Source organism: Aquila chrysaetos, chromosome 1 (assembly GCF_900496995.4).
Source record: "Aquila chrysaetos chrysaetos chromosome 1, bAquChr1.4, whole genome shotgun sequence".
NCBI classification, from domain to species: domain Eukaryota; kingdom Metazoa; phylum Chordata; class Aves; order Accipitriformes; family Accipitridae; genus Aquila; species Aquila chrysaetos.
In genome coordinates this window covers 75,678,833-75,795,993 of record NC_044004.1, presented here as the reverse complement: position 1 = coordinate 75,795,993, position 117,161 = coordinate 75,678,833, and the positions used below count along the sequence as shown (strand labels likewise).

The 117,161-nt window shown below is 38.5% G+C and overlaps 4 protein-coding genes across 27 annotated transcripts; 3 read left to right on the top strand and 1 right to left on the bottom strand.

The window, feature by feature from the left end:
- The first annotated feature begins 16,475 nt into the window (after positions 1-16,475).
- On the top strand, positions 16,476-34,236 carry PLK4 (polo like kinase 4). 2 transcript variants are annotated; one of them, XM_030039376.2, is made up of 16 exons: positions 16,476-16,687; positions 17,394-17,489; positions 18,306-18,401; positions 18,496-18,610; positions 20,347-21,379; positions 23,456-23,556; positions 25,156-25,526; positions 26,403-26,507; positions 26,904-27,006; positions 27,831-27,980; positions 28,917-29,047; positions 29,830-29,921; positions 30,300-30,438; positions 32,132-32,272; positions 33,191-33,297; positions 34,036-34,236. In XM_030039376.2, exons 1-16 carry the CDS (start codon positions 16,658-16,660, stop codon positions 34,133-34,135), a joined length of 2,910 nt encoding a protein of 969 aa, XP_029895236.1. In that variant the 5' UTR covers positions 16,476-16,657; the 3' UTR covers positions 34,136-34,236. The 2 variants fall into 2 exon arrangements, with proteins under 2 accessions (XP_029895236.1, XP_029895325.1); XM_030039465.2 differs by lacking the exons at positions 32,132-32,272; positions 33,191-33,297; positions 34,036-34,236 and adding an exon at positions 31,395-31,922 and having other exon boundaries at positions 16,506-16,687.
- A 2,519-nt stretch (positions 34,237-36,755) lies between these two features.
- On the bottom strand, positions 36,756-49,463 carry MFSD8 (major facilitator superfamily domain containing 8). Of its 3 annotated transcripts, none has more exons than XM_030039579.2 (12): positions 49,184-49,461; positions 47,477-47,568; positions 46,384-46,427; positions 44,980-45,220; positions 44,546-44,659; positions 43,018-43,162; positions 42,319-42,377; positions 41,097-41,205; positions 39,845-39,979; positions 39,353-39,456; positions 38,997-39,256; positions 36,756-38,233 (listed from the first exon to the last, which is right to left on the bottom strand). In XM_030039579.2, exons 1-12 carry the CDS (start codon positions 49,288-49,290, stop codon positions 38,018-38,020), a joined length of 1,626 nt encoding a protein of 541 aa, XP_029895439.1. In that variant the 5' UTR covers positions 49,291-49,461; the 3' UTR covers positions 36,756-38,017. The 3 variants fall into 3 exon arrangements, with proteins under 3 accessions (XP_029895439.1, XP_029895525.1, XP_040978563.1); XM_030039665.2 differs by having other exon boundaries at positions 47,477-47,562; XM_041122629.1 differs by lacking the exon at positions 39,845-39,979 and having other exon boundaries at positions 49,184-49,463.
- Positions 49,464-49,541: 78 nt separating this feature from the next.
- ABHD18 (abhydrolase domain containing 18) lies at positions 49,542-75,051 on the top strand. Of its 8 annotated transcripts, XR_003927018.2 has the most exons (15): positions 49,542-49,702; positions 52,797-52,963; positions 53,792-53,900; positions 57,240-57,324; positions 58,446-58,546; positions 60,276-60,354; positions 60,444-60,528; positions 61,341-61,368; positions 63,655-63,793; positions 65,868-65,957; positions 66,705-66,806; positions 69,066-69,444; positions 71,075-71,237; positions 72,267-74,125; positions 74,159-75,051. XR_003927018.2 is itself a non-coding variant. In XM_030039793.2 (14 exons), exons 3-14 carry the CDS (start codon positions 53,809-53,811, stop codon positions 72,316-72,318), a joined length of 1,395 nt encoding a protein of 464 aa, XP_029895653.1. In that variant the 5' UTR covers positions 49,542-49,702; positions 52,797-52,963; positions 53,792-53,808; the 3' UTR covers positions 72,319-75,051. The 8 variants fall into 8 exon arrangements, 7 of the variants coding, with proteins under 7 accessions (XP_029895653.1, XP_029895867.1, XP_029895735.1 ...); XM_030039793.2 differs by having other exon boundaries at positions 72,267-75,051; XM_030039875.2 differs by lacking the exon at positions 49,542-49,702 and adding an exon at positions 49,811-50,361 and having other exon boundaries at positions 72,267-75,051.
- A 4,464-nt stretch (positions 75,052-79,515) lies between these two features.
- On the top strand, positions 79,516-113,882 carry LARP1B (La ribonucleoprotein 1B). Of its 14 annotated transcripts, none has more exons than XM_041122609.1 (19): positions 79,516-79,956; positions 87,766-87,827; positions 88,922-88,981; positions 92,634-92,814; positions 94,273-94,416; positions 97,016-97,159; positions 97,399-97,567; positions 101,405-101,549; positions 101,803-101,977; positions 102,804-102,976; positions 103,474-103,845; positions 105,674-105,797; positions 106,655-106,866; positions 107,258-107,364; positions 107,897-108,057; positions 108,385-108,529; positions 109,784-109,893; positions 110,115-110,242; positions 111,049-113,882. In XM_041122609.1, exons 1-19 carry the CDS (start codon positions 79,644-79,646, stop codon positions 111,280-111,282), a joined length of 3,159 nt encoding a protein of 1,052 aa, XP_040978543.1. In that variant the 5' UTR covers positions 79,516-79,643; the 3' UTR covers positions 111,283-113,882. The 14 variants fall into 14 exon arrangements, with proteins under 14 accessions (XP_040978543.1, XP_040978552.1, XP_040978550.1 ...); XM_041122582.1 differs by having other exon boundaries at positions 79,626-79,956; positions 107,900-108,057; XM_041122621.1 differs by having other exon boundaries at positions 79,627-79,956; positions 92,646-92,814; positions 107,900-108,057.
- Positions 113,883-117,161: the final 3,279 nt, after the last annotated feature.

Genomic DNA, 117,161 nt, shown 5'->3' with positions numbered 1-117,161 from the left:
GTTTCCTTTATTAGAAACCGTCACTTAGTGATCACAAGTGCTGTACAATCAAAAGAATGACAGAAAATGGATCTGGAAAGAAATTTTAGAGGTTATCTAGTCCACCTAAGTGCTTCAAGACAAAAAATAAAAAAGGTATACTTGTCCTAACAAATGTGTGTTTAGCTTTTCTTGAAAATGATGGACTTCATAATCTCAGGAGATAATCTGTTATAGTGAGAATGCATTTGCAGGTTCACAGAGAACACACACAAAAAAACCCCAAGCAAAAGCTTTTAAAGATGTTTTCTTGCTAAATGGATTTTATAGCTATTGTAAGGGATGGGGCATTAGCTATTACTGTCAACAGTGAGAACTAGCAATACAGCCCCCAGCTCTGCTACAAATTTCCAATCTGATTATGAACAAGTCTCCTTTTTGGCAAGTCTACCCAGATTGAGCTGTGCAGGGAAAATACTCAGTATCTATATGCAAAACACTGAGCACTGTTGGATCTTGAACTCATCTAGAATCTCTATTCTTTACTGTTGTACAGTTAAAGAATAGAAATGTAGTTTCATTTTCAAAAGATATGCATATAAGGCACTTGATTGCCATTAAGAAGTTTGATGAACAGGAAAGAAAGGGGAAACATAACTACACTGTAAATCACAACTAATAATAATTGCTTTTGCAATTGTGTTTGCTCTACAGCAATAACACAAATATCACTCCATAGTCAATGCATCTATCACATACTGATATCCACTGATGGACAGAGTTATAAAGAAGGTTGCAAACAAATAAGTATAGTGAGAATGCGGAAGTCAAATCAGAAAGATATAACTTCCAAATACCGAAGACTAACATACTGAGGAACGTACACTGAACTTCCAGAGAAGACAATAAAAAAGCTGCTTTCCCAGTGATTCATGTCCTGCTTAAGAACACGACACAATCTGGTACTATGTTCCATACAGCAACAAATATGGCAGACACAACCCAGGCATCAGCTAAATTAGCAAAACATACCAATGACTTAATTGTTTCCATAGCAATACAGACATGATGTCAGCCTGGCTCTAGTAGTAAACCGGCAACTAATCTCACACTTGGTATCTACAGGGACAGGACTCAACTATACCACACAAAGTTATAAATACAGTAACATCACTAAGACGTACAAAAGGTATGAAGGGAAAAAAGCTTATGCTGGCATAGACAGTGAAATTCCACTGAGTACTATCACTGGACTACCAAATGCTGGCACTGTAGTCCAACACAATTAGCAAAAACAGAATATCCCCCTGGCTTTGACAGCATTTATATAAGCAACATAATACTCCTGTAACACAGACTTAGGGACATTGCTGCAGGGCCAGTAACTTGATAGGAGGGTTCAAAGTTGGAATGTCCATAAAAATGTATTAGTCATTGAAACAAAGCCTTATGACATACCAAGGATTTTACTCAAACCAGAATATATTTCATAACTAGTATTTCAGACACAATCATTCTTTGCACAAACTATTTTTTCTTTCACTTATATTACAAATAACTCCCCTCCACCCACACTCCTCAGCTAAGGATGAAACATGTTGTCAATTTTACAGATGAGTAAACTAAATCACATGGCTCACAAGTTTGACTTGTTTCTTAAAGATACGGATTTAAATAAAAAATTCCTTCTCTGAAATAAATGGATTTTCACTAGCACAGAAGTAGGGTAGGTGAGAAAAAAAATTTTTTCTTTTTTTTTTTTTTTCCTTGATCAGCACAGCAGTGGCACAGTCAGTTACAGGATGAAGAAGTTTTCAGTTCTTTTTTCTGTCTGAAACAGACGTTCCCTCTGGAGAACTCACCATCAGACAGGCAAATAAGAATCACAGCCCCTTTCTGTGCGAGGCAAAGCATCAAAAATGACACAGGTCTCAAGATACTTGTTCAACTCCCAGTCTCTCCCAACTCAAATATTCCGACAACTAAATGCACGTATTTCCTCTGAGCATGCTCAAGAGTGAAATGTCATTCTCCTGAGCAGCCATATGTGGAATCTGAAGTGGAGAACAATTAAAAACAAAACAAAGCAAAAAAACCCCAGCTTGGGCTACTAAAAGGAAAACCAGACACTGTACTGCACCGTAGCAACGCTATTGTTTGTCAGCCTTAAGCAATAAAGTATCATGGGCATAAACATGCCATGGAAGGTGCTCAAGGAAAACCAGTCTGGTGTCTTAATGGCAGGAGAGAATATCAGGGAGGAGAACTAAGAGCTCAGTAATTAAAGCTGAGCATAGGGTTTTGTTTAAGAAAGGATTTTCAAAGCTAAGGCTACATACTGCTTTATGTACCTCCAAACTTCAGTCCCATTGTAAAAATACCCCTGCCAGTTTTAAACTGCCTTGTTCAAGTACTAGTGCAGCCCATCAGCACTGTGCTATGTCAGCACAAATCTCCACACAGGCTTATTGATTCTCAAACACAGGCCCAACCTCAAGCTTTAGTAGAAACTAGGCATGCATTGTTGTAAGAGAAGTGTGAAGCCATTAGGTCAAAATATTCCTGAGATTGGAACACGCAGGAAAAAAAAACCCAACCTGACAGTATGTGAATTTTACTGGGGAAAAAAACAATTATTCTTATTTTTCCTCCTATTCATTATGAGTAAGGCTGTTTACTATTTAGCTGGAAATGTCACAGAAAACATGCAACTTCACAGTTTTTGAAAATTTTAAACCCCAGCGTGGGAATCAAATTGAACCTTTGTACAAAGCAATACAACTTCTCTAATTTCAGTGGAACTACAGCTGCTTATGTTTATAGCCAAAAATAGTCCACTACAATTTCTGTTCTTGAAAAGCACTGTCCTATGTTTGCTTCAGAGGAGTTGCATGGTTTAAGCAGGCACTTCAAATTTATTTTCAGTCAAGATGGTGGAAAATAACCACATTCATGTAGTTAGTGATCAGTTCTATTGCTAAAACTGACAGAAATCTTGTTTTCTTTTTTGCTAAGCCCCTCTTATTTTAGAGGAAGCTGAGGATGTTACAGCTGGGCAAGCCTCTGAGTTGCATGAATGTCATAGGTTGTTCGGGATCCCAGGAATACAGCGATGGTCACTTCAGATCATTTATTCACTCAGAGAACTTCTATACTTCATGTGACAGAAGGCAATACTTGATGGCTCAGTGGATGACCATAAATGTTCATAGTACAAATAAATACGCCTAATAATACTATGCTGCATATGACAGGCACATATGTTTCCTCCTACAATTTAGTTAGCTTTACTGCTAGCGTGAAGCATAAAGACAGTGGTAAATCCACTCATTCTCTTTTGACAGAAGAGCAAAATAAACAGTACACTCTACAAAGGCAGATTAACTCTTTTTTACCCATGATGTCTTAAAAGAATATCTATACTTGATAAGATGGGGTTTTTTTAACTTTAAAAGACTGCTCAGATATGAATGCTCCATTTATTATCAAAAGCATTGCTTACTACGATCCTGTCTTCCTGCATGAAGCCATAAAAGTGTAGTTCAAAATCCAGTTGTTTTCTATTCAGTGGTCTTTTTGCATTCTACGAAACACATACAAACTTCATCTGCTTACAGTAAGCTCAGTGCACAGGTAAGTGCAAAGATCTGAGTTCTGAAAACATATATAAGGACAAATGCTAATTAGCAAAAGGATTAAAATATGACATAAGACAGTAGTTACTCTCATGACTGTTGCATAATTCCGTATGGCTTGGAAACATCATTAACAAAGGAATTGTGCCTAAGGGAGCAGTCTACCTTTGCAAATAAAACTAGCTGTCAACACCGGCAGTTACACCCACTGCTGGCAACTGAATATTCAGTAACGAAGACCAAAGAAACCTCTAGTGAACATCTAAATAAACTAATATGTTAGGCAGTGTATCTGGAGGGTGGGGAAATGGTGCTGGCATTGGGCAAGGATAAAAACAACAGACTACAGAATCCTCAGATACCAAACCGCACTGAGCGTACGCGTCAGCCAACATGTATCTGTGGAGTTGCATCTCCAGTGTACCAAGTCACTCAGCTGTCAAGAGAAAAGGTAAAGAAACACGAGATGAAACAGTTTACAGAGCTGAAGACAAACAGCTAAAATTCCACCTGCGTATGAACTGGAGGCTAGTGTCACCTTTGGATATTGGGATGCTCAAGATGGAAAGAGAAAGAAACTGTTGACTGAAGCCCTTACATGAATAAAATGTATTTGCAATAAATTGATGCTGTAGTAAATGCTCTCAAGGCATTTTGGCAGGCTGAATTAAACATAGCTAAATTCTGAGGTGGAATGCCCCTTGCATAAGCCAAAAATTAAGAGGTTTTTTTTTTTGGTTTGGTTTGGGTTTTTTTCCTCAGATATCTTCTGAGTCATAGGAGAACACTACATTTTTTGACAGTTTATAACTTAGAAAACAAAATAAATTTATAGACACCGAAGGTGTGGATAATAACCATAAAGAAGAGGTCATATGCTCCTAATCAAGCACAGTCAGAGCCAAAACTTTTAATGAGATTTGCTCCAAACTTCAGTATAATCAAGATACAGAGGTTTTGTTCTCACAAATTTTGGCATGGTGCCTCTTAAGATAAAGCATGTAAGTGGCAAGACCTTTTTACGCTCATCTGTAAGAGGTACTTATTGCAATTATTACATGACTATGTTTAACATAAGAAGCATGATGTGAAAACTGCAGACCAGTGTAAACAGCAAACATCCAGCAAGTACGGTCCAAAATTAATGATCAAACTGTTGAAATGCTGGACTGAAACAAGCACCCAGTAATGAATTGTTACTGACAGAAACTTTGCTTTTCCGCACTCAAGTTTTCATCAGACAAATAATTCTAAATAACAAAAGCAAGGTTTCTCATCTCTGAAAGCAAAGCTCAGTTCTCTTCCTGAAAGGTTAACTCTGAAAGCATTTGTGTGGGTGGGCAGCAAAACAAAGAAAATTTTCATTTGATTAAGTTTGATATTCTTCGTAGAAATACATCATTCTACTTAGTGAAAGAGAGAGAGGCATCCAAGTCTCCATGATCACGTACCTTCCCTTGAATAAAATAAATGAATAAAAAATATACAACAACAAACACTGCAAACATAAGCTGGATTTGATTCAATTTTATGTTTGGGGTAAATCAGTCCTTCCTTGCGCAATTTTCTAGCATTACTATCCAGAATGAAGAAAATGGGAGAAAACTGCCTGTGTGGTGTCACTGAGAAGTAACTGGAAGGGGCCCTTCCTTCACAAGGCAGGCAAGATAAACAGGAAAACAAAATAGGCATTTCAGTGGTATTAGGCCAGGAAATATCCCACTAAGATTTTGTGACTGTATAATTACAAACTTCAATTTTTAAAAATAAGTTGTTCTTCTTCTTGACAGTTGTTGGACTTGGTTTCCAGTGAAGAAGTCTCACAGAATTGCATTTACTCTACCACGTTGCTAACACACGCTTGTGCGCACAGGCAGACTTGCAGGACAAGCCCTGGTGCTTGGATTGCTTTGCTTGCCCTTCTTTGCTTCAACAGCTTGCAGTGCTGCTGAAATACACTCCCTGCACAAGCATGCTGTCAATGAGCTCACTCCCTGGCAGGTCACAGCAATCTCTTGTGCATATGCCTGTGAAGCTAAGGCATCATTTATTCTAGTATTTAGAATATAAAGTTAACACATCAAAGCAGATCTGGATGGGGATCCTTTCAACACCTTCCTGTGCCACACCTTAATTGTCTCAAGAGAGTGAATGATGCATTATGTGGTTTATTTCCTTTCCTTCCTCCCTTCACCCAAGCTGAACATGTTATTTCTAGCATTCTTGCATATTAAAGCAGTCTTAAGTGAGAGAAACTATGCAAACTTAAAAAAATTAAATCTGAAGTAACAAAGAACTCGTCAAACTTTGCCATGTTGTCTAAATGAGCTTTCTTCAAAAGCACAGCCATCTTCCCAGCTCTTCAGGGGATGAGGGAGGATAGGACTGAGTCATTCTCCAAACCATTTATGCCTTCTTGAGCAAGAGAAAAATACTTAGCAGGATACTGTTAATAGCCAGCAAATCTCCACTAAATGCAAGGCGTCAGCTCGACCATCTCTGTATTACACCAGAAAAGCTATAGACTTTTAAAGTAATCTTATTCTATAACACTTGGCACTAAATAAATAAATATAGTAATAGGAACAGTTTCAACAGAGTACCACTCAGCATTGTAGAGTGCAATGTTTCTATGAAAAAAGATATCTACAGTTTCTAATTGTTCTACTGATATGCACTTCTTAGTCTGGGAAGTAAGACATCATAAAACAAAATCAACTTGTATATGTTCACAGAAAATTGGACAGTTTTTAGGTTAACTCAAATTACAATCAGATTTAAAAAAAAAAGTGCTTATTACAAATTGCAAGCAGTCTATTTGTCTTGCTGGGAAATATCTATCCAGAGGACTGTATGGTTTTCATTTATTATTAAAATGAAACTAAGCATCTGTTTTGGCTCTAGACTTAAAGCAGAGCAAAATAAAGAACAAAGATTAGCACTTTTCTGAAGCAATAAAATGGAGGGGAAGAAAAATAAATCAGAAGTTATTATCTAAATGACTCCACCTCTCCATTCTTTCAAATACAGAGATTACTGAAGATATCACCCAAGCAGCTGAAACTTGGGGAAGCCTCAGATAACTACTAAAAACTTAATATTGTAATAATATTTTTAAAGGTCTAATGGAAAGACCTGAGATATGGATGGATTAACCTGACATCGGTGCAGACCAAAGTAGAAGATGTGAAAGAGTTAAAGGGTATTAGCGCCACAAATACCAGTCACACAATGTCACAGAAAAGGCACCAAACACAGCAGGTGTACTCCTTGATTCAGTCAGAAGTTCTATTACAAACCAAATACAACATCATATCCTTAGACTTTTGAAAAGCACTGGACCTAATGCAACCTGACATCTTTGTTAAAACAGGATGATGGTAACGATTTGTATTTTAGCAGAAAAGAAACACAAAGCTAAACGGCTTAAAGCCAAAGTTAGGTAAAGTCACTCTAGAATAAACATATACATTTAAAGTGGGGGTAATTAACCACTGAGACAACCTAGCTAAAGGCAAGACAGAGTCACTGTCATTTGACTTGTTTAATATGGAAATGAGATCCCTGGAGATGGAATTGCAGAGCTGTGGGCCTCTCAGGCAAACGCACTACTAGTATTCTTCCATCTCTTCTGTGTAGAAAACAATATAGTTTGAGTATGTGTACTCAGAGTAACATGGAGAGATTTCTTTCTTTCTCTCTTGGTTTGAGCAGATTTTACCGCAATGTATGTCTGGCAAAAGGCTGGTATAAACTTTGGATCCCAAAAGACAAATATCATTCAATAATTAATGCAGAAATCCTAACCCAATTAATTTTGTTGCTGAGTCTATACAACATGTTGATGATGTGAGAACTACTACAAATAAAATAGGGTCCGATAATTAGGGGATTCCAAACTGGAATTCACATACTCCACTGGGGTAGGGTAAAAAGTCCACAAGAGAGACAATCAGATTTATAAGGCTAAAGTGTTCTGGTATGATTAGAAGGAGAAATATTACAGAGTATAGTGTCAGCATGAGAAAACGATTCAACAGATCAAAGGAAACTGAAGCTTAGTCAAAGTTCTTGCCATATATACACTGAGCCAGAGTGGAGTGATACTACTTGAAATTTGGACTGGCAACTGGCAAAACCACCATTAAAAAAAACCTGTTTATAGAAAATAATCACAGAACTATTGCTCATGTCTCAGTTCAGCAAAAATACAATTCTTTGGTATGAAGATTTTGGAACCCAAGTATGGAGAAGGCTTAGAATTGTTTTTCATCAAAGGTGTAAAAAAATTGAAAACTGAAAAGACCATCAATGGCCCTGTTATAAAAGCATGAGGGATGCAAGAATAAGCTTTAACGATAACATAGAATTAAAAGCCATCGTAAAAACAGAGGGCTGGGTATTGTAGATGATGAATTGGATGACTCTCAGAATTTCAATAACAGAGATGAAATGAAATGCAGTAATACACAGTGAAGGGTCATGCATTTGTGGATTAACCAAAAATAGTTATGCTATTAGAATGCATTTCTAAATTTGAAGAATGACAACGAGGGAAGGATTTGAATGCAATAGCTGATCTCATGAAGACTATAAACTGTCAGTATAACAGGACTGAATAAGTAAAATATGATCTTCTGAAGTATCAGGAAAAGCGTTTCTAGTAACAGAAAAAGAATAGTGTTACTAAGTGTTAATTTAATACCAGCAACAGCCCTAACAACTCATGTTGAGAAAAAGATGAATTCACTATATACAAAGTGCAGAGAAAAGCTATGGATTGACCTGGGGAGCAGAGAACATATCACATGACAGGAGAGTAGAAAAGCTTGGCTTGTTTATAGTGACAAAGACTTTAAGAGGTCATAAATGTTGTTTATAAGTATGCTATTAGAGAAATAGACACAAGCGCCACGTACACTAGTAAACCAGACGATTCCTAAGCATTAGCTTGACCGTTGCCCTCTTGCTTAACTACCTGAGCAGTGTAAATGCAGTTAATAAAAATCAGTGAATAGGAAGCGTCGTTCTCATTTAACAACTTTCACAATGCTCAAATTACAAAGGCACACATGAAGCAGCCTTAATACTAGTTTGCTTAGCTAAAGAAATCAAGTCTTGGGAAAAGTATTGCAAGGGTGGTGACAGGAAGGGGCAGAGGGGAGGAATATATCTATGAAGCCATTGGTTGCCTTATTCAAACTTTTCCTTCTCCTCCTCGAGCAAGAGAGAAACCTTCAAAATATCACAACTTAATTTCTCAGAAACTCTCCAACTACCCCTTGCTTTCCGTTTCTTTCACAAAAGTGACCCATTGTGATTAAGGTTTAGTGGGATATGATTTGCTGAAACAATTTGCTGTACAAAAAAATGAGCCAAATTCAACCTGGAAATAACATCGGGGACCAATGTCCATCACAGAAGAAAAAACGTCAGTAAGAATTAATGTTTCATGACACTTGAGTGTCACTGAAGGAGAAAAGCATAAAACCAGGTGGATTTTTTTAATTAGTCCTAATTGTCAAATAAAAGCCACAGCTGATAGATCATCACATGCTCACAAATCATCATTTACCCAGGATACACCAACAATGTTTTTGAAGACTCAACTTTTGTTGTCTAGACTGGCACTACACTATCAGAAACACCTGAGAATGCTTCCCTGCATCTGTCAAAAGTAGCAATAAGAAAGAAATATATACATGTGTCAAATATGTGAAAATACTAGTGTCCTGAACCTTGTTGCCAAGATGCAAGCAAAGCTGCAGAACAACCAACTATGATAAACTGTAACTTTATGCCCTGTGGTCAAGCACTCTCTGAGAGTGTTCCCAGTGTCCATGTGTAAATATGTTTATTTTGTAAACACATATTCTTGCCTATATGAACCCCACAGGTGTATCCATATATTCTGTAATACAGCTTTTCAAATGCACTGGCTGCTTCCAGGTTTTACAAGTAAGTCTTTCTTATTTAAATGGCTTGTTAAAAATCAAGAGTTACAGAAATCCAAGAGGTTTGCAGGTTTTTTTAATTGAGAAAATTAAAATGAAAAAGGCCTGCTAAAATAAAAAGCAGTTCTTGGTCTGACCAGCAAAACCTTTTATATTCTTAATGTTGGAAATAAAAATAAAAATAGGCTCAATTTGATCATCTTCACATTTTGACTATGAAATACTTCACCGGAAATTGTCTAATTACTGGCTTACAGTCTCAGCTAACACACGGAAAGACAACTGTATCACAGCGATACTATTAGTTATGCATGAGTATTGGAATCAGTGGTCAGAACAACATAACTAGCCCAGAACAAAGCAACCTTGGATCATACTGTTTGCATGACGTAAGATGTTTTTTGCATATACCTGTTCACATATCAGTGTAAAACAGATCAGGCCAAAGCCACAGGACCCTTAATCTTTTTTTTTTTTTCATGACAATGAGATAGCAGAAAATAACCCATCCAGAGACTGCATGTACAAAAGAACTTGTATCCTCAAGTTACAAGACCGCAGTAAGAATACTACTCTGCTTATCAGCCTACAGAACAACTGATACCAACCACCCGCAGCCCAAATGCGTTGCAGTCTCACCTAACAATATACCCATGAAATTAGTAAGTACTAGCCACAGCATGCCAAGCGGCTTCTATCACCCAAGCTTTCTACTAGCTTTTCTGACTCAGTGAGAATGTAAATTGAGGTAAATTCTGCCCTTTTCAATGAGAACAAATCAGATATCAGGAGATGTTCTAAACAAGCGAGCTAATTAAAGACCTGAGCTCTACCTGCATGGACATTTCTGCAATACACTGACACTGCACCTCTGCCATTTTGCTCAAGGACAAAGTTGATTTGCATAATTTCTGATACACGTAGGTGGATTTCAATAGCAAAGACAATTATCCATGCTGACGAAATTAGCCAGTGCAGCCAAGAGACATCAGATTTAAAATAACCATTTTCACTGCCTAATACTGTGCCTAAGACACAATGCACCACCACATATGCAGTGCTCTGAACACAGGCTAAACCATCACCAATTCTGCAAGCTACAGCACTCTCGACAGTTCTTGTTCACCTTCTACTCAAAAACCTCTCGTTGCTCCCTTACTCTTCAGGGGAAGGCTGGAAGAGCTCCATCAGCTTTAGAAGGTTGCAGTGACACCTGAATGAAGCTGCATGGCAGGAAGGGAGGATGACTTCCCCTCTTTCTCCCAGTTTCTGTGTTCTGAGTACTCTAGTTTTGCTTTTCATCATCCTTCTTACTCAGTTCCTTTTTACTCTTGCTGCTAATCAGACTTCTCCACTGATGAAGGACCCTCAAAATTTTCACACTTTGTTCGTGCAATAAAGTTGAAAGAAGGCCTGCATGCCCTATTTAAAGGGAGTCCTATTACTGTTTTAAAACTATTTTAAGACGACTTTAAGCTAGCATTTCTTTCAACACTTAAGCATGGAGAGCAAGATTAGATATGTATTCGCTCTCTGATAAAAAGAGTTAGCAAGGGATTTATTACATCACTGGTTCGTCTCACAAACTCTGCTAGTTTACTACCCGTGTAGTCATAAATTCAAGGCAACAACAGAATAGGGATTCAACTTTCTTTTTAATCAGACAGAGGAAAGTATCGTTTCACTGGCATGTTGCTGGCTTGACAATTACTGGAGGAGCAGTTACCCAGTTGCTGGAAGTCCAAAGACTCTCTGGCTCCCCTTTTAATGGGGACTATGTGACATGAAAGAAAAAGAAGCCAAACTAAACAATAACATCTACCTTCCAATCTTATGCAAGGAACATGATCATCTTCAGAAGACTTCGTATTTATAACCTCCTAACTACCACGCAACCCTAACTATGCTACACACTATGCAACAGAACTTCAGAGAAACCAGTGCCTGTGCCCTAAAGCAAGTACACTTTTTCAACTGCGATGGCTAATATAAAAAGGTATCATAGAATCGTTTAGGTTGGAAAAGACCTTTAAGATCATCGAGTCCAACCATTAACCATGCCCTCTAAACCATGTCCTAAAGTGCCTTGTCTATTATTATTACCTCCACCTACAAATTTTGTCTTCTGTATAGTCATGCAGCATATTTTGTATGTTGTTAGCTATTTAGTTTGCCCCCAATGTCAATATGTGTCAGTCACACTTTCAGCACATGAATTCACTCACACAATGTTTCTCATCCCTGTTCAGGTTAAAAATCTAGCCTTGAAATTGAATTGAAAGTCTTATTTTTTCCAATCTTCCACCCTAATTACTTAAACCAATGATGACTGTTAATGTTGCACAGCTCCACAAACCAGACCTATTTAATCAGTCACACAACTTCCATTTTACATTTAAGGATTCTCAATAATTGACACATACACAATCCATTTTACATCCATTAATGAGTGGATGACTGCATGCAACTTCCTGACAGCCTCCTTCTCTGAAGGAGAAAGTGCAGCTTGATTACAAGCCACCTCTGTATTCTGTTCCAACAAATGAAGTTGGCAGGCAGTGGGGGAACTGTTTAAGTTTATAGTCACAGGCTGGCAAACATCAGAGAAGCTGAAGTGCTACATCGATGCACGTCCTTGCATCCTGGATGCTAGCCTGCCCTAGCCAAAGTAACTCTTTGGGAGCACTCCTCTGGTACAGAAGTAGCCAGCAAGTGGTTTACGAGGTGGAGTGATTCTGAGGGGAGACTAATCAAAAAAACAAACAAAAAAATCTTTTTCCCAGCCAAAACCAATTCCTTCATCTGGTTCACTGTGTAGCCACGTGAACAGTCCTGCCACACAACAGAGGAAGAAACAGAGGGTGGAAACAAAGAGTCACATCCGCTTCAGCCAGCTTAAACAGTACTGCGTTTGAATGTCAGGCAAGAAATAAACGAACAACTGAACTACCAATTGAAAAATAAGAAATGAAAAAGCAAGTATCTTCTCCAAAATTGGGGAAAATTTCTTCTGTGCAAGGGACCGGCACCAGTTCACTGTAGTGGTTGGGTCAAAATACTGTTTGAGGGCATACTTGCCTGAAGATGAATTTAATTTTTAATAGACTAGCTAGGAATAGAAAAGCACATGAGAACGTAAACTAACTGGTCAGGTAGTGGACCTTGAAGATGTTCCCTCACATTTTAAATTGATCTTAGCTACAGAAACAAAATTCATCAATGATGCCTAGCATCAGGTGAAGGCAGCTAGCCCATAAAAACAAATTTGGTACAACTATGTTGCTGTGTTTCACATTAGACATGAAGTGCTGTTGACCAGGTCTAATTGCTAGTTTGACATAATAAACAAAAGCTAAATGAAGGAGCCAAAGCACACAGGCAATCTGAGAATTTCTCTCTCTACATAGCTAGAGAATTTTATTTTGTCATATATTCTCCATAAAACACAACACATAAGGGTCACTCAATAGTTTTAAAGTCACATAGGCAAACAGCAGACTTATCAGCCAACTCTACAGTGTAACACAAGGGAAAGAATGTCGGGTGCTCTTCCCCCTGCTTACCCTCATCTCACTGCTTTCTACCTGTGGGTGGAATTCCACAGCAACATCAGCCCGTCCAAGAAAGAGCTTCTGCTGTCCCACCCTCCCTCTTGCTCCCATTTTGCAGTCCTGCCCTTCCACTGCACCGGCACTACCGCTGGCACAATCACACACTGACCTAATTCAGGGCACTGAGCAAAACCTAACCCTCCTGAAAGAGAACCCATTTTTAGCTGTTTCAGCTTCTTAAAATGGCTTGCCACTCAGCTGAAAAAGCATCACAGCCAGCACATGACAGAAGACAGATGAGACAATGGCAGCCCTGAGTAAGCTCAATCCAAGCTAATGGAGACTAGCAGCCTTAGAACGGATGAGTTTGTTATTAAGATGTAGGTTTGGAGGTCTGCCAACAGGCGTATCACTCAGGGCTCTGCCCAATAACGCATTAGTACCACAGGTTAAAGAAAGATTTACGTCAAGAAGAGCATGCTAAGCACAAGTGATGGAATCAGGTTCACTCCTGATTTTCTTCACTCATGTGTTTTTAAAACTCCAATCCGACTCACAGTTCAGAAGTTATTTCAGCAGGAAAATAGTTGGAAAAAGCATTTTTGGAAAATAAAACAATGTAGCTAGGAACTAAGCCCACAAATGGATTAAACCAGCTGCTCCGCCTTTGCTTCTCAGTTCTGCCTGTAGTTAACACTCATCACACCTTCTTGTGGTAGAAGACAATTCAAAGGAAAACTGCCCTATATTCTAACAATAATTACAACAACTACCACTGTAAAATTGGCATAATTCCTATCAGTGGAACAGAGTAAGAGAAGCGGGAGTTGCAACACCTGTGAAAAATGTTAAAGACCCAAGACGAATTTGGTTGCAAAAGCATGGCTTGCAGCTGAAAGCAGCACTGAGAGATCAGAAACGCAGCTGAGAACAAGGGTGCTGGTAGAATAGTGGTGGAATAACTGAACAGTCCCAGATCCACTTAAAGCATTTTACTCAAAGTAAAAGAAACCAAAACATGAGCAGAACCTCACAGGAAGGAAAACAACCAAATTCAAATAATGAAATTATATACAAGAAGTCTGTTCTCCCTTTTGTGCCATTTCCTTTCCAAATGAATGGTTCAAAAAAATTTGACTACTCCTCTGTAGCTTAGATTCTACTCCATTAAAGGCAATGTAAAATCTTTCTGTCTCTACTTTCAAAACCACTTGACTTTGATAATTTTCTAAGCTGTAACCCAGCAAGAATGTTAACTTTGTCTATGCAAATGAAGATGTGTAATGAGCAGAGAGCAACATTTTATCACACTTATAAGAAACAAACGTGTTGTTTTTACAGTTATATATATCACAAAAGCAAAGGCCAGAAAAACAATAAGGTCTTTGGAGGGATGATGCTACAGACAATTAAAGGAAAGGGATAGGCTTCTTAAAGGACATCATAAAAACAATGACATGACAAATCACGACAAAACCTGCTGCTTTAAGGGAAGCAGTCACTTATTAATGACAAAAAATTAAGATCAATACAAGTAGGAGAATGCTGACCTGGTCCCTTAATAGAAAAGATTGTCTCAGAAAGAGTTCCTACTGCTAAATGTTTCACTGTGCAAGATCATTACAGTACCAAGTATCTTTTTTCCAATCTCAAATCGTGAGAAAAGAACACTTCATTAACTCCTGTGAAGAGCAAAAAGAGGAATTCTCTTCTGGTTGGAAAATTTATACATCTGTACGGAGCCCCTTCTTCTTTGCCTGGTGTGCTGACAGCTCCCCCTTCTGTTCCGATCGACTTTAACCATCTTTCAGAGCACACGCATACTTTCCATTACTAAGAAACTCGTGTATCTGCGAAGGATGGACAATCTATATTATGCCCCATTCCCCTTAATACATACAGGTCAAAATACCATGCCCACATTTTATAAGAGAAATACAACCATAATCCATTCCCAGAAGCACTATTTGTTCTATTAAAAGCATTTTCAATTACAGCACTTTAGTTTCAGTACAAAAAATACTTCCTCTTTGTCCTAATTAACGTTCATATTTAAGTCTGCATTCAAAAACTTCTATGCTTCATATGAGACAGTATAGAAAGAACCCAACAAGTAGGTATTAGACACAAAGAATCACCACTCTCAGCTCAGTGCTCCATAGTGCACTTGGTGATAAAATTAATTACCATCTTGCACCGTGTTTATGTTGAAGCTATGCTACTATCCCAGCACATTACTTAGTTTGGCACTACGGGCCCAAAACCAGAGGACCCTCCAACGGGTTCCTGAAGCAGAAAAGTGAATTAAATCCAGGCTTTGTAGTTGCTCAGCATGTGCTGCAGTAGTCTACTACACACAGTACCAACATTAGCTGACAAAACCTCACTGGCATAAGCTTTTTCAGATATTTGGAGAAAAAATACAGCAAGGTACCTTCAAGAAAAGATTGAGAATTGAGGATTTAAAGCTTCAGCTTGCACCTCATCCTTCAGTGGACTGAACACCTGAGAGAAGGGGTATTTGGGACAAAGCCCAATTGACAGCTCTTCCTCTCAGCTAGCTCTGTGCAACTGCAGGTTCTTTAGGGTGCCAGGTGGAGGCAGCTGCTGCTCCCTGTGGGTACCCTCATAAGAGAAGGCTGAGCACCCAGCCCAGGCCACACTGGCAGTCTTGCACCTAAGCCTGTTGCTGGTTCTAGCCTATACTTCCGAGACATACACCCTGTGCCTCCGTTACCAGACACTGTATCAGACAAGGTAAGATGGAAGAACTGCACTTTGTGCTTAATATGTGAGGCAGCAAGCCGAAGGGAAGCCCTTAAAACTTTGTGAGAGTTCATCCCAGAATTTAGGCCAGCTATTTAAAAATAACAACCAAGGAATAACAAAACCTCTCAACTGACTGTGAGGGAAGTACCCACGTGAAGGTAAAACTGTTCCTTTTATTAGGAGAGTTCACGTTCCTCCACAACCAACCCAGGAGCTGACCCTGCCAGCTCGGTTCGGCCGATCTCCCAGGCCTGAGGGCTTCCACCATAGACGCCCGGCCGAGCGTGACGACGCCGGGCAGCCCAGCCTCCCGAGGCCAGGGGCAGCCTGGAGACTCTCCCTTCTCTGAGGAAGAGATACCTGGAACCGCGCAGGGCTGTCAGAACCGGTTATTTCTCAGCTACCGGGCCGCCAACGCCGCCGCCGGACCCGCAACAGCGCATGCGCCGTAACGGCTGCCGGGGAAACGGGGCACGCGACGCCGCGCGCAGGCGCCGTCTCTCCCTTCCCCAACCGCGAGCGCCGCGGCCGCCTCTGCGTGACGCGATTGCGTCAGACGCAGCCTCGACCTGGAACGGGGCGGGGCGGGGCGGGGAGGGGGAAGGTAACGGCGCGATTTTTCAAAATGGAGGCGCCGGGGGAGGGGAGCGGCCGCCGGGCCCGGGATCCAGCAGGCCTGGGCCGAGGCGGGCGATGGAGGGCGCCGTGATGGGGAGCCGAGGTCCTGAGAAGAACCCATAGCGGGACCGGGGGAGAGCGGGCCAGCGCCATGGCGACCTGCATCGGCGAGAAAATAGAGGTGCGAAGCCCGGCCCCCTGGCCGGGGCCGCCCCGCCATTTGCCGGTCGGTGGCGGGGAGAGGCCAGGCGGGGGGGGGGCGTCCCTCTCCCGGGCGGTTTATTTGTGGGAGGGCGGCCGGCCTGGGGCGGCCCCCCGCCCCCGGGCAGGTCCCCGGCTGGGCGGCCGGAGGAGCGGGCCTAGGGGCTGAACCGGCCGGGACCGGCGTCCCCCCCCCCGCCCCGGGCCGAGCCGTGAAGCCGTGTTTCCTCACCCACGGGAAGGTCGGCTGTGGAAAACCCTAGGCGTTCTGTGTTTTTGCGGGGCGGGCGGCGGTCGCTCCCCAGCCGCTGCCATAGCAGCGGGAGGCGGGTGTCTGCCGTTCCACGGGAACGGCGGGAGAGACGGCGGGAAGGTGGCTCGGCCCGACCCGACCCCGCCGCGCCGCACCGCCCCGGCCGGCGCCAGTGCAAGCCGGTCGCTGAGCGGAGAGGACGATGCCGTGGGGGGTGTTGGCCGGCCCCGCTGCGGACCGCCGCCGCGCCCCGGAGAGCTCGGTCCAGGTAGCCCCCCCCCCCCCCGGGGGGGCACCTGGGGGTTTGTGTCGGCATTGAGGGGTGTGGGGTCCCCCAATCACTCGGGGGAGGGGGGTGGGAGGGTGTTTGCATCGGGAGAGAGGCTTCAGAGCCTGGGGTGGGACTGACGGCCGTGATTTGTTCGAGTTGCAGGATTTCAAGGTGGGGAACCTCCTGGGGAAGGGCTCCTTCGCTGGGGTCTACAGAGCAGTATCCCTGAAAACCGGTCTGGAAGTGGCTATCAAAATGGTAAGGCAGCGAGCCAAAGAAGCCTCAGTCTTCTGAGAGACTGAACAAGGGCAAGCCGCAACAGGTTGGGCTTCTGCGGTTGGGCATTCGTGCCTGGATTGCTTGTTTGTATGTAACCGATATTTAGATTAGGATTCGATCCTGAATGGTGCAGTACAACCAAATAGAAGGTATCGATAACTGATAGAAATGCTTACAGCGCTATTAAAAGAACGTCAGCTCGTATGTTCAACGTTGGGTGGACAATCAGCCCTGTAATTCTAATTCAGAAATTTGTGACTGCAAAAACTTCGTTTAGAATCCATGTGGCTGGAGAGGTCCTGGAAAAAAATGTCTTGGAAAAATTTCCCCCACTGCCAGGACAGACTTTGTTCGTCAAGGAAACTTGCGCCTCACAGGTGTTTTGCCAGATTTACTTACAATCTGTAATGCTTTATTTTATACTTTATATTTCTATTATACTTTATGTTAGTTTATATTTAGCCACCTTTTTAATGTTAACTATGTGTAGCATATCTGCCTGGCAAAAGCAGAATTGGGTTTCTCTGCTTCGGTATTTCAGAAATTTTTTTAATTAGTGTTCGTTTTAAAATGTTAATACTTGTCTACTTTGAGACAGTCGTGTGTTCCTCCATTTATCGATGATACTTGTTTATTAAAAGCATATAGTAGGTTAAACTATGTGAAAACTTGCTTACATTTAGAAGTTTTCAGGCAAATGTGCGTTGGACATCTAAAATGTCAAGTTCACTTGAACCTAACATGTACGTAATCAGTGTTGCAGTGCTTGAAAAATATTCTGTGATCCATTTACAGATAGATAAAAAAGCCATGCACAAGGTTGGAATGGTACAGAGGGTTCAAAATGAGGTGAAAATACATTGTCAGCTAAAGCATCCATCTATAATTGAGGTAAGAATAATGTTTTTGCAGAGAGGACTGTGTATGTGACTTGCTGTATAGTCTACAAAATGTATTTTAATATTTTCATTGTTTTATGTTCTAGCTTTACAACTATTTTGAAGATAGCAACTACGTATACCTGATACTTGAGATGTGTCACAATGGTGAAATGAGCAGATACATAAAGAACAGAAAGAAACCCTTTTCAGAAGAAGAAGGTGAGTTTTTTTTTTTTTCTGTGTAGCTCTGTTTGCATTAATGATTTGGTTTATTCAGTAAATACTTAATTCTAGTGAAAGGGTATTTAAAACTGCTATCACTCTGAACCAGTCTGTATATCTTAAAGTCTTGTCATAAGTGGTAATCTAGAGATTAATTACTATTACATGTATTCACTTGAATTTCTGTACGCTTTTGTTTCTGTTTATGCCATTTTACAGTAGTTTGTGCTTTTGGGGTGTAGAAAAAATAGACAGCGATCTTAGAAGGTAGAGGTATATAGAGGGTAGTGCTTACCTTTGTACATAAAAGTATGTTGAAGTATAGGTCAAGACTGGGAAGTTCCACAGAGGAAATCTGGCAGCTTCACATCCACAGATTTGCTTTCTTTGTGTTGCACCTCTTCTCCTCAGTATTAGTGTATTACATGTCACCAGTTAGGAAGCCTTCCATATTATAGTTTGCCTTTTGTGGTATCGTTGGAAATATTTACTGTGTTCCAAGGTGTGCGGAAATTAAGATAATGCAGTTAACTGTTGCTTAAGGGCTGAGTTAGCAAGGAAATATCCAATTTGACACTTCATCTAGAATTTTTGAAGGACTGGCAGCTGAGGAGAAATTCTACTATGGTTTTACTTCTGTTTCTTACGGAAAGCACTGAAAATCCTATCTTTCGTTGAGAGTTCATTGTCAGAGTAAAGCTAAAACTTTTGAATAGTATTTTGAGAAAGAAGTCTTGCAAAAAAGATGAATTTCCCTTATGAATTTACTAATGTTTCATTTTCTTATTGTTGAGAGAGAGGATTTCAATTAGAACATGGGCCACTGAAAGCCTAATCAGAACAGTGCAATTAAAAAAAAAAAAAAAAAAGGCGCCAGCAAAGCCAATGGCAATGTATAATGTTTGCGGGCACAACCAAACAAGCTGTTCTGGTTTCACCCAATCTGGATCAGTGGTTATTGCCTCTACTGCTTCCAGACTTACCATGCTGGTCATCTCTTGTACAGTCCTTCCAGTTTACCTGCTTCTCTGTCAGTTTCTCATCTAATTCTGTGAAACTATTACAGATATGGATTTTTCAGAACTATTCTTAAAATTGCTGTAATTGCAACATCATAATAAATGATGCTGTTTCAGGCTGGATGAGTTTTTGTTACTCCTGCTGTAAGCTAAAACTCTTGAATATTCCCTGAATTTCTAATGTAATACAAGAGAAAGGCTGTCCCAATATTGTCAACTTAGAAGTTTTTGAGAAATTGGAGTACTACTAGCCTTGCCAGTTTGCTAATAATGATAAATACCATCCAAATTGTCTCCTATATTCTATAATCTGCATATAGTGAAGCTGCTTGATTTCGTGCATTTGCTGTTTCTGAAAATGAGCAACTGAACTTTTAAAAAAAATTTTTAAGAACCCAATTTTAAAAAGCTTAGGCCAGTTGAAAACATTTCCAGTCCTATTTACATCATTCTGTTAGCAAAGAAACAAATCTGACTATTGCATTAGAGAACATTTTTTATGAACTTAGAACATAGTCATGCCATATTGCTTAAAGCAAAAAGCAGAGTTAATTCCAATCTCATTAGCATGACACTTAAACATCCTTGTAACATCCCCATTATTTAAAAAAAAAAAAAAAAAAAGGAAGACCAATAGCAGACTTCATAGTTGTGAAAATAACAACTTTCTGATTTCAATTTATGACTAAATCACCTGGTTTTGTGTTTTGACAGCTCGACACTTCTTGCATCAAATTATCACGGGTATGCTGTATCTTCATTCTCATGGAATACTGCACCGGGACCTCACCCTTTCTAATATCTTACTCACCAATAATATGAATGTCAAGATTGCTGATTTTGGACTAGCAACTCAGCTGAAAATGCCTCACGAAAAGCATTACACCATGTGTGGAACTCCAAATTACATTTCTCCAGAGATAGCCACAAGGAGTCCACATGGACTTGAATCTGATGTATGGTCTTTGGGTTGTATGTTTTACACTCTTCTTATTGGAAAGCCACCTTTTGACACTGACACAGTCAAAAACACGCTGAATAAAGTAGTATTAGCAGACTATGAAATGCCAGCCTTTTTATCAAGAGAGGCGCAAGACCTTATACATAGATTACTTCGCAAAAATCCAGCAGATCGCTTGAGTCTTTCCTCTGTGTTGGATCATCCTTTTATGTCCAGGTGTAGCTCTGCACGGAGTAAAGATTCGGGAACTTCAGAAGATTCCATGGACAGTGGAAATGCTACCATCTCTACAACCTTCACAGGCTCTTCCAGCATCAGTACCAGTGGTTGCTTGAAGGAAAAGAAGAAGCTGTTGGTTGGACAGCCGCTCCCAAATAAAATAACTTTTTTTCCTAAAAACAAGAATTCCACTAATACTTCATCGGTAGATGGAAGCGGTTCTTTTCATCAGTGGGGAATTCAGGGAAAAGAAATTGGCATAACCGGCAGGGGAAGAGCCATGCAACTTGCTGAAGAGAGACCACATTCACGCTACCTCCGAAGAGCCCACTCTTCAGATAGGTCTGGCACATCCCACAGTCAGACTCAAGGCATATCAAATATTGTTGAGAGATGTCACTCTATGGAACTGCTTTCTAAGCCTAAAGTAGGAACAAGGGAAAATACAGAATGCTTTTCGCCTGCAAACAGCTATACCGATATAGGAGAAATATTTAAGGAGAAAACTTCTAGTAGCTCTGGTTCTTTCGAAGGGCAAATATCTCCACCTGTAAAAGATCAACCACAGTAAGAATTGGTTTTTATTAAGATGAAATTTAGAGCTGCCTTATGTTAAATGCATGATATTTCCTGTAACTGAGCTGTAGTAAGTGCCCAGAGTCTCTACACTTGTAGCTTGAATACCAAATAGGAGAGGGTGATAGCTGATGCTGTTGCTATGTGGAGGTTTACCTCCCCACTGTCCCTCTTTTAAAATTCATAGATGCAGTGCATCAGCTAGCTAGATTGTAGCTTTTATTTATCCTGGTAATACTCTATTATTGACTTATTTCCATGTGGAGCAAGTTGAGTATTTCTTTCCCCACAGTAATTGCAGTAGAGAGCCTTGCTAATTGTTCTTTGTAGAACAGACATAGACTAGGGTAGAAGGCATTCAGGGTGTGATTACCAACACTTTTACTTGCTGCTCTGTGGTTTTTTTTTTTTTTTTTTCCTGTTATGCTTCAACAAGATAAAGGGAAAAAAAACCAGATTAAGTACAAGATTAGATGATGGATTATAAAACTGGTGTACCAGAAAGGAAAATGACACTCAAAGATAACTATCTGAAACTTAGTCCCAGTCCTTAGTTGTAGTTTCTGGGTGAAAATCCTGGCTTCTTTCTATACATTGATGGACTGCCCCAGCTGATACAAACCAACTTGCGTACCAAATCTACAAAGGATGCTAGGATGTTTTCTGTGTTGTTGGAGGCCTCATCTTTGACTTCTGTGCACTGCTATGCAACAAGAGCCCTCCTTTGTGATAAACTTAATCTGTCTGTGCTCAGGAGTTTGCTTTGTCTTTGCAGAATATCAAAGAGCACTTTGCTATTTTAATATAAGGACTTTGCCTATCTTAGTTCTTGCATTTCTCTCCACATTAAGAAGTGGCAACTTTGTGTGATTGTTTCATATGCTTTAATTTTTGCAAATCATTTCAGGGAAAATGCAAATGAGGACTTTGCCCTGTGGAAAAAGTAAATGGAGTAAGAGGTTTTTCTTGACTATTGGGAAGTGTTTGACATAAGCCTCTGCTGAGCAAGTTCAATGGGCATGTGCATTCTTTCTAGTTTGAGAAATGTTTGATGAATCAAAAAAGAAATGATTTATGCAAATGTTAACGTAATGCTTACTTGTGTTCCCCATGACTTCATAACAACATGCTGAATGTAAATGGGACAGAATATTAATATGAGTGTGGAGATTAACTGAATGGTTACTACTTTTTTTACGTGGTTGATTATAGGAGAGCCTCTTACATCTGTAGTTAGCCTGCACAGCAATCTTAAATGCAAGGTTCGAAGACCGAAATTAGATGCTTATATTCTGAGGGGTGGGGTTTTTTGTGATCATTGAGTCCTTGCCAATGCTAAAGTAGTGATCATCGCAAAAAGAAGGTACAGACAGGTACAGGCTACAGAGACAGAAAACCTCCCAGGAGCTTAGTGTGAATTTACAACGGATCAGTGATTCTGCTGTAACTGTTTTTGTGTGTATTCTTTATTCTTCAGCATGTGGATTATACTTTGAGTTCACCTGTGACTACATATATGTCATTTTCTAAAAAGCTGGTAAAAATCATTATAATATTTGGGATTTACGATATTTTATATGAACTCAAGTTATTTTAGGTGGTAAGATTACCTACGTATTTCAGCTGCGTATTTGCTATGCTGAATGAGATCCACTGGTGTCATGGTCATCATCCCTGTGTCTTCTCTGAGGTTGTTTCCTATACTGTGAATTAAGAACTATATGTAAGAACAGCCACTGCTGGCAGCAGCCAGCAATGACTGTTTTTATCAATGGCTCTTTTTATTCATATGTCAGTTCCAAGAGTCTACTAGTGAGTGCTAACAGGCTTAAATCATTAGGAATAACTTCTTATTCTGTTTGGAAACAGTATATTTTTTTATGCTTTACCCAATGAACATTCCCCATGAAAAAAGCAGCATGTTCTAAGCTGTCTAGAGCTGTGAAATGCCACCTGCATTTCTTAAATGTTCTAAAAGTGTTGTGGTTTCTGCAGCTGTAACATAACTGTTGTTGTGCAAGTGTCTTTGATGTAATCTTGATTACATGTGTAACTTTTATTTTGCAGCTCAAATTATCTCTGCCCAGTGAAGCCCCAGGTTGGTTTGTTAGAGCAGAAGTCCCAGGCTGAAACAATGCAGCAGTGGCTTGGAAGCATGCAAACAAATGGTGTGTAACTAATCAGTTGTACGTTTTTTGCGCTCAAGTTGGAGTAGTGACTTCTAACAATTTTTGTGGGTTTTTCTATATTTTACTTCTTTAAACTTGTGACAGAAGGGGTATTTGTATGGCCAAGTAACTGTGATACCAGAGTATAATGCTGGCATCATAAATAACAGCGACTGGATGTTAACAGAGGCTACTGCAGGCAGAGTTTTTTTTTTTTTTTTCCCTGAATTAAAAGCATGGGAGACCCTAAACTGACTTGTCACTGTAAAAAATTGACACAGATACTGAAACGGGCAAAATGATTTCCAGCATTGCTAATCTGTAGTATCATTCTTAAGCAAGCAATATTCCATTGAAAACATTGTTTTGTTTTCTCTTTTGGATTAAGCTGTAACATTTTAGTTTCCTGAGATAGGAATTAATTTCAGAAGGCTTTGTGGTTAGCGTTCCTCTTAAGCTGTTGGGCTGGTATAATGAACTGTATGTAACAGCTTTCATAAGCGTGAAGAAATTGTACATTGGATTTGAATACTTAGCTTCCTAAAATTGAGGTGATTATCTCCTTTTAGTATTTTAGCAAAAAAAAAAAAAAAAAAAAGGAAAACACCATTCTAGTACCTGCCATAATTAGTCAGTTGTGACCTGAAATGTGTACACATAAATACGTAACAAAAGATTGGCAGGTGACTCAAAAGCCCTGTTAATTTAGTTGTGCAAATACACCTTAAGAGAAAATGGGACCTCAGTGAATGAGAGATAATGAGGCTGCAGAAGGAGGGGTGGAGGAAAGGTTAAAAGACACAGAAGGGAAGGAGGTGTTTTTTGTCATGCATCATGTTACATCTTTTACAAATAATGTAATTTAATCATAAAACTAAATCGCAAATCCATTCTAGCCCTTTTTTATTTTGATATTACTGGACTCCTTGCCTTCCAGTCCACAGGGAATTGGAATCATATGACATATGGTCTGAATAATCCTATTGAATTTTTGATCCCTTCTTAACTGTTCTGCAACATGGCAGGAGGAGGGAATTACTTGTGTGGGTGAGGTGAAAGTTGATCAAGGGCTTAAATATCAAAACTGGGGAAGCAGTTATAGGAAGTTTAAATACAAAAATAGGTTTTTGTATTTTAACAAATGACTGGAAATAAAACAAGGGGTTTGAACTGTGATTTTTTTTTTAACATCTTGAGTACTAAAACCTCTGCTTGATGCTGAAACACTAGTTAAGCTGAAACTTAAATGAAACTTGGTGCTAGTGGTTATCTGAATGGCAAGTAAACTGTGTTTCAACAAATTAAACTAATTCTTGTTTAGGTATCTATTTGAAGTCTTAGTATTTTGTTTATTGAAGGCCATCCTAACTGAAATTTAGTAACAGTTTATTTTAAGTAGCACTGGAATTTTGTTAGCACGTGTATGGATTGGTACTAAAGTTGTAGCCTAATGCTTTGGACTGAGGATTGAAGAAATCCCATTCTCCACTTCAATAAGCCTTCTAGGATGATACTTTGAAAAGCTTTTAAAAACATAATAGCATTTTTTTCTTCTGACTGTGACTCTGAATCTACAATGTACTTTTATGATGCTTTCAGTTCCGCTGAGACCACCTGCAGACCTAACTGGCAACAGTAATGCACATGGGGGTTTTCAGTATCTGGATGTGCAGCAAGATGCATCAAGAAATGCATGGAACACCTTAAAAGATATCAGGAATCACGATGCATCCATCGACTGTTCGCATTCTTTGAACCAGAGAAACCCAAAGAAATACATCCCCAGAGTTCTCTGCAAATCTGAGAAAATTCAGCCATCTTCTACATGTGGCCTTTGGTCAACTTCAGAACAAAACCAAACGTGGGGCAAAGAACCACCAGCACATCAGAAACCTACACTGCGAAGTATAGTGTCACCTCTCAATGCTCACAGACTAAAACCAATCCGGCAAAAAACAAAAAATGCAGTGGTACGTATCAGCTCTTAAAATGGAAACAACTCAAGTATTAAATACAGTGTGACTATCTCTTAAAAATCACTTGGTAAATCAGAAGCATTTGCATTTAGAAAAGTTAATCCATAGTCATTTAATTTCAAGTCCTGTTAGTAAGATGCATCTTGGTTTTTGTATATGGAATACTTGTGGTCACTTCCTGCAAGTAGTGACATGGCATTGCTTTTAGCTGACAAGCAAAAGAAGCTGTAGGTAGACATAACAAATATTAAGTGCATGTATACTTCTTACAGTTCTAAAACTCTGTACTGCTTAGCTGCACAGTTGACATAGTTAAAATCTTAAATGCAAACAGATCAAACACTTTTACAGATTAGATAAATAACTGGATTAGAAATGAAAACAGTCTTGCTCTCAAGTAAAAACTTTAATATTTTTCCTATAGTGCTGCTTTTTCCCTGTCTTGTGGGTGGGAAAGCAAAACAAATTCCATTAATCCTTACTGATCACATAAATTTTCTGGTTGGTTTGTTCCTGGTATCACCCTTTTGTTCCATTTCTTATAGTCCTGCTCGTCCTGTCCTGTTCCTCCTGCCCCCCAATTGGTTTTTTAAAAAAGAACATAATAGAGCTGACCTGTCTTTGTTTGATTTGTCACTTAAGAAACCACGCCCTCACTGACCAGGCTTATAACCTTCAGTCATGTTGAAGAAGTGTTCTGTTTGTATAGCATTAATAGCAAAATTTAGTGTAATAAGCATTTATAAGTTTGCAGTGCATTCGAGGAAGAAGAAAACCTTTTTTTAAAAGCATTTGTGGAATGAAATGATATCTTATCTTGCCAGAAAGTAAAGGTCTTTTTGTTTCACTTGTATATTTAATATATTTTAGGTGAGCATTCTAGATACTGGGGAAGTGTGTATGGAGTTTCTAAAAGAACATCACTCGCAAGAGCTTGTGAAAGAAGTTCTCAGAATATCTTGTGATGGAAATGTGGTGAGTATGTTTTCAATTTCTTCACTGTTGTATAAAGGGCTTAGAGCATTCTGTTTTTTCAGAGTTTTTTTTTTGATTTGCATTTAAGTGATTATTTGTTTGGAAGTGCAATGTTTCCATATGCACAGCTGTAAACTCCTCCCCCCTGCCCCCCCATAGTACAGCTATACAAATATAGGTAGCAAGCAATTACTTAAGAGTAAAATTAGACTTGACTTTTGGAATAGGTGAAGTATTGTTGAAAAACTGCTGCTGTTAAATAATTACTTAGAGGAATAGAGTGTTCATGGTAGATTACAGTAATTAATTCAACTGTGACTTATTTCCATACCTGTTAAAAGTAGGGAGTGCTGTAGTAAGAGGCAACTGTAAACACATTTTTTTCCTTTTTTGTAGATTGCAGTTTATCATCCAAATGAAGGAAGAGGTTTCCTTCTTGATGACAGACCTCCTGCTCCTCCTGAAGACATCTGCATGTATGATTTTGACAACTTGCCAGGTAACCTGAAATTTATTTTAAAATTATGATTATTAATGTGATTAAGTGAATCTTGTTTGAGACTTCTTAGCTTTTAGCCACTACTTTTCAGATAACTGTGAAGATAAAACTCCTTTCAGAATAAGATTCAAACTACAGTTTAACTGGAAACTGTATTTTGAAACTTCACAAGAAAGCCTAAACCTACAGGTTTTAATTCATTTTGTATGGAAGTTATAAGGAGTCACCTACCCCTTTACAATGTAGCGTACTAAAATTAAAGCTTTCATAATCTTCTCCTCGTTCATATTGGAAGCTGTTTAAATATGAGTGGAAGAAATATTATCAAGTCATTTTTTAAAACAGCAACTTTACTTTGTGCTTCCTAATACTCATAACTTGGGGAGGAAGGGATAAAAATACATACTTTAAAGCGTTGACAGAGTATTTAATGTAAACAGCTGAAGAAAAAATATAAGCTAACTGTAAGGTTTTAAGAGACAAGCAGACTTCTCTACTAATTAGAGATCAAAGACAGGTTTCACCTAAAGCCAGGAAGCCAGCTGGACCACGATATCTAGTTAAACAGTATATGCAGCACTTTACTATGTTGTTTAGGTTCTGAATTATGTTCATTGAAGCTATTCAAGTGAAGCTGTTGAGGACGCACACTTTTCTAAAAGTTGGTGGAAATAAGTCGGTTTCTTTGAACATAATTCTGTTAAGTACTTAAATATTACTTATAACCTTCAGCTATCAAATACGTATTTTAAATGACTTCAAGTTGGTGCAAAGTGTTTAATCTGATGACTTTTTGGTAAAGGTTTTTAAATTTTCTTTTGTAGAAAAGTACTGGAAAAAATACCAGTATGCAGCCAAGTTTGTGCAGTTGGTAAGAACAAAAACCCCCAAAGTTACGTTCTACACAAGATATGCCAAGTGCATGTTGATGGAAAATTCACCCACTGCAGATGTTGAAATTTGTTTTTATGATGGTATGTATTCGTTTTTGCAATTATGCAAATAGTTATGTCGTGTTATTAAAGCTGCACTAAAATATTGCCAAACACTAAACAATGAACACTTCAGGTTGAAGAAAATACTAGAAACTTTTTTTTTTGCCACTCTGCCTTTATTCTAGCACTAGGAGATCAGTTTATTATTCATTAGTTCCTTACCGATATCTTCTTCAGGGAGAACATGTTGCAGAAGTGTTATTTAACTTATGCCTTGTTTTTATTGATGAACTCTTCTTTGCAACTACATTTGATAGTCAACCTGCTTAGTGAAAGGTGTGTCCCTACTCCAAGCTTTCCATTAACTGAGGTAATAGTATTACCAAGAACACTCGCTCGAGATAGCAGTTGGCTGCCTTTTCCAACTCTACCCTTCATAAACTAGGCTGCACTGATGATTGTTTTCTCACTATAGACTACTGTCAACTAGTTTGATTTGCCACACGTATAGATATACCCCAACAGAATTTATGACGAAAAAAAAAAAAAAAAGACTTAACAGCTTTGTGATTCAGTGTGGAACTGCTATTGAAAGAACGGGCATCATTTTTAAAACCGTATTGAGATACTAATAGAGCCTAACTAACCAATCTTTGGCAATACTGTTAGAGATGTTAATTTTGTCTCAGATTAATGTCTAGAAAGGTAGTTATTAAGATATGTAATAAATGCATTATTCGGCCCATTTAAGTAGTGATCTTTGGCCATAGAGGGCATTCCGTTAATACCACAGTCGCAATTTAAGTGGCTTTTTATTTCTGCTAGACATAGAGCTCATGCAGGAGTGGTTTTATTCTTGCAGTAATTAAGTCAGTGAGATACACTTCAGTAGAGTAGAATGTAATAGCAGAAATCTGTATTTCATAGATGCTGGTATGTTACACAATTCACACTAGAAATTTTTACTTTTTACAGGAGCAAAGATACACAAGACAGCTGGTATAACTCGTGTGATTGAAAAATCAGGGAAGTCCTTCACTTTGAAAGGAGAAAACGAAGTGGGTTTGAAGAAGGAAATACAAGTTTATATGGATCATGCAAATGAGGTAAACTTTTATATAGACCTTTTCTCATGCAAAGCAACCTTCTGAAAAATCAGTTTCTCTTTCACAAATGTGCTTTCGATGTTGCTTTTCATATTTTTTCATTACACTAATAAGGAGGGATGATAAAGTGTTTTTTGGAAGAGCAAATATCAATGTAGAGGTAGCAGTAACAATGCCTCACAACGAAGAGTGTTAGAGGAAATTCTTACTAGTGTGTAAAGCAGGTTTGCCTGTATGGTGAAAGGATTAAGCAGAACAGTTGAAGCTGCTTTATACAAGTTTTAAAAAAAACTCACCCCACCCCCACCCCCCCAAAAAAACCCAAACAACCCAAACACAGAAACCTGCCAGGTGTTTAACTGGCCTTCCTGCTGTACTTTCTTGTTTCATGTCACCCAATTAGCAGTCACAAGTAATTTTTTTGTCTATGAACTTAGGAAACAGTAAAAACATAGTACAAACTTCCTATTCAGTCTTCCTTATGTTCTGTTATTTTCTCGAAGAGAATTCAGGGGTGTTCTAGACCCCCATCTAGTCCTGCTAAAAGGGGAGGAGATGTGATTATTAAGAGCTTAATTCCAGATGTGCTGAAGTTACAATGGAATCTTGCTGTAGTATAGATATTTGAATTGCCTCCATGGTATATGAGTGCAGCTATAATCGATATTCAGTACCATTGAAAAAAGAATTTCCTTGTGTAGGCTCACCTGCCACACTAAATATGTATGAAATAGTTATACTGTTCTCAGTTAAAAACTTCAAGAAGCTTCTTGTAATTCCAGGGACATCGTATATGCCTTGCACTGGAATCTGCTGTCTTGGAAGAAGAAAAAAGGAGTGAAAGTGTTCCATTTTTTCCAATAATTGTTGGAAGGTAGTATCTTTCACCTGAAAATACTTACGCATTTGAATATTCCCACTAAGCATCCTTATGCAGCTGATGTTTGCAGAAGCCAGGGTTGCTTAACAGAGGCTCATAGTCATTAGCAAGATAAATATTAACTTGATAGCATGTATGAACACCTTATTTTGGACTTGCAAAGCCTCCTTTGATGCTAGGACAACATACAGTTGTGGATTTAGACTAAACCAGGCTAACAATTAGCATGTGTAAAAACAATTCTGCAGAAGACCAGTGCCATCAAGTGCTTTGTACAGTCCATGGTAAGCAAAGGGAAAAGCTATGTCTCCTCACTTGTTTTTAGTCCCTTTCGGACAAACCTTTTCCCAATTTGTCTTATTATTTTTCCAGAAAACCTGGCATTACTGAATCACCACAGGCTGTAGTACCTCCACTGTTGGACAACACAAACTGTTCAAAAGAAGTTACGGCACTGGATAGAAATATAGCTGCCAGTTCTACTCCAGTTCAGATGCCAAACTGTACTCCTGTAAGTACCCAAGAACGTACAGTGGAGACTACTGTCCAGTAGGAATTCAAATATTGCTGTTTTATTTGAACTAATGGAATTACATTTGTATGGACATAAGCTTTTATTAGCCATTTGTGAGCATATTGACTAGAAATGTTAATTTTGATTTTAATTAACCTTTGATATCTGGATTTAAGATAATCTGAAAAATCAAAATCCTCCAAAACTTTACCACAAATGCCTCCTGGGAAGATAGTTTGAAAATTGCTTACTCATATTATGCAGCACAGTCTTCAGTTTGTTTTGGAGAGCTCTGATGTGCCTCCAGGCCTATTATAGTGAATGGTAGTCACAAACGATATTAGCATTTGAGGCTATTGTTCTGAAATAATCAAGTGTTAGTGTGTGTTTAAAAAAAAAAGTGCAAGCATAAATGTATTTATATGTATAGCCAACAAGGCTTTGTGTGCGATTTCATCTAGCTTGTTTAAAAGACCTGCCAAGCTTCAATTCCTGCATCACAGCCCTGATACAACTTCCCCAGCTGACTGAATGATATGGGGGTCTTGGCACGCTGAGTCTGTATCATCTGAACTTTGTTGAATTTACATGGGTCTGCATCTTTTTGATTGTGTAGCACATGTCCGTAGTGCAGGATCTGCCAGTTTCTGCTTGACTGAAATGAACCTGGCAACAAAAATTCCTTCGGGCTTCATTACTAGTGTCAATTTTCTACACTGACTTAAGGTTACCCATCACCAGAGTTCTAACTTGAGGGTTCAGCATTTAAACTCATTCTTTGTTTGCCATATAGCACTTTCACTGTTTGCTTTCTCTTCTGAAGTACGTACTTCTAAGCAAAACACCACAATATCTGGTTGCCTTTCTGTGTTACTCTTGACTTTTTTTTGTCAGTTTGTTTATACTTGAACTAGGTCTGTATATCCTGAGGTGCAGCTTGTTGTTTCTTTCAGGTTCCTGTAATTATCTGGATCCTGATCTCTTTCCTGACCAAGCTCTCCTATTTCAGAGGCATCCCCTGACTTGCATCTTTTCACTGAACCCTGAATCTTAAATACTGCTAGGCACACCACCTCATCTCTGTCATCTCTGTGACTATGGGAGGAGGTATTCGAGTAGTAGAACTTTTATAGAAGCAGACACGTTCCTCCTAGACAGTAGTGGTGGTGTTGTCCTGAAGGCCTCCGATGTTTGCTCCTCTGTTATTCTTAATTCATCACTTTTGCCCCTCTAAACCTGTAACAGACACTGTATGTGCCGTAGAACTCTTCTATTAATGTTTAATATTCTAGTTTCCAATTAATAACTATGTCCATACTTTTGTAAAATATTGGCCATCTGAATGAGGGCTGCTTTATAATCTAACGTGCTGAACACTTTTGCTGAAGATGGACAGGGTTTTCTGTCAGTCAGATAAGGAAAAATGGGGATTAAGTAGAAAAAGTCTGCTTATGGAAAGCAATTCCTCTGTGAGTACAGGGAAGTGGTAGAAAAACTGTCATAGTACTGAGGAAGTCATACAAAATCCTGTGGGGTTTTTATAATGTAATGCTGTTAAATGAACCATATGGGCTAAATCTGTCTGTATATATGAGAAGATTAGAACAGGTGGGAATTGACCACTATAGTTGGTATATAATCAGTTGGATTAATACTAAGGCTGCTAATACTGTGCATTTCTGGGTTTTAGGTGGTGTCATATGAAAAGTCTACATTTATGACTAACAATGCTGAAACTACATGCTCCTCTGTTCATCAAACAGAATGCAGTCCAAATTCAGCCCAACTTTTAAAATCTGTCTTTGTGAAAAATGTTGGTTGGGCATCTCAGGTGAGAAATGAATACTGATAAAGGAGGGAAGTCTGTTCTTTTTTCCTGTTAAACTTGAGATACATATTTTTAAGTCATTAACTTTTAAACTTGATTTGTGAGGAATACATTCAGTTGTGCTTTGCTACAGTTTAAATCGGGTATGTGTAAAGATCCTTCCAAACAAGTGTCTTGGATAAATCCCATGGTGAACTACATAAGTAGAAGAAACCAAAATAATAGTTCTGTATTTCAGTTATTACAATCTTCCTGTGGTGGTTATTGGCTGTTTCAGTGCCTTGTCATTTAAATTTGACTCTAGTAAAAAACTGTAGCTGTTCAACTTCTGTCTGTTCACTAATATGGATTTAAAGGTGTCATGACATCGTGTTTTTAACAGATATGTACTAGATCTGTACAAGAAGAAGAATCTGCCTGTACAGCAAGAGAAGCTGTTTCCTTACATAGAAATTTTTCCTCTGCTTTTCTGTGGGACCAGCTTTAGATTTAAAAAATGGTTCTCTGCAATCCAAATAAAGTAAGCTTCCTGTCCTAACAGAGAAAGTTTGCTTTATATATATAAACTTCAAAATGTATACAGCTGTGAACTTTCACAAATGGGCCTTCTATTTTATGTTTGGTCCTATTTAAAATTTCTTTAGGAGTGGTTAAGCCAAAGGTACTTCTTTATTTAGCTGTCATTGAAAAGGATGACTAAAGGCGAGTACCTGAAACCTTAGGAAGTCTGATTCTTTAGACTCCATGACACTACTTACTCCGAAGTAGTATACATGCCATCTTCATCTTTAAAAGACTGACCAAGATGTCCAAGTCACTTCAGCAATTTTGAAAAATTTTCAGCTACAATTATTAGAAAAATTCTAGGTACATAATCTTGTATTTTATGTCCTCAAACCATAATGCAACTTCTCTCGTTAGCTGACCAGTGGAGCAGTATGGGTTCAGTTTAATGATGGATCCCAACTGGTAGCCCAAGCAGGTGTTTCTTCTATCACTTACACATCTCCAGATGGCCAGACAACTAGGTGAGTCTGTTACTGCTCTAAAAATAGTTCTGTTTACTGCTAGTGCAGGGCTGTTATACACAAGGTAAACTTCACAGCTGCTATTTGTTTTGTTTTGTAAATATTAAAACTTAGCTTTTCAGTCACTTCTCAGTTGATTAGCTTATATAAGCTTAATAAGTAAAGAGAAACACCTATAGCTTTGACTGAACTCTGGGTAACGAATAAAAAAAGCTGGGAAGGCATCTACTTGGTCTCTAGAGTATAGCCACGATTCATGTATGGGGAGAAAAGTAAGGTTTTAATACTTTTTTTTTTTTTCTTTTCCCCTCCAAGATACTGCTAGATTAGGGAGATAGCATGCCAACATTGATGCACAGACCTGAAGCGCTCAGGTGAAGCTTTACATATATTTTGAACACTGGGCACTTCCCATACAAATATAGCCACTCTGTAACACCCTTCCTCTGTGCAAAGTTTGAGATGGTAATATATATACAGTCTGCTCAGATATTATTGCAGCTTTAAACACTGTTTAGATATTTTCTTAATCTGAAACACTTTGTTCAGTTAAATACATATAGGGAAGGGGGGCCTAGATTTAAGCTATCAAACTCCAATTAATGTGTCTAGATATACTTAAAACCTACTTGACTTAGTGGTTTTCCTATTTACAGGCAAGTTTTGAAATGATTATACTGTCCTGAAAGCAAATTATTTCAGGCATCTAACTTTTTTAATGCTTATTTGCCTTTCTAGGTATGGAGAAAATGCTAAGTTGCCAGAATACATCAAAGAGAAGCTACACTGTCTGTCTTCCATTCTTGTGATGTTTACCAATCCAGCTGGTCCCCACTGATTAAAGCAAAGTAGGTGTCAGGACACAAGAGCTTAATAAACTCACTGACTTTCAAGTGACGTGACTGATCGTACTCAGCTTACACAGAAATTCTTCAAAAAGCTGGTAAAAAAAAAAAAAAAAAAATAGGAAGGGAAGGGTTGCTCTGTTCATGTGTAGCAAATAGCTTGTGAAGTATCTTACAAAACACATTTTTCCTCAAAATGATGGATAAACTTGCCCCAGCAAAACTTTGAGCAACTTGGTTCTAGATAGCAGCAACTTCTGGAAATAATCTGAATCTGTTGTATTTTTTTCCTTCCCCCACTGCTTACTCAGTGCCAACAATCAAGGAAAATGCATCTGTGCTGTTGAAGTGTTTGTATTTGTAAATAACTTATATTTTTACGTCTTGCAAGTAATATATGTAAATATGTATATGTTTTATAACTGTTTTTATTTTTTTTTGTAGCAGCAGCTTTAACTTCCCTGCACAAGCATTTTATACAAAAAAAAAAAATAAATGCAGTGGTAATCATCCAGATCTATTTATTTGTTTCATGTTCAAGTGATGGTTTATTAAGAGCCCTTTCCTCTAAGTATTAAGCTCAATTTATAACAGGAGCTGACCTGGTATCATAGAGCATCATATGTTGGGAGTTGAGGACTGGGTGAAGCTTGGGGAGAAACAGTGTAAAACTGTTGCACAAAGTTCCTTTGAATTTGCTGAACTGAAAAATTGCACTGTGGTTTGTGTATTCAATATTTTACCTTTGGCCTACAGCTGACAAAAAATGGGAGCACAGTCCATGATAGGAAAGTGAACTACATAGACTGTAGTAACTGATTTCAGCTTGTTACTTTGTAGGAATTTTAATACCTTTAGGTACTTTTACCTTGTCTTACAGATTATGAATCACAGGTAAGAAACTGAAGTAGCATTAACATTAGCTTATTTTTTAAGCATTTTGTTTCAGTGTGCTAACACTACTGATGGTGCTTATATTCATAAATAAATACTCCAACGTCTTTATAAGGTAGGAGAAAGGCTTAAGTTAAGTGCAAGAGTGGGATCCAAAAGGGTGTTGGTGGCAGGGAGGAGGGAGAGTTTCAGAGGTGCTGATGGGGGCTTGCGTATGTGGTCTAGGCACAATAAACTGAGCTGTAAAACCCTCAAGAAAGAGATGTTCTAATACAGCTTTTTTGAATCTGCAGGCTCAGCTTAGAGCTGGAATAGCCTTGACTTCAAGTCAGTTCTCCTTATTTATCTGGTCTCTGATAGACACAATTTTGATTATTTTGTCATGTCCAAATCAAGTAAATAGCTTGTAAATAAAGAATGTGGCACTAGTAACATCAAGAAAGATATACAACACCCCTCCTGCCCCAAAACCTTAAATGATTCTCCAAAAGAAATTTTTTTGAACTGCTCTGGCAGTTGAGATGTGTACCTTTTCATGTTGGACCTTATTACTCAAATGGAATAACTGCACAGTAAAATGAGTTAACTATTGCAAGTCTTTGAAAAAACAAGTAATATGCATAGCTCTTATGCAGACCCTAAGGTTTTTTTAATATACCTATAGATACAAACATGTGCACATGTACATAAATACACCTTTCTTAGAAGAAACATTTTTGGTTTAGTACTTTACGCTTCAATCAACTGACTCTTAAAGTAGCAAGTCAACCTTGGTTAAGATGTGGGTCAGCACTGCATGTTAAAAACTTGCATTATCAGCCACACCGGTTATCTTTATTTCAGACATAATATAATCTAGTTTGATGTGCAAGTTAAATGTACAAATAGTTGAAGAAAGCCTAAGAGGTAGACACTAGGAGGGCAGAAAGGCATAAATGCTTAGAAAGAACAATGACCTAGCTTGTAAGGACCGGTGTGACTTAACGTACAGCTGTGTTACACTGCTAACCAGAATAAAAAGAAAAAACAGAAGCCCTATGTGTGGATAACAAGAACATGTTTTGTAAGAATGAGAGGATGATAACCTATAACAAGCAAGCCAGAGCTTAAAACACAGCTGACATAGGAAAATAAAAATTTTCATAGCCAAAGAATTTATAATCATGCTTTCTTGTTTTAATCATCATGTAAACATAGTAATGTGCATGGGCTACCCCTTTTGAGGATTATTCTGTATTCTACAGCTATTTGCTGCAGAAGAGACTTGAATCTAGTTTTATCCTTAACCCTTTAAATAAGTTACAGGTAAAATAATCCCTCCAAGTACCCAAACATTTTCTCACGCTTAAGTTGGAAGTGAGCTAGCCTGAAGAACAACAGTACTAAAAACCCTACAACATACAGATGGTGTCCTAACCTTCAGCACAAACTGAGTTGTAGAACATGAAATCCTAACCATGTTAGCCATTTTGAAAACTCTTGCATTTCTCAGGTCTGAAGTAACACCACTTTCTCATGACTGAAGTTAACTTTTGGTTGCTGTAACTCTAAGCACTTCATTTTGCAGTCTGTCTTCACCACCAAAACACAGTATTTCTGGTACTATTTATTATGAATTAGCATATAAAAGAAATGCTTATAAAAGCAAAGTCCTTTCTCGTGACCTTTTGTGATTCTGCAGCAGGAAAGCCTGAGAAAAAACTTCTGTATTCCCTTCAGTCAGTCTTGAAAAAATAATCTTTTAATTCAGTAGTCTTATAGTGTTTTAACAATCGATTACATAGGAATACTTAACTACATATATTAAATTCAGTGAGGATCAGATATTAGACACATTAAACAGCAGCTGCAACTCTCATACGGGAGTTATTCCAGATTTTTTTCCCTAGTAGTATTGAAACAGATAGAACAAACCCATACAGATGAGCTTAGGCCCCATTATGAAGGAAAATTATTATTTCCTGTTTTAAAATAAACACTGAATGATTCAAACACTGTAAATTCATCTTTCTCATACCATATTATCAGAAAAATAAGTCTACAGATAACAGTCATTATGCAAGGAGCCAGTTTCCTCCTTTTTACTTAATTTACACTGGTTGCTCAGCACAGTGCATTCATTCTCACCAATGACAATGAAAGTGCAAACTATCCTGCTTAGTATCTCCTTCTTGTAGTAAAGAAAAGCTGTGCATATTTCAACTCTGTGCAGGTTATCTTTGTTTCTACAAAAAGGCATTCAGCAAAACAGTAGAAGAAAAATTGCACATCTGGTTCGCTGTAGTTCAAGTAACAGCCACCGAGGCTGTAATTTTCAATGGCTCTTCACTAACTTAAATACCCAAATCCCACATAAGCTGCTTGTGACACAGGTACCTACCTTCCTCTACAATTCTGTCACATTTTATGTGAAACTGGGGAGAAGATGTACTGGTATGTAACATCAGTTTCCAAAGTCAGACATTTTGTATTAATCAGTGCTTACAAGCTAGCAAACTGAACATCAGAAGATTCGCTTAAGTAGTGATGTTTCCATACAAAGTACATGCACCTCAACTAATCTTGTAGTTACAAAAGAGTTACTAATCCTGATTCACAGAATCAAGATAATATTTCTTTTACTTCTTTCTGGAAAGGATGCACGTAACCTGTGACCTTCACAGCTGCATTCAGTACACAGGTGCATCATTTAAGCTGTACACACTTCAAATGTGCCATTGTATTGATCTAACTTGTTCACATCCCTTCCTCTGCTGCTAGAAAAGCAGAATACAAAAGCTCTTTTGCAGCAGGTGTAACCATGTATTGGGATATGACCAAGTTATGTGTTCTGTCAATGTGTAAGTACAGGTGTACCGTTCTTAGCATACAGCCAACAACGTCAGTGGTTAGGTACTCCTCATTAAAAAGTAGTAATAAACTAAGTATTATTTCTGGTTGGTTCTACTTTTTTTTTTTTTTTTTTTTTAAAAAACACGTATTTAACAACTCTCTTCTTGCATCCTTCCATATCTGACAGAAAATGCAATTAGTCTCTTGTATACTATCTCCAGGAGTAAGAGAGAGACTACAACTACTCCACAGATTAAGCTAAATGCCCAGCGTGGTCCCAGGTGAGTGTATATTTGGCTCACAAAAACAGGCCCAAGTATCCGTGCTCCACTTCCAGAGGCGGTTAACCATCCCATGTAGACACCCTACAGAAGATCAAAAGCTTATGTTAGTGATACAGGAATTATTTGGCTTGCCAGTAATTCGGACCAATTATCCTAATTAGAAAATTTAGAAGTGTTTAAGCAATTGATTATCTTTCTTAACTCATTAAGATACTGAGTACTTTGTTTCCAAGAGTACTGCTCAGCTTCTCCAAGCATTAATTCAAAGGCTGCACTGAGCTACATACTCTATAGCTTTCTAATAAAAAGGCATTCTGGCTCAAATCATTTAGTCTCTTACAGCAAAATATAACATGGAAAAAATTAGATAACTGGTGAAAAAGGAAGAAAATTTTTTGTTAAGTAGTAATATCAGCATGCTATTTGTTTCATCACTGTGAAATGCCAGTAACTGGAGGTATCCTAGCATTTTTAGTCCTTATATAATATACTTAAGAGGAACATTATTCCATACTCATATTCTAAATAAGTAATTGGATGTTACAAAAATGACTCTTCCAGAACTGTTGTGAAAGTCACAAGCTTTGGGCTTAGCTGTTCTGAAATTTTCACGCTGTAAGATTTGCCATAAGTTGTAGTACAAGCCTTGCTTTCTAATTCTTCTAGGGACTTGCCTTGGATTTTCAAAAAAAGATTAGAGTTCCTGGAAACTTCTGCCCTGGCTGAAACGTACTCTTATTTGGCTAATGGCAAAGGGAATTTCAGCTAGATCCCTCATTCTAATAAAGAGGGTGCAAGTCCTGGAGAGCAAATGAAATAAACTGTTTAGGCATCGTGCTTTTACCTGAGGCTTTGGTCCTAGAATTTTTGAGTATAAAGTGTAGGACATGACATTACAAACTGGATAGCCCAATCCTATTAGTATGTCAGAGCTGATGTACTGGGCCAGATAGATCATCGGAGTATTCAGGCACCAGGACTGTGTGACAGGGCAGCCTACGGGTTCCACTGTGTGGTTGGATGGAAGCTGCATTGCTTGCAAACTCCAGAACGGCATTAACATTTCAGTGAAAGTTGTTCTGGGAATGGAGTTATTCTTTATTTCTGTAAAACCAAGTTATGCATACCGTTAAGAAAAAAATACAAAAAAAAGCTTTCAATAAACATTACCATGATAGCTTAGTAGGACTTTAATTATACCTTGCCACTGGATATTTGGTAGTTTTTTCCCCCAAGGCAGTAAGATAAAGAATCCAACCAAGACAATCAGTAAGCCTCCGTGGAGTATAGCACGCTCACCGGTCCTATCAAACAATGAAATTACAATTAAATATATCATTTAATTAAATTAAAATTTATGAAGGTGCTAATGACATAGCCCATTAGTTTGTTGAAAAGATGCCTGACCAAAACACCTGCAACAAAAATTGCAAAATCACAGTAACTTACTTAAAACCTGTTTTTCTTGTGATTTGAGGGTAAAAGACAGATGAGGAAGGGGGTTATGTTAACAGAATAAAGAACCACCACAGCATCATGGCTGCGTCAAAATTGGAAGTACTTCATTGTCATAGTAAACCCAAATTCATTAACAAGTAAAAGATTTAAGTAATGCAGATTTGGCCTTGCCATAAAGCTTCTCACACTTAGCTAACATCAGTAAGAAAATTCCGATAAACTCGAAAATCTTACTTTTTAGATAGCGTTTTAACCACCATGAAAACAATAACCGATTCAATGCCGACCACACTAAGGATTATTCCATTATAAAAAACGGCTTCTTTCCTGGTCCAGGAATACATATCCATCGTCAATGGAGTAGCTATACTAAATTGACAGAACAAAATGACATTAATTAAAAAAAAGCTTCTTCTATACAGCCATTTACATGCATATACTGTCCCAAACCTCAAACACAGTGGTATAGAAGCCTTTCCTCCTGACGAACATATCAGAAAACACAGGCTAGTTATAAACTAATTCCATCATGCATAATTTATTAAAAATAAATCCACTAGACAAAATTCACAACTGCATTACACCAGCCATACTCTGAAGCATCACTAATCTATTTAATGAAAAGATGGAGTTAAAGCAAAGCAACAGTAATAGAGAGGAAAAAAAAAATCAGGCCCTGTGAGTACAAAAATAATAAACATTTAATACTGTTTCAGTTTTAGCAACCAACCAGTCTCTAGGAACTCAATTTTTCTAAAAATACCTCAGTTAAGACAGAGACATATTGTTAAAAGAAATTTTAGCTACGTTAGAGATCAAAAAACTTACAAAAATAAATCTTATATCCTCAAAGTATTTTATAACTTAAAAAAAGGAAGTATACTTCAGTCTGAGGTAATGTTATGTTTTACTTATTTTCTTATACACAGAAAATTTGGGAGTGAATAACATACCTCTTTAGGTAAAAAACCAGTCATGTAAAATAGTGTATTTAAGAATACAACTGCATTAACTATATCAAACAATTGTTTTCATCTTTACTGAAATAATCATTACTAAGAGATTCACTAGAGCTTTTGGAGCTAACCAGAATCGCACTAAGAAATTACACAAAATTAAAATAGAAAGTATAGAACAAGGTACTCAACCGAAGACAGTTTTCTCTGAAGATTTTAGGTGGCCCAAGTTAAGCTACTTTTTTTTTTAACACTTAAAAAGTTGAGGATATGGGTTTGCATCAGTTCAAAGGCTTTTACATTAATGTTTCATATACTACAAACTGTATGCTACATATTTTCCATTACTACTGACCTTTAATTCATTACTCTGTATCAGTATACATCAATTTGATCGCATATGGTTTTTGACTTCTATTTCTGAATAGTGTGGTTAAGAAAGCAAGTGCAACAGAAAAACCTTTACGTGCATACCCAGTCTAACTACATTACACATCTTAAGAATTTTGAGAGAAAATAGACAAACTTACGTTTCAAAGACAGCAAACACAAACAAGATGACAAAGAAAAGAAAATTGATTGCTACCACAGCAACATGGTCAACATTTCCTTCTGCATCCTGATCCAGAACACCACTTTCTGCAACAAAACAAAAGAATAATCTAAACTGCAAACGGAGCTTTTTTCACATGACCACAAATTACAAACGGTAATGATTTCCTTATTCTGTTAAGTATTTAACATGCAGGTTGGTGGGCGGCTAGGCAGTTGTATTTTGACAATCTACGTATAATGTTTTTAAATCAAAATGGAATTGCTGAAATTTCAACTCCTCTGACAATGAGGGAAAATTATTTCCAAATTAGTTATACCATCTGTGGTCCCACTGCAATGCTAGGACTGACAAGTCTTGAGTGACAGCAAAATAAGCAAACTTCTTTAAATGTCTTAACAATGGAAACCAAATCACTTTCTGTTCCTCTTGCAAGGTCAGAAGTACACAAGAGTAGGATTCTGCAGCACCACGGAGCCTTTGTTCCTCTAACCTGGGCGTAGCATTTTCATACACAAAACACCCATGTGTGGTGTGCACATACAGCTCCCTTTTTAAACAGAAAACGAATGCAATACTGAAACTGGTGACTTCCATAGATTTTTTGAGAGAGGTTTAAGATCAACTTTCATACACTTTTTATTCTTCAAGTGAAAAGGATACCCACAACATTGTAAAAAAATTGAACTGTGCACAAAAAGGGGTATATATTGAAGATAAGCTGTTGCACTGTACGTGGCAATTACTGTACTTTAGTATCACCAACCAAATTTACTTATACAACATACATCTTTTAATAAGATGCTGTATGTGAAAGCTGACATGCAATAACGATAATTACTCAGCATGATGCAGAACAAAAGAGAGGTATGACTGCAGAGTACAAGTTAAGGGAGATTTTTCTCATATCCATATTCACCTAATCCTGTCTCTTGGAAGAGACAGTTCCAGGTTGAAAATCTGGAAGGATCCATACAATTTTTTTTTTTTTCTTCTTTGCTACCAGACAGCACTATGGACACACATGGACACAACATGGACGTGAAGCAATTTCTGGACCAGTTAGAAAGAGATACAGCCTATTTTCCACTTTGAGGTCCCAATCCATCAACTTCAGAATACTTCTAAAAGCTTCTATGTAATAATAGAGTACTTCAAAATTATCATCCCAGAGTAAGTTTTCAAGAAAAAATAGATACCTTCTCCTTCAGAATTGATACTGTTGCATTGCCGACCCAGGTCATCCACTCGATGCTCTCTAGAAATTTAGAACTGTTTTCATTAATACACATAGTTATTTGATCTACTATTGAGTCAAGTTTCTATTAAAATACTTCTAAATGGCATAGTCTTATATTCTAATTATTCCCAGCTCCTTTAAACATCATCTGGGTAGTCTACATTTGGCTGCAGTGAACACCAGCATATTCAAGAAGGGAAATATTCTAGTGGGAGAGTATCACATATCTGTGTGCATCTCTCCCCTCCCCTCACTGCCACCAATGGGATAATGCGTAAAAATCCTGCCTTGAGGTTCTTAAAGGAAAGACACAGACAGCAAGAACCCTACAGACAAGCTAACCTTATTTCTCTTTAGAGAAAAAACATGGGCAGAAACCATCAACATTACAAATTTATCAAGGCTAAGCTAATAATCTAACTGCTCTAACTTTTTTCATCAGTTTACATTCTAGCCAGAACATCACTATGATTAATTTATAAGCATAATGAAAAAGATATGTATTAAAGAAGGTAGAAACGCTGAGAAATAAACAACAGCTTATAGTTTTAGCGCTCCAGATTTCAGGCTTATTACTCCTCCTTCCGAGCAACATATTATTTCTTACAAGCCACCCAATAAAACAAGGTAGAATATTTCTCTTTTTTGACTCGATTACCTGAGTATGGCAAAGATGAGAATAATATTAATAACTCCTAAGAGAGCTCCAAATAAAACTGGTGCCGTATACATGTTCAACTGAAGACGAATTAATTTCCATGTTATTCCTTCTTCTCCAATAAGTGTAAAACACGTCTGAAAAACTTAAAACCATAAATGTATTAAGAAAATACCAGAACACATATAGAATAAACATATAAAACTACATAAGCAAAGTTGTTCTAATTCCTAAGTAAAATTTAAATATTATACCTGTCAAACCTTTTACATTCTGAGAATCCTACTCTAAATCAACTGATGGATACCACTGGGATCTCAACTAGCCAGAAAATTACTTGGTTACATACAAATACACTCTATAAATAACAGCATGACACTTAAAGAACTGGAACTGAATTCTGAGTGTACCAATGGTTCACTTTCTCGGCCATGTGCAAACAGCTGATTTACTCTTTTTCCTTTTCCTCCTACATGGAAAACCTTGGTCCTGGGACTGGACTATCCCTCCCGCTAAGGGCAAGCTGGAGAGAAAAGAAGTTTTGGGGTTTTTTTAAATTAAAATTTAAATTGGTGCAGAGCAAAAGATTGTAAGATCAGGTCATTTGCTTACTACTGTGAGGAAACAGACTGAGTCCCTAGAAAATTAGGAAAGGGAATTACCTAAACTTACACTCTCTGCAAATCACACAAAGAATGCAGATTTTCGGTTGTTGTAGACCCTTTAATGCTCTATCAATAGCACTAGTAATAATCAACTGGAGAATAAACTTTCAGCCCTAAACGTTCACTTCATTATATTACCATACACAGAGCACTTCAGCTCTACTAATTGGATAATCTTAACCTACAGCTGTGGAAGACAAGTAACCTTTAGAGGCTGTTTAGGACAAAATTGCTGGTGTCTCTTTACAACACAAGGCAAGTCTAATGCATTTCTCCCATAAAGCAGATAAGAGTATCTCAGGAGCCACAGTTACGCCTGGTCGGACAAACACCCTGTGAGCTCTTTGTTCCCTTAGCTCTCTGCAATACCTGTGCTATGTCTTAAAATTTTTGCCAATATGAAGATTTTGTGATTGTCACTACAAGATCAGAAGGATCTGTTGGACGTTATTTTCTGCAACATGTGAGGTAAGGTGAAATTTTCAGTCATTTCAGAAAGGTGGAAATGTTTGCCCAAGTACAGTAATATTAAATTCCCTTCTCCATGAACAAAGTGCAATTGGTCATAGACTATTTAGTGGGTACTGGTGCAAGAGAGCATCTTGGAACTTGTTTTTCCTGCAGCCAGCAATCCAAAACAGCTAGTTTTTAAGAACAAACAATTAGAATTTCTTTGGACTAGAATATTTCATTTATATTGGCATACCAAGTATATATGAATGGATCCCATTTATACAATTTTGATACCACTGACAAACCGTACCTTAAAATCCCCAACACACAGCTGCTCAGTATTCCTACTTCCAATGCCCAATTTCATCCTAAAAAGTATTAGAGAAGTGAGGAAAGGAGATATGCTTTACCTGGTCCTAATATGAAGCCAACTGCTTGGCAGGCACTGGTATTGGCCATGGCACTTGTTCTTTCCGTAAGAGAAGTGGCACCCGCAATATACGATCGAACTACAGCCACGTTTCCTTAAAAAAAAACAACCAAGAAAGTGTTTATGTAAACACTAAGTTATAATCTTAAATTATACAGTTACATTTATTTTAGGTGGGTTTTTTTTTTTCTTATTTTGCAAGAAGATGAAACCCAGCACTCCCTCTAGTATTTATACACAGCTGCACAACTACACAATTTTATTATAAACTAGTATTGGCTGACTCTTTGCTTTGTTAAGTAATAAGTTATCATTCATCTAATGGTAAATCTGGTACTAAAATACCATGTTAACTATCTTACACAAGACAGAGAATTTAATAATTTTCAGAAATGTAAATTCTGCTGTGGTTACCTGCTCCAAATCCCACAAGAGCACGTGCAGTCAGCATGTAGTATTTGTTGTGTGAATGAGGTACATGAACGTAAGCATAAAGACAATTAGCAGCTACTGAAATAGCAGTTGAAATAACGAGAGGTTCTCTCCTTGGCCTGTAATTGGACCACAAGCCAAACAGGGGAGAGGCAACCATTTGGCCAATGCTGTAAGAAGCTATAATCCAGCCCAAGAAACTCGCATCTGCTGTCGGATCAATCTGCAAAAACAAAGTAATCAATTCTATGGGTGAAGGATTATAGTGTTTTATAGTATCAACAAAACCATTTTAGAATCAGTACCTGAAATATCTAGACTCTGCACTGTAATTCTGAGGGTATATGGCACTATGCAATGCAGTGTCAAACCTAAGCTATCGCTAAACAAGTTAGTGTGTCTGCACAGCATTGTTTAATATAAATGCACCACTTTGGGTCTCAGAAGCAGTTGTTTTCACTTGGTACTTGGTCTGGGGGAATAAACCTTGGATAACTGGCTCCAGCAATGCACCAAACCAATAAAAAGTGCTTCGCTTCTGAGACTAGAAATGGCTCACTTGCAGCAAATTCAAATAGTTTTCATACAGCACTGCTGATGTTATAGGCTATAGATATAACTTAAGCACTACAGTAGGCAGTTTATGTGCCAGGAGCAAGGAATCACTCAAGTCATCTCTGCACATACCTGAATCTGCCCTGATTTAAAAGGCTGATGATGCATTTTCTTCTCTACTCCAAGAATTCAGCACCAGCCTCAATTTTAATGATACCTCTAGGACCCTGTCCAGGATGTGTTCTTCCAAATTTGCATTTGGAACTGCCTTCTACAATTCCAGGAGCAGTAAAATCCTAGCACAGATTGAAGTCTTAGAGAACTTTCATGCCACTTTTAACAAGAATGCAACAAAGAGGGGGAAAAAAGCCAAACAAACTAAAACCACTATCCAGCAACACAGGCAATTCAGAATATCAAGAAGATCTACATGCAACAATCTGACATTTACAGAGCAACTCCTGCTTTCAGCTTCCCTTCCCCCCCGCCCCCAAAATACAGACAAGCCTTGTGTATTATGTTTTAACACTGCAAATGCATTCAGATAAAGAGAGTTCTATTGATTGACTATCCAAGAAAACAGTGAGATTATATTGGAAAACCAAACATTTCTGGATTACGATGTACCTTTATCAATTCAGGAAATAAACTGACAGATTTTACATGAAATAATGAAAGCTGTCTAAGTGGATGGCAAAATAAAAGTCTCTCATAACCACACACTTCCCTTTACTGTTTTGTTTCCTAAATAAAATGCCAAGTTTTGCATTACATACTTTCTGAGAAGGAGTTTTCTGTTCTTATTAATTTAAAAAAAACATATTTACAAACCTTTTGGAGATATGGCCACACAGACATAATTACAATTGAGAAACCTGCAATGCAGTAAAAACATAATGGAAGTTACTTAATTTGCCATGTTTATCAGTAATTCGCTTTACTGAAACGGTTACTACAGGTTCATTCTTCTGCTCCTAAGTGTATTATAGTCTAAAACTGTGCATCAGTCTGTCATCTGAAAAAATTATATATTACATGCTTTTTTTACGGCGTGATAATTCCTCCTAACAGGAGGAACTGTTTTTAAAAGGACATTTGATAGGTGCATATGCACTAAACAAAAACTCCTATGGAAAGAATACTGATGCGCCACGCAAACTGCATGGGATTCTTCCTCCCAATAGAAAGACAACAAGGTCCCCAGAGTAAAAAGAATTTCTTGATATACTGACATATTTGTATTCATTTATCACAGAAATTTTAATTCATCAAATTAAAATAAAATAAAAAAAAAATCACTGAAGTATCCTGTGATTTTCAAGATGATTTCTAGGCCCACAGAAAATTACCAGAAGTCAAAAATCACCAGAAGTCTTGTTTCCAGGGGCAGTTATTTAGGAATGAAACAGTAATTTGTTCTACAGTGGAAATGCAAAATCCCATAGGAGAAAACAAGCTCTCATAAACATTTTGAAATAGACAACATATATTCCCACAAAGATCTTACCTCTTAAGAACTCAGCATTATTTCTATTCTCATTCCCTAAACACTGCACTTTGGATGATAAAAGTGTGACCTTTGTTTTGTTTGGTTCTGAGCAATAACCTTACGCTGCCACCACCTTTTACCCCAAACTATTATAAAGCCATAAAACAAAGATTTAAGTAATATGTCATTTAGTCTCAAAACAGAGTATTATTTAACTGTAACTAAATTTAACACTATTTAATTTAAATGTAACTTTGTTTGATTTGCTAGTCATATCTTCTCTTGTGAAGAATCAGAAAATGCACTTTAAAAAAGTTATAAAAAACCAGTAGCATTATAGGAGCTATGTAGTTAAAATCCAGAAAACCCTGTCATTTTCAAACCAAAATATATTCATTCAGCAAATAACATTGAAATCCACCTCTGTTTACTCACCTACACTACTGAGAAACATGGTAAGATACATAATCCAGATGGATCGCCACCTGCTCTTATAATGCTCTTGTGTTTCCACAACATCCCTGTTTTTGAACCAAAAGTCAAGAGAAAGAAATCATTATCAGATTCTCTTCTAGTTGTTCCCACAGGACATTGAAAACATTTTTCACAAACCTCCCAATACAATTGTGTAAATTGTTATGCAGGAATGGACTTCCACACAGCAAAGAATACAAAGAATTTATTTTAGAAGCAAGCTAATTTTTCACTGAAAAATACTAGATTAACAAATCAAAAAACTAATAGAAATGCTATCACGTACCACTGTATTCAAATGTTACACAAAGAGATCTTTATCTAGAGAGGTCTTCAATTCTGCAGTCTCTTTGTATAGACACTTTGGAGCATCATGGATATCATGTAAAGGCTTTAAGAAGTGCATATTAAACCATAAAAGCCCAGACATCTTCTCAGAACCATGACTTTAAATAAAAAAAACCCTCTCAAACCTGAACAACTATTGATTAGACAAAAAGGTATGGCCAGTCTATTCTTACCATGAGAAAATAACTATACAATGTAAAAGATCCATGTAAAAGAAATTACATGAAGAATGTAAGGGCTGCAAAAAAATTTGAAACAGAAGTTACAAACTTTGTGAGCAGTAAGTTATCCTTCTAAAATTCATAAGCACCTTCTGAGACCCACGTACTTTTTCAGAAGCAAGAACACATTTCAGGGTTCTTCACTTCTTTTGAAGTATTCTAAACAAAATAATCTCTGTCCAAAAGATGCAGACCTAGGTTACATGTGCCTGAACATAGTTTATAAATATTGTTTATATAGGTCATGCATAGACTGAGGCATAAGTGCAATTTTAAAGCTAGTATAGCTATTCCACAGCACGATTTGTACACTTATTACTTCAGAAATGTTTACACCGCTGAAGTGTCTTGGTTCAATGAAACTTTAACCACACAAACGATGTTTCTAAAGGTATTTTGTAATCCTGTTGCCCATCACGCACAGGAAAAAGTCAGTCAAACTCTTGCATATGCTATGCATATGTTATGTTTGGTTACTTTCAAGATTTTAGTTAAGCCTTCAAGTATGAGAACACTTCAGTAACGACGGCAGCGGTAGCAGCCACCCCTACACATCGAAGATACTGTTGTTCTCCTGACAGAAGGAAAAAAACAAGCCATCAACTGCTGCCCGCACAGGGAAAGTGCTATTAAATACCTCGACTTCAGCGCCACAATCATCGATTTTTATGCTTTTTAGAAACTCCCCAAGCGAGTGCCTTCCTTTTTTTTTTTTTTCTCCCGCTCCCGAGCCCGGGCCAGGCTGAAGAGCCGCCGCCGGTCCGAGACCCCGGGAGGACGCAGCGGGCGAGGGAGACGGCGGTGGCGCCGCGAATCCCGGCTCCCGCGGCGCCGGGGGAAGGCGGCTCGGCGCTCCGTAACCCCTCCGCCGGCTTCCTGAGGCGGGCTGCTTCCCTCAGGCTCGGGCTTTCCCGCGCAGGGGGAAGAGGAGGGACTCGCCACCCACGGGTGGGCCCTCTAGTCACTCGTGGGGGCAGCGCCTCACACACACCCCCGGAGCAGGGAGGGACGGGAGGCGCCTGTTGGCGCAGCTGCCCTGCGCCCGCGGCACAAGGAGTCGCCTCAGAGGAGAGGGGCGCGGGAAGGAACAAGGCCCTACCTGCTCTCCTCCTCCTCCTCCTCCTCCGCCGCCGCCGCCTCTCCGGCACTCAGCAAAGGCTCCTGCCCCTCACCACCCACCTCCGGACCGGAGACCTCGGCCGCCATACCCAGCCGCGGCCGCTTCCGAGCTCTGTAGTACTGGGATCCACCGCCGGTCCCTCCCGGCCGCCGTCGCCGTCGCCAGAGGGCGCGCGAGCGCACCGCCCCCACCGCTGGCGGGCGCTGCCGGCCGGGCGCGAGGGCCGGGGCCGCCGCCGCCGCCGCCGCCCAGCCGGCCGAGCGCGAGACGCGGCGGCGGGGCGGGGCAAGGGCGGTGAGCGCCGGTCACGCGCATGGGGCGGGGCCAGCGGCCCAGCGCGCCTCTCTGCTGAGCGCCTGCGTACGTGAGCCTGCCCGCGCGTGAGGCCAGGCCGGCCCCGCCCCCTCCTCCCTCCTCCCTCCTCCCTCCTCCCTCCTCCCTCCTCCCTCCTCCCGCCCGCCCATGTGGTGCCCAGCACCGGTAGCGCCGGGCCGTCGGGTGAGTGACCTTCGCGGGGAGGACGGGAGGGGACGGGACGGGAAGGGTCGCCCGCCAGCCAGCCAGCCAGCCAGCCAGTCAGCCAGTCAGTCAGTCAGTCAGTCAGTCAGCCCGGGGAGCGGCGGTTGGTCTCCGTGCGGCCCCCGGCTGAGGGCGAGGAGGAGCCGTGCCCCGCCGGGGCTCCCCCCCCCCCCGTCCCCCGTCCCCTCGTCCTGGGCTGTGCCCAGCCCCGGTGGACGCTGCGGGCACGTCCCCGCCGCCGGCTGAAGGTGGCCTCCCCCCCCCGGCGGGCTACCCACCCCTGTGCTGGTGCGGGGAGGGGGGGGACGGACGGCCTCGATGTCCGGTGGGCCGCTGGAGGCTGAGGGGACGCGGGCGTCCCTGTCCCCACCGCGCCTGGGGGCGTTAACGGGCCGTTGGGCGCCTCCCGCCTCCCTCCGGGGAGCGCCCGGGTCCCGCTCGGGGCGGGCCGAGGGCTCGGCGGCCTGAGGCGGGGGGGTTGTTCCGCCAAGCCGCCGGTGAGATTGCGGGGGTCGCCTGCAACCCCGGGTCGGCTGGGCACCGTCTGTTGAGCCCTGCGCTTTGGACCAGTAAATGTTGGGGTTCCCATCCGCTGATAACCAAACACAGAGCGATAACCAAATACAGAGGAAAGGCAGGTAGGCAGCGGCAGGGCGGTGTAACGCTTCTGGTTTAGGCCCCTTTGTTTATCCGCAGGCTCCTCTGTCCGTGTGTGAAGTTGTCGTGGGGCTCGTTTCTGACTTGTCGCCGTGACTTCTGTGTGATTTTTATTTATTTTCTTTTTTTTATAAGCCGTCTTTCTTCTGTTGGAGGGAAAAGAGGAAAAAAAGCATGACCTGACATGAATTGGAAGAGAGATTTTTATTAAAAAAGTAATAGGGCAGGGAAGTTAAGGACTTGGCCTTCAAAAATAGATATATCTTCTTGGCTTTTTCAGGTTGGGAGCTGTTTCATAGTCATGTATGGAAGCAGTAATCTGGGCCTTTAATAACTTCTTTATGTACTTTCCAGTTGTGTTTTTCTTGTAACTGAAGCTGCGTGCACTGGATAAAAAGGAATAGCTGACCTCTTTTGTGTGTTGGATTTTGGATGAATTTTTGTGTCTGTTTCTGTGAAATAAGTGTACACACCAAAAATTTATAGTTATTGTGCAGTATGAGGGTTCTGGAAGCAAAGAAAAACACTCTTCCTAGAGCAAGAGCCTAGTTATAATTTATCTCTAGGTTTGTTTGTCATCTTCCCTCGAAAATACTATTTTAAAATGTAGGGTTTTTTTTTTAGTGGATCACTTCTTAATGTGCCTTTGTGTCTGTTACAATTTCTATTCATAACTTACAATTATGTAAAGCTTACCGTGTTAGCAATATACTCATTGAATATTCATAACACAGGTAGGTACTGTTTCTCGGGCTACACAGCTATGCAGCATCTTCATCAGGTCACTGCTTCTAGCTGACCTGTCTTACAAAGGAATCATGATGCGATATGTGTGGTATCAGGTGGTGGAAATCCAGTCGCTTTCCGAAACAAGCTCTGCTGATTCTTTTCTCAAGTTCAAACCTGCTAAAATACACTCTTTACTTCTACTGTGAAGTTATAAAACTTCAGCTTCCAACAGTTAGATTTGCCTTTTCTGACAGTAAAAGTAATTGTCTTTCCATGTAGACATTGATGGGCAGTGAGGGAGGCGTGTCCTACCCTTTTGTTAGTAAGAAAAAAACATTTTGTTTCTCAGTAATATTTCTGAGAAGTTCTAAACAGCATACTTCACGTACTTGGAATAGTTTTTTGTTCTAGTGTTTCCTGTACTCTTTCTAGTAGTGGTTTAATCTTGAATCTGATTAATTGAAATATCCTGAATTACTTTTAGAGTCTTTATTCAATCAATGAAGTAGAATACAGGATGAGACAACCCTTTTACCTCAATCAATGTTGCATTTAAATATAATGTACTTGTCTAGAAACTTTTTTTGGCATTCCTTTGGTGCAACAGAGAGAGCTCATCACGCCAGCCTTTGAACTCTTAGCAAAATCAACATCTTCATGTTTTCTCTCGTATTTGGCTTTTATTCTGGAGCAGATTTAAAATAAAACAACAGAAAACGAACAAGACATGCAAGGCTGCTTTGTTAAGCATCAAAACATTCATTAAAATTTCTTTTCACAATTGCTGGTAAGCAGTGTACCAATAGAACTGCAAATCTAGTTTAAGTATATTTTTGACAGCATAGACTTACTCTTGTGCGTACTCACTCTGAACTGTCTTCCCAGCCCCATAGCGGGACCGCTGTATATTGCTGTCCCTGTCTCCACCACCGAGTTCTCTTCTAGCACCAGGAAAATATTAAGCTGTCTCCTTGCTCCAAAAAGCAGAGGAGGGATCTTGCAGAGGCTAGCAAACATTTCCTGTCTGACACCTCCACAGCACGTGAGGTCAATGGATATCTCCAGAGTGGGCAAGGAAAAAGATTGTATCAAGGTTGTGATTCTATTAGACCAAGCAGATATGGATCAGAATAATAAGATTACAGTGTCAGCTGTTTGGGACTGGTGGAGTAGGAAATAACACTTCCTACAGTGTTAAAATAGAAGGTCCCCACTTTGACTTTCTGGTCTTTTCAGGTATTTACTTCTGCCCTGTAATGGCTGAAAGTAGAACCATTGTGGCTTTCTAGGGTGCTTGTTCTAGTATTCAAGTACCTTAAGCTGTCTATAATTTGTATTTTGATAGTAACTTACTCTAGGTGTTAAAGCTTTTTTCTTTTTTTCTGTATATTGATTCTTAAGTATTGGCTTTTTAGAAGTGCAGAGGAATGTATTTATTAATCTGACCACAATTTTAACTTGTTATATTCAGACAAGTTTATTTTAAGAATGACCATGTTAAAGTGTGGCAGAGTAATTGAACTTTGGATTAAAATGAAAAAAAACCCCATGAATTAAATTACGCTCTTTTGGAGTGCGATGAAGTTATTTAGACCATTCAGTATGGAGGGATCTGGAAATACTAGAAAATAGTTGAAGGTAACTTACTAACCAAGTGTTTGTATTAAATCTGTTTTTTTTTCCTTAGGTGTGCACAGATCCTGGACTTTTTTTTTTTTTAATTGAATAACCTGTATCCTGCTGACCAAGAAACCAGATTTGAGTTCTCTTTTCTTCTTTTTTTTTTTTTTTTTTTTTTCCCCCCTGCTTCCTTCCTCATTGGAAGAGCACAGTAGTGGCTCCCTGTTCACTTCAGTAAGTATTGCTTTGAAAATAATACACAGCTTGCCTAAAATCTTGTTGGCTTTAGCTATATTTGAGCTAGTGTATTTGCTGGAAGAGAAATAATACTGGGAAGGATTTTGATGGCGTGATTTCTTCCCTGAAGGGAGTGGGAGCATCATTTTCAAAACCATGAGAAATGAGTTGGCAAGAATTGGAAAGGAGTAGATAAAATAAGAGTTAGGATATGTTTAAGACACCAATGAAGACAAGTTTACAAAAAATAAGTTTTCTTTGCATCAGTGACTGGAGGTACATTTTTTTTTCTTTCTTTTCTATAAATGAGTAATTGCGTAGCTAGAGATCTACATTTCTAGTTGTTTAAAACCTAATATTGTTCCAAGCTTCCATTCTGAGATGCGTTTATGAAAGCCCATGTTGACTGAAAAGTTTTTGCCAACTTAGCTATGTTGACAGGACAGAGATCAATGTCACTGTTTTATCGGTTCAAGTAAAATACAGTTAGGATTGGTTGAAGATGTAGTTCTGTGATCTTATGTGCCTCTTTAGTTGGCTTGTCATCAATTATGTGATAAATTTCTGGTTATATTAGGCATGTTAAATTCCTACTCCTAAATTCCATTTTCCTAAAAAAGCTAGAGTTTGTATTAGCTGCCTTTGTATTTTGCTTAAAATAAAAAGAATTGACCTGAATGTCAATTAACTTCCTTGGAATGAAATGGTAGGGCTTTTCATTAATACAGATACCAGAATAAGAACCTATTTTGTGTTACAATCAATGAACTTGCCACTCAAGTTAACCCCTTTAACTGCTTTGTTTTTACCTGTTCTTTTTTCTAGATGTCAGTTTGCTGCTAATGGGTGTAAGTAAATTAGATGTCTTGTACAGAAAGCTTCTCCTTACTAAACTTTTCATCAGAGGATGGGGAAAGCCAGAGGATCTGAAAAGGTGACTTGTTAAAAAATAACAGCATAAACAGTACTTTATATTAAAAGAAAAAACAACCCTTGAAGTACCAACAATTCTTACTGTCCTATATTAAAAAATAAAAAAAAAGTTAAAGTTTGTTTTGTTCAGGAAATCATGTGTTTCCATACCAAGGGAGGAACTGTATTTAGAAGAAGCCTTAAAGGGATTTGCTACATCTTTGTGTTTAAAGAGGCTTTTCTTGAGAGAATGTATATGCGTCCAATTACATTTTTCACTTATGCGTATATAACATACTTCAAGTGTTTTCTAAAAACAAAACTTGCTGAATTTTTGCAGAGGAATTGTTCTGTTTAACATTAAAGAGGATCTTGCTAGCTTTCTGTAACTTCTTAATAATAATGAGCTTTAAAAGTGTAAGAAAAATGTATTCATAAGTTTCTCTTGTAGCCCAAAGTAGTAAACTCATTCTTTTTAGATGTCTTGAAAATAAGAAAAAAAGGAAGTACCTCTTAATTTTTAAATATTTGCTGATTTTTATTAGTTGTTATTAAGAGTAACACTTGGAAATTGAGCACTTGCATTTTTTAAGTTTAAAAATTAAGTGATTGAGTATACATACTCTGCATCATGTAGTATTTAAATAGGAAACAAATCTGCATTTGATAAGCTAATTCTTATGTATTTGAAAATCAATAAAGAAAATTAAAAAAAAAACTGAAATAAAATTTTGTTCACTGTGGATAGCAGTGAGTTATGTGGGGAGTTGTTTTTTGTTTTTAAGTCCAAGTGAAACATCTCATCTTGAAATGGCATTTGGATTGCTTTTTATGTCTGTCTTCAGTTGATTTTTCGTGTAAGTAGCAGACTTTCCTGCAAAATGAGAATGTTGGATTTTTAAAATATTTAGTTTACTTTTGTTGGAATAAGCAAAACAATGAAACAATGTTTTATTTGTTTTGATTGCAGCACTTCTGTATTCTGGGGGGTGTGTGTGTGTATCTGAAATGGGATGTTTTAATGTTATTAAAACCCTCTCTTAAAAACTTTTAGGTTCTTGGTGAGACATGATGAAGTTTCACTCCCCCCCCGCCCCAACACAATTGCGATCTATATAGGGGAACTTCTGACTAATTCTACTGCTAGCTGTTGCAATACTAGGCAAGGCTTTTCTTTTGCATGAGGTCTATAACGCTAATCACACTGATGTCAAACAGCAATAAAGAAGCATTGCTGGTAGTAATAATGATATCAGCTATGGTTCTTCCTTTTTCATGGCGGGGGGGGGGGAACCTCTCACATGAGATCAAAAGTTGTGGGGGTAGCATGAGCCAGGCTTGCTGGTCTGAAAAGTGGAAGATGACTTTTTCTATGTATTGCCCCTGAATGGGAAGAAGATGAGCTGTTCCCCAGCAGCCTGGATTCACCTGAATGAAGAAGGAAGAATACCACTTCCTCCTGAATCCTTACACTGGCTAGTGGGAGGAGGGAGTACCACTCCCTGGTATGCATGCCCTATCATGCCAGAAACACTGTCAGCAGCGCCTGGGGTTTTGGTGTGGTGGGTTTTTTTTGTTTTTTTTTTTAAACTGATCACTGTGAAGCTCCATTAGAAGAAATTACTGAATTTCTTATACTTCAACTGAGATTGACTGATATTACAGACTGCCCTGCCTAGATGTAATCTGAAGTTCTATATGCACACCCTTGATGTGGTGACTGTTGATATCCTAATGCTTTATCCTCAGCTCATTAGCAAGAGTCGAAAATCCTCAACACATGCAAGATTTAGCCTTTGGTATCCTCGTAACTACAGAGGAAATACATAAATGCAGTATTTTCAGAGGATTTAGTGTCAAGGAAAACATCTCTTCATTTAGCTTACCCTCCACGCTCATGTCTCATACCTTTACCCTTATTTTCTCAGAGATACTTAATGCACTTGCTGTTCTGTATAAGAAAAGCAAAGGCTATATAGTAGAGCTATTTTTGATATGGTGGTAGACTGGATTTTCTTTCTGCCCTTTTGGTTTGTTTTTCTCTGGTGTTGGGAAGGTGAACAGATCATTCCTGTTACACTGTTGTTCTGTACTTTCCACCCAAATGTGCTGTTTTAGGTGGCCGGGTAACATTGTTGTGTGTATTCATAACCATAAGACTGAACAAGTTATTCTTAGCACAGAGTATTTAAGGTTGAGAGGCCATCTTGAGGGCATCTAGTCCAAATTCCTATTTGAAACAAAGCTAACTTCTTGGTGCAAATCACTTGGCACCTCATCCATTTGAGTTTTGAAAGTAAGTCCCTTGGGGATGGAGATTATTCATAGTTTCCCTGGTCAATCTTTTCTGCTGCTTAGCCACTATCACCGTGAAAAAATTCTTTCACTGTGTTCCAGCAGGAATTTTTTATGTTGCAACATGCAGCCATTGCCTCTTGTCCTTTCACTGTATACCTCTGAGAAGAGCCTTGTTTCGTTTTCTCTGTAAGACTCTGCAGCCCATGTAAGTAGCAGAAGAAAGCAACTAGATTTGCCCCTTATCCTTCTGTTCCCCAGGCAATGCAAACCCTAGTTCCTTGACCTGCTGGCTGCCCTCTTGCTAAATGCAGAGGGTATGCTATTGGTCTTGCTAGCTGCAAGGATGTGTTGCTAACTCATGTTCAGTTTGCTGTCCACAAGAAACCCCATGCCTTTTCCTGCAGAGCTGCTGCCTCGCTGGGAAGTTCCCAGCCTGTATTGTTGCGTGGGACTGTTCTGTCCTAGGTACAAGATTTTGCACTTTTATTGTTGAGCTTTAGGATGTTTGTTGACCTGTTCCTCCAGCTTATCCAGGTCGCTCTGAATGGTAGCGCTGCCTTCCAGCCATCAACCTCACCCTCCAGTTTGTGTCATTCATGAACTTCCCCAAGTGCTGCTAGTAACTTGTTTCCAGCTTGATTTTAGATCATTGGCAACTATGCTTTGATGTACACTTTTGATGTTGGCAGCCTGTTTCTCATCTATTCAGTCTGTATTGTCCCAATGTGGCTACAGGGATGTGTAAGTGTAGGAGGTTACTATGTCTTAATCTGGCCCTGACAAACGACGTATATTTTCAAGATATCAGGTGTAAAATACTATTTAAGAGCTGTGCAAGTGCAAGCAATGTACCTGAGCCTTTTGGGTTTTTTTACGTTAAAAATATTGTTATACCTACCCTATGGTAGCCTGATTAATCTGTAAATGCAAAACTGGCTTCATAACTTTTATTTTCTTTGTGGTTTACTTAAGCTCCTGAAATTTTTCATATATATATATATATCTATCTTCTCTTTTTTTTAGATTAAAAGTTGAATCTTCTCTACTTGTTTCCTTTCAACAGAATATTTGAATTCAGAAAGATTATTGGAAACAGGGAAAAATGCCAGACGCTGGTTTCGAAAGATTACCCAGTGTTCATTGACAAGGTACTTAAGCGCAAGAGATGATGCAGTTTAACTAAATTTCTTTTCCTGATGGTATATGAAGGTGAAATCAACTTGGTACTTTACCAGGCTGCTTTTACAGGATAGAAGAATTGAATCTTGATGTCATGTGAATCTGCATTTTCCTGTTGTCTGACATTATCACTGCATGACTCGCTGCTGGGATTGGCAACTGGGGACTTGAGTTAGGGAGTACATAGAGATAGGGTGGTGAATGCACCTCTGACAATATTCAGTTAGCTTTTGCTGATCACCAGTTTTCTAACAGGTGGCATTACCTGACTTCACTGGTGTTCCCAGTTGCTCTGTATCAAGAAAAGGACATTAGAGTTTATCTGTGAGGGAAGAGGAAGTGAGGCTGTAGAGGCAAAAGAAATCAATGTAATATGAGTTCTTAAATGCTCTTGATTGGAAGGAGGCCTTGTGCTTCCAAATGAGGTATGCAGATAGAAGTAATCATTGCCCTGAAGACATTTCAATCTAGAAAGTGTGAATAGGGAATTGGAAATGAAGAGCAGTTCTAAAGTCAAATAAATGTATTGATGGTCAATGCTGTGGCAAGCTAAACACAAGCTAAACAGTTTGCTGTTTTGATTTTTATTTTTTTTTTAATTGAGCTGCTGTGGCTAGAATTAGGCAATGGCAGAAATGTGAAACGGGGTTGGAAGGGACAGGAAAATGAGCAGTCACGTTGGCTACTAGCAGAGAATGGAAGGAAACAGAGAATAAAGCGCTGGCTGTACAGATACTGTTTTATTTTTTCCCCAGTAATACGATAGTTGGGGCGGGTGGGATGTCAGATCTTAAAGCTCAAAAAATGCTCAAATCTTAGTATGTGTTATGGAAGTTACTTAAAATGGGACAGCATTACACTTTATTCCTTGATTCCTTTAATAGGTCATTTAATAAAAGCAAAGTTTGAAACAAATGTTTTGACTGCGTTGATAACGTGTATCCCCGTATTTGAAATAGAACCCAGCTTTGGGGGTTTTTTTAAGTACATTTTTATCCTGTAACAAATTCTTCTACTTTAAGAGATTGGCTTTCAAAGCAAGTTAAACACTGATATGAAATATACTGCTATCATCCCATTCTCTCTGTAGGTTGAGGAGCAATCCGACTGTAAAATCCTCGAGGGGCACTTCATTTCCCCATTGGCTCATTATGTCCCAGGTATCCTGCCAGTCGAATCTCTTGTAGCAAGGTAAGAGAAACCAAGTGGTATTTCCTTTCTGAAAGTAGTACTGCAGAGAAATAAGAATGGTCTATAAGTAGTTTTATTGTGAAGCTAATTTATTGTAATAGAAATTATCTGTAAAATATTTCAAACTGGTTTTTGTACTAATGTGTTGAAACAGATTTTGATCTCACAAGTGAAGATAAGTCTTATTCATGGGATAATTTAATCTGTGTAAATTAAAAAAAACCCTCCTCTAGATAAGTATGTCCTTTGCTAGGGGTCTTTTTTTTTTGTGTAGAAATCATATGGCACAAAGCTATGGAATACCCTGGGGTGTTTTAAATTATTTGTTTGGCTTTTTCCGAATGAGCAGGATGCTGGAAATGAAGGATACTACAGCCAGAACAGTAGTTGATTGTTTTATACATAGCAGGAGAAGCTGTTTATATGAAAGAAAAATGTTATATTGTATTTGAAGGAACCATTCCAGCCTTCCGTTTACACTGACTACAAAAATATTGTATGTGTACTGAAGTTAAGTTCATTTGATTGTAGCAAGAGGATCTGGTGCCTTTCTTGGCAAGCCAAAAAAACCCCATCCTCACAGAAAGCTGGATGATCCCTAATAGTCAGGTGATACCTAATGGCATTTTTTTCTGTTTTTACACTAACACTGCTTTGCAGTTGAGGAGTGGGTTTGGAAAGGGAGCATAATTTCTGTTTGCTTTTAGTTTTGAGCTAAACTTTCATGATGGAATATATTTTCCAACCTTTGTTTAATAACTGAAACATAAAAGTCTGTCAGCTCAAGTTGTTACTGGCATTGTCAATTTTATCAGTATTATTGGTTGGTGTTTTTATGTGTACTTAAACATGTAACACTAAGGAATGCCAGAAAAAGTTTGATAGTCAAAACATCAGTTCTTTTCCACCTCTCCATTGGTTAGAGAAAGAAACTCTCTCTTAACATTATTGGGACTAACTAGTACCATAGTGGAAAACATAGTATGCTGATTGTTTCCTTATCTATGTTCTCTTACATTTTGTAGTCAAGTTATGCTAATTGTTACATTGGACTGTATTGTTACAGTTTCGAAATGCTCTACAAATTTCCCTTAAGATCGTTGTGCATTGTGTGAATAGTTGCAGGTAACAGTGCTCCATCTTGTGGGGAAAATACTAGTGGCTCAGAAGTGGTTTTTTTTCACAGCAGTTAGACTGTAAATAACTTGAGTAGCAGCAGAAGACATCAAGTGATTGATGTTGGGTGTATAGAGTAGTTTCATGGGGTTTATGTTGGGGTTTTGATTTTCTAAAAAAATTTAGATATATTGCTCATCTTAATCTTCAGTTTTAGCTGTTGTGCCCTCAGGAGAAAAATAGCAATGCTGCCCTAGGAGACCTAGTCATACTTATATAGGTTGCTCTTCATCTGAAGTTCCATTTCTCCACTCTGCAAAGTTTAAATTGTGATGATGAGGTAGTGGTCTTTTTTGGGAACATGATCTTTCAGCTTGGCTCCTTTTCTTGTTTGGCATTTATTCTGTCCTACTTCTGGATTCCTTTCCTTGACGTGTTTATGAAAAACGATATTGCTGAATCGCTGGCAGTTTGCCTGCATGGATTATGAAAATAGTTTATTCCGTCTTTGTCTTTTTTTTTTTTTTTTTTTTTTTTTTTTAGATTAATTTCTCTGGTGCAGCTTGTAAATAGATATACTTGCTTTGCTAAAACAGGTATATGTTTCTCATAGATTTCAGTTCATCATACCCAGAAGATGGAATAGCAAGCACAGACCTGTGTGCATTCATTTAGCAGGCACTGGAGATCATGTGAGTATGTAAACTGTAAAATTGATTGTTATCGAGAAATTAAATAATCAGATTTTATCTTAATATATGTTTGTACGTCTTATCTTTAGCACTTCTGGAGGAGACGCACATTAATGGCACGCCCAATGATTAAAGAAGCCTGTATGGCTTCCCTATTGCTAGAAAATCCTTATTATATCCTTTTGTGGAAAGCAAGATACTTACTCTCAACATTCTCTCCAGAATGTAGAAGACTTATCACACTGGTATAATACCTACTTTGTGGATCAATTTCCAGTGGACTTTTCAGCGGATAGAAGCAAAGACCAAAGTATGACCATTGCATGAAACACAATGTGGAACAGTTAATATAATATAATATAATATGCTACTTTTACACCAAGTATTGCTTTTCTGATATTTTTTGAAAATGTCTTCTACAGCTTCTTACTGTAGTCATTAGAGTAAAAGTTCTGATATGAATCTGTGTACTGATCAAAGTACTGATATGATTCCTTTAGCCATGACAGAGTGAAAACTATGCATTCATTCTACTTCGTACTGTGTGACTTCTGGATGTATTAATGACAGAAAAGAAAGTTGCCTCTCCTGTCTTTCCTTCTCAAAAGCAGCCCTTTGGTACCTCAGGTACTTTTGAGAAACTTGCTGCTACCATTTAAGAGTCGTTTAAAAAAAAAAAAAAAAGGTTAAGTTCCGTCCTGTCATCAACTCATCAGTAACTTCTATAGCACTGTCATTCTGTTTTATTAAATAAGATTACTGATTACACTTTTTTCCTAGCCATATACCTGACAAAAGTAAAATCTTACATTGCAAACTACATCATCAGCCTACATTTAACTTGATTTAGTTCCAGTTAAACATTTAGAATTTAAGTTCTAAATTTTAATTAATCCACGCTATTTATGTGATTTATTTTATATTACTTTACTTTATTTTTTGTTTTACATAGCAATTTTTTACTTTCTTTAACTTGAATCTTCTACATGGCTGTAGAAAACCTAAGGATCAATTGTAAGTATTGCTGTTACATTCATGGATACTGTCTTTCAAAATACCACTTTTTTTTTTCTCAAGAAGCTCAAAGTAGTATAAACTTTGATAGCTTATTAGGGAAAAAAAAAATCCCAAGCATGGACCACTTGTTAACCTGTTAATGTGAAAGTGTCTACCCTTTGCTAGACTGCTTTGTCATTTTTTGTGTTAAGAGATCACAGTGATGGGGAAAGTTTGCACAAGGTGAACTTGCAGTATAGAGTGAGATGCAAGCAAGTTGTGTGAATGCAAGTACCAGTTTACTTTCCTGATTCACAACTGTGCATGTACAAATGCTGCAATTGTATTTCAGTCAACTGTGAATAATCTTTGGACAGACAGTGTATTTTCCTGTTATAATTGCTAAGATTTTGCTTTTCCAAGATATTTTAAGGATTTAAAGTCAGATGTAAATAAATCTGGTGGTGCTTGTTTGTTAGTCAGTGGAAACTATGCAATATTCAGTATTTTATGGGACTTACTCCCTCAGTCACTTTCTTAAATGTGAATTTAGAAGCCTAATTAGGCAGTCCTGGTTTTTTGCTTTTCGTATTTTCCGAACCACTGGAGTATAAACAGAATTCAACAGGATATGTGTCCGAGGCAAAGCTGTGGTTTTAGTCTACCAGTATTTCTTAAAGTCCAAATATGAGTTGGTGTTTTAATCCTTTTTAGTCCTAACTTGGACATTTAACATGAGTAGAACATGCATAGAAGGTGATTTGTTTTTAAACCTGTCCATTCTATTAGGACTTCACCAGGAGCACTGTCTCACACTAAAGCATTTTAGATTTTCTAGATTTTATTTGGATTTCCTAAATCCAAAAGCTTAAAAAAATTACTTTTAAGGATAAAATTTTAATTCAAAAATAGTTTCTAGGTTTTTTTCAAAGCAGATACTGTGTTTTATTTATTTTGACATAAGAACCACTGTTTTAAAGAAAGTGAATTACATTTACCAACTAAGATGATGGTTGTAAAATTGCTTTTTTTGGTAGGAAAACTGCTTAAACATATATATATTTATTATTGCATTTTAAAGTGTAAGATTATAGGAAAGTGACAGGAGAGAGTGTGTGCTGGAGTATGTCCATTGGTGGTTTTTTTCCTAGTTGCTGAGCATTTAATGCAGAAGAATAAATTAAATATTTTGGCAAGGATATTTCTAACTCTGTTCTCAGTTGTCTAGCTTGACAGCTTAGTCTATGCATGATGTAGAGAAGAGTTGAAAGGGGAGTGCTCAGTCTAATAACCCAACCAGTAATTGTCACTCTTCGATACAAGGTTACAAAGCAGCAGCAGCAGTGGTTTTAGTTAATATGCTAGTAACAGTGTTTAATAAATGCAGCAGCTGGAGAGGGCTGAGGAATCTCGTAACAAAGCTGTAGGAAAGAATTACATTAGCTTATAAATACTGGTCTGCAGCAATGTTCATTTCTCCTGTGGCTTGCACAGTAAGCTTTGTCCTTGTGCTTCAGAGTGTCTCAAATGTGTTTGTATGCTGGCAGAAGAGGGCAGCAGCCTTTTGTAACCTGACTGTGTGATACTGAAAATACACGGTCCCCCTCCCCAAATTAGAGGTATATTAATTGCTCTGTAAAATACTTTTTTTTTTTTTCACTTTTTAGAGTCCCTCTGATGGTTCAGCTGAATAGCTTTCTACTTTTTTTTTTTGTTTCTTCTGTGTTTTAATGCTTTGCAGTACACTACATGAATTTCTCAGTACCGTGACAAGCTTCCCACTTTACAATTTCAGTCTTACAGTGACACTGATGAGTGCTTCCAAAGCTGACATACTGATTGCTCTTCAAATGTTGTGTGCAATTTTTCAATGATATAAAACAGGTAAATAAGAAAAAAAAAAAAAAGAAAAAAGGATTGTTTCTGCAAATGAGATAGTGTATGTCTAGGACTGTATCACTTTGATGCTATTTCTAAAAGATCCACTATAACTTTACAGGACAGAAGATTACTACTAATGAGATTCTAATGTTGGCAATATCTGTTTCTAGAAGACCAAGCTGTCAGTGGTATTATATTAGAAGTTTAGCAGGTCTCTATTTCTAGTCCTCATTTAGATGAAAAAGTACAAGTGCCAGAGAATCTGGACTTCCTTTTTCTCCTGTTGAATCAACAGGAGTTCAGCTCCAAAATTCTCTGGGGTTGTGATTAGGCTTTGTATAGAAGTATGCACAGAATGATGAGAACTGTCAAAATTTAATCTTAGAAAGTAAATCCTATATTTTCCTTTTCTGGGGAGAAAAGACGGTCATGTTTAAAAAATGTCTCGGACCTGTTTGTGATGGGAGGAGCTCTTGTTCTAGAATCGGCAGCTCTTTTGCACTGGCTAGAGAGAGAAGGCTATGGACCGCTAGGGATGACTGGAATATCCATGGGAGGACATGTAAGCTTTTATATTTCCTGTTCAGTAATTTTTGTTCTAACGTCTCATTTCATCATTTAGCATATGGAAATAATTTGTTTTATAGTGTTCCTCTTGGAAGTACTTTAAAATAAACATTTAGAGTCATGAGAAACAAATGGTTGGCAATTCTCATGTTCTGTGGTGCTGAATTAGTATAATCCTCAATAAGTACTGACAAATCATAGAGCCCTTTGTCAGCCATCTCCTGACACGCTTAATAAGAATATAAGCTTCTTGCATAATTATGTTTTTTTCCACAAGGTGGGGGGAGAAGTGTTTTCTGAAAGAAGGTCTGTACTGATCAATTGCTAGTTTTCCCTCTTCTCCTTAATTCTTCTTGCTTAAACTTTTGTGTTTGAATGCATTGTGTGAAATGCCTCCTCTTTGTAGGCATGTTGTAATTGAGATGATTTTTGGTGTCATTTCTGTTCTCAATTCATCTTTTTTTTTCCCCAGTCATTGGTATTGATTAGAGAAGATTTCTGTTGTGAGGTGGATAACATTTTGTGTATAACACTGTGCATATTCAAACTGAAACGGCAGTGTATTAGTAAGATGCTTGAAACACTAATACATGCTTAAAATATTACTGCTTGTGTCTCTAAAGATAATAATTGGTCCATGAGACATAGGTACAAAGCTTATTAAAACAACTTACCTCTGTTTTGCTGATCCTTGTTTGTTTATTGTTAGGAGCTAAGTAAATAATGTTGGTAATGGTAGTGTCTACTGAAAGGAAAATAATTTTCCCCCAAAGCATAATTTTATAACTCTAAATGTCCTAAATGTGCAAAAGCACCTTTGATTTACATAAACATCACCCTGCTGAAACAACAGCTTTTGTGTTAAACATGTCTTCCCTGTCTTATTTGTAAATTGGATTGAAATTCTCAGACTGGTATATGCACCACTAACCGTGCAGGACACTTCAAATGCTGTGCAAATGCTATGGGGATAACTGAGTGCTGTATCCTATACCAATGGTCATATACAGCCTGGGTATAGAAGGAGGCAAGATCTGAGAGAGTGAGTTTGGAAACTCCTTTGAAATTTTTTTCCTTAGTCCAGGAAGATACTTTTTTGGCTAGTCCTTACTTATAGGACTTCCGGTACAATTTAAAACCAGGGAAATAAATCATATTTGATGTTGATTATCTATAAAATGTGTTTTACAACAGAAGGTAGGTAGCGTTAATGAAGTTTTACTGATGGGGAGAGCTGGAACTAAGAAGAAAGAAGTCAGACTTCCTGGCTATCAGAACATAGATATGTGGTATTCCTGTAACTTTTTATTAATAAAAAATAATTAGAATAGAATTATAGTTCAGTTGTATAAATCCATTTATTAGAATATCTGGCACAGACATGGGGTATTTTATATTAAGGGGTTTACACTGTTGTTCCGTTCAGAGCAATAAAATTTGTCAAGAACATACCATATAGGGAACTTCTGTACGTTGAGCTTCTTTGCTCTGGGTGGGGTTTTTTTGGTGGGGTTTTTTTTTTTTTTTTTCCTCCAATAAACAGAATAGTCACAAAAATGTGTACTGATAACTGATGTAAAAGTAATAACTTAAACTTTAAAGGACAGAAAGTCTCCACTTAACGTGCTAAATTACTTCTCCACATTTTGTTTCCAGTATAAAAATTCAAAAAGTATAGAATTTTAAATAGTCCTTCTTGTAGATTGCCTTCATTTTGCCTTGAAATAAGCTTGTGAGACCTTGATGAAAAGGCTCTATAGGTGTTTTTCATGGTTTTAAACAACTAAAATGTCAGAATAAATATTCCATTGGGAATTCTTAGAACAAAAAGCCTTTCAGCCTTCAAATTAGTCCTATCCAGAGCAATGTTTATTGTTAGGGAAATCACTGAAGAGTAGGCTGTATCTTCTAAATAGGTGAAAGTATATCCAACTGCCACAGTCCTTAACTGCTTTGGCACTGCGTATCTGTTTGATACTGTATAAACAAATAAATTGAAGGTGAGAGAGTTTTTTTTACCGTGTTGTGACTTCAATATTACAATATGTAATAAGTGCCTTTGATTCTAGATGGCTTCACTGGCAGTGACAAACTGGCCTAAACCGTTGCCATTGATTCCGTGTCTTTCCTGGTCAACAGCTTCTGCAGTCTTTACTACGGTAATTAGCATATATTTTTGTTAATATACTAGAATGCAATCAGATATGTAAGTTAAAAGGTTTGGGTTGGCCACATTCACCTTTTCAGTTAGGGCATTTCATCACCCTTCGGCCTCATTAGTGACTAGTGGCAAAACCCACCCTTCCTGCTTAGGATATACAACATGTGATAAGGAAGGTACCTTTGAGCTACTTCAGTGGGTCATGTACCAGATTAGGGGTTGGGGCTGGTTTGTGGGACAATGATTAGAGGCCTGGTCTGAATGTGGGAAGGTGAGGAAGCAATCCGTGAAAACATGTTTTCTTCTGCTCAAAGCCTGGCTTAAATGGTTGGGAAATAATGCTGCTACTACCATGAGGGATACCTGTTTTCACTACTGCTGCCAGCATAGGTGAATGAATACACTGGGTTTGACAGCCATCATGGGTTTAGCCCAGTCTAGATGCGTGTAAACCCTGAGCGGGACTGTTTTCTGCCTTCTTGTTTTTTCCTTTTTTTTTTTTTTTTTTTTTTGTTTTTTTGTTTTGTTTGTTTTTTAAAGGGAGGTGGGTTTCCATGTCCTATGTTATAATATGTGCTTTTGCTTTGATTACAATAATTCTAAGGGTTATCTGGAAACTTGGGCAGAATTCCACTGGAAAAATCAAGTCTCGGAGAGGAACAGATCAATTTTCTCTGTATATCATTATTTTAGAATGATCTTTGGGTTTTACTTGTGTACTGGACGCTTGTGTTTATAATCTCAGGGTGTGTTGAGCAAGGCAGTGAACTGGAGAGAGCTAGAGAAACAGTACTTTACACAAACTGTTTATGAAGAAGAAATCATTCAGATGCTTGAATACTGTGGTGTAAGTATAGTTTATTTTCCATATTTGCTAATATTTACATGTGAAAATCTAACAAATAATGTAACTTCTTTTTACTTCCAGTAAGAGTAGCCAATTGTTAGCTAAAACATGCTTGCCCCTTGTTTCCTTATGCTTTTGATAAATGTAATCTTTGAAGGAAAACCTTCTGAAAAAGAGAAGCTAGTATTTTGGTTGTATAATGTGTGTTAAGTATAGCCCTTGCTACAAGTTTTTTCCGTGACCACACTTAGTGTAATCTGCAACATAAAATGAATTAAATCAAAACATGGAAACTAGATAATATTTCCCACTAACTGGCTTTATAGTCTGGAAAGCCAATAGCCTGGCATGTAAATACAAAACCATCATTTATGGTCCTTTGAAGCAATTGCTTCCAAATATTCAATGCTGTAGAACATTTTTAATATGCAGCAAGATTAAGTTACTTCTCTAGTTTGTTTAGAGTGCTAGGTTTCTCTATTTCTGTTTCTGTGTGTGTTGCTAGCCCTCCCGCAGCTTTAGACTTTTATTGCATGAGCAGTTGGGATAAACAGGAGGTAGAGCTTTTGTAATTAGCTTCTTGCTCCTTACGAAATACAATTTATTGTCTGCATATTTTTTTTGCTTTCTTCTTGACTCTTTTTGACTATGGTTGAAAGACTCTTCCCAAGGGGAATTTCGTTGCCTCACTGCTCTTCTAGATTGGAGTGATAACTTTTTAAGAATTGCTTATATGTTGCAACACTGTCTTCTAGCTATTTCTGGTAAATAACTTTTTTCCTAAGATTCTTTGCTTTGTGACAGTACTTTTTCAAATATCTTACAACAGGAGAAGAGGGGCTGGGGTGGAGATGGTTACTTAGGCGCTTGCCATTTTTAAGTAAAATACACTCCAGGAACACTGATGGAGCACACAAAAGTTTTCAAGACTAAGTGCCAGATCCTGCACTTGGGTCACAACAACCCCATGCAACGCTACAGGCTTGGGAAAGAGTGGCTGGAAAGCTGCCTGTTGGAAAAGGACCTGGGGGTGTTGATCGACAGCCGGCTGAATATGAGCTGGCAGTGTGCCCAGGTAGCCAAGAAGACCAACAGCATCCTGGCCTGTATCAGAAATAGTGTGGCCAGCAGGAGCAGGGAAGTGATCGTCCTCCCTGTACTCAGCACTGGTGAGGCCGCACCTCGAGTGCTGTGTTCAGTTTTGGGCCCCTCGCTACAGAAAGGACATTGAGGTGCTGGAGCGTGTCCAGAGAAGGGTAACAAAGTTGGTGAGGGGCCTGGAGCACAGGTCTTATGAGGAGCGGCTGAGGGAACTGGGGTTGTTTAGACTGGAGAAGAGGAGGCTGAGGGGAGACCTTATCACTCTCTACAACTACCTGAAAGGAGGTTGTAGTGAGGTGGGTGCTGGTCTCTTCTATCTTCCAGGACGAGAGGAAATGGCCTCAAGTTGTGCCAGGGGAGGTTTAGATTAGATAATAGGAAAAATTTCTTCACCGAAAGGGTTGTCAAGAACTGGAACAGGCTGCCCAGGGAAGTGGTTGAGCCACCATCCCTGGAGGTATTTAAAAGATGTGTAGATGTGGCTGTGGTTTAGTGGTGGACTTGGCAGTGCTAGGTTTATGGTTGAACTCAATGATCTTAAAGGTCTTCTCCAGCCTAAATGATTCTATGATTCCAAAATGAAAAGAAGAAACATTTAAAGATGTTCAGCTTGTGTCTTCCTAATATTTAGAGACAGTAAATTTTTCAGTCCTAAACCTAACATTGCACCTGGTCACATATGTTTATTGCTATTGCCTATTTTTCTTCATGTCTATGTAAGTGTTAATTTTTTAATACTTTGCCAAAAAGATATTACTGCTCTTTTGAGAGTGGAAAAAAAAAATATCTGAGAAGTGCATAGCTTTTATGAGTTATTTGCCCAGAAAATTAAGCTTAAATGACTGCAATTATAAATTCAGAGTTTAATACAGAATTAAAAACAGACAAATGTTTATATCATAAGCTACCATATATAAGTGCTTTCTGCATTTTTTTAAGCTGACAGAAATGTAAAATTAAATTATCAAGAGGTTATGATGATCAGGATTTAATTGAGTGATACACAGGCTGAAAATAACAAGTACTGTGAGCAGTGCTGTTTGTATCTTTTTTTTTCTTCTTTTTTTTTTTTTTAATATTGAGTTGATCTTAAAAATACGATTAACCCACTGGTTTAAAGGAGAAACCCTTAATAAATGACCTGTTGTCTTTGTTTAGACGGATTCTTTCAAGATGGGACAAGACTTTGTTAAAAACTTCCCTGACAGTGTGGACAGTCTGGAGGATGTGGATGTGACTTCCAGAATGTTTGACCTTGATTCCTCAAACAAGACTGTATCTAAAGATGATGTTCACAGCTTTACCGCAAATAGAAGTACTCTAAGTGCCTCATCAGAAAGACTCTTAATACAAGATGCTCCTAAAATGCAGTGCATAAATCAAACATTTTCAACCAGTAGCAATAGCAATAAAAACTTAACCAGTGAACAAGGACACAGGATAAATAAAAGAAGGAGGAGTGACACTTTACAGAGAGAATCCTTAAGGTTCATGAAAGGAGTAATGGATGAATGTACTCATGTTGCTAACTTCTCAGGTATGCATTTATTTGTTTTAATGTGCAGTTTGGAAAAGTACCAGGGAAGGAAAGGTATTTTCTTCATTCTCCATTGTGTAAATCTGCTGGCATCTTAGCTAAAATATGAAAATATCTGGAGTGTTTTCAGTAGCATCTATTTACCACTCAATTTCCTAATTGTTTTTATGTTTCTTCTTAATGGCCAACCAATGATAAAGTGAATTAAGAATTTGCCTTTCAGTATCTTTGCTCAGTTTTCTCTGCCTGTGCACGTACCCACTGAGGACTCTCAACCTGTCCTAGGACATACTTTGACTTCAGACAGGTTTCTGACAGAGTTGTCTTTGAATGTCAAAACATTCTTGATACTGAGACCCCGTGCCACTTCATTTTTTAATTCTGGCGTTCAGTACTCCACTGGTAAATGTTTTAAAAAAAAAAAAAAAAAAAATCCAAAGATTAAATCCAAACACTAGCATAGATTTCTTGGCTTGGACAATGTCCCAGATCACTGCTAGCCAGGGATATTTTGTGACAAATACCAGTGAGTGCTTTCCTTAGCTTTAAAAGTTATTTCAGTAGACAGAAAAAACCCTGTAAACTTATATTCTAAGTCCAGATATTCTTCTTTATCTAGACACTTATCCAAGTATCACTTAGCTAAAGCATTAACCTTTCTTGAAACTTAAGAGGATCTGTGATCCTAAGGCACTTGTCAAAGTGATGTAGTCCTTTGTGTCAATTGTCTCCCAGGTCTCTTGATGCTCTGGGAGACATTGCGTCCCCTGCCAGGTATCTTTGGAGTGTGTCTAGAGAGAAGCTTCAGAAAATCTGCCTAGCATTCAGATTTTGTGGAAACTTGAATGGAGGACTAGAATCTACCTTATCATTACATATCCTCTATAAATCATCTAGTATATGTGAAAGGAGAGGGTCTAAATTATTTGTGACACCCCATTGTCAAACATCTTGGCTGGTTGCTCTTTACCATACCACATACATTTTTTGTGAAGAGAGAACTCTTCGACATAATTTTGGTGTTATTTTTCTCAACATAATTTTGGTGTTATTCCTGTTAGTCAGTAATCTGATTGGTGCAATTCTGGTTATCAGGAATAAATATGTATAACAATATGTTGGGATTTTTATGTTGTAAATAAAACATATAGGAAACAGAAAAGAAAGTGAATATATACTGCACTTCGTCTGATCTCTCACATGAAAAGCTGTCTTTTTTCTTCTCCTTGAGGAAAAAAAATTATATGAAGCGTCTACTCTATTGAATTTCAGATGTCTCCTAGTTCTTTTCGTGAAAAAAAGAGATCTCAGAGAACTGACCTGAATGCTATAGAGTTTTGCTGATAAGAGGAAAGACAATTCTCCTATGATTCCTCAAAGACTTGTGAAGTTTTCTGCTTTAAGGGAGGGAAGGGGATTGATTAGTTTGTTTTTCTACTGATGGCCTCACTACTGTAATGTCAAAAACCAGATAAATTCTGCTGGAGACTTTAGAAAATATAATTTTATTAAAGCTTAGAATAATTCTAATGTTTTTAGAAATAGAGAGCATTTCTACAACGTAAATCTCAGCTGATGTGTTTCTGTTTCTTACCTTAGATGAATTCAATTTTGATTTGTTTTTCTTTAGTTCCAGTTGACCCAAGTTTAATCATAGTTGTACAAGCTAAGGAGGATGCATATATTCCTCGAACTGGGGTGCGCAGTCTTCAAGAAATCTGGCCCGGATGTGAAATTAGGTATCTGGATGGAGGTCATGTCAGTGCCTACCTCTTCAAACAAGGACTCTTTAGGTAAGGTAAACAGGAAAGTTTAAAAATAGTTGAGAGCTTAAAACCGTAACTTTGAGACATAATTTTTCTTCTAAAAGCAAGTCTATAATTACTCTGAAGCAACAAATACCAAATACTGCTTTGAAGAACAAGTTATTGGATCTGAAATAATTTAAAGAGAGTGTCAGCATTTCCCTTTTATGAGCAAAGATGAGGTGCAGTATAGCTCGGATCGTTCAGTAAGCCAATGGCAAGAGAATGATCCTTCTCACTCTTGTTTTCCTACATGAGCTTTTAGTTAGTTTGTTCAGCGGACACTAGAAAATATTTTTTAACCAGTGACTGCTTATGTTGTATTGCGCAACTGTTGTCTTTTTGCAAATGCTGTCCCCTGAGGATTAAAAAACCCACACAATTGAGGATGAGAATTGAAATATAAGCTTGACTGCAAGTGAGTAGTACTTGCGTGAACTCTTGCCTTAGAAATACTAGGCGTTGACTTTCTGAAGACAGTTTTATAAATCAGTTACATAAATGCAGTTCTTTAGTTTTAAAAAGTTAAATACTTGTGCTGTTAATTTTAAAATAGAAAGAATTAGTAAGACTGTACATCCCATTTAGGAAGTCTAAGCACCAACAAAAAGGAATAGCAATATACCAGGTCAAGGTATGGTAACCACTAGCTTATTGTTATTTAAAACTTCAGCCTTATTTTATGACAGTTGCTCAAAAATTATAAATTATGCATGTCTCTTTGACCCCTTTCCTGACATGTTTGAGTAGAAAACTCCTAATCCATTAACGTTTGCACTCGTATTAAAATTGGTAAACAGTCCCCCTCATTCCTGAAAAGTAGATTACTGGATTGAAGTGAGAGATCCCAGCAACAAGTGAAGGAGAAAAGACTACCTAATATCACATTTTTATTGAATGCTGTGTTGAAATTGTGATGATAGCTTTGCAAATATATTTGTAAATATATGGAAATACACACTTTACATCTGCCCTTTCGCAAATTATACAAATGATCTTCTTTTTTCCTTGTTTTAGACAAGCGATTTATGATGCATTTGACCGCTTTCTTCAGAAATATGCAGTTTAAAAATCTTCATAATATATTCAAACTGATCTCATTTGTACTTCGCTTACTGGAACTCATATTTGGAAAACAAGCCTTTTGCAGCGTTGAGTGGATGGTCACTGACTTTGACTGTTGTAGGTAACAACTATCAAAAATGGTGAAGTACCAGCATTACATTCATTTCAGCCAAATGCCATTCTGACACACTTGCTTCAGCTTTATCTGTGAAAAAACAATGGCAGCCTTTTTTAGTGCACGAATGGTTCATGTACTTCATGTTTAATCACCTTGTGTATTCCTTTAATTCTGAATAAATTCTGAATTGTGTACCAGTTGAAAACAGACCAATCTAAATATTGAAAGAATGTAAAATTTGCTGTAGGGCTAAGATGCTCTCTTGAGTTTAGTGTATTTCTAGTTTGTTCCAGGTACCTTGGTTTCCTCTTGCTTCCTCGTCCCCTTTCTATTCCTACTGTGTTGTACTACGGCTTTGCCAGCACTCAGCCTCTTATGTTTGTCACTGATTTTCTCTATTATGAATTGAAAATGAGCTATAATAGAAGGGGCAGCATCAAATCTTGCAAAAAGAGACTTTCAAAATTCAATGAAGAGTGAGAGACACATTTTCGTTCAATGCGTCCCTGAGATTTTTCTGCTACTGAATTAAACTGTGCCATTCCAGAAAATCATGTAGCAATTCATTGGTCAGTTTCACAAAATGGAATAAGTGAAAACAGAGTGTCTAGTGATTAATTGTTTACATTCATTCAGTTGGATAACATAAACTTTTTCTTCTAGAATTTTTTTTTTAGAATGCTAGAGGAAATAAAAATGTAATCATTTTTCTTTAGAAGCAGTGGCACAGAGTCTGATTCTAAGCAGTTAAATCAACAGCAGATTTTATGGTGCTATAAGGACCTGTTGGAAACATTTCAGCAGAGGTCCTTTTTAAAGTGCACTCAGTGCGGATATGCAAAATACAGTTTCACTGTGTAATATTAAAAATGTATGTGAGACAAAGGGTTATCAAAACAGTTCTGTTAGCTCCTTATTTTTCAACACTGTTTTTTTTAATTGGATGAAAAAAAAAAATTATGAACGCATTTAAGAAAATCCAAAGTTGTTTCTTCTTTTGGGATCAAAAATGCCAACAAATTACAGTAGAATAAAAGGTTGTCATGCATCAGCTGTATACAGTATCTGTCCACATCTGATTTTGTGGTAATCTCCTGTAACATTCTTTTAAAGTTACTTTGCAGAGAAGTTGAAAACTGAAACACTTCAATATTAATTTTAGTACAGTAATGACCAGAGTTACACAAAAACAAACAGAAAAACCCAGCCATTTTTCATGATATGTGACTTTTACACCTTTCAAATCAAGCACTTCATTGATCTCTGTGGTTAGTGTAATGGTTTTCAATAGGCAGAGTATGAAGCAAACAAAGCTCAGTTTATATAAATATATTCTCTTGAATTTTAGTCTGGCAGACAGGACTAGTACCTGGGAGGAAATAATGGTTCACTTGAAAATCAGATAAGTTCAGGTAAAACTGAAGTGCAACAATTTGTAATAACCCAGATTATTTAACATACAAATGTACTGAAAATTCAAAAGAAGTTGTGTTCTGTTGAAAGTTAAATGGCTTGTTTCAAGTGTTTTTTCATCATTTTAGACAGTGTTGCTTTCATATATATTGGGAGCAAATGTGAAGTGAGCAGCATGTTTAAATATAGTGAAACAATGTTGGAAGGTTTGAAATCAAATATAAGTAAGCTCACAAATTTACAGTTGAAGGCTTGAATACTATACTAAAAGATTTATGGGGTTCACATTTTACAAGCTCGTTCATCAACTAAGAGTGTTTTACAAGACCATTATCTGCTGTTCACCAGCTTTTTTAGATCTCACATTTTAAATGTGTTTGTGTGCTTTGTGTCCTGTTTCTGTTGCAGCTACGAGAAAGGGAGATAACTGGTGGCAAGGGAAAGGGCTTGAATAAATGGAAGAGAGAGAAAAGACAGATTTTGCAAGGCAGGGAGTAAGTGCAAAAAAAAAAATCAACTTCTCTATGCTACGAAGTATAACATGCCAAAGTAAATATTTTCAAAGCGCACAATACTAGGAATTACACAACTGATGGGAACTTGACATCCTGAGGTTAGTGTTCTGATGATATTACTAACGAGGTTTAACTTGCCAAAAGGGCATACTATTCACAGAAGCAGATTCATGCTAATGTAATCCTGTTCGTGAGACTGTCTTTTGGGATAAGTAGTGAAAGACTGGTCTCTGACAAGAATGAGAAATCACACTTTGCTATGTAACTAAAGTAATGTTGCCAAATATGAAAGCCCAGTAAGAAGCATTTAAGAAATTTCTCAGGTTAGAATAACAAAAAGGAAAAAACGAGCTCTGTGGTCTATTTCTGCCAGTTATCAGACACAGAAAGCTATTACCTGGCCTGTGAAGGGGGAAGTCTTGCTATGTAAATGTTTTTAACCTTTGGAAAATTGACTTTTTAAATCAGATTTTAAGGTTAAATCCTAAGAAAGCATTATTAATAATCCATTTTGATGTTAAATGAGAATGTGATTTTAACCCAGCAATTGCATGAGAAAAATACTGGAATAAGGTTCCTGCACTAAATCCAAATAGCAGGTAAGCCATTCTGTATGTCTTAAATTTATTGTAAAACTGGCCTTGATCATTTTTTGGTTTTAACGTTTTTCAATAAAAATCCTAAAAAACCAGTTTGGTGTCAGTTTTTTTCTTCCTTGTTAACAGGAATTCAAAATGCATCTCACTGTCACCCTGTAATCCTTTTTATTCCTACTAGTACCGTAGCACAAGAAGAGTAGTTAATCTACAGTGCAAGATAAAAGCTTCACGTAACAAACAGTGATACTGCTTTCATGTTTTTCTACATGCAGTGCCGAGTAAAGAAAATAAGCTTGTATCATCTAATTAAGATACCGTTGTGATTCCAATTTTATACTTTCAGAGCGTGTTGTAGGATTGTCCAGCAGTAATTGAAAAAAATCACCCTCGGTGGTGGTGGTTGCTCTTGCAAGGTGGGAAGGTAGTGGTAGGGTTTTGGAGTGCTGCTGCCGGGAGAAGAGGAGGCTACTTCATCGTCTGCAGCAGTCTGTCATACGAATGGGAGTATCACATGCTAGCTGAAAGGCTGCTTTGAACAGATAGCTGTAAATGTTACTGGCAGGTGCATCTCTGAGTCTTAATGATGTTTATATGCAAAAAAAAAAAAAAAAAAAGTCTTAGAAAATTGTGGCTTACTCTGTGGAATTGGAGCAGTCATTCTGACTGAAGCCTGCCGGTTGTACCCAGCAGCCAAGATGCAATCAATTTTATTTTGGTGCTCAGTGATGCTGTCTGAAAAGCGAAGGCTGTGGTAACACCTCTGCACACAAAGACTGACAAAACATGAGGAGGACAAAGGGAGTGGGTAATGCATTTGTCCTACCTTTGAAAGGAAAGGCTCAGGACAGAGTGAGAGGTTAGGTCTGGTGTGTTACCTGTGAGTAACCTAGGTAATTTTTTTTTAGTGTTTGTTTACACTTTTCTCTCCTGGCACCTAAGTGCTGATCACCATCTAGAACACACCACATCTAATCATTGTCGAACAGAGCTTTTTGTAATTTTTTTTCCCGCAAGTCCGAAAAACACCCCCCTCAAGAGTGACTGCTCAGCTTTTTTTTTTTTTTTTTTTTTAAGCAAGGATAGATCACTTGTGTTGTATTACTCTAGCAAGTCTGCAAAAAGGTACCTTTATGAAGGAATGGAGTCTTGTTGATTTTTCTTACTGGAACGTCGTATGTGTGTGTATAGATACTCTTTAAATAGTAGATTAGAAAGTGAAAATCCTTGGATCCTCAGAACGCTATTTTTGTTTGGTAGCTGCTAACATTTTGAGGCAGTAAATATTTTTTATTTATTTATCTTAATTGCTTCTGTCTTGTGTCGCTTTTTTTTTTTTTTTTAAATGTTGATCTTAATTACAGTTGGTTGGGCAGGGAAGTTTCTTTATCTTAAACTGTCAGCTTCTCTGTCAGCTTGGCTGTAATGATAAGTTATACAGTACTGAAAGGAGGTTCATGTAGTTTGTAGGCATGCAATTCTTCATGAAAAACTATGACATGAGTAAAATGCTACTGCATTATGTAATCCTGTAATTAGCAGCGTTTCCTGCTACACTTGGATGCTTCTACACAGAGCAAACATAAGCTTTAAAATGTAGAGTAGCTCGTAACGATTGTTATTCTCTTGGTTTCACGTTGTATAAATCAGCCTCTTTTTCCAAATATGAGTATTTTAAATACCGTGCTCTTAAAGGAAAAAAATCCTGTGAGTTTTGCCGAGGAACTCTGACTTGCCCTGCTAGAAAGTAACAAGAGGGATGATACAAAGTGGACAGAGAGTTAAGGATGAGTCTTGGGCAACTGTAAAAGCTTTTTATACGCTCTTCAGGCCCAGTCCATCCAATAAAGTATACAGTAAGCTGCCTACTACCACAAAGTTAGCAAAACCATATGTACAAAAACGTACTGGTCACCTTTACTGTTTTTTTTTGTCCCCACATGGTTAACTCTTAATCAGTTTCCTGCTTTTTTCCTGGCGTATGCAGGTTCCTGGACTGCAGTATTGCAGTGTTCCTGAAGTCCCGGCTGGCTGCATCTGCTTCCTTATCTTCTAACGCTGGTACGAGAAAAAAAGAGGAAACGGGAGGTTAATCCCCTTCTTACCAGCGACTTAGGTAGGGCCTCTGTACTTTGGTATCACTCTAACCTCTGCTTAACTTCTGAGTTTGGGAAACCAAATAAAAGATGCGAAAATTGTTTTGAACAGGTGGTGTGACTGATATGCCTGTTTTCAGGAATGTAGATGTAAATGTACACAGATATTGGCTTTTTTCCCGGTCAAAATTATTCACTAAAAATGGTTTCCTCCATTCCAAATAAATTTGTCACTTGCAATGTGCAGTTGGCATGTCCTTGTTTTAGTAAATTTATTGCATCCAAAAGAATTGAGTTCTTAGTTGCGAAGAAAAATGTTTCTAAGAGTTTGAAGATTTGCTTTCCTTTTAATTATTTTACATTTTTTTCTCGGTATAAATTTAAAATGAAGAAAGAATACATGTGTCAGTTATTGTACAAAAGTGCTTAGAAGCAATAGTTATTTCTTTTTTCTATTTATGAAAAGAGAAATTCCTCACTTACTACCAATGTTTGGAGCTTAAATCTGCAGTTACAGAAACGTGCATTGAAGCGTCTATGCGGTTTGCTTACGGTAGCGTACCAATTGTGGTAGATGTTTGAATTTCCAGCCTTTACCACAAAAGGTCGTTAACTTCCAAATATCTTGAACAAAGCAGCAAGCACCTGAGGGGTTTCTTCTCTGAGGTAGACCTGAGCCTCAACCAGGTGATCTGATCTCGTCACACCTGACTGAGGTGTCCACGAGCCGCTTCTGCGGGTTGGGACAGTTGAAGTGCTTGGTGGCGTAGAAGATGGCCTCTGTTCTTTCGAGCTGCTACTGTACCCACGGATCCAGAATCGTCCTAAAAATGCCTTGGTGCCTGAAGAAGTGTTAGCTATGGTGGGGTTTTGGTGGGTTTGTGGGTTTTTTTGTTGTGTTTTTTTTTTTCTTCTGTTGAAGGGGTAGAAGTATGTACAATCTCATTAAAGCAGAGAATAATGTTACCCCAAACAGAACATACTTTGCTGCTGCGAAACACTGGAGATTTGGTTAGTTGTGACACTACTTCAAAAATATTTGACTAGCTTTATAAAAGCCTATTTAAGAATTTGCTTAGTTCATTAGAGAGATGTTGGCTTTTTTTTTATTATTTTATTTTGGAAGGCCTTTTATAGGAAAGGGAGTAGAAGAGGGCCAAGAGACGGAATGCAAGAAATGGGAGAGGAAAGGGAGTCTGAAGGTGTAATCAAGGAGAATTTATGGAGATTGCAAAGAAGGAAAGGGGTGATTAATTTCACGCTGGAGTGGCTTTCCTCTTTCTGTGACCGTAGTGCTTCTGGGGTAAGGCAGAGGTGCGGGTATAACCTCCCGACGAATCCAGCAAGCGTGGTACGAGTGCACGTGTGCCGTTGCCAGATGATTTCTGGGAGCTCTTTGGCAGAAAGGTGGAGGAGGCACGGCGCGATAGCGAAGGTACCGCTCTGTTGCGATGCTGAAGCGACGCGCGCTTCCCTCGCTACTTGGACCCACGTATGTTCTCGGGTGCCCGCTGGACGCGTTTTCTAGGCCGCGCTCCTGCGAGTGCTGAACCGCAGAAGCCCGCTTCACTCCAGCGAAACGCGTTCATCCTCCTCCTCCTCCTGTATTGTGAGACCCTCGTCGCAGGGTACGAGTACGGGCGAGGCCTATGAAAGCGCCGTGTCCCGTCAGCATTACGTGAGAGCTTAAAACCGTCTTTGCGAGGGTGGGTCTGGGATGGAGAGCAGGAACTCGAGCAGCCAGTTTCAAAGTAGTAGTATTTGCTATTAAAAAAAAAAAAAAAAAAAAAAAATTACTACTCGTTCAAATGAGGTTTTCAAAGCTGAGCCGTGCCCTCGCTTGAAAGCAGCGGTGGGGCGATGGATTTATTCTTTTTTCCGGCAGCAGCAGCGGGGATCGCCGGGGTTCCTGCGTGGGTGGGTTTGCGTTCGCGGGGGTGGGGGACGCCCGTGGGCGCCCGCCCGCTTGGCACCTCAGCGGACCTTTCGTAACTCTTTGTAATTAACGCAAGCTCATTAAGGCCGGGTCAGAACGGGTGTGCGTGGGGGGTGTGTGTGTGTGTGTGTGTTACTGACAAAGGTGCTTAAACCACCGAAATAAACGGTGACGTTTTTTGTGACAGGGTAGCCCCGCTGCCTCACAGCCTAGTCCCGCCGCTTCCGCCGGCGCTCGCGCCCGGCCGCTCTGAGGTCATGACGCAGAGGAGTGCGTCCCCCCCGCCCCTTCCCCCCCCCCGCCCCGGCCCGTTCCAAGCCCCGCCCCTCCCCGCCGAGCGGGGCCGGTAGCGCCTCCCGGGGAGGAGGAGGAGGCGGGGCGGGGCGGGTCGCTCCCCCCCCCCCCCCCCCCCCGTCGCTTCTCCCCTCAGCCCTCGCGGCAGCTTGGGCCGAGGCGTCGGTTAAATGAGCGGCTGAGGGGAAGGAGGGGGCCAACGGCGCTCCGGCCCGGCCGGCGGAGCTGACAGGGGATCTCCCGCAGCCGGGGCGGACCGGGGCGGGGCGGCGGCGAGGGGAGGAGGCGGGCCACCTCCGCCCCCGCCTTGGCTTCCCTGCGGCCGCCCCGGCTGGCGGCCCCTCGCGGCGGGCGGCAGGGCATGTCCGCGGCGCAGGTGTCGGCGGCGCCCGCCGAGCGGCGGGGCTGGGGCCCTGAGGGCGGCGGCCCGGCGGTCGGCCGAACCCGGGAATCGGAGGAGCCTCGGGAATCGGAGGAGCCCCGGCAACCGGAGCCCGCTTCGCCCCGCGGCGAGGAGGCCGCGGAGGAGGGCGGCCGGCGGCGGCCGGCGGTGGAAGCCCCGCCGCCCAAGGAGAACCCGTGGACGAGGCGCAGACCCGCGCGGGACAGCCCCTCACCGCCCGCGGCCGACGGGCAGCTCGTCCCGCAGGACCCAGGTGCGGCGGCCGGGCCCGGTGTGTGTGTGTGTGTGTGTGTGTGTGTGGGGCGAGGCGGGGGGGGAGCGGCGGCGGGCCGGTCGGCGTGTGGTGTCGGTGTTGGTTTTCGTTTGTTTTGTTTTGGTTTTCTTTTTAGAAGCGAAACGCGCGTGTTTCTCCCCGCTCCCCCCCCCCCCCGGGGCGGGCAGCGCGCTGCCGGGCCCGGGTGCGGGTCGGCCTCGGCGGCCGTGCAAGCTCGGCGGGAGGCGAGCCGGGCCCTCGGGCTTTTGACATACATGGGCAGAGGAGGGAAGCGAGCGAGGGGAGGTGGGGTCCGGCCGCCGCCCGGAGCCGGGGCCGGCGCGGGGGGACGGACGACGACGGCGCTCGCTTGCTTTACCGCAGGTCTTTTTTGTTTAATTATATAGCAAGGTCCTCCGTACGATCCGTTACTTGGTTTTGCTTTCCAGAAGATTTGGGTGGCGGAGGCTTTAAGCGTTAACGAAAGTAGTCAGTTTGCTTGCTCTCGGGATTCAAGCTGTTTATGTGGAAAGAGAAGGGAGCGAGAGTAGCCGTGGTATAATTTTCTGGCCTTTAATCACTATGCGTAAGAGAAAGCTACTTTATAGGCTCCATACCGACTAAACGGGCAGATGGCTTTACTAAGTTGGTCGTCGAAGACCTGACTTGAAATGGCCAGGCTTTATGCTTAGGCTAGCAAAGAGTTCCTAGAAGTTAGCAGCTTCTCGGAGTATTGTTCTTGGCTGGAAGTAAACTGCTGACCTCAAAATACATATTTCAACCTGCATTTCCTGAGAAGTTCAATCTCAGCGCTTGCACCTGAAGGCACCTGACAAACCTTTTTGTGATCTCACAGTCGCTTTTATCCTTGAATTACACGTGTACTTCCTTCACAAAGAGAAATATATAATTTATAGTTTCAAGTATGCAGGTCGTGCAAGCAGAGGAGTTCTCCAGACCACAGAATCTCTACTTAGCTGAAGATCAAACCTTTTGGCAACATATATAGTCATCTTTATCATCTCGACTGTTTCGTTTGTGTGTACTGACGCACTCATAAATACCTATTTGTGCATAGCTTCTACAATCCTGCTTGCTGGGCAGCAGCTTGTGGTCTTGTCCATGCATGAAAGGGAATTTGTCACTCATTTGCCTTGCTGTGGCAGTAATAATAATGGTACATCAGAATCATTGCGAAAGCTTCTTTTGTTGCATTAGCCACCTCGTGCTTCACCTTCTGTAAAGTTTACTTTTCCACTTAAGGTAGAATACACAAATAGTTGTTGAAGGAAGGAGGAGAAAGGAGGCGGTGACTTCACGTACTGTGTGCATTATATGCTTAATTTGATGATTTCAGAGAATGAAAAATTATTTTTCTTCTGTGTAAAAGTCGTGCTTACCATTTATCAAGTTAATATTAAACCGAGTTGTTGCACCGGAACATCTTTTTCAGTGGCAACTGTATAATTGAGCAAATACGGGAGTCACTGTTGCTGGTAATGGCATCACTGAGGAACGCATACTAGGGTGCGTGTTTTGGTTTGGCCAGCACCGACAGCACCAAGAAGGAGCCACTGCTCTTTCCCTTGTAAAAGACAAAGCAGCTGATCTTTCCTGGGTGTTTGAAGGAAGGAATTGCCATGGGCCTCCATCTGCAATGAGGGATGTATTTTGAAGTAACTAATTGCATGTTGGCAAAGCAAAATCAGTCACGCTAGGCCCTTATGAATGTAGTAGTATGGAAATTAGTCATGTGAAATAATAAGTAGATGAGCAAAAATACTACAGGCATGGAATGTAAAACTATCCGTAAAGAGGATAATAAAACGTAAAAGAATCTCACATCAAAGTAGTGACTGAATCCTGTTCGACTTGTTGATCCTGGCTTAATTTGTTGAAAGTTTCCTGAGACGTGCACATATGGTGTGTTCAGTGATAGTTACACGCTTGAGAAAATTGACCCCAGTCTGTCATCTTTTGACTTTCAATTTAGCGTGGCATTAGTTTGTAATAGGGGCAAACCTGACTCTTGTTACTGAAAGAAACTGTTAATGTCAGCTGACACTAGAAGGAAAAAAGTAATGTAAAAGGCTTAAAATTCTTGGCGAAAGAATTCGGTCAAAGCGTTGTTACCGTGCCCTATTATGTTTTTGTCTCGGACATGTTAGTAGGTTTTAATCATGTTATAGTAAAGCGAACATCTGATGTAAACATATTTGAATTTTTCATGGTATGTTTGTTACATTTTGGTGTTTCTGACTAAGCTTTTAACAAAGCTTAAAAAACTTTTAAGTTATTTTTATAAAAAACTTATTTATAAAAGTTTATTAAACTTTTATTAAAATTTGCTTTTAAACAGAACAACTTCAGAATTTTACAGCTATTTTTACATTCTAATCTGCATTTAACTTATGGAGAAAGACTGGCAGCAGTATAAAATTGCTAGTGAAATTAATAGCCTTCTGTCTAATCCCAGTGATCGTGAACGCAGGGAGTTAGCTTTAGTATAGGCTGTCAGATGATGACAGGTACTTCTGCGGTGTGTCTTCCTTCCCTTGTGGCACCCAGCCAGCCAATATATTGCAGTAAGTCTTCAGTTCTTCAAGTTGAAGCTCTGTGAGTAAAAGGAGAGGAAAGGTTGCGAGGAAGAAGTCCTATATAATCCTATAGATAATTTTTTACAAGGTAACAGGATAAGCTTTTTTTAAATTGAGCTAACAAGATGTGTCCACATGGAAGCTGCACAACCCAGCGTTAGTCCCGTATTCCTTGTTTTTCCTCAGCTACCCCTCAGAGCCGGGCTCTCACGGAAGAGAGAGCCTTCTCTCCATATAAATATATATATTCCTTCCTCCATATAAATAATTTGCCCAGGATGGAGTTGTTGAAATAATTTTATTACGAAAGTTCTCCCACCTCTTCGTTTGATGAAATCCAAAGTGCTGCCCTTTTTGTAAGCTTGCAAAAGGGAATCTGAATGACAAGTTCTCTAGTCTTCCTGTGATTTGTATAGCTGATGTGGGTCTCTACTAATTCATTAGATGATTATTCAAAAATTGTTCATGACATTTATGAAAGTATTCGATGAAGCAAAATACCTGTGCTGCTTAAGTGGTTGAAGTGGGTTTGCTTCCTAGTGTGCTTGAGTGATGTAGTTAATTAAAATAACTGCACACTTCAGTCTTGTATTGTGCTCCGTTTGTCTTTTTTCATTGTATTTATTTCTGGGCATCAAAGAACACCTTTTATCTGATTGATATTCTGGTAGCAGACCCAGTTCACTGTAGTGCTATATGGTATAAATTGATTTGCTTTAGTCTGTTAGCAAAACAGGTTGTAAAAGTACAGTTTAGTAAAGGTATACTGTGTTACTAGGAATAGCAAGCTTTTGATTAATAATTGGTAAACGATCTGATTATCAAATTTTTTTGTGTATCTAAGGCAGATACTATCGTTAGTTCTTATGAATTCACCGAGTGTTTTAATAGCAGCTTTTAAAAATTATTTTTAAAATTATCAGAAGGTACAACATTGACGGTTACCCCAACCCTGAAGGGATTAAAAACATTATCTTCACAAACCTGCTGTCTGTATTTTAGTTGTATATAACAGCATATGTCATTTTAGATGGTAAGGTTTTTGTTGTTGTTGTTGTTTCTAAACTGGAGACCTGTTACGAGAGAGAAATCTATCCTGCTGTCTAGAGTTGAAGACATGCTACTGGCTTGCTGTGCTCTAGCACGTGCTCCCTTTAGACTGTGAAAGCTTTTGTAGAAATTGAGTCACAGGTTGCAGCTTTCTAGAAAGAAACTAAGACAAAAATGAAATGAGAAATGAAATGCAAGGAAAATAAATAGTATAAGGTTAATCAATCATGTATTGGGGATTTTTTTTCCCTGTTGCTTGCTGTATTGAAAAAATGACTGGTTTTGAATGTAAATAGGTGGAAGGATGTGCAGGTGTCATAACTCATTGCCTTGGTTAGTTGTTCACATAGTGAGAAGAAGGTCAATCTAATGTAGTTTTGCTATAAAATGCTAGAACTGTTGTAGGAAAGGATGTGAGCATAATTACTCTTTAGGTTTTTTTTTATTTCCCAGAATCTTGGATCTAAATCCATGCTCTAGATTTAAATTATGATATACTGCAAGGGATTGTTTTGTCACATTTGCAAGGCTTTCACGTTTATCTGTTAAAACGATAGATTTAAGCAGAGCTTACCTTGTTTAAAAATGAATTATACTGTGGAGTTTCAAACTGAGCATTGAAAGGAAAACGTTGTACAAGATCCAGCAAACATGTTCCACTGAAGTTTTGAAGAGCTGTTCTGCTGGGTGATTTCAACCGCCTCCTGAAGCACTTCTGGTATTTATGCGATATTGTTCCTTCACTGAAGGAAATACATGTGCAGTCCAAGTAAACAATAAAACTTGAATATTGTCTAGAAGTCCTTACAGGATAAACCGCGTTTGTGTCAAAGGTAGAATGTGTTCCACCTTTTATTAATAGACTTTGCTTTCAGAAGAAATTGACAATAAGATCGCTCCCCTTCTATCAGAAAAAATTACTTGCTGACTAATTATTTGCAGAACTTCAAACCATCCATTCTGAAGTACTACTACTGAAAACGTAATTTGTCTCATAATCAGTGGTACGTCTTTATGTACAAACTTTGCTTCTCTTGCCTCTGCACAGCATCCAATCTGCTTTTTCTTTTCTGTTGCTCCAGAGGATTGCTGCTGGTTTTGTGGTTCCAAAATTCATCTCTCATTTTTCAGAACTGTCATCCCATGTATCTTGACATACTGCACTTGGCATCTTTGCATATCCATGTCTTTCTGCAGAAAATACCTCGTGTTGAGATGCGATGTATTAAGAGACTTGGAAGAACCAGAATAAAAATGGCTTTGAAGGCTGATTTCTCTCTTCGTGTGGATGGCATCTTTACTGGATGGAGTTCAGTGATTGAAAGATGATCATTGGCAGTTAAACTTCCTCATCTTTAATTTTTTTTTTTTTTTCCTCCCTCAAAACTTAGCTGAAATCTAGCAAGTAAAGTAATTGAAGATAACTGAATTCTTTTATCAACATGGCATGCCTTACTAAACAAGTTACCTTATAGCATATGACTGAATAAACCATTTTAATACAGTTAGGTTGGAATTAACAGTAAGTGAAATAGTTTATTTGCAAGGGCTTGCTGGGTTCTGCTGAAGCAATGTACTAAAGATGCCATTTCTGGGTGTTCAGCACTGTTATGTGATGTTGAAACTAAACACCAGAGTAATATTAAGCATAGAGCTTTTATCTAAATGCACTCTAGAGTAGCTTTTGCCTGAACAGTGGCTCTAGGCCTGTTCGTAACAACAGATGTGACTTGGGTAAAACCTTTAAGTGATCTGATGTTTTCTACTCTCCCACCCTCCTTTTTTCCCCCTCCCCCCCTTCCCTTTTATCTTCCCTTTCATGCTTCACACTAAAATCCAACTCCCACACAAGAAGCCCCAGAAAGCTGGTCAGGAACAATCGGTAAAATTTGGTTTTGAGCATGGCTCTTCTGGGAGGACAAGAAACTCTATGGAGTTGTTTTCGGGTAGGGAAGTATGGAGCGTGGTGAGATCTTGAGCCTTTGTGTTCAGAAAGGGCATCATCAACTAGGCGGTGTGTTGCCTAACAGTAATTTTCTTTTCATTTAGTGTGCAAATGCATCTTCCAAGTCTTGGATTACTACATACAGATAAGAGAGATTCCTTAAAACAAGTTGGGTCTCATTCTGTCGATTCAGATAGCCTCTCCTGCTGCCTGGAATAATATCCCATGACTAAGATAGTGCAGCGACATCGAGTCTTTTATTTTTGAATCCCTTGCTACGCCCTGGTGACACACAGAGTAGAAGTTCTGGCAGAGCCATCCTTCGGCAGCAATTTAAGTAGAAGTGCTGTGAGATGGAAAAAGGGCTTCAGTAAGGTAATTGAACAGCTAAAGAGAGGTGCGTGTTTACCGACTACTGGAGGACAAATGCTATGGCCAGTCAGTTTACCTTTACAGATAATTGGCAGTTTTGTTGGAGAAAATTACAAATTTGTTTGCTGCTCCACCTCTACAGCTGTTTGTCTTGTTTTGTAAAGGGCAATTAGTTTACTGTTGGATGACAAGTAAAAATTTGGATTACACAGTCACTGTGTTTCTGGAAGCTCTCAGTCTAAAGTTAATTGTGGCTGAATAACAAGAAGGAGGCAGTTTGGAGGGGGTGTGCTTTGTCTTTGTTTTAAAAAGCAGATCTGTAGGAGAGGAAGAAAACCTGCTGGTAAATGGTGTGGCAAAGGTCAAAGGCTGATCAGCATTCGTTGAATTCACATGTCTTGTGTGATGTGCAAGCTGTATATAGCAGTATTAATATAATTTACAGTGGAATATGGAGTATACTTCAGTTTGTGTTTTTAACGTTCACAGTATATTCCAGGAAGTAGACAGAGAGGGTTTTCAGAGTCACTGGGGCACGAGGGTGGGGTTCCCAGTGTGAAGCTGTGATAAGGAAGATTAGTCACTGGATGTGAAAGAGATAAGGGTTGAGGAGGTGATGTTATCCCTGTATGAAATAATAATCCACTAGTGATTTCAGTCATGTTCAATGTTTCAAGCTTGTCTTGCAATAAAATACTGAATAAGGAGTTTCAAGGAAGGGTTGTGACCACTTCTCTATGGGAAAATACACATTGGCAGAACAGAACCAGGGCTTAACAGGAGAAGTTAAGAGGTAGTTTTCCCTTGTCTCAGTTCTAATCTCCCAAGAAAAATTGCCTGATACTAGTGGTTATTTTTCCCCCTGAATTCCCAACGCAAGAAGTAGAACACAACTGAGATGAGTAGGGAAAAATTGCACAGAATAAGAAAATCGGGTTCATATACGGAAGGGTAATTGCACATGTACTAAAATACATAGTATTTAAAGTTTAAATAGACTGGGTTTTTTTCAGTGTAGGTTATTGATCCTAGATCGTTAGGCCGAATAATGTTGCCATATATGAGAGCACTCTTTACAAACATTATATTAATTCCTGGCAGATATTACTGGTAGAAGTATAATGAACTCATGCTTAGGAGGTCAGATGGGATCATTATTATAAAGTTTAGGTCTTGACTCGGTTTGCTTCTTAAAATGTATGAGTGTCAGCTTTGTTGCAAATGCACATATTTATCATAAACTTATCCACTGTGGAATTTGGGCATTAAAATTTATTAGTCTTCATGTAGTTTTTATAGTAATTTTCTCTTTTCGCCTTTCCTTTTTTTTTTTTCATTGGTTTGGCTTGATTATGAGCAATATGGCTAAATTTTATTTGGTATTTGAGTAAATGCATATAAAAGGAAATTACTAGGAATTTGTGAATACGTAATTGCTTCTGTGTTTTTTTTCTTGCTTGCATAATGATAGATTTCATAAATTCAGTCTTATAAATACAGCTTCTAATAGGATAACTTTTAAAATGTGTTTCAGGGGCTCATTTTCTTTGCTACTTCTTAGGTTAAAATACCAGCGGTTTTAGTCTTGACCTTATATCTCAGCAAATGCTTAAATACTGTGTTATACAGTATCCTGTACACCTGGTTTTCAAGATTATTTACAATCATTGTGAATGTGAGTTTCTCAGTGTCATGTACTATTAGTTATTTTATGGAGATGTTAATTGACTTCGATACCAAGGCCTCAAAAAACCTTTGGTGTAGTATGATAGGTCATTAAACAGGGTTGTTAAAGTATGCCTTCCTTACTCTTTTAAAGTGCAGTCTAATTCTTCGCCTGAAAATATTTTTCTTCCTTTTCAGAACTACAAAATTCCACTAAAGTTATAAAAGCAGTGAAACCCAGGACAAGGAAATGCAGCAAGGTTTGTATTTGCCAGAAGGACATTTAGCTATGAGTTACTGGACTGATTGTGTTAGAAGTCCCAGTTAATCTAACCTGTTAATATAAACTGGCATTTAGCTCAGCTGATAATATGGTAAGAAAATGAAATAATTTCAAAGGAGTATTTCTGGCTGTAAATATTCAATTTGGTAAATAGCTGATATTACTAAAATAAAAAGATAGCAAGGTATTTTGAAGTTACAACTGGAAGTGTTGTGTTCTGCCTTGGTAATGGTTAGTTTTGAAGACAGAGAAAAGTAAAAAAGGAAGGGGAATTTAAAATTTGAAGGTATGCTAAAGTGGCGTATGTATGAGGGATAAGGAAAGGCACTTTTATTTAAAAAAAGCAATGGGATTATATAAAAATGTGAAGGGGCTGCCAAGAAACAACATCGCTTGAGCACAAGTGATGCTAGATTGGTTTTGGAAATCCTTTTTGCATGTCATGTGATGTGTGTTCTTTATGTGCTGTTATAAATTTATCGTTATGACAACAGGAGACACTGAATCCTTTTTATTGAAAAATGAAGTTTCTAAAATTCTGTACAGTCACCCCTTTTGAGGTTGAGTAGTATCTGTGCTCAAAGGTCTTCCAAAAGCTAAAAGACTTTTAAGCAGTAGATGCCTTTAAATCACATGGGAAGCTATGTGTGAGGCAGCATTTAATCTGACAATTGTTTTATGCGTGCTCAAAAGTCATAAGCCCTCTTGGTTTGTTTTGTAATAGAATGTAGAAAATTTTGTTTGCTTGCTATCTTTTTTTTTTGTCTGTGCCCGCTTAAAATATTCTTCATGAAGGCATCCTTTAGACAGTTATACAAATTACAAGCTAAGATGTATTGGACCTTGATTTGGATGTAACTGCAATGAATAGTTGTTTCTACAATTGATCATATTCTGTTTTCAAAAGTTCTGTGTTTGTTTTCTGTTGTATTTCTCAGTTTTTAAAAATTGCTACTTCTAACAATTCTGCTCAAAGAGTTTGTCTGGCCATCTGAGCCATGAGTGATATCTTCCACATATTAAAAAGGACTAAATCTAGGAAGTAGTATAAACTGTTTTTCATCTTTGCAGGCTGATGATTTTGGTGATATCACAAACTGGCCAACACCAAGCGAAATAGCGAACAATGAAGTAAGTATCCTTTGTTATTTTCTGTATTATTTATTTTAAAATCTATATTGACTTCTCTGCTTAATACCATTCCCCCCAGAATGTGCTATGGCTGTTGTAAGCTTTCAGCAGAAATTTTGTCAATGATTCAGGATACTGGTCTGTGCTTAACTGTCTGCACTGGTACCAGAATTTCTGAACCCTTCACAAGCCTGCACACATACACTCCATTTATCCTTAGTGGTGTTCCAAGGACCTGTAGGTAAAAATGTGCCATATTTACTCTACCATTTTAAAACTTGTATTTCCCTTTTCTACTCGTTGGGAAGTTTATGCACAGATGAGAAGGCCTTTGGGGTTGTGAACATGCTGCCCTCCCTTGTGGCTCAGAATGCTTTGTGCAGGTTGTTTTAGGACAACTTGGTTATCCTTGCCCTGTTCCTCCGATACGTTTTTCCCTTGCTGGATCTTTAGTTAACATCTATTCCATCAAATTATCTTCCTTTTACTTTATCTCAAGTTATAAGTGCATAATATATCTTACACCTCTTTTATGCTATTTAAAACAAGAACAGAGCCCAGGTAATTGCAAGCTATGAGGTGCCATTTCACTCTTTGCTTTGGTTCTGCAGCACCCCGTGATGCTTTTACTGTTACTGTTTTCTTGGTGAGGGAAACCAGAAGATTTGGGTTCAACAATGTGCATTGTATAATTGAAAGTGCCAAATGAAAACTGAAAAAGAGTATTAAGGTAGTTTGGCATGAAGCGTTTGTCCTACGGGCTCAGTTTCTAACACTCTCCCTTCTCCTTCAACTGATTGTCGTAACTTTGTTGTTTATGTCAGCAACAAAATATTTTTCAAGTGTCTAACCAGGCTTTTAGCATTGCAGGTAGAAATTCTAGATGTCTGTAGATTTGATACAACATTATGTTTACTGCTAGGTAGGATTTGCCTCCTCTTAGTAGCTTGTTCTACAGGATCTCAAAGAAAATATTTGAGATTGCTAGAATGATCTTAAAAACCTGAATGAATTATAGGCCAATAAATGAATGCTCGTTCAGTTGCTCACATACCAGTTAGAATACTTTAGTGTGTGCATGTTTCCCATCATGGTTTAGGATTTATACAAGATCCTTGATTTGACTTTTTTTTTTTTTTTTTAAGTATTAATAAGCTTCTCCATCATCCATATTCCTGTCAGTTGCTGAGACTACCACTTCAGGAGGAGACAGTGGTGATATACTTAACAATATCGTGAAGGATGCATGACTTGCATCCTAAAGCTGCTAATTTATCTGGTGGCATTAGAGGTGTGTAACTCTCAGCTGTGCATCAAACTCCTTCTTTAGCTACTCATAAGATTAGAAATAATTTCACCTCTGCTCTTTATACCTCAGATGCACAGCCTCTTCCTTTGCTGCAGCCTAATAAAACAAAAATGCTGTTCTTGATGATTGTGTGGTCAGTTCCACTATGCAATACTTTTTGTAACTTTTCAGAGACTACTGTTGTAACACAGGAGATACAGTGCAGAGAAACTCTGTAACTATGTCCAAAAAATAATTATTTTTTCTGTCTTGTTCTGATGGTCAGAAAAGGAGAGGGTCTGCTGAGCTTAGATCTGAGAGATTGAATAGCATTGAAAGGATTAAATTTTATGTCCTTTAATAATATTTGTAAATGCTAATATTGATTTGTGACTAAGTCTTAGAATATGCTTATTTTAGCATCTCTTTTTTTCCTTTTTTTGGAAATACTGGTTTTTAATGACTTAAGAAAACATGCACCCGTATCTTTTGCATTCTCTTTAGTACTGCAGGTCTTTAGCATCTACTTGGTTATTATGTCAGATTTTGATATGACTAATGATATCTGTACAGTACTAATCAGAGTGGCTGAGAGATACATAGGTAGTGTTTCATAAGAATATACACATTTGATATTTTCTGTCTGAAATAGTCTGCTTTAAGAGTATTTTTTTAAAGATTTTTGTTTTACTGGATGTCTAGTTTGTTTTGCATAGATATTAACTTTTTGCGGACTTAAGTACACGAGAATTTTAGTAGACAAATTCACGTAGTGTCTGTTTAAATACAAACTAAATGTTATTTGGTTTACCCCAATTGATTTGTCTAGGGGAAGGCTTTGCGTTCAAATTAATTATGGTGTAGTACTGCAGCATCTACTGTATGTACTCCAGCAGGTTCAAAGCTATCTCCACAACATAGGAGTATTCTTTCTGTTTGGCAGAAATGTCTGCAAAGCTTAATTTTGCAGGTAGATGTTATATCTGAACATAGAATGGTTTGGGTTGGAAGGGACCTTAAAGATCGTCTAGTTCCAACCCCCCTGCCGTGGGCAGGGACACCTTCCACTAGACCAGGTTGCTCAAAGCCCCATCCAACCTGGCCTTGAACGTTTCCAGGGATGGGGTATCCACAGCTCCTCTGGGCAAGCTGTTCCAGTGCCTCACCACCTCACAGTGAAGAATTTCTTCCTAATATCTAATCTAAATCTACCCTCTTTCAGTTTAAAGCCATTACCCCTTGTCCTATCACTACACTCCCTGTTAAAGAGTTCCTCCCCGTCTTTCCTGTAGGAGGTACCCTTTAGGTACTGGAAGGCTGCTATAAGGTCTCCCAGGAGCCTTCTCTTCTCCAGGCTGAACAACCCCAACTCTCTCAGCCTGTCTTCACAGGAGAGGTGCTCCAGCCCTCTGATCATCTTCATGGTCCTCCTCTGGACCCACTCCAACAGGTCCATGTCCTCCTTATGTTGGGGACCCCAGAGCTGAACACAGTACTGCAGGTGGGGTCTCATCAGAGCGGAGCAGAGGAGGAGAATCGCCTCCCCTGACCTGCTGGCCACGCTTCTTGTGATGCAGCCCAGGATACAGTTGGCTTTCTGGGCTGTGAGCGCACATTGCTGGGTCATGTCCAGCTTTTCATCTACTGGGATGCCCAAGTCCTTCTTCACAGGCCTGCTCTCAATCCCTTAATCCCCCAGCCTGTACTGATACCGGGGAAAAATGAAACTTTCTGCTATTCGCTAAAATGCTGCTCATTTTGCCTTCTTTGAAACCTGGTATTCTGTGGGATTTCCAAGAAGTGATGATCTGCAGGATGCTGGCACTACTCAAAGGCACACAGTTCCCCGTAAATGCCATATTCTGATGTGGGAAAAAATAAATCTGTACTCATACACCTCCACATCCTCTGATCTTTGGTTCATGTTCTGATTTAGTGGAACAGAATTGTCAAGAGTTAAGACCTACGGCTCCTTATAGTTTACACGAACATTTGGCATGCTGTTGAGGTTGTACAGCGTCATCGGAATTTCTGATTTACCATTCAGTATTCTGTAAGCACAGCTTTTTAATGATAATGAGTCTGAACAGTAGGTACTAGTGAGTAATATTTATTTATTTCTTATAAAATAAATTTAAATTCTGAGGTATTGAAACATGGTTGTCGTGCCCTCCGCAATTCTACATCTTCAGTTAAAAAAGAAACAAAAACTTTCTTAGTCTAAAAATTCTTTTTATAGTCTTGCCAAGTTAGCAGAAAATAGAACTACTTAAAATGAGACTTTATAAAACAACACCGTTCCTAAAACTCACCTCTTTTATACCTTTTGCTATCAGCAACTGTACTGTCAGAAATAATTACCAGTATCTCTTGCAGTGTAAGACTGTAAGTCACAGTAAGAAGCCAACAAATAAAAGAGAAAAGGAGGAGAAATCTGATCAAAAAAGCAATAATGGAATCAAGGACAACCCGGAGGGAAAGCCAGATGGTCCAGGAGATAATATTAGTGAAGATGAAGCTCACACTAATAACCAAAGGAAAAAAGGTCAGTCTGGGCACTATGTGTAATGCAGTAAGTCACCATTGATACGGTTACATTAATTCCAGTTGAATGACTTGATGAAACTTTTTGTTTTGCATTTTCTAGGTGATAACAAAATATATTGCTTTCTGGTAGGAAGCTTAAAACAGGCTTCCTTTCTCAGGTTTTGGAGTGTTCTGTTTAGTCAAACAGGAATTCTGGGAAAAAAGCAGCTTGTGTCCTACTGATGGTCTGTGAAGCTCTGACAGTTTCTGGAAAATTTTAGCATGGCTGTACAAACAATTACTGTCTCTTGCATCTTTATTTCATTAACTAGATAGTGCTATGTTAATTTAACTTCATATATATGTGTATGTATTACTATATATACTAACATTTTAATTTTCATGTTTTACTATTAGCTTACACTTTGAAGTGATCACTTGAAAACTAAACCAGGTTATTAATTTCTTTTTGATCCAGTCTGTTACATTAAAAGTAAGAAACAAACCTGTATCTCATTTGGTCATTAGACTTGACTAGGCTGGAGAAACAGCTGAGAGAGTTTTAAGATATTGCTGCCATCAACTGTTTCTTTTTCTTGCTTCCCTGCTGATATTTCTTCAGATCCTAAAGACTTTGTTGTTTAGATTTCTTAATCTTCCTAATTCCTAGATTCCTTAATCTTTCCTAATCTTCCTATGTATATATTAAAAAAAAAAAAAATCCTTTATTGCTTTTAATTTTTTCAGTCTAAGTGGAAATTTAAAGCAAAGCATTCTACAGGTGCAAGCTATATTTTCCCCCCACAGTGCGGATAACACATTTTTTGTCTTTGCTTATATTTCTTGGCTACAAAGGTATGAAGCCCACAATACCAATCGAGTATAGAACAGCAAATACTGTCATTAAATAAGTAGTTAGTGGATATTTTAGGCCAGCCTACAACAAAGTACAGCTTTGCCAATAATTTTTGTTGCCCTCAAATGAACTTAATCTGAGTATCTCAAGGTAAAAATACAGTACTGCAGCTAAATTCTCAGGAAAATTTTTACCATTTGTGATTGAAATCTTTATTTTAGTGGTTAACCTGATATGTTATTTTTATCTTTAAGTTTCATATGCAAGTTGTGAAATTATATAGTAATGATTTTACTGTATAAATTCAACACTTATGTAGCTATAAATTCTTGGTAATGGAGCTTACATCTAAAAATCTGTTACATAAAAAAAGCTCACCTTCATTTCGTATATTTAAAGCTTAGGTAAGGTTACCTTTCAGTCTGAGAAATTCCTGTTTACTGCATTGATTATTGTTTAGTCATTCATCATATCTTAAAATTTCCACGTTAAAGTTTCTCCCAGTTTTTAAACTTTGAAATTAACTGTTACTAGCTCTACAAGAAGAATTCTATAGAATCTTTTCAGGAGCTGAAACCTCATGTAGTACTACAATTAAGAGTAATACATTAACTTTTCAAGGTAACAAGCAGAAATGGGTGCCACTTCACCTGGATGATGTACGGTCAGACAGTCAAGAAAGACTAGGCTCTCGAACTAGCTCAAGATTTCTGCTGGAAACAAACAAGTTAATACCTCATAACAACAGACGGAATGAGACAAGAAGTAAGTAGTTTTCAATCTCTGGGTCTTTCTACTTGTGGCAAATAAAGTATAATACCATGTGAGTAGGCCATTAGATTGGCAGTTTATGTTGGAACTTGACCTTGGCTATGGTAAGTAAAACCTAGTGTTACTATTTGCCAATAACCAGGAAAAAATAAATAAATTGTACTGTAGTTTAACAAATTTTAAATTGGAAAGTTTTGTTTAAAAGCTTACTGTCAGTTTTTTTTTTTAACCTCTTCACAAATTGATCAGAGTTGTAATGTCTCAATCGCTGACTCTGCTGAGTAACTGAGTTTGGAAACAGTCTACCTTTATAGCGTGTGCTTGTGCTCTGAATCAGAGCGGCATATATTTTTCTCTTCATGGCTTCCTACAGAGTCTTGGGCCACAGCTTTATGATGCAGAAAGTTTGGGAATAGTCTCATAAGGTGGCTGCTTTGTCCTGCTCTACTGCTGTTCCTGCAGCTTGTTGCTACCAGAGCAATTGCTTGTGGACCTACACTTAGAACTCTGCTTTGGCAGTTCTACCGATGTTGTTTTTTCCTTTAAGTTGGACCAATTCCCTCAGTTTCCCAACCTATTTCTCAGCATAGCCATGCAAAAAGTTGTACTAGCACAACAGAGGGAGAAATGCACCACATCTGGTACTGTTTCTGGTCCTCAGGTGTTCTGAATACAGCTTGTCTGATGGCAGAAATCTTAGGCTGAATGTAACTCTTTGGTTTGTGTATTTGCATTTAAGTTTTAAAACTGCAATATACATTAACAATTTAAATGTTTGCTCGTTATAATAAGTGCTGGATGCTACTGAGATGGGATTTGTTTATGAAGTCATTTTAGGAACATTGATATAAGGGTGTGATCTGAATGTCTGAGGGATGAACAGGGGCAGGGGGAGGATTTTTACTAGTGTATCACTTTCTTCAGCAATTATTTCTCAGAAACCTGATGGTCAAATGACCAGAAACTTGTAGCATGAACTCTACCTCAAGGCTCTAGTGATTCAAGACCAGTTTCAGTGTGAGAGAACATAAGACATCTCCTGCTCTTCAGGAGCATTGGCTGTTTAAATAAAAAACTTGTTTCGGTCTTAAATACACTAGCTCATGAAGGTGTTATATGTAGGACTTTTGCATGTGTCTGGGCCACGTGTGCTCTCAGAGTGCAAAAATGAAACTGATTTGGGGAAGTAGTTCAAATAATGCCTACGCATTTGGGATCTCTAAGGTTGAGGGTAGCAAGTGTGAAGGCTAAGGTCCAAATTCCCAGTGAGACACATGTATAGATTATGATATTCTAAAATTCAGAGTCTTATTTGACAGGAAGTGAAATACAGGAACTTGAATGTATGAGCATATGTATTTTGTTGTAGTGTTCATTAAAAATAGTTGCTAGTAAAACAGGATTTCTAATACGAACAAAGAATCATGTCTTTAGTCAGTCCTGTGTTAAATTTAGCAACTCTTAATTTGATCGGAGTCTGTGTTCCCAGGCATTCCTCTGACAAAGAGGTCCCCTGGGATCTGGAAGACTATCCAATTACAACGTAAACTTTAAGCAAGGGTGACTGACTGAAGACAGAAGTCTCTGAGAGTGTCAGGAAAAGAGAAACAAATGGGATGAGAGAGTGTGTGTGAGAGAGGGGTTTATTTGCTCTCATGAGTAAAGTGAGAATTACACCTGTCCTTAAGTTTTGTGGTGAGCGGAGCCAAGGTGCCTGGGGTCTGGTTTGGACGTGCTTTCTTTCCTTCCTTCCTTTCTTCTTTTCTTCTGCTTCTCTCTCACTCTCTTTTGCTATGTGCAGACCACATATTTATGTGAAAACCTTACATAGATTCTTATGGTCATCTTAGATTTGCATCTGTTATCAAAAAGGGGTTCTTAACTTAAAAGCTCAGTTTGGGGCAGGACCAGCAGAGAATAAATGATTGCTGTTAAATGGGTGGAGTCAGGGAAGTGGTAGATGGCTGCTTCTGGGAGGGAACAAGAGGGAGGCTCTGGAGAGCCGTGGCTGTGGAAATCCTGCCCAGAGCAGGATTGTCAAGAGCTAGCAGCTCTTCTTAGCTCTTTCTAGGTATGGGTGTTGTCCACAGGAGGAGACTGTATTATCATGCCTAGAAGAATTGCATGATTATGCCTTCCTGACCCAAGCTGATCATAGGTATTGTGATCCCTGAGCTGGCACCAGAGTGTCCAGTTACTACAGAAGCATTTGAGATTGACTGCCAGTCAAGGCCATTTACTTTTCTTTATTGCTAACAGCTTCTGCCTGACTCGCCCTTAGGCCTGGCTGGGCAAACCTTACCATTTCACCCTAGCAGCTTTCAGATCTGACCTTCAGCTTCAGCCGGCGTGACTGAGTCTGTGGATTGCCTGGGCACAAGCTGAGAACTCTATGTTACAAGGGACTTTTTGGTGCTAATCATGTATTCTGCAGAGTCATTTCCTTCAGCCATTCTGAGCATCCAGAAAATGGAGAGAGACACTTTTCAGTGCAATGTTTTGTGGTTAATACCTAGGAATAAATCAGAGACTACTTAATTATACTGTGATATTTAATTATGATTGCAAGTGTTATGCTTTTTTTCTCTTAAAGATTGGCGTCGTGATAGAGAAAAGAGAGATGATCATGATGAAGTGTGCAGCGTGAGAAGTGAGGGTGGCAGTGTTCGAGGATTCTCCAGAGGCAGAGGAAGAGGTAGAGGCAGAGGAAGAGGACGAGGCAGAGGAAACCCTAGAAGTATGCAAAGTAGTAGATGCTTAGCAAAAATTTTAAAACTATGTTTATAATGTTATTGTTTGAGTTGTCTCAAAAAACATACCCTGTAGCTTAATATAATTAAGTAGCTTGAGTCTTTTTAAAATCAGATGCTGAAAACCAACAGTAAAATAGCAGTGTTTATCATGCCTTAAAATATTTGTGTGCTGGACTTAAAAGAAAGACAATGAAAAAATATTATGTTCTCTTTTATTTTGCAGTGAACTTTGAATATTCAGTTGGTTATCAAGAACTGTATGGGGAAGGAACTGACCAAGTATTTCAACCTGAGCTTAATGCTAGTGTGATGTATTACTATGGTGATGGAACAGGAGTGCAGATGTATTCTGTGGATGAAGCACTTCTCAAAGAATATATAAAACATCAAATGTAAGTAGATTGTTTAATGTACAAATATTTTTAGAGATCTAGTTCAGATAAAATAATTCATTTCAAACAGTGTTTAATCCTTATTACCCATATAAAGATGGAGATTAAGGCGTTTCAATTGAACTTATTGATTTGACCATTACCAGTGTAAGTTTGAATTTATTCACTGGTGGGGTGGAAGAACTTGAGTGATGGGGAGGAATTTTAAGGAAGCTGTTCTGCATCTTGTGCTGTAGTCTGGCTCTAACTCGTATACCTGCTTTATTTATGGTACATAGACCTCTTTTTATGTTGTCATGTAACTGAGATATGGATGTCTCTGAGCTTGTGCTTTTGAGTACTGTTGGTCTGTTTGCCTATAAAGCTCTTCTTGGGTGATGTAGCTAGATGTTTCCCTTATTTGCTCTCAATTTCACTTTGAGAAGTCTTGTTAGTTTTATGTTTTCAGAGTGTTTCACCTGAAACATTTAACTGAAAGAGAGTAGTTTTGCAATGATACTTGATTTTTCAATAATCTGAAATGTTTACTTTCTCGTGTACACCATTAGGCAATGAGAAACCATCTGGAAGACTGATTATCACCAGGAGACAAGTCAAAAAGGGCCTGGAAACCACTAGTTCATTTTAAAGAGACAGTTTCCACCACTGGCAGATATTTCATCTTCTGTACTTGCAACGGCATTTCTCTGCGATGCCTTTGTGGTGGTTTTTGATTGCCCTTGTATTCCATAAAGCAACTTGCTTATTTTATTCTTGCTTCTTTTGTTACAGTTGACGCAAAAAGGAAGAAAAAAGCCTCTTTAAGGGCAGAAAGTATCTGGCATGTGGCTATCAACTTCAAAACTTCTATTGCAGTCTTTATTGTTACTTTTGCTGCCAGGCCCCTATGAGACCTGACAGTGGACATGTACCCCCATGTCAGGATAATCGGCCTGCACTGTCCTCAGACAAGTGAGGGAGGAGCACAGACACTCCACTGTTGGCCAGATTTCTGGGCATGCAGTGTAGAATCCAGACCTTCTAAGGTAGGACATGATGATGTCCCCTTCTGCTGAGAAAAATGTCAGTTACAGCATTGGTCACATCTGACTTCTGGTTGTATTTGTATTTTATTTTAGCAACAAGAGGTTGGCAGGTGTCAATAGAAGACTTGGCATGGCTGGCTAACCAGAGCCATTGGTTGCTTGTCTGAAATAAACTCCTAAGGCAGTTTGATTATGGAGTTTGCTTTCCATGAGAGAGAGGGAGATTCTTGAGCAGGTTTAGAACACAACTTCACTATTTTTATGCTCCTTCAAAAAAAAAAAAAAAAAAAAAAAAAAAAAAAAAAAAAAAAGAGAGAGAGAGATGGTTTTGTTATCTATTCACTTCTTTTATCACATCAAAAATGATGGGAAACAGACTTTATTCATCAATTACCTATTATTAGCTTCTAAATGGGGATGGTTTTGTCTGCCTTTCATAATTTAGTTATAAAATATTAAAGTGACTATGCCAAAAAGGAAGTACGTAAAGAATAAAGCTACACAGACCTGTTAGGTCTCAGAGTTCCTTATGGAGTCCAAGATAAATCAGGATATATTAGAGAAGTGAGATTAGTTTGAATCCTAGTGAATTGATGAATTTTAAAACAGTTTACCTGCTTAATAGGGAAAAATCTTAGCGACTGTGTCCAACTGAGTTGATATGTAATTACAGAAAGAAATACACTGCTATCAAGCAGCTTATGCTTGTCCCAAGAACCAGCTTGATGTACAAGAGAGAGTAATATTTGTATTGCATACAAAAACATCTTTAACGTTTTTAATTACAGGCTGAAGTTGTCAGCCTGAAAAGTTTCAGTGCTTAGCAACTCCTCAGTCTGCAACACACAGTAGAACTCTATGTAAAGTCCTCTTTCTTTAAAAAAGAAAGAAAGAAAAGTTCAGACATGCATCCAAGTCTGCATCAATTCAAGAATATCAAAGGGACTCTGAGGAAAATGAAAAAGAAAAAGCTGGAGGGGGTGCATGTGTGTTTAGGTTTGTCCCTCTAGTTGGAGCAAACTTGTGCGTTGTCTTCATTTATCATTAATGGTCTTTCACATTCCTTTTTCTAGAGTGATGGACATCAAGTGAGGCAGTTTGAGTCAAGTTCAGTCATTGTCCATTTCTGCTTGTGGAATTTTTAACTAGGTGAATCGTTACAAGATTTTACCTTTACTGTATGACTGTAAAGGTAACATTAGTAAAATGTTGATATATGGCTTTTGTGCTTGCTTATCTTATAGATTGGGAGGGGAAAAGAAGTGTAGCAGTTCAGAACAGCAAATAGGATATTCTTGAAAGAAACCTTCTCTTTGTGCACAGTTGCTTCACTGATCAGTTTACGTAGCTCTGAGCGAGAGCTTAATTCTCCGAAAGCCTTATTCTCTTCTCTGCTCTGATTTAATGGCAGTGTTTTCATTTGTCGTATGTCTTACTGTCCAACTTTGAGACTTTATATTCATTCTGTCTTGGAGCTGAGTGTTTCATATAGAGAGCTTTTGCTTTGAATTTCTTCAGCTGCCAAAAAATTAGAGAAAGAAATGGTATCAAGCTTCTCGTTGGGTCAATGATGGCATCAGAGTCCTCTCCTCTTGGTAACTTTGGCCTTGATCCCAACTTCAGTGGAGACACTTAGCATTTTATACTTTGTTGAAATTAGAATTAACTTTATTTACATTTGCATGTGCGGTTTTTGGTGGTTTTTTTTTCCCCTCAGCGTTTTAATGCTCTCTTGTTTTATTTTTGCACTATCTCTATTTTTGTGTCATAGAATTTTAATTGCTCTCCATTAAATATTTCACTATCTACATTTTCCTGAACCTGATAAGGAGTAGTATTCCTTGGATGTAATATGCAAAATCATGGTACGATGTGTAAACTCTGTGAAAGGCCTAGATTTTAGTCGTCATGATTAAATTGTTTTTTTTCCACTTTTTCATAGGATGTTTTCTCGCTCCCTTGCTTTGTGTGACAGATCATGAATTCCTTACTTTTTCTCTTCGCGAAGTATAAAACATCTTGACACCCTGATCATTTCACAGAGCAGCTTCATTGTTTAAGAAGATTTGTCTTTCTACTATTTCTTTGTCCCTCATCTCTCTTGTTCTGTGGTATTGTCAGATTGCTGAAATGGTCCTTGTCCCTCTTCTCTTTATCCACTAAACATCATCTCTTCTTCTAGACTTTACCTTTCTCCGCAAACTGTTGTGCCTTTTGGTACAGTTTCATGACAAATACAACATTACTATTTTTGTTTTCTCATCTTCCCACAAGCATGCTTGAAGTAATGATTCAGAGTACATGTATGTGCCTCAACACTCAGATAGGATACTTAAACCTTCTAATGTACTGGAAACTGGCAAAAGAAAAGATACAGTTCAGGATGAAGGTGCACTGATACTGCTGTGTGGGAAATAACTTATACCCTGACTGTAAGCAGTAGTTGTCCTTCATCTATATGGAGGCTAAGAGAATGTTGTTTCCTTCTGTTCATGTAAGTAATAAGGGAGGGGATGGGTGAAAGAAAAATCAAGCATAGTTTTTCCTTATGCAGTTCATATGCACAAATGGAACAAGGCTTTGATTTATACCCCTATGTACTGTACTGGATCATAAGTCTTTCTTAACGTGTTGAGTATGCATGCTGTTCTGTAAGTCTTGCTTATAATGATACACCTGTTGAAAGAACAATTTTGTTGATGCCAAAGTATGCTCTGTTTTTAATGGAAGACTTTAACAAGGAATCTCTAAGTTGCTATTTTAGGATTTTCTTTAACCTATAATAGGCTCATATTTGTATGTTTTTCTGCAGTGAGTATTATTTCAGCACAGAAAATTTGGAAAGAGACTTCTTTCTGAGGAGAAAGATGGACCAACAAGGATTTCTGCCTGTTTCATTGATTGCTAGCTTCCGTCGGATGCAAGCTCTCACTACAAATGCTGCACTCATTTTGGAGGTAAAATAATTCAGAAGTTATGTGTGTAGAAAGTTGCTGCTTTGATTTTCTACTACCATTTAAAGTCAGTGCTATGAAGTTAAGGAATATTTCTGTTTGCAATGACAAGGATTTTATAAAGAGGCTATAAATGGCAAAGTTTGTGTTTGGGTTTTTTTTTCTTTTTTCTCTTTTTTTTTTTTTTTTTTTTTTTTTTTTTTGGATGGTGCTGGATACGTAAAGTTTTTAAAGTTATAATATGCTTGTCACACAGGCCCTAAAGGACAGTACAGAAGTTGAAACTGTGGATCAGCGGATAAGAAAAAGGGTTGATCCAGAAAAGTGGCCAATTCCAGGTCCTCCTCCTTGCAGTCTGCCACCGACTGATTTTTCTCAGCTCATCAATTGTCCAGAATTCATACCAGGCCAAATTTTTGGCTCACATACTGGTAAAGGATTTATTTTATAGAAACATAAGTTTAGGACTGTCTATCTAGCTTAGGAAGTTTGCCTCTTGATACTGATTTCATAACAGAAGTTGTACATTCAGTAACAGTTTATTCAGCTGGTATGCCCGTCAGCCTTGCAGTTGCCAAGTCACATGGCTGGCATGGCTGATGTGAAGTAGATAAAAATGTTGCTTATGTGTTAAGTGCCATGACCATTATCCAGAATACAGTATGATGGACTACAGTCCTTTAGTACTAGTAGTAGAAGTAGTAATAGCAATCTTCAATTAGTCATAAAATCTGCTTCATTTTGGTAGCAGCTAAAAGTTAACTCTTTATTTGGTGCATCCTGGTTTTGGATGGTGATCTCATTCACATTATTAATAGGGAGATGGCTTTATTTGCTGACAACCCTTGGCAAGGAAATCTTTTACTAAAATGTTGGCTGGAATTAAATGGGAAGAATGAAGACTGAGTTAGGCACCCGTCCATAGAGCTAGAGGATGGTGTGGAGAAAACATGTCCTTAATGATGCTGCCTTTGTTTTCTGAATAGCACACAATTTCTCTCAGACTGTTAGAAACTTTCCACGTAAATAAGTTGCTAGAATTGAACTTTTCCTAGAATGTTGAGTGAACTGTGAAAAGCCATCTCCTAAAAATGAAAAGAAATTCTGCTGCTCAGTGTTATATTTAACCAGAGAGGTGGAAAAATGGTAGCTGTGGTTAGAAGAAAGACTAGCGAAACAATTTAAAAAACAAAACAAAACCAACAACAAACCAAAACAACCCACAACAGGAACTGAACTACTGTTTTCCACTACTAGAGTCTGCACCAAGTTCTCCAAGAATGGGAAGCCCACTCAGTCCAAAGGAAAACACTGAAATGAATAATTTTCAGACAATGTCTAAAGGATTGTCTACAAGTTTGCCTGATTTGGACTCTGAACCTTGGATAGAAGTGAAGAAGAGGCATCGTGCATCCACGGTCAAACTAAAGGTAAGATCGAAAACCTTTAAGTTATGTTTAAATAAACAAATGCAAAACCTGCCAACCTTCAGATTATACTTTAAACCAAGATTTTTTATGTGTTAACATATGTGATGCTTGATAATGCGATATAGTTAATGTGCGTACTTCTCACTCTACCAGACTTAGAATAACTAAGTGCATTTAAAATCCTGATCCAAAGCTCACTAAAATGGAAATACTGCTGGTTTGTTGTTTGGGGTTTTTTTTTTTTTTTCTGCTGAGGGACAGTTGTACCTGTTGATTATTGAAAAATATATTGTAATGTGCATTGAGAATTGTTCTAAAAGGTTATGGCAGAATTATTTAGAACAGTAATTTACTTAATAAGCATCTGAAAGTGGCTGTATTGTTTCTAATTCCCATACATTTCTTTATTTAAAGTGTTCTATCGTGTTCTATTTGTCTCCCATTTGGATAATCACTATCCCATTCAAATATAAAATGCATCACCTTTTCCAACTTAGGAAAGCGTTCCTATACCTGATCAAACATCAGATCCACAACAGCCACCCCCGCCTCCAGAGGAACAAGAACAAGAAGAACTTGATTTTTTGTTTGATGAAGAGATGGAACAAATTCAAGGTCGGAAGAATAAATTTACTGATTGGTCAGACAGCGATTCCGATTATGAAATTGATGATCAGGACGTAAACAAGATTTTGATTGTAACACAGACACCACCGTATATGAGAAAACATCTTAGTGGAGATCGTACTGGCAACCACGTATGCCGTGCAAAAATTACATCAGAACTTGCCAAAGTTATTAATGATGGCTTATACTATTATGAACAGGATTTGTGGATGGAGCAGAGTGAAAATGACACTATGATGAAGGTAACTCTCTTCATTTTTGACCTGAAAACCATGCCTGTCCAAACAGTTCCAAAATTAATTTCAGCCATCTGCTATGTAATTGTAAAATGCTACGCTTTTTTGAAAGAAAAGTGACAGTAGTTGGATTTACAGGTCTGCTGAATTATCTTTATTTTGATAATGTTGTAAACAGTTGAAAGCAAAACCAGCAAGTTTTTCTTGTCACAGATTTGACCAAAAACATTGAATGAATATTTTTTAGAACTATTTTAAATGTTTTGGAGATGGTTCAGCTTTTCCAGTGTTTTCTTGTTCTATGAATAACTTGTTTCAAAACATTTGCAAACCCCTACCAGAGGGGAAGGGGGCACATTTCTGAGATGAGATAGTAAGAGGGGAAGGTAATACAGTAATTTTAAAGTAGTTTTATATTAAGGTTCTGTTTGCCTTGCAGCTTGTTAGAATGATAGCACTGTGAGCAAATGAAACTTTGGATTGCATGCCTTATTTTATTATAGAAACCCTTTTATTTCCTAGCCTGTACGTGGGCCTGTCTTTGAGGCTTTCAAAACTTTACAAGGAGATTGTCAGCTTTGTGATCTTTTAATTTTTTTTTTTTTTTTAAATTACTAGTTTTTAAAATATAATAAGCTGTAAAATTGCAGATCAGTTGAACTCCAGGACTGTATAGGCAGAGGCCGACATGGCATGCTGCAGTCCTGTCACTTGCTGCTATTGGTTTAAGAAACCCTTTCTTTTGTGCGAGCAAGCCTGGCGAGTGGCATGTCTGTAGGCAATCCCGCTGTATCACTAGCAGATATTATGTGTACAGAAATACGAAGTTACCTAAACACTAAGTGGTGAGGGGAAGGAGCTTTATCTGTGTGTAAGGACAAAGGCGGGCTGTGGGGTGGGCGGAAAGGGGGAAAGTAGCTTAAAGGACAAAATGTGGGTACAAAAAAGAGCTGACAAAAATAGAAACGTATGCTGAGAATAAGAACAAGAAATAAAGGTAGAATTCGGAATATGGAGCTTTTATTACAAAGGAAATGGACCGAGAAAACCAGCAAACTGCAAGAGGACAGTAAGAAATAGCACACAGCAAGAGAAACCATTTAAATATTTTCTTTGTTGTTGTTGTTACGTTCCTGACAATGATTTAACCAAGATTTTTCACACACAGCGTGCACACACACACATGTCCCACCCCACCTTCAGTTGAGTAGGGGCATGAGTAATTTGAGATGCTGCCACACATTTTGGGAAATCCTGTCCTTCTGCAGTTTATGCTACTGATTCAAAAAAAAACCAAAAAACCAAAACCACAAACCCCAAACAAACAAAAAAAACCACCCCAAAACAAAAAAGCTGAACACTTTATTTACAAATACTGGCTTTTCTTTAGGTGTAGCCTGAGGAAGGGAGCACAGCCTCTTCTGCTCCCCCAAATTGCTAGGACCTTCCTTGGCATGCTTACTGCAGAAGAAGGATGGCTTTGGGCTGGGCAAGGGGCAGGATCTTGGTCATTTCTATTTCTTATTTGTCTATGAAAATTTGCGTGTAGATGGCCTTGCTTGCCTCCATTGGTCCATTTGTTGGCATAACTGTCTCTTTTAGCTAGTGCAGTGGGAGCTGCATTAGGTTATATACAGTGTTCACGGCAACTTTTTTACAACGTGTGCTAGAAACTCCTTCCATCTTCCTTAAAAGAAATCTGTACTGGCTGTGTATGGGTAGTTGTGTGTCAATTCTGGCTTGCTTATTTTCTCTTTTATGAAATTTACCTGTTTCTCAGGGTGATATACATTATCATGCTTTTTGCATTTACAATTTGCTTTCTCTAATTCAGCAAGAGATTGAGAACTTTAAGAAGCTAAATCTCATTAGCAAGGAAGAATTTGATAATCTTGCACCAGAACCAATTGCTGATCCAGCCCAAGAAGTTCCTCCAGGACCTCCAGGGTTACAGAAAGTTAAGTAATACATATTTGGTTTTAGAATTTCTGTAATAAAGAACAATTCTGTAGGTGTTTTAACTCTTTCTGCCTGTGTAATATTTTAATTTTGGTTTGGTCAGCAGTCTAAAGGGCTTTTTCTTTTTCAAATTGCCAACTGTTCATCAGGAACGTGGTTTCCATTGAATTAGAAGAAGCTGGTACTAGCACTTTTCAGGATACATAAGAGCATCAAAAGACAGTGTTCCATTTTCGTGTCACCATATACCAACACCAGGTGCTTTTTGTGTAACTTGTCATTTACAATGTGTAAAGTAATAGCTAGTGATGTGAAACATTTTCTAGAAACCAGTATTTTTACGGGAAATAGGGATAGAATGAAGTGAGATTAGAAGAATTTTCTACTTGTATCATAACCTTTCTGAGCAGTCACAATGTCCAAATCTTATCTTTTGAGGTGTTTCTGATTACAGTAGTATTATTAACATTCACTGGGATACATGCTAATAGCATCTTTACAGTAGTTGAAGAAAACCACCTCACTAAACCCACCACCTCACCAAAAAGCAAGAACGTGGTTATGCTTTCACCAATGTTTTTTCCATTACTTTGCTAGTGTAGATAGACAAGAACAAGCAGGTAAGAAAGAAGTGGGTTTAAATTTTCTGGCAAAGACATGCTTGAAACATTGTTTCATAGTTTTGAGCAGTTTGTACTCCTACACCAAGTGCTTTTGTTAATTTGGTTATCCTTTGGGAATGATGTGGTTCACTTGAAATTAAACAGGCCTTTAAGATACTAGACACTAGGGGAGCTTAGGCTTTGAAATCCTAAGTCTCTTTTGAAAATGAATGTTTTCTCCTTCCTGCCTACAGGTTTAGCAGAGGAGCTGGCTTGTAATTTGTTAAGTACTGAAGTACCTCCGACAGCAGCAATAGCTCGATCGCTGCCAACAGCAGTTCCAGATTCCCCCTGCGTTCACCCTGGCTTCACCCCACGAACACCTCGCACCCCGAGGCTACAGGATCCCAACAAAACACCCAGGTTCTACCCTGTCGTTAAAGAGGCACGATCCATTGACGTAAAGGTAAATGGAAAGATGTAATATTTTTTTTAAAAACAGGAAAAGCCTATAAAACTCATGTCTGTGCATACGATTTAACAAGAATGAAAAGGCAAAAAATGAAACGCTTGTACTTTGTTTATCTTCAAAATATTTACCATATTAATTCTTTTTTATTTCTACAAAATGGTTTCTGAGTTTTCTTTGTAACATTTCTTAAAAGTCCTTGCTGAAAAAGTGTAATGTCTAAAGATTTTTAATTTGTTACATAAGACCAGTCTTTAGGTTACGAAACTGGAGTGTTGTGACTTTATAATGTGTTAGATAGAATATAAAATTTTTAGAATTTTGTTTTAAGAGGGAGGAAATGATTGAAATCAAATTATGGAAATAAATCCTTCATTTACTTTTTTAGACTCCCAGAAAAAGAAAAACACGACACAGTACAAATCCTCCCTTAGAATGCCACGTTGGTTGGGTGATGGATTCCAGAGACCACAGGCCAAGAACTTCCTCTGTGAGGTAAATTTTTCTTTTTTTTTCATAGAAAATTTGTTTGCAATATCATTAGTTCTCACTGCTAATGGAGAAATAGGCTGCAATAAAAGACAACTTTATAAATACAGTGGAAGCAAGAAAAGAGCAACCAAGAAAGACAAAAACATAGAATACAAGGCTATTCAGAAGTAAGCTAGCTAACTGACTATGTTCACAATGTCGTTTGTTGATCCATGATATATTGGCGGTAATACTAGTTGAAGTACTGATGTTAACTTCAGTGATTTTTGCCTTTAAGTGGTCATTTAAAATCACGCATTACGGTAATGTTTAATCATCCAAAACTGCCTGTTTCTTGACATATTAGCAGAGAGTCTGATTTTCTTGAGGTGCACCTGAAAACAGATGACTGGGACCCCAGGCATGCATTGTAGTGGTCATCAGGTGACTGTACTATTCTGACAGCTCTTGTGTAGATCAGAACGGTTGAAAACTGATTCTGTAGAAGAGCACTGTTTATAGGACAGAAATATGTGGTTTTTTTTTTTTTCTTCAGCAGTTCCAATGCTTCGCCTTCAGAAGGAGCTCCACTAATGGGAAGTTACGGGTGTACCCCAAATTCTCTTCCAAAATTTCAGCATCCTTCTCATGAACTGTTAAAGGAAAATGGCTTTACTCAGCAGGTGTACCACAAATACCGTCGAAGGTGTCTAATGGGTAAGTCGTTCAATGCGCTTCCTAAAATTTTAGGTAGAAGTTACCACGTGTCATCTGATACCAGTTTTCTCCACATTGTTCCTCATCCTTAATTTTTCTTGGGAAAGGAAAGCAAAATTTATTTGATGCTTCTATTTTATGAACTCTGCTTTCCATTTAACTTTACATTCCCTGACAAAAAAATTACCCTCAAATTTAAACTTTAGTTACTGGAAGACCTTGTGTGTATGTATTACTAATGGAAAAACACTTGAAAATATGCTGCTGAAAAATGAAAAAGAGCTTTTTTTTTTTTTTTTTTTTTTTTTTTTTTTTTCCCCCTTCCAGAGAGGAAACGGTTGGGAATTGGCCAGTCCCAAGAAATGAACACACTTTTTCGTTTCTGGTCCTTTTTTCTGAGAGATCACTTTAACAAGAAAATGTATGAAGAATTCAAACAACTTGCTCTAGAGGATGCAAAAGAACACTACAGGTATTCACTTTTTCCTGGAAGTTAAAAACTGTTGAGGTCTTACCATTCGTTTTAACGACTGTGACGTTCACATATATCTGCAGTGAACATTTTTAGTACTGGCTTTGACTCTTTGTAAATCTTTAAAATAGCAGTCTAAGTTATTTTAATACCAAAAATCTGTTTGCATATATTTGTGCTTTGCAGATGTATAGCTAAAGGTGCAGCATTTCCTGATTTGTAATCGGTCCTGAATTCTACAAAATCCTGAAACTTGTTGACCATGACAAGGCAGCTCTATACTTACTAACACCCGTAAGATTCTTCCTTCCTTAGGTGAAGACATCCTTAACCTCATTCAACTTGTTCAGACTGCTTCTTGCCTCTCAGAAGTACCAGAAAAATGACCGCAAAGGAAATTACCACTGCCCCTTTAGCTCTTTGATATTATTCCCTTCCTTTCACCCAGTTCCCCCTACCTCTATTTCTCTTAGCCAAAGAGACAAGGCAGCCTGATGTTTTGAATGCCAAATGAGGAAGTACTGGCTATGGAAATCCTGAAGTTCTGAGGTGGTGTCTGAGACGGCGGAGCGATAGTTCATAGGGTGCAAAGGTGGCTTTAATAATACCTTGTGTCTCTGCTCTGAGCTTTTTTGATGCTCTGATTATCCAAGGATACATTTACCAGGAGAAACTTCAGAAGGCTCTTAAAGGGACTAAGGTGGCAGCAGGTAGATGCGGGACAGGAGGAGGTCCCAGCTATCTAGAGGCCCAAGGCAGCTCTGGTGACGGTGTGGCAGCCAAAGCCAGAGTGTCACTTAAACACAGAGCCAGAAACCCTGGCGCTGGGGTGCGCGGGAGCTGAAAGGACACCGAGTCCTGCCCTACACGTAGGGTTTTGCACTGGTGGTGGGTTCGGCTGACTTTTGGTCCGACCCACTATGGTTGGTTTTATGTTGAAACTGTTTGTGTATACAAACATACTGAAAAGGTGAAGGCATTTGTCTTCATTTTGTACGTGTGTGTGGTGTCTGTAGTTAGTAAGTTGAAGCTGTGGGACAAACCTGATTTTCCTAAGTCAGTGTTGATTATTTGCGAAGATGTTTCAGAACAACACATCGATAAAAACTGATGCAAAAAGGAAGTGTTTTTTTAGAAGAAGGGTAAAATGAGACTGCCATTTATTTAGATGCAAGGAGAGACTGAAAGCTTGCATCCTTCTGAGGAATGAGGAGTGTATGTATAAGATTTTTATACCTCTTTGTTCTGTTACAGGTATGGATTGGAATGCTTGTTTCGATTTTACAGCTATGGCCTAGAAAAGAAATTCAGGCAAGAAATATTCAAGGATTTCCAAGAAGAAACAAAGAGAGACTATGAAGCTGGTAATTATCATAGGCCAGTCCCTGCTCACACCGGGGTAACTTTAGTTGGGAGATAATCCCAGTTCCTTGGCACCGACTTGTTAACTAACCCAAGAGCAGCTTTTGTTCATGTTCCTTTTATCTTGCAGTTCTCTTAACTGTGTAGTTACCAGTGAATAATTTAAGTTTTTAATTAAATCTGACCTTTGTAAATTGGTAAAATTCTCTTTTTCCATTATTAGGTCAGCTATATGGACTGGAAAAATTTTGGGCTTATCTAAAATACTCTCAGCACAAGACTCCAACCATTGACCCCAAACTGCAAGAATACCTTAGTAAATTTAAGAGACTGGAGGACTTCAGAGTGGATGTGAGTTTTAATACCTATTTTAAATAGATATTTGGTGTACGAGTATTTTTCCTGCAAGGTAAACTGAGAACAGTACTTCATTTCACAAAAAGGCAGCTTTACAAATCATGTCAATGACTAGAAAAAGCATGATTAAAAAAAATTAAATTCAAATGAAAAATGCAGTTTTATGCTACACATTCTTTTTTGAACCAAAGTATGGTGCTGAGATGTGGTAGCTAACATGTAAAAGGTGGTGATCCATTTCCATTGTGTAATGAAATAAATAGCAAAAAATAGTGTATTTGTCACTCGTAAGACTGATGACTTCTATACTGTTTAAGAATTTGGCAAATGAGTTAATGGCCGACTGGCATTTCTTAATGAACTGTGACAGGCATTGTCCTTGCTGAGACTTTATGTGCCAAATTCAACGTATCCTTCCTGTCGAATGCTGAATTCCTAAACTGTGTGAGTCCAGAGTATAGTGCTGCCGTGCTTTTCATAACTGGGTTATGGTGCGCTACGTTACCATCGTCCTCTATAATCCTCCATTTTGTAGGAGTTGTGGCAAACATTTGGGCAGTGACAATTAAATAATGCTGTAAGACTGTTCCAAGTCCTTAATACGTCATGTACTTGCACTTCTAGCTAAATGGCCAGGAAAGCTTTAGAATATCATCAGTGAGTTGTAACTAAGATTACTAGGCCTAACTAAGGGCCTAATTATGGAATGCTCTGTCTTTTTTGATCCTATAAGTATATGAAAAGGCAAATACCTGGCTGTACAGAAAAACGTTTAACAGGTTGCCAATGTTTATTTTCAGCCTCCTATTAGCGAAGAATCTGGCAGAAAGAGACCGGTTGCTGCAACAGGTGAGGATTCCGGTCATCGCAGACATCAGTCCAATTCTTCTAAAACGCTTCTTGCCGCTAAACCCACGGCTGCCTGTCAGTCCCACGCACAGGGGAACGTTACCAGTGGGAATATTGTGCAAGTGTCCATAGGCCGTAATAATGCTGCCACAAAATCTATAGAAAGTGACATACCAGAAAAATAGACTTAAGACGAGCTTGTGCCCTTGAGAATCAACTTTTACATCACTCTTAATTTGGAGATCTTCAAGGCGAGCCAATCTAATACATGATTAAAAATGTATGGGAAGACAAAGGATTGGATTCTCTTTCTCACAGGATTTAGTTCCAAAACACTTACCCTAGGAGAGTTGCTTTTGGTTTTGGGATCATCGGAAGGATCCTAGGGAAGATTCTTTGGCTTCAGTATTGCTTTCCTCAAGCTTTTGTTTACAAAGAACTGCATTCCTTGCATATGCAAAAAATACTTTGGGGATGCCTTACATTTCAGCTCGTATTTCTTAAAAAAAGGTATGACATACCCACGTTATTTACTGTGCTTTCTTTACCCCGACTTGCCCGTTATTTGTATTTTACCAAAGCAAAAAAGAGGACGTTATATGTAGAATTTTAAATGTAAAGGAAGGATTTATGTGATTGGTTTGCTCTTGAATCAAACTATTAAAAAGTATGGTTTTGTGCAAAAGCACTCTCGAGAATGTGCAGCTATATATGAAACTGCTTTTCTGGATTCTATTTAAAGACATAGTTTCTATTTTTTTCAGGGTCTCCATAGTTAGTATTTTATTAAGTATGGAGTTTGAGTGGACATAACTGGGATAGTTTTGCAGGTATTTCCTTCAGTACTGGTTCTTAATAACTCAAGCAACAGAAAAATACAGGGGAAAATGTTGATTTCATAGTGTCTTAAATTAACATACAGCATCTACAGTTTGTGCAGGTTGTTAAAATAGCAAACTATTCAAATTATTCTTGGCTTGAGAGGTGTCTTCATTTGAATTCTCTTATGATTATGAAGTACTCTCACAGGAGAGGCATAATTTTTAAAAGTGGCATATTTCAAGTAATAAAAATGAGTTTGGAGGGAAACAAAGTATTCATTGTAAATTTTATTTTTTGCTTTATTTTGCAATATCTGAATGAAGTTCTGCTTAAATTAAATTGTGCTAGCTAAGCCTAATTAATTTCAAACAGGTTTAAATACAATTTCATTGAACGTAAGTTATTCAAATGCAAATCCATTTCTGCAGCTGAAAGACAGGGATGTTTATATCCTGTAATTTCTTAACAACTTCATTATTTTGTTTTTAAATACTCAAAAAGACCTGAGTGGGTAACTTCTCTCTTCCAAGAGAGGGTAGGTGAGAAAAATTTCAGCTTTTTGTTAGCTAACTGCAGAAGACTTCAGTTAACTTTTTTAAAAAGTTACGTCTAGCACAAATGCCTTAATCCTTGCAGGTGTCCTAACTGTCCTAACTGACTGCACAGCCACGTATGGGCTTTTAAACTTGTATCAGATCTCAGAGGTTATAAAAAGTCCATTAATTCTTCAGTCATTGTCTTGTGAATCTCAATGAAACAAATTACAAATGTTTGCATTGTAAAGGGGTATATGTTAGCAGTGGCCTTCCCAACAGTTAATACAATTTCAATACAAAATTGAGCCTTTTGTAAGAAGTGGCCTGTTCTAAGTGAATTTAAATGAACGCATACCAATATTTTAGAGTAATATCCTACAAATATGCTGAAGTGACACATCTCAATCCTGTGTTTGATCCATGCCTTTTGCTATCCAAGAAAATGATGCAAATGTAAATTTGGATTTAAATTGTATATACAAGTAATAGATTTAAGATATTTCCTTTCAATTTTTCATTGGAAAATGTGCAGATTAAGCTTCTAGTGTGTGTAATTTTGTGATATCTTGACAAATTTTATAAAAACAACAAAACCAAAACCCTAATAATGTTGTATATCAACTTTTTTTTCCCCAAAGTGTGAAGAAAAACAACTTGAAAGAATGTAAAGCTGTAGATTTGCATGTGAATTTCTGCTGCCTCTGGTGCACTAAGGTATTGGGGAAACCCAGCCCAGTAAAGGCTGAAGTGGTTCTTGGAATGTGAGCCAGCTTTCTTCAAGTTCAATATTGATCTTTTTTTCGCATGACTGGGTATTTGTCAAAAAAAAAAAAAAAAAAAGACAGGTGAATGATAAATATGGCTGAAAGTGAAGAGAGTGAATACTTTACCTGCTCTCTGTCCTGTTGGCCTCTATACAGCTACCTGCTTAGACAGTGTCCCTTTATTTAGATAGACAAAAAACCATCCATGGCTCTGGCTGCCTCCCAGGAATGCCCCCTTTCACTTCCCATGGGCTTGAATCTTCCTTCTCTCCCCTTGCAGACAGGTGGAAAAAAATTATACTTATGTTACTGCTGTTTGCACACTGAGCTGAGACCAAAACTGCTGCATTTCAGAATAAACCCCAAAGACTTTGCTGGCTAAGCAGCTTGTTTCTCTACATGGCTTAAAGTGGTTAATCACCTTTCAATAACTGGCATACCTGTGGCAGAGCCATAAATTTGTCTTGGAACAAGCACGTAGGTGTCCAACATCCTTTCCGATGCCTTTTAGGTCCATTTAAGCCAACCTTCCTTTTGTCTGTCTTAAGACTGGTTGTGTTCTAATAGTAGTCTATTACTAAACACTTAGCAAGTCTTAGACCTTTCCTTGTCTAGAAATTCTCCCATGTGCTTATTAAAGAATTTTGTTTCGGTTTGCCTTCATTTCTTCTGTTGAGAAATGACTGTACAAATATTTCAAAACACTACCCTCCCTAAACTCAGTAAGATTTTTCTTTTGTCATGCTGAAAATATTGGATTCTAAAGGCTTTTTAAAAAGGGAAGGAAGGCAAGACTTGATCGCTTTTGTTCCTGAGGGAGACCCGATCATGTTTCCCTATGATGAGCAGCAGTAGCCTGTCTGCATGACTGATGCTCCTGGAGTTTAACAGGGATTTGGGTTTCTGTGGGAGATAAAGCATTAGAATGAACAGAAACCAGTTTGTATTCATAGCAGCCTCTACCCTGCAGACTTTGCTTCAGGCATCGCTGCGGTGCTGAGGTGACAAACTACTCTCGGTTCCAGATGGAAGAAGAGACTAAGCGTTAGCCAATGTTCTTTTACTGACAAATCCCACAGCTATGCTAGGCTATACCTGTCATCTTAAAAGCTTTCTTCTCTGCTGTTCTCAGCCTAGACAGGTTTGGGGTTTTTTTTTTTGCGGGGGGGGGGGAGAAATGCAGTTCCCTTTGTGGAAGTGTAAGTTGCAAACACCACTATGAAAATACAGCAAACAGACCAACCCCAAAACCTAACATCGTAATGGACTTACAGCTTTTAACTTGTCTAAGGTGTTAGTGTTGTATGACCTAAGTAACAAGAAACTTCGGAGTACAACTTGAATGGCAACATTATACCATTTTAAAGAAATCTAATCATGTCTTGTTACCACTTCCATGGTAGTGCCTTGGTTAGTACCTTCAAAGCTGGTTAGTTGTTTCTTTCTAGTTAAAAAAACCACTGAATCATGCCTTCAGATGTGTAAAAGTAAAGGACAGTGATTTCACTCTCGTGAAATGAGAAAGGGAGTTTTTATACAAACAGTAATTGAATGCTTGTGGTGAAGTGACAAATCCAGACTTGCCACCGGAACTTCACACCTCCAAAAGGCTTTATTTTCAGATGCTTACAGCGTGTACACTTGAGACTTTGCCCAGTTACCTAGAAAATGTGACAGGTCAGTAAAATATGATCGTCACAAGAAAAAACCCAAAACCCCTACCCAAGTAAGCTTTGTAACCTGAATGGAGAGAATTTGATTTATTTGTGAATTTTGGAGGAAAGCTGCAGTGCCAGACTAGACCTCTCTGAAACACATTAAAGTTGCTGCCTTCTGGTACAGGAAAAAAAATACCCAAAACCACAACACTCCCCAAAGAGAAAGGGCAAGGAATGCTTTGGGTTTGTTTGGGTTTTTTTGTTTGGGTTTGGGGTTTTTTTAAGTTTTCAAGTAAACAACCCTTCACCTGCATTTGAACCAACCTTGGCACACACATTCTACGAAAGGCAGGCTTAGAAACCCAATCTGTAAATACCTGGTAGTAAACATTCACCTTTAACTATAAATTAGAAGCCAGGGGAAGGATTTGCCAGTACCATTCATACTTAATTATTTATTTAGTTTCCATATTTAAGGAAGCCTTCAAGGCCAGAGTTACCTTATTACTAGTGTCAAGTAGGAAAAGGAGAAAATAGCCAAAGCTACAGCTGCAATTGCATCATTCCATTCGTGCCTGAAAGAGCAGTCAGACAACAGTGATGGCAGGGTTTTTCCCCAGAGCCTACGCTTTGGTCTGCAACATTAAAATGGGAGAGAGCCAAGACTGCAAGAAGGACTGACTCTGAGGCCACAGGACTTCATCACAAACACACTTAGTAAGTGAACTTAGCAACACTTTGGTACTGAGTTGCCAAATTAGCGAGTTACACTGCATGAAAAACGACACAGCTTTGTCCTAAAAAAATAAAACCAACCCCAAAGCAGAGCCAGGAAGACCATTGTATTCAAAGTACTAGGTCTTGATCAATATTTTGTACTACTCCACAAAACAATGCATGTATTTCCTCGAGGAAATAAAACCCCCCAACCTTTTATTGTAGGGAAAACAATTATCAAAGAGACTCAAAACAAAGCATAAGGTTTAACTATTCCTCGACCTTTACACTGAAGATAGTAAAATCAAACTGGTTTTGCAGGAAGAAAAAAAAAAAAATGTTGGACAATAGCTTAGAACTAAGATAGTTGAAGCGAAACAAGATCAGAAGCAGAGTGCCAAACTGCTTTTACATGCTGTGTCCAGCACTGAAGGATAGAAAATTTAAACCTTAACCAAGGAAAAGTAGATCTAGCTCAATAAAAAGATAGAAACAAGTACAAGCACGTGCAAGGATAATTCTGTAGCCCTTAGTGGAAATTCAAGATGTTCAGCTCAAGTAACAACATGGTACTTTTTTCTTTTTTTTTTTAAATCAAGAAGGTTTAAAAATAGATTTCCTGCCACAATGAAGCATTTTTTGGAAGCGGTGTACAAATGAGATAGAAGTGTCAAAAGAAATGACTACTCAAACTAGTTTAACACTAAGTCTAGCCTAGGAAAACAAGTCATACATTAAACTGGAAATGTATTTTGTTTCTAAATATAATGAGAAATATGCCCTTCAAGTCCCTTATGTTGCTTAAACAAAATTTACCACATTGTCAGTATCAACCTGCCTGTCATTTTAGTTAATAGTGAATTTTGACCAAATGATTGACACAAACGTTACAATGATGAACGCCTCCATAAAACTCTATTAATTGCACTGAAGTTTTGATGGATCTGATGTTATTCTATATTATTCTTTGTATGTGTCAACTTTTTATAAAAATGAAAGCTGCAGTGCGCTTTAAAGCACCTTTTTTTAGGTTGTCAGCTTTAAATCACTAGTGACTTTGTATGTAGGATGAATGAGGTTAATGTAGATCCAGTAGATATCAAAATACAGGATTAAGTCTATGCCACATACTGCTGCCATAGGATGAGTTTTGTATTCTTCACCATTGAGTTGCTTCAAAGCAAAACTCATCCTTCACACATCTCGCTGTTCAACCAATCCTAAATCATGAAAGTAAAAATTTGAGCATCGTTCTTCTAGAACAATTTAAAAAAAAAAACAAAACCCAAACCAAACAACAAAACTTCACGTAACTTGCCTGTGATTAAGCTTCACTGCATTTCTTACAGCAAGGGAAAGGAAAAGGCTGCACTTAGGTTAGGAAGTCATGGCACATGCAAAACTACCCTTCCTTTTCCAGTAGGAAGTTTCTACGTAGAAGAGATACAAGCACAATAAACAGCTAACGCTAACACTATGCCAGATGTAGCAATACTAATAGCTGTAGTGAGTGAAAAGCAGAGTAATTCACGGCAAGTGCTAAGAACCTCCAGCCATGACTTTGTAC

Coding starts and splice junctions, on each gene's coding strand:
- ABHD18 (XM_030039793.2), top strand. CDS start 53,809: ATGGGTGTAAGTAAATTAGATGTCTTGTACAGAAAGCTTCTCCTTACT. Junction 61,369..63,654: donor AGAAAACCTAAGGATCAATT/GTAAGTATTGCT, acceptor TGGGGAGAAAAG/ACGGTCATGTTTAAAAAATG. Junction 63,794..65,867: donor GAATATCCATGGGAGGACAT/GTAAGCTTTTAT, acceptor CTTTGATTCTAG/ATGGCTTCACTGGCAGTGAC.
- PLK4 (XM_030039376.2), top strand. CDS start 16,658: ATGGCGACCTGCATCGGCGAGAAAATAGAG. Junction 26,508..26,903: donor TATCTTGTGATGGAAATGTG/GTGAGTATGTTT, acceptor CCTTTTTTGTAG/ATTGCAGTTTATCATCCAAA. Junction 27,007..27,830: donor TGATTTTGACAACTTGCCAG/GTAACCTGAAAT, acceptor TTTCTTTTGTAG/AAAAGTACTGGAAAAAATAC.
- LARP1B (XM_041122609.1), top strand. CDS start 79,644: ATGTCCGCGGCGCAGGTGTCGGCGGCGCCCGCCGAGCGGCGGGGCTGG. Junction 79,957..87,765: donor AGGTGCGGCGGCCGGGCCCG/GTGTGTGTGTGT, acceptor CTTCCTTTTCAG/AACTACAAAATTCCACTAAA. Junction 108,530..109,783: donor GATGCAAAAGAACACTACAG/GTATTCACTTTT, acceptor GTTCTGTTACAG/GTATGGATTGGAATGCTTGT.
- MFSD8 (XM_030039579.2), bottom strand. CDS start 49,290: ATGGCGGCCGAGGTCTCCGGTCCGGAGGTGGGTGGTGAGGGGCAGGAG. Junction 42,378..43,017: donor CTCATCTTTGCCATACTCAG/GTAATCGAGTCA, acceptor CTAAATTTCTAG/AGAGCATCGAGTGGATGACC. Junction 39,980..41,096: donor GTGTTTGCTGTCTTTGAAAC/GTAAGTTTGTCT, acceptor CTGTCAATTTAG/TATAGCTACTCCATTGACGA.